Below are 141357 nucleotides of genomic sequence, written 5' to 3' on the forward strand. Positions count from 1 at the left end.
AATCCAATATGCCACAGAGTGTGAAAGTGAGAAGGGGAAAACAAGAAGAAGGCGAGGGGAGGTATGCTGGTGAAGAGGTTCACCAAGTTGCAGTGCCACAAAAACATATACACCCATCTGTACACATATAACGGTATACTATATAAATCATGCCAAGCGTACATACACTTATTTGCGCCACAACGCGGCGGCAGCAGCGGCATGAAGTACCCCCAAAACTATTTATGGTGGGAATGGGATAACTAAAAGGATACAGGGTATCCAACATCATATCATATGGTATCCATGGGTCCATTATTGGCTGGCTGCACATTCCAACACTTGTGAATTGTTGCATGAATTTTTAACTGATTGGCCATAGATGGGGTAACAATTACGGGTATTCATATGTCTAGGCTGACTGAACCCTAGTCCGAGTGATTAAATTATGAAATGTTATAATTTCTTTAGTTTCTTGTCTTGGAATAGCAACTGATTAATTTGTCCTAAAACCGATTGAAATCTGTTCAAAGATAACCGTTAACATATGTATATTGTGGCTGAAATGTCAGACTATGTACATAGCCATTTAAAATTCTTGTAAGATATAAAAAAATGGAAAACATGATATTCATTTATCACAAAATATTTAGTTCTAGTGTTGGCCATTTTAAAATTGTCATGTCCTTCAACAAATTAGCTTGAATAAGTTTTGTTTGGCATTTCTCTGTAGATTAGATGTCCATATGTCTTAGCCCTAAGTAGAACTGAGCAACGAGGAAGCGGTAATCCCAGGTATCGTCCAAGATGATGGCTTATAGTTAAATTTGTAAAAAATAGTTAGTTGACAATTAAGTTCTATGTACACTACATAATAATAAGTTCCCTTTTTCATTTCTTACTAAGCCTACTTTAAAAACGCCTTTCTATGTTTCCATTGATTGAAAGATCTGTTTTACCAGTGGCGTAGTAACGGGGGGGGGTTTTGGGGATAAACACCCCCCCGAAAATTGGTTCATTTCTTATAAAATTGATTCAGCCAATTCAATATCTTTGATCCTAAAACATGTTAACCCCCCCAAAAATTTTCTGGCTACGCCACTGTGTTTTTACGCTTTTTTCAGATGCGTTTTTTAACAGCTACATATGTATATAGTGGCTTGATCCTTCGAAAGGTCAAACTCCTGTAGCTTATTAATTAAAAGCATGAAATAAATATGCACAGCCAGACAGACAGACATGACAGTATCGATTCGGTTTCTCAAACACAAAGAATATATGATTTATACGATCGGACACGTCTGCAACTATCTCAGTAGTTTTATGAGACCCTCTAGAATGGTATAAAAGCAACTAATATATTATATCTGATCTTTATCTGATCTGATTTTCTTAAAATTTTATTTTATAAGTTATTTATTTTATTCTAAACTTTGATTTTCATTTCGAACTTGAACTCCTTTGAAGATTTTAATGGGATATGACCGTGATACCTGATAGTGCGATGTGATTCTCCTTTTAAGTGAGTTCCCCAAGGGCGCGCATTGTTGTAGTCGCTCATTTATTTATTCTATTTCCCTCTCTTGTATTCCATTTAGTTATTTATCATATACTTCTCCCTTTTCGCTTTAAATGTATATATTTTTTTTCGCTTATATTCCTTCTTTCTTATTCTGTTATGTTTTTCTGTTATTTTTTTCTTCTTTTTTTTTTTTTGCACTGGTTGGTTTTACCGGATCGCTGGCAATGGGTCGCATGATGAATGCAGTGCGCATTAGAGAAGAGCCAAATAGAAACGAAGCAATGGCGATGGCGACCAGCGGGAATTTATTTGTTTTGTACTTTTGGTGTCATAAAATTGTTTTAAGGCCAAGTTGAATAAAAATGCTGAAATGTTCAGGGAACCGACCCAAAGGGGGAATTGCAACGGATGGATGGTGCATAGCTCAAAACAAGTGTGCGCAACAAAATGGTGAAAGAATCAACAACAAAAACAACAACAAGAAAAATAAAACACTATAACCATAACCTCATAATAATCACCGTAGTTTCTATACCCTCCCACACAGCAGAGTGTCTTATGCAAAGGATGGAATATAGATATTTTGGATTCTAGTAAACAGAACTTAAACTCGAGTCGAGTGTGTACAGAAAAAGAAAGTAACACATAACCACTGTGAGATTATAGTCCCTGCCGCAGGAGCAACCCAAATATCTTGCCATATGTCGCTCCACGCAGGACTCAATGCGTGGAATAAACAATAGTTTTAACAAAGTCGTTTTGTCCTCATGTAATCAGCTCTAGCCAATCACAGGGAAAACTCTTTGATTTTTTTATTTCACTGCCAATTGAAATACTTTCTCTGCATTTGGCTGGGATTTGACTGTGTACACGGCATATTTTGCATACTTTAGAGTCATATATGGCGTTGGCACTTTTTGCCAAAGATAATTTATATAATTTTGTATTATAGATGACTAAATGGTCTTTCTGGAAAAAGTATTGTCAATCCTCATGAGGCAATAAAACTAAAGAAAATCCGAATGGCATTCCAACAGTAAATAGAACCAAGAAAATGTCAATAACGATCCACTTTGCTTGGATACCTTTTACGCTAAAACAGGGTTAAGGATACTTTGAATATTGTTCCCATTTTGTTTTTCATTTTGTTCTCTCTGTACCATATCGAAAATGCAGGCTTTAAATGAATATACCCAAATTTTCGGTAAGGGCAACAGACACAAAAAAATGGACAATGGAGATGCTCGAGAAATGAAGATAGAAATGTGAAAGCTTTTATTTCGTTTTTTTATTTTTGCAGGGTTTAAGTGTGCGTGGTGGGAGAAGTAAAATGCATGGAATGTCATTTTCTGCGTATTTTGCTAAATTGAAAATGTTTTGCGTTATAATTTTGTGCAATTGTTTTTGGTGTAGACAAAGAGGAGAGAAGTGAAAAAAAAAAACTAGCAAGGGAATTGATGTTAAGGAATGAAACAAAATAATGAGATAGAGAGATATTCGCCAAAATTAAATTGTTCATTTAATCAAAAAGCTACTGAAGAACCACAGACATACATACATACCTACTTACGAAAATGCCAAGAGGATGGGGCCAAAATTCGTGCCAACTCATTGTACATCTGTTCTCTTTGGTGTTTTACACACGAAACTTGTACAATTTACAGGTTCTTGCTGGTTGGCTTCAAGTGATCTATTCAAATTTCATAACATGTGTCAAAGTCAAAGCGAAAGGCTGTTTAAAACTGGAAGGTAAAATCTCTCAGCTCACTGCAGGGGTAATAAGATATGCTCAGTAGTAGTCTGGGGGATTTTGGGAAATTGGGGAATGCCTGCCTGCCTGCCTGCCTGCCTGCAGAGCACTCTGCAGTGCAGTGAAGTTTAGTTCAGTTCATGGAGTGGCGAAGTGGAGCAGAGCGAAGTAGAGTTCAGTGCAGTTGTCTTTAGCTACTGCTGGGTTATAATTCTGATCCGGTTCTTGCGGGCCCCCCTAAAGTTTGACACTGAAGCTGCCATGAAATTTTTTCGTGTCTCTCCCTCTTTCTCGTTGTCTCTCTCTTTATCTCTTGGTGCTTTTTTTTTCTACTTTTGGATTTTGGTAGTCAGGCTGTCTCGATGCGCCGTTATAGCGCAAAAAAAGAAAACCAGTTGGCCCAGTTGGTGGTGGCTTAAGGTGCACGCTGCATAGTTGGGAGAGGATTACTTAATTATGAAACGACACGGCCGGCCGGCCAACCGACCGACCGAGGGGCCATCTAACTAAAGACAAGGATGTGGCAAGTTTATCTTTCATATTCCTTACAAATAAAGGTTTATAGGCAACTATTTACCCTTTAATTGTAAATGATCTATCAGCACTTAAAAACAAAGGAGGTTTTTAAAGCTCTTGCTAAAATAGTGTCCCTTGATGTAAAACTTTATATTTGGGCAGAGAAAAGTATTAACTTTAATTGTTGAAACCTTTTAGATGGAGCTAGGTTGCCAGGGATGGCTTGGACCCTCTTATCAGTTTCTTTATCAAATGCATTTGCTGGTTCGTAGTTTAAAATTTTCGGCCTGGTTAGGGTATAGGATGCTCTTCCTTCTCTGAGACAAGGACCTTTCACCTCTTCCTTCTCCGCTTTTTCACCTTCTTCTTGTGCTTAATTTTGTTCCCTGCATTTGCTTTAAGCTTATCGCTAGTACAACTAACCAAGCACCAACAAATTGCTGTAAGCCTCACGGAAAATATGACATTGACAGACACTTAAAGCTGCTTAGTAGCATTTTCAGATAGCAGCGACGCGACGAAAAACGGAGAGAGAAGCTGGCCTTGGCCAAGGAAAAGGGATGTATAAAAGTTGGTCCTTTGGTTGCTTTTTTTTTAACAATTTTTCCTTTTTCATATAAATGGGTTCCTCTATTTTATGTTTTCGTTTTTTTGTTGCTGTCACAGATTTTTAACTTTTCCTTTGTGGATTATTTGCATTTAGCTTAAAGCTTGTAAGCTTCAGCTGCCAACAGATCTGTTATGTTTCTTTTGCTTATCTTTTTCCCCTTCCTACTTCACCCACATTCTCTTACTTTAATTAGATAATTGGCTTTAGGGTAGTCACCTGACGCTCGGCAGTGTTGTCATGCAATTTGCATTGCAAAACGTTTGCAAATATTTCATTATGCAACTTAAGTTACGTATGTATGTATGTATGTATGTACATATAGACACTGCTATAATGCAACGCCTTTTAGAGGAGGAGCTGTCCAGGGACACAGTGTGCAGAAGGAATTCTTTTATTCGGTAGTAGAAGAAGAAAAAGGTATGAAAAACGGAACAAAACACTCGACATAAGCAGCGCATTTCATGTTATAATTTATGGCCAAGTATTTTGCTCATTGCATCTTTCCCTCTCTTTACCATGTACTTCTCCTCATCTTTAAGCAGAGTATTAAATTATGGTCGGAAAGAAATGAGTCAAATTTAAATTAAATTTACTAGGAATTCGATATTGTTTGTCCATTGCCTTTGATTATCATTTTCCCACAGTTATGGCAACAGATAAAAAATTTGGCTCTGCGTGGATTCAATTTCGGTGGAAAAAATTTCTCATAATTTTCACTTTTTTCCTACTCATAGCCTTTGCCAATTTTATGTATCCGCATTGATTGCTGGCTAGCAATTAAAGTAAAATACTTTAAACTTTAACAATAATAATGGTTAGAGGCGAAAAATAGAGATCGACGAAAATAACTTGGTGTAAAATCTGTTTAAAGTTTTCCATGAAGATAAAAATAAAAATATTTTGATTTGTTTAATATAGTTCTCGCTTATTTCAAAGGGATATACAAGATGACTTGAGTGTGGATACTTTAAAAGCATTTGGCTTTCGCTTCATTTGAGTGCATTCAACCTCAACCTACTTGCACCTAAGGCTTTGCCTTGATTTAACATTTTCCACTTGTTGTCCCATTAGCTGCCTCTTGCAGGCAGGCAACGACTTCGACTTCGTCTTGGACTTGGACTCATAAAAGAAAAAATATAAAACCATGGAAATCCGCGAGCAAGTCAATAATTTTCATAACTGCCGCTTAATTGAGACATTAACCATAATTGGCCTTAAGTGAGTGTAATACAAGCGACAACGAAAGCTTCAAGCGCATTTAAGCCCAGTCAAGTGTTAAAACAAAAACAGCAAAAACGCAAAAAAAATACGCACACACACACACACAGACACACAGTCACAAAACAGAATGAGAGGAGGAAAACTAGAAAAGACCCAGGATCCATTGCCTTTAAGAGATTGAAGATTTAGTCAAAAAGAGTCAAAAACCTAATTCCACATACACAGGCACACACACACACACACACTCGCATATGTTGCCCGCACACACAGGGAGGATTGACCTCATATGTTAAACAGGGTGCTCCTGTTCACTTGAGCATGAAATTGTGATGGGTTCCGGGTGTTGATGCTGCAAGGAGCGAGAGCAGCTAGGAGGAATGTGGATGGGTATTAAGTGGATAAATCAAAGTAAAGGCGAAATGTGTCAATAAATTATTATTTCTACCTTGCTCCCATTCAGGTGTTAAATTGTCTTTGAGGTGGAAGGCACAGCCGACACTAAGGGGTTAATGTGGCACGTGTTGCACAGCGACAACGGCCACATACACACACGCACACTCACACTCACAGGACATAAAAAAAAAAAAAGAAATGAGACGCCAACTCTGTCAGGCATTGAACCTTGAAATGTACCACGACAACAGCTGGAATTGGCATTCACCCACTTCCCCCATCCGTGGAATCCGGCAGGGGGACTGGTGGAGAAAGTGTGCAAGGAAAAGTACAAAAAAATATAAAGGAAAGAGCAAAAGTTCCTCCGTATGTCGTATGAGTGATTTATTGCTTCCCCATTTTGTGGCACATTGGTCAAATAATAAAGTTGAAATTAGTTGCGGTTTGAATACTTCAAAATTGGCTTACCAAATCTAAGCCAGAAACAATATGCTGACTCTGACCGAAATTAATATACCCTTGTAAATTTTAAAAGTTGAAATGTCTCATAAATCAAAAGGTCAAGACCATTGCTTGTTCAACTTTCCTAATTTAAGCGCAAAATTATTCAGTTTTCTACTGACTAAAGTAGTACTAAAGTGCTCGAATAGAATGAGCAGCAAATTATAATGTAGTTTATTACCTATTACGATTATTAAGGATATAGTTAACCGATCTCTAATTGTAGGTATATATGTATATACTTACATTGAACAATTTGTAGCTGTAACACTTAATAAAGCCTATCAATGTGTGCAGTCTGTGTATCATCTTCGAAGAACTAAATTCCCCTTATCTCGAGTTGAGTGGAATGTCAACATCCTGTTTAGTTGTCCATCAACGCATGCTCATAAAATTTGAGCACCCAAGTGAAATGCCCCCAACTCATAATCGAGCCTCTGGCAAGCAACAACAGAAGCAACAATTTTCAGCCCACACCCAATAACCCAACCAGCGCTCCACCGAAGCCACAACGATCACCCGATCCCGCCCTGCTTGCTTTCACAAGTGTTGAGTGATAAAGAACATGTTAATGACTTTTAATCAATTTGCAAAAAAAAAAAAAAGAAAAAATGTTTTTCTCTCTGTTTTGGTCTAACTAGTCGCTTGCACTGGGCTGTCATATAATATGTAATTGATATGGCAAATATGGCAAAAGGGGAGAAAGGAGCTGTGAACTGAACAGAAGGAAAAGACTTTCCTCATAGATTTTCTACATATTTTAATGATACTTTAATTTGCGGCAATTAAAACGGTCTACACTCGTACATGACTCTGTCTGCGATTAGGTAATCAGTTACGAGAAGATGGACGATGGACATTGGACAACAGACGACGGGACGATGGGACGATGGGACGACGACAACAACTCTGCAAAAGAGGAGTTTGGAAAAATCTTCTTGCATAATGATCAAGAGAGTTAGTCTCCCGATTGATCTCTCTCTATCTCTCTCTCTCTCTCTCTCTCTTTTTCTTTAGCAATCTTATAGTCTTCCAGTCTCCCAAGTGATTTCCGTTGTTTGGCATTTCACGTTTGCTTCCTGATTTGGCATCGATTGTTGGTGTGGAGGCCACCTGGTGGTTGGTTAGTCAGTTGGTTGGTTGGTTGGTTGCTTGGTTAGGATCCTAAGCCTGTTATCGAAAGGCAGCATCTTCAATGGGTTTTTCTGATGTGACTGGCATTTCAAAAGCCAGATTCAGAGTCAGAGTCAGAGCCAAAGTCTAGCTGCTACTAACTTCACTTGATATGCAGACGAGAATTGGCAGCATGGTCAATTAATTCGGCAGGAGTTGAGTGATTTTTATAGATAAAGTTACCCAGTCAGCCCAGTTGCGTTGACTTGGCAAGCCAAATTGATTAATTTTACATTTTTCACATCAAAATTTTTAGTCCATAGTGTCAGTAGGTTTGGTATATTACATCCTGTAACTATTAATTTAATAACCATAGGTCTATGTTTTTACAGACAAATTGTTTGGAAAGCATCTTTCAAATCGAAATTTATATAAACTTGTTATATGTAACCATCAGCCAGATATCTGATCGATATATCAGATTGTTAATTCATAGCCAATATAATAAACTAGGCGTATACTTAATATTGTCAATATATAACATTTATAAAGGAGCACCAAAATCGTAGCCTATCCACATTTTTGTGTACAAGGCGTATACGTAACATTCCTTATTGAACATAAACAAAGAAAAACCTATTAAGACATTTCAATAACGTTTTACTACACACGTTTTGGCAAATTTTCTTTAATTGATTGATTATGTCGATCAGTTGTTTTATAATTTTCAATACAGATGCAATTTAACATTGTTAACTTTATAACTACATAGCCTCCATATCACTTTCTTATGCTAATCTGGTGTTTTATTCTTATCTTGTGTTGGCCATCGCGTGGCAGTTCTGGTTTACATATGCCTTCATGGCTTGATTGATACATTTTTAATTGACACATAATTATGAACTTGTTTTATGATTATCATGTAACCTGCAAGCATTTAGCACACTTTTCCTCTCTCTCCCTCTGCTTATTGCTTACTAACAGTCTATTAGATAACCAGCCAAAAGAGCCCATCAGAGCCAAGAGGCGGGCTCTAGTGTGTCTAAATTGTTGTGTAAATTGATTTTAAATTGCCAACTAAAATATTTGTTTATTGCTGATTGATTATTAGAGGCTACCTACAAGTCTTTTTATAAATTTCATAGGATTCCAGATTAAAGTGGGTTTCAGTGTAAGATTTTCGTTTCGTTTTCAAGGGGGAAAATAATGTTAAGCTACTTTTTTGAAAATGCGATTTCACAGCAACTGTCGCAGCTCATTAAGCTTTTGGAAAACGGACTTTTTTGGTTATGCGTAGCGAAGTCCCTTTATCCAACTTCCCTCTCTCCCCGCCCACTGTCACGCCCACACTCATAAATTAGCAAAACTGGCAACAATTTCATTTCGCCATTGAAATTGACGTCGCAATCCCCAATCCCGAATCGCAATCCTCTTCTGGCCAGGCCAACTGGCAACTGGCACCAACTGGGCACATAAATCAAAAGCAGAGGCAACGCGTTTAATACACTTGACGCCAGATTTCCGCGACAATTTGCGCATGAATTAAACATAAAAGCAACTGAGGTGGACTCTGCCACTGTCACTGAGAAGGAAGCGGCATGAGCGGAGCGGTGAGCTGTGCTGATGAGGCAAGGTGTGGTGCGGTGAGGTGAGATGGCGTGGGGTGGGGTGGGGTGAAGTGCGTCAACCAATGTGGGATGAGATGGGTGGGTTTGGGGTTGGGATATGTCCTGGCAAAATCAAAGTAGGTAACACACGAGCAAATAAAACACTTGACACATTAAAATGGCAACAACACATGGGAGTAGGTAGTAGGGATACCAGAGAGGTGTATAGGAGTGAAAGGCGAGAAGGCAGAGAAGGTTGGGCAACAAATTTCCATTCTGCCATGCAAATATGAGACACTCAGAAACAGGAACAGGAGCTGAAGCGAATGTCTCTCTGTTTATATTTCTGTTTGTGTGTGTGTGTATGAGTGGGTGGATATCTGTGTGTGTGTGGGCGGATGTATGGATGGGTGTGTGTATATCTGTGTTTAAGTGTCACCCGTACACGAGCATACATACAAATTTAACGAGTCGCATTTATGATACCACAGACAAGTATAATAATTTCAATTAACGACACCCACGGGTGTGTTTGTTCAACAGTAAGCCAAAGAGAATCGACGCGAAAGACAGAGCAGGAGGGTGAGCCAGGGAGAGGAGCGACACGGAATGAAGATGAACCCGTACTAAGGAAGGAGACATATCAACCTCCTGACAAACGTTATATGCATCAATGGTGGTTAGGTGGATGGGTCGGCCGGTCGTTTGGTTGCTTGGCCGATTTTTCTGGCAGCACTAGAGATGATAATTGTCAAAGTTAATTAAAAACAGGTGAAGCAAAGTCACAGTTACTTTCTTTATTTCCGATTCAGCTTTCACATAAAAGTAACTTTGCAATGGAATATACGATACTAGCTAAGATATTATGTAAAACAAGTCGGTTTTAATAAACCCTTTGATAATTGATAGTTCTAGCAGTCCTCTTGCTGTTGTAAGAAGAATGGAGAAACAAAACGAGAAGCATTTTCTCTTTGATTATCATGGAAACATTTCCTTATATCCTATGAACAAAATCCTTGAGTTGTAGCTGCAGTTCTTCAGTTGTTATCTCAATTAAAATCATTTTCTTAATTGGCATTAGCTATCAGAAATCGAAAGTAACTCAATTCAATTTGTCAGTCCAATGATTACTCTTAAAATGCCATGAAGCATCGTCACAGCAGCTGTAAAATCTTGACAACTGGCTAAAAAGTCACAGAAATGGTGATCATAGTGATTTAGCTCGGCTCATCTCTAATTAGATAGATGTGTTCATTTCCTGCTCTCAGGTGTGGCAAAAGAATGCGAAGCACTGCCAGCCATGATGCCTACCCTGCCTACCAAGTTTGAGTGTTTGAGTGTGTGTGTGTGTGTGAGTGTGCGAGGATGAGTGTAGTCACTTTATGTGTGTTCGAGGGTGATGTAAGTACAAGTTATAAATATATGTATGTGTGTCAGTAGGTCCTTCAATTACCTCGACATGTGTATCTGAGTGTGTCAGTGTGTGTGTGTGTGTGTGTGTGTGTGTGTGTGTGCGGGTGTATGTCTCTGCATTATTACGCCTCTAATTAACTAAACGCATATATTTTCTTAGCCGCATCTTCTGGCCAAAGTTTTCTTCTTGTTTTTTTGTTCTTGTTGAATTTCAGCCGACTTTTCAGCCTCATCTCATCAGCATAAAAGTTTTTAATGAGCCATTTTGTCGTCAGGTGAAGAGCAAAAGGAGGCATAGAAATTATAGCCGGAGCCTTCAGAAGGCGGAGTGTAATTTCAATGTACGAAGAATTTGTTATGACAAGCTCGGTTGACACGTTTTAATTATATTTAATTAATGCAACCCAAAGTAAGTCACAGGGACGCAGAAGAAAACAAAACACATAAAAAAAGTGAATGAATAAAGCCCTACAAATTATGTGTATGTTGTTTTATTTTGTTCCAGTCATTCGTTTTATGACGTGTGACATTTGTCGCCCCCCTCAAAAAAAAGAAATGTGATCTAAAGTGTAATTGAAACATGTGTAACACTTCCACCTTCAGTCTATCCAGGCGAGAATGGCTTGTGGCTTTAAATTTAAAGGCTGTGAATTAACTAGTCATTTTAAAAGTATTATCTATTATCAAGTACATATGTGGGTAGGATTAGGAATTTATTGTATCTATAAGTGTCTATGGATTTGTGTGTCTATGCCAACTGACTGGTAAACCAATCAATTTTGAAAATTAGAAATGCAAATTGATAAAGTCCATGCACAAGTGACAGCTGAGTGGCTCATTGATTACGTCGGCATGCCAAGGTACATAAACAAAAGGCCAATACTCAACCGCATGAAACATACAATAAAGCAAATGCCATCACAGATGGAGGATAGAGGATGAAGAACATAACAATTAGAAGTTTCCTGCTCAAGGTAAACTAAACTGAACTGAACCCAAGTCCATCGACTAGTCGCACATACATACACACACACACTCACACACGGTGGCAACGGCAACTTGTCAGCTCGAATGACGTTTTAATAAGTCACATAATTCATGTGACGACCAGGTGGGGATGCTAGCAGTAGCAATAGGAGTAGTACATAGTGGTGGATGCTAGACGGTTGATAGCTGATGGTGCGCCTCACCAGGATAGAGATTGCTGAATCGAGAGAATCGAGGGAATCGAGAGGATGAATTGGTGAATGGTTGGGAAGTGCGGCGAATGTGAATGTGGCCGCGTGCCCTGAAACGCCAGAGATTACATGTTGAGCATGGAGATTGCAACGCGACTAACATGCACAGTGGAACACACACACATTGTAAATGGAAAGCATCTAAAACTATTCATTTGTTATTATTATTGACCAATTTCTCAATCCAAACAATGTAGATGATATCATTCCTTGTTTATTTCATTCTTTTAGTACTTAATTTTATGTAGCAGTCAAAACAAAGTATTTCCGATCCCATATATATACATATGTATCCTTGATCAGCAGAGCACGAAAATAATTGATACTCTCTATAAATTGATCTAGTATGTTTGCAAATAAGGTTTGTTTACAGTTTCTATCACGCCCACTTTTTACACATTTAGAAGTCGATAAGATACACAGATATTTTTCATTCATTATATCATTCATAGTATTATCGGTTATTATATAATTTCTTTCATTATTCACTACATTATCCTTAGTTCTCTTTAGATACTCCAGAACAAGCCTGAGAAATTTAGTTCAAGCCTTAGTAATATCTTATATTTTGTTGTTGTTTGCAAAGTGAACTCTTTCAGTCAAGTTCAATAAATAAATTATTAAGAATATTCGAAACAAAAAACATGCTGATAATTCGAAATTATGCCATCTGGCCACACTGTGGCAGCCGCATAGAAAATGCCTGCAGGGCAGCAAACGCTTTTGGGACGCTTTGACACATGCTCCCTCCTGGCTGACTGGCTCACCTAGATGCCCCACCCCGCCGCACTGTGTCTAGCCCCTGACTCTGGTTTTGTCCCCTCACCTCACTGCGTTGCTTGTCAGCTGCTCATTTGTCAAATGTAATTGATTTTATGCCTGAGCTTTTGACTAAGGTTGTCGTGCCGTTAGGTTTGGTCGGCCCAGGAGTAACATCAAGAGGGGGGATTTGGGGACATGAATCGAGACACATAGTTTGGCATCTGCCGCATCGGCAGTCATGGGTATAGGTTTTTGTGGCTAGCTACCTTCCTACCTACCTACATACCTACCTGATATATTATTCGATTACAGTTAGACGTAAATTAAGTGGAAGAGCATGATGATGTAGCCATCAATGCGGGGCGATGGTAAGTAGGTTGACTTTGAGATGAAAACTATTGAAATGGTCAAACATACTCTGGGTGTGATCGAGGATGCGAAAGGAAGATTTGATGTTCCATGCGTTCCCATGGCACTTAAAAATTGGGTCAAACTTAAAAATTCAATGGATAAATACTGCGAATTTCATTATTTATGGGACACAAACTCACAACTCAATGCGCAACTGTACAAAACATTTCCAACTCCCAAAAGCAAGCGCTGTTTTTTTTTTTTTTCTAATTGAATTTTAACACATGGCCCAAACGTAAAGAGCCACAACTTAATTTCCAATCAAAACCATAAAAAAGCTGAAAACAAGCCCGCAAAAAAAAGGCCAACGAGAGAGAGAGAGAGAGAGATAGAGCCAGAAACAGGCGATGAAGAGGAGTAGATAGAGAGGAAAAACCGGTAGCCCATAGAGCCTGGAGTAGCTTGCGGATCCCAGCTTGGACATTGGACAATTGAGGCGACTATTTTATGGCCAAAGAGCCATAGTCATGGCGGATAGTCTCTGGGCACACACGCATTTTGTGGGCACAAAAATCTTTGGCGCTCATAAATTTTTATAGCTTGTAATTATTTGAGACATTCGCAGAACGTTTGGGCCACAGCCAAACAACTGCAGGAAAGCCAAACTGAGCAGGCGCGCCAGGCGGTCCTGGATGAGCAATGGTGAAACTTCTCTTGGACTTCTTGGCGAGTTCTTCCTGCTTTGTTTGCCGCCCTAACCCCAACCCAACCTCAATTCCATAGCCAGTGCCCCCTTTGACCCTCTCTCGCCACATAAACAAGATTTATACTTCAGCGTAATTAATGGCAATGTTTCTTCTTTCGTTTTATATGGATCTGTTAGATACATTTCAACTCTCTATGCAATTAGCCCAGACTATACACATGTGTGTGTGTGTGTGTGTGTATTATCGTATCTTTTTTTCTATAGTTTTTGTTATGGGTGTTAATAAAGTTCTCAGCTAATGAAAACTGAAAATTGCCAGGAGGAATTGACAAAAGGAAAGAAAAACGAAGAAAATAATGTGATTAAGGATTGATTACTAATTTTTAAGTTTTAAATTATCCTGACATTAGATTTGTTTGACTTATATTCGTGGCTTATTATTCATATACTTCCATCCAACGCCTCAAACAGAGCAAACTCAATTACTTAGACCACTTAAACACACTCACACACACACACACACACACACGCACTTGAAGTGGACCCAGTTTCTATGTAGTTGTTCCGCATTGCCGCGTCCCTTTCTATGTACACTCAAGTGCCCTAAAGTGATTCCCTGCCTAGATTTTCATTTCCATTTTCTTCATCTATGCCTTTTTTTTCTCTTTTTCTTCTCTTTTTTTTTTTACTATACACAAAATGCAAACATTTGCTCCTTGCGCCAGCTTCGCAGTTGCTGTTGCTGCTGCTGCTGCTGCTGCTGCTTTGCCTTTTTGATGATTACAAATTAATCACACTTTAAACATGGCAATTACGCGGGACAGACTTGAAGAGAACTGGGAACTGGGCATAGACACATGGCTACTACTTTAGCAGCGATGGCAACGGCAGCGACAACGGCAGCTCCCGGGCTCTGGTTGGCTTCTTTTATATGGAAAATTGCTTCCTTTCGCTGTTTAACTTTCGTTTTAATAAATAATCAAGTAGGCTGACTAACGCGAGCACTTGAAACACGGACTTCTCCACATCTTTGTCTTCTTAGGTCTTTTTCTTGTTCGTTCGTACGTTGGTTCGCTCTATCATTCCTGCTGCTGCTTTTGCTGGTCCCATTCCTTCGTTTGGCTCTTCTTGAGCCACCGTTTCTGCGGTTCGTCAAGTCCCTCATGTAATTTCCAGGCAATTTCTCATACCCATAATTGCATAATTTCAAAGTTGTTGGCAACTTAATTGCACTGAACGTGGTCAAGAGAGAAGGAAGATCATGCAATCTACATCTAAACTACCTTTTACCCCTCATCTTCCTATACTCGCTATTTTCCCTCTCTCTCTCTCTCTCTCTCTCTCTCTCTCTCTGTCCTTCTCTGGCTCTTTGTCTTGTTCTTTTTTATTCTCCCACTTCTTGGCCATCAAAACGGCTTGCGCCTGTCTTCGGTGTAAATAAAACCTTTTTAAACGGTTGTCATGTTGGCAGCGCTCAAAAGCTTTTCGGAACCCACGACTACCAATTGGTAGCACATTGGTTTCATATGCAAAATAACCAGATCCTAATGCAAATGAGAGGGCCCAAAAACATTACCAACTTTCAAATGGAATAGAATCAAAAATATGTAGAAAAAATTGTATAATTTTAGTATATAATTATAGATTAATTAATTAAACAGGGATTAACCTTTTCAACATGTCAAGGGCTTAAAAAGAAAGGCCATATGGATCCTCATTCTTAAATGAAGTGAACTAAATCTCAGATTGAATGAACTCCCTTTGCTCCTGAAATGGGCAATAAGGCTTCCGTCAAATTGTTAAATATATTCAAAGTTGAATATAGTTGGAAATGTGTTTCTCACTAATAATAACTCATCAAACCAAGAACCTCAATAATTTTACTTTCGCTGTGCTTATATATTTCAAAGATTAAACATTTAAGACAATTTTCTATTTCAACTTTCACCCAAAAAACAAATACTTTGATTCCACTATGCGATAACTGCCTTTTTGAACTTCAAAAGCGCGCATCGTCATCATCATCATCAAACATGTGCTGGACCATGCCTTCATTTCCAAAAAACAAAAAAAAAAAAAAACCAAAAGAAACCTCCACAACGCCAACGCCCGGACAGAACTGGACAAAGGACTGGATGATTGGAGGAAAATAAATCTCCTCATTCTCATCCTCATCCTCATCATTTGTTGTGGCCCTTAGCCTCGCGGTCATTTGGCCATCAAAGTTAATATGCTTTATATTAAATTTGCTGTCTGTGTGTTGGCCTTGTTTCTGTTTCTGTTGGCAGAAGCCGCTTCTGCCTGGCAGCCATATAATCTCCATCTGCTACAGTTCCCATTGCCGACCCGCTCCCCTCATCAGCATCATCAACAACTTATTCTCCTAACCATTACCATTCCGATTTGCAACTTTACGTCCCAAAAAAAAAAAACAAAAAACAAAAAATTCTCACTCCCAGCTAGAATTTTTCATCCTCTCTTTTTGTTTTTTTTTTTTTTTATTGTAAATGCGCAACGCGGCATTTCCCATCAAATTACTCAATTAATTTCAGTTAAATTAAAAGCCAAGCCAGGACAGTAAAAACAAAAAAAAAATGGAACGAACGAACGAACAGCAGAAACATTGTTGTAGATGATGGTAAATTGTGACGTTTAATGCAGGAAATATATGCCAGACAGACAGACAAACTGGCAGGCAGGCAGGCAGCCAGTCGGACAAACAGTCCAAAAGAGGTCTGAGAGGTGGAAACCTGAATTGGTAAATTGTTGTTAATTTGGCATTTGCATTTAAATCTTTGACAATGGGTAATTTGTGTGAGTTAACCAGCTAACGAGGCCGATAAAGCAGCAGAGAGAGGGGTTAAGAACATTCAACAGAATTAACGTAATGTAAGAAATTGCAATGCGTATTTCATCAAAAGATGATCTCTACCGTTCTCTTCTTCCCTTTCTGTCTCTCTCAGTCAGTCTGTCTGTCCGTCTGTCTGTGGTTAAACTTAAAAATCCCAAGTACCGTATAGATGCATTGCCAAATTGATTTATAGGCACATTTCTTGCAAATGAGCCAAGCGAATCAAAACAAGGCTCCACATTCACCCGATCCCCAGACGCAAAATGCCGCAAAATTCTCTTTAGTCCCCGAAAACCAAGGCAATGCAAAGCAAAGCAAAGCAAATCAAATGCATCAGAGACGGCCGGCCAGACCAAGACAGACCAAAGCCAAATGCATTTGGCACGCAATTACGGCCCAAAGTGTTAATTGCATTTCCGCTGCCTGGAATGGACCATGTGGTAGAGAAGCTGGACGTATGTATGTATGTAGCACCAACTCTAACTCCAACTCCAACAGCAGCATCAGAAGCTATCCGAGCTATCAAACTGTGGCACGGCCCACAGCTCACGCATTTGGCATTAAAGCTAAGCGCTCCACTCCAGATTACACTGGCCAAAAGTAAGAAAGCCTAAATCCAAATTTCGAAAAAAGCAACATTTTAATTTGACAAGACTTTCGATTGTTTTCGGAAACCTCTAGAAATTTTAGATGACAGAAAACGCAATACAAATTCGATATCAAAGTTACAACAAATTGAAGGAAAAGACTGTCTATAAAGTCGTTTTTGTTGCCAATTTCTCTGAGTGTATGATGCAGTTCAGGTAGTAAATGTAGCCAACCAAACCAAACACACCATCAGCTCATTCGGCAAGAAAGATAAGCCAAGACCAGGAAAAAGGTAACGGATTTTATTCTGCAAGTTTTCGTTTTTCTCTCCCTCTCTCTCTCTCTCTCTCTTTCTTCTCCATATATATCATTTTGGAGCAAAGGAGACCAAGACGAAGACTTTGGAGTTGGTAGAAGTTGGGCGCATGCGTGGCAGACACGCAGCAGGCGGCAAGTAGCAGATGAAGCGAAACTAAGTCAAACATTTGTAGAACATTGCACTCCAAAAAAAATAAATATATAAGAGGGAGGAGCAAAGAGGCTGAATCTCTACAGGCGGAATTGAAAAATGTGAAATTTATGGGCCCCGAAAGGCAAATAGATGTCGTAGATTTAACATGATTTGGGCTGGAGGATTTGCCATTTCCATTGCCATTTATGGCGGAATTTTAAACACGGCCCATGGGCACACACAAGGGTCGAGCGGGCGATGTGGTTGGTCATCGATAACGAATGAATAAAGATGATTTGCGTAAACCATAAATGGAATTTTAATATAACCAAAAAGCCAACTTTGGGGCTCCAATTCTAGAAATGTCTCGACCATATCGCAAATGTGTAGCTGACAGGCGGACCAGTCCAAGAGACTTTTCCTGGCATGCCAAAGATTTGATAAGAGCAAAACGAGAAAAACAACAACCAAGACGACGTCGACGACGACGACAAAAGCCAAAAAAACAGAAAATAAAACAGAATCGAAGGCAAATTGCTCCAAATGTAGCCCCAAAGAAGTGCCACAGCTGTCCATCGAGATTGCTTTAGCATGTTTATATTTGCGTTTGTCTCTGTCTGGGTGTGTGTCTGTGTGTGTGTGTATTGGCAAACGACATTTATTTGCCGTCTCAAGTTGGCCAAAATCCGCTAATAAGCCATTTTGACAAATTGGATGATTGTCGTCTGAGAAGTGAAAGTGTGGCGAAAATTTGCAGATAACAGCAGCAGCAGCAGCAGCAGCAGCTGATGATGATGAGGCAGATGATGGCACAAAAGCCACACCAATAAGTAGAAACAAACTAAAATTTAATCAAATTTATTTGTGCCCGCAAATATATGTGTGTATGAAAACATTTACAATTCTTTTCCATTATAGATATATGTATGTTTATATGTATAGACTTATGTATGTATATAAATGTAAGCTGATTATATATAGAATAGATTCGTTACTCATTCCTTACATCATCATATCACGTTGATAGCATTTGATTGTATTTTGGCAATCGGCATCATGGACTTGATGAAATACTATAAGAAGACATAACAAATTAAATAGAGGGCACATGGATTTTCGTTTAGTTTTGTTGTTGCTTCTTACCATTTTTGGTATTGAAGCAATTCCATTGCGACAATTCACATTGACCGGGAAAATTGACCACACATTTGCCATTTGTGGCACAAATGGTTAAGGACTCGGCAGGACAATCGAAATTACATTTACCAAGATCCATTTCACGACGTTGTGTCTCCAGGATATCGGGAATGTCCTCGGCCTCAATCATGTTCGAGGCATCGAAAGGCATGGTAATAGAACGTGCATTTTTCTGATTCGACCGCATGGGAGTTGAGGTGGTGCTGGTGGTGCTCGTGCGATCCTTCTCCAATTGCTCCTTCTCTTTTTGCTGCTGCTCCTGTTGCTTCTTCTTTTTCTCTTTGATGGCCTGCTGTAGGGCCTGTGGTATGTGAGTTTGTGCCTGTTGCATCACATAGTTGACATGATGTTGCAACTGATGCACCTTGTCGGCTATATTTATTGGTGGTGTCTGCTGTTCACCAGGTAAACTGACCACAACTTGGGATACGGGCGGCATGACGACTTTATTCTGGACCACAGGCTGTCCGCGTTGCAGCAGGGTGGCCGTTGCCACATGATTTATCACTCTCACCTGTGGATCATCAGTTTGCAGCGATTGTGGGCCAGATTGCAACGTATGTGCAACCTTTGGCTTGTCATTGGCATTGGTATGCTCAGAACTAGAGTGTGCAATTGGTGGAAGGAGACCTGAAAACGGTTTAACCACTGGCGTCCCTACTTGCTGCTCCTGTTGCACGTGTCCAGTTAATGTATTTGGTGGTGAATGTGGTTTGTTCTTCACTTGTTGAAGCACCTGATTGATGTGATTGGTTATAAACGTTTGTATATGCTCTGGGATTTCGGTTGTTTTAGTTGTTGTCGTTGGTGGTGGTGTTGTTGTTGTTGTTGTTGTTGTAGCAGCAGCAGCATAGCCAACACACAAAAAGAAACCTAAGAAATGTTGACATTAAGCATTTAGATACAACAAAAAAAAGAGAAAAATCGCAAAACTTACCCAAAATTAAAAGACTTTTCATTATGCCAAGAAAATGTATCTCAATGTGGCTCAATATTCAAGAGATATAAATATATATAAATGTGTCTGTATACAGTTCCACTTCAATACCTTACAACGCTCGTCGATGTTCTGTGACATCTTCAGTTTCTGTTCTCAGTTTATATATCTCTTGTGTCTCTCGTGTTAGTCTCACAAATGTGTTCCCAATGTCATAAAATGTTCTGATGATATGAGAATTTTATGTAAATTGGATGCCTTTTGTTTGCCCAGAACTCGTTTGGTCAAGCTCTGCAGCTTTGAAAGTGTCGTTTTGCATTCAATACATTTCCTTATTGTTATAATGCATTTTTCGCCATTTATTTTCGATGTAGGAAAATAAAGGCTATAAATAAACATGGGCAATATTTGAAATTTAACCATCAGAACTATTTATTTTCCCAAATCTACCCGCACACAGTGCCTCCTAAAGTATATAGCATACTTTTCGGTGAAACGTGAAAAAACGAATGGCGAAAATCGAAAACAAAATACCCAAACACACATATTTGTATGTAAATTTTTGTGTTTGCTTTTGGCGCTTTGTTATTTTTGGAACATTTAATTGAAGAAACAAAAATAACAAAGTCGATGCGATGCCCAGATGTGTCAGGTGTTGAAATAAAGGATTATCTGCTGACAAAGTTTTGAATACATTTTGTTAAGTATAAAAACTCTGTCGGATCCAAAGGAAGGCAACAGTTCAACAGTTTCTGCTGATCCAACAGCAGTTAGGTTAAACCACAAACCAGCTCGAAACGAAAGCGAAAAATGAATCAACTATTGCTGCTATCTGTGGGTAAGTGTCCCAGTGTGAATCCATTGCAGTGCAGTGACTCTCAAACTGTAGCATTATCCATCCATCCATCCATAGTGTGCGTATGTGCCTATGCCTCGGTCCAGGCCAAAGTGATGCCCATGATGAAGGCCCACGATTTGGTAATCAATGCCAATGGTGAGCTTGTCTGGGAGGATGAGCTGACCAGTGTGCCAGACGCTTGCAACTTCCATTGCACGGATCAGGACTTGCCGGTTTGCGCCCACAATGGCCAATGCCTGCAAATGTTCACCAGCACCTGCACGATGTCCTCATACAACTGCCGCCATCCCCAGAAGCGCTTCAATACCGTTGAAAATTGGCGTTGTCGCGAAAACTGGGCACCCATGTGCTCCGAAGCCGAACGCAAGGAGCTGAAACTGCAAACCAAATAGCCAATCGTTGTGTCTGTCATATAAATAGGATGACTAAGTCTGTAAATTGGTCGATGAACAAATTCTCCAAGTTTACTTGATTGAAATTTTACTGACTTAAAAAGCAAATCTAACTAATAAGCCGATTTTGTTTCTATCCTTTTGTTTCCTTTATATAAATATATTTATATATATTTTTTTTTTGTCTAGAAATCCAACATAAATAAAATAATGCAAACTTAAACAATTGGCTTAACGTTATTCTGACTTAATATTAAAGACAAGAAAAAAAGTTGATAAAGTTAGAGCATCATGAAATTAAGGTTTTTAGAAATATTTCGCTGTTTATTGGCCTTTTGTGTCCTCTCTTTTCAATCGTGATTTACAATTCGATTTGAAATTAAATTTAATTAAAGCATTTAAATAAGATATAACTTTCGAATATAGGGGAAAAATGTGTCTTACATCAAAATCGCAAATAAATTAACCTTTCTGTGATCCAAAATCCTTCAACACAGGATGGATCTGGAAAATACATAACGAATATTTTGAAGACCACATCCAATTCGTGGTCGAATGCGATCTTGGGACACTTATCAACTCAAAGCACTCCAATATTAAAACATTATTACTTTATGACATTTCCAAATCACTTTTGTTTGTTTTTTGTGATCACGTAGCCGGGGCTATCTAATGTCAAGTCGAAAAAGTCTACCTACCTAAGTTCAGCCCCTTATAGAATCAGTATACTTCTGTGTACTGACCCAGTCGTATCTACTTTTGGATATTTTTAACAATTTTTCACAACCGAACCAAATATATTTATTGATATAATTTTTCTCTCGTAATTTCGGGGTTTTTTTTTTCGTGCGATATTGTCTAATTCTTTGCGCGAAAAAATTGTTATCCAAAAGAAAACGTTAGAAAGCAAATGATAGCAGGAGTTGGACCACTCCCATTTGATTTACGCGTAAAAATGCATCCACTCTGTTTTAGATTCCAATCTGGTTGCTGGTTCATACTGAAGCTCCATAGCATCCTGATGTTCCTGGACGAGCACATGATGACCATCGTGATGACACCAATTCTGATGATTTTTTTCAGTTATTTTATCATTTTTGCCATTAAATGGCGTCAGGAATACATTGCGAAGGTAAGTTAAAGCGTGGACGAGTAAGTTTTCCAAATTTTTTTTTTTTTTTTTTGTTTTTGCGAAAACTGATGAGAGAATCTATGGAACAGATGCGTATGCTGGAAGAGGAGCTTACACGGATGGCTAGATATCGGGAAATGAATGAAGGAACCAATTTGGATCGCTTACAGCAGGCGGAGCCAGTGCAGAATGAAACTGAACGTGGTGGTGGGGGTGACGGAGAGGGACCACCGCCGCCATCTTCCCCACCGACACCGACGCCAGGCCCACGACCACAAGCTGAACCCCAACCAGAAGCAGAACCCCAACCAGAAGCAGAACCCCAACCAGAAGCAGAACCCCAACCAGAAGCAGAACCCCAACCAGAAGCAGAACCCCAACCCCAACCCCAACCCCAACCCCAACCCCAACCCCAACCTCAACCTCAACCAGAACAACGTCAACGTCAAGCACAACCAGTAAAGCCGGTCCCGAAAACCAATCAACCAAAGAAACGTTCAACCAATCCCAAACCCAAAGCTAAGGCCGCTACATCCACCGGCACCAATGGACGTGGTGGAGTCACAAATGTGAAGAAACCGGAAGGCAGATCAAACCGAACAACCCATTAACGAACCAATTGCTTGAACTATATCGATGAAATGGACAATGGAAAACATAAACCAAAATTTTTAGTGAATTAACAAAAATATGAAATACGATAACGAAATAAAATTTCGTCTTTTTAGCAGTTTCGGATGAAAGATAACGAAAACCAAAAACATGATTTTCATTTCATTTCATTCAGAAAGGTTACCCTATATAACCCATTAGGACTAATCTTCCCCAGAAATAAATTGTCGGAACGTTTGGTAGAGTAAGTATAATATTTTTTTAAGGAAATTTACTTAACTTTAGTGAAAAAAAATGAGATGAAGGCTGAGACTTAAACTTGCAACTCCTCTGGCTTGCAACGTCTCGCACAGAGATCCATGCGGCAGACTTCCTCATCGACCATGCGGAAGGCTAGATCCCGATGCTTGCAGTTAAATGTGTCCATTACGCATTCGTTGGCGAACTCATGCAGACAGACGCCATTGAAGGCACAGATTGGCAGGTATTCGTGTTTAGTGCATAGCTGATCGCAATCCTCTTTCTCCGGAGTGGAAGGCGGCGGCAGCATGGCTGGCGATGTTGTCGTCATGGTGGCAAAGAGCAAGTGATGGCAACTCTTTCTCACGGGCATTCGATGCGTTTTCATTACGGGTGGAAGGACAGTGACACTTGCCATCTGCTCCGAGGCCTCTGCTTGAGGCATGCCATGATTGGGCAGACCGCGATTCGGGATTCCTGGATTGGGAAGACCTGGATTTGGTATACCTGGATTGGGAAGACCACGATTCGGGATGCCTGGATTCGGAATGCCTTCGTTGGGGATTCCTGGATTAGGAAGACCAGGATTTGGTATGCCAGGATTGGGCAGACCGCGATTCGGGATTCCTGGATTGGGAAGACCTGGATTTGGTATGCCTGGATTGGGAAGACCACGATTCGGGATGCCTGGATTGGGAATGCCTTCATTGGGGATGCCAGGATTGGGTAGGCCCCGGTTTGGTATGCCTGGATTAGGTAAACCATGATTGTATCCTCCAGACGACGACGACGACTCTCTAATGGCTCTGATACTTCTGACCTTTGCCAACGGCGATGGCGGCACTACCACCTCATTCGTGGTGACCTTGCTTACCGGTTTAATCTCCTCCACTCGAGCTATTTCCACCACTTTGTCCTGATCCTTGGCTATAACTGGCTTTCCATTAGACAGCAATGGTACTTGGATGGTTATCCGACCAATTTCTGTATGTGGCACAACCTGTGCTGCGATCACAACCGAACACAGCCACACTAAAGTGTAAAGATGTAATTGATTAAGTTAAAAGTTTATCCTTGAGCAATCTTCGGCTCTCCCACCTGCTGTAACCAAAAGGAAACTTTGCCTCAACATCGTGTTGTCTCTCAGTTGTCTCTGCTGAACTGCTGCTCAGTTCACTCTGTCCTTGGTGGATTGCAGCAGTAACTTTTATAGCCCCCTTCGTAACACACACTGCCACGCCCACAGCGACATCAGAACACTCGCTCCTTGTTAACATTAGTGAAAAGTTGCGTAAGTTTGGCAAAAACAAAACCAGTTCCAGTTTCAATCAACTTTTCACATTTATGTTTATAACCTTTAATTAGCATACGAAAAAAGAAAGAAAACAAAAACAAATATGGAATTTTGTATAAAATATTCTTTTCGGTTTTATTTTAGTATATAATTTCTTGTTCTTCATCTGCGTCAACTTCGTTTTCCTTCCGTCTTCCCGTCTGTTCGTCTGTCTGTATGTCTGGTAAATTACATTAAAAACTTGTTGAATGGACTGTTTTTTGTTTTTTTGTTTGTTAAAAACATTCAGAAAAGGTTGCTTTTGATTTTGATTTAAGGCAATTGTATATAAGTATATGTATATATAGTATGTATGTATGTATATATGTATTATCATTATCGTTATTGTTATCATAAACATTAATTAATTAATTGTTTTTGTTTTTGACCGCTTTGAGTTTAGTTGAGTTATACCTACATACATATATATCAACACACACACACAGATATATATATATATATATATATAGATATATAAGTAGTATATTTCTATCTATTCGGGGTTGACACTCTCCAATCTACATAATTCTTGACAAATTTCATTTGCAACCCCAAAACTCTTGCACATAACGTCCTTTTTTTGTTAATGGGCTTATTGGGATTATTGTTAATTCTTAGGGTTATACATAGCATAGCATATATGTATATATAATTTATGTTATGTGTGTGTGTGTGTGTGTGTGTGTGTGTGTGTATGTGTGTGTATGGGTGGATAGTTAGTTTCTCATTTCTATAACATTCTCTATACAATCGAGCATTTAATGTTTTTTTTTTTTTTTTTGATTTTTGCTTTGTAACTAAAATTGACAACTATATAGTACATATCCTGGGATTGTCCATACCATAAACGCAAATTTTTGATAGGATTTCAGTTTACTTATTCTTTCTTTTTCTTTTTCTTTTTGTTTGTAATTTGATATATAATAGATATTGAATTTGATCTGGGCAAAGGACTAAACCTATCGAAGAATAGATTCTATTTTGCGGGAAGAGAAAGAAAATGTGTATACCGGAAATACAAAGGTACATCGAATCAAATTATTAAATGTAATGATTTTTTAAAGAACAATGTCATAGATAGTAGTTTTGAATATTCTACATCAGAGCAGCTTAAGATGTTTATAAAAATATTGAAAGTAAAGAAGTTGGGGAAAACTTTTCAATCTAGTCAAGGGAAAACTTCAATTGTAATTAGATTATAGATTTCGAGTCCTAAAATATATTATAGTTAAACTCCATTCTAGATTGCCTTTCACCCAGATCAATTTCATTTAACAAATTTTGTTACATCATTTGAATAGATCGGCCCAACTTTTGGATTTATCATTCACTCTCATCATTCTTAATATTTTCAACCATTTTGGTAAAAAAAAAAAAATAAATTTCTTACGATTTTCACATGATAAAAACGGAGTTCTTTTTTCTACTTGTCGACATCAAAAATAAATTATTGTAATTATTGTCTTACTATCTAATAAATAATATAAGTTCTTCTTCAACACATGTGTATGTATATAGATTAAATATCTTTATGTAAAATTAAAATAAAAAAAAAAAAAAAAAAAATCGATATACTTATTTATATTTACTACACTACAAAAACTAGAAACAATTTTGCCTTGGTAATCAACAACTTTTGTTTTGCTATGTTACAATTATGAATTTTTGTTTTAAGGATTTGACATGTAATGGTTTTTTGTTGTTGTTCTTTTTTCGCATTCTAAAAAAAAAAAAAAAAAAATTACAATAAATTGTTATAAAATAAATTATGACTTATGTATTACCTATATTAATCATATTATATTATTATGGTAGTATAGTTAATTATATAGTTAGTTGGTGTATGTGTGTGTTCATAATATTTAGTTAATCGAAGGACGACGTTGTTGTTGTTCTATTTACGCTCCATGGGCTTGACTTCCAGCAATTGGGGATAGTTCTCGACGATATTGAGTAGAATCGTATCGATATAATGCTTAAGCCGTACATTCTCATCCTCCTTTTCCTGAAAGGCTTGCTGGAGCTGTAATATGCATAATAAAAGAATTATTAGTCGGAAGAATTCATTAGATACATATATTCTTAAATATAGTAAACATATATATATGTATATATACACGATATGAAAAATTAGAAGAGAATCCCTTGATCCGGCATGTTAATGAGCATGAGCAAATGATTAGAGAGCGAGAAAAATTTCCATAAACCAAAAAACTTTTTAAACTGTACAAAAATTTTTGAATTGATTAGAACAAATTAAAGTAAAACGTTTTTCTTTTCTTTTGAGTTTGAGTTATTCGTGTGACTGTCAAACTGTCGCGTGCATTTAGTGACTCCAAAACCGTTTTGTGTATTAAAAATTTTTTTTTTTTTTTAGGTGGTTGTGATTTGAAGCATTACCTGACTTAAGGATGCTAATGTGGTTGAATCCACAGAATCCTGTAATACAATATAAATATTCAATATAAATATACAAATTATATATGCACACACACACAAACATGTTCAAAAGTAAAAACAAAAAAAAAAAGCAAACAAGGACAAAGGAATGCATAACGAGAGCACTACAACGACTGTCAAACTGTATGCGTGTGTGTATTTTGGGGGGAGGCAATTGGCAGTGGGTTGTTTGGGGGAAGAAGGGCTTATAATTTGGACTGTGTGCATGATTGGATTGCCTGTGTGTGTGTGTGTGTGGGTTTGTGTGTGGATGTTTGGTTCTAAGCTAGAAAGCGAAAGCATATCATAATGCCAAAAAGCAAACCAAATTCTACACACCTGAGCTTGTGACATCTCCTCGAGCTCCTGGGCGAGACTATTTAGGGTGCCATTCAAAAGATGGCGACCTTGTTCCACGCCATTTGTTAGCATGGTGGCCTGATTAGTCAGCATGGTGGCCTGAAGCTCCTCATTTTGCTCTTCGAGTGCTGTAAGATAAGAAAGTGAGGGATTAAGAGATGGGTCATCTAAAAAGCCAATTCTTCTCTTTTTAAACTGAACAAATGGAATTTCTGATGCTTTTGGATAACTTACATCGATTCTTTTGCCGCATCTCCTCAAGCTCCTGATGCAGCTCCTCCAGTCTTATACTCTCCGGTGATGTTGTGGGCATGGCTCGTGCACCATTCTCCTCCCGGACACGTTGCAATTCGCGACTTAGCTCTAGCATCAGCTCCTCCGTCGACTTCTTCTCCTGCTCCTGTTTACGCAACGATTGCTGCTGCTCATCGTATTCCTGCTGGAGGGCCGCTATCTGATCGCGTGCCAATTCCAATTGCTCTTCGGTGCGATGCAAATCGTTGGCCTGTTTATCGCACAAGACACGCAAACGTTGAGCCTCATCGCGCAGGGCATTGGCCTCGATTTCGGCCGCTTTAATTTTCATCTGGCAATTCTCATTCTGCAGCGATGCCTCACGCTCGACCCGTGCAAGAATCTCGCGATGGCGTTTCTGCTCCTCGGCCATACGCTCTTCGGCGCGTAACTCCGACTAATAATGAAAAAGTCAATCGATTAATTGGATCATTCTATACCCAGATGGTTTCTTCTTCTCACCTCTCTGTACTGCTCTTCGAGCATGTGATAACGAGCCTGGAGCACTGCATATTCGGTTTTGGTGCGCGTTGTGCGATCCTCGGCTATATTCTGTGTGTCCGACAGATCGTCCACTTTGCGTTGCAGCAGCTCCAGCTAAAAGAAAACAAAGAAAAACACAAAATGAATATGAGACTCGAAGGAAAGAAGATCTTTTCGATAAACACATCGTTGAGGCCTTTTGTTTATTATTCAGTTCAGTTCTTTTTCTTCTACTAACACAATCAATTTTCATGAGCCGCAAGTCGAGCAACAGCTCATTCACCAACTGCACATCAGCCATAGGATTTTTTAAATACATTTGCATATATCTTATATATATGTGTGTATATGCTTTACATTATCTGGGCGTTTCACACTCTCACTTTTCTATCTCTCCCTCTCTCTTGCTCACACTAAATGTGTTAAATATATATTTAAAATACATTTTTTGTTATGGTTTTTCTTTTCTTTGACTTGACGCGTTTTTCGTCTTTGCTCATTTGCTTGCCTGAGGCAGACTGGGTGTTGAGCATTTATTTGTTTAAAGCGAAACGCATTCTGTATTGGGATTTTGCTGTTAATTACACTAAGCAACAAGTTGTGTAGTCTAAGAATTCCACCCCACACACAACGCACACTCCCATATACATAGATCTGTGTACATGTACATGATGATACGTGGCGTATGATGAATATTAAGTATACGCCTATATTTCTGTTCTTCAAAAGATGAAGTAAAAAGAAAAACGTAGGCGTCAAAAAATGCAATCTTTCTAGTTTTCGTTTCCAATTTTGTTGACATGTGTGTGGGCAAATGTGTTTTGTTTTTACTCAATTACATTTTTGCAGTGTATTTATCAGCTTTTTTTTCGTTTTGTTTATATAGTTGCTTTGTTTGTAATTACTTGATGAATAACTTCAACAAACTGAACTGAGATAAGGGTGAAAGATTGTTCAGAATATGTCGACACAGGGTGGTTAATTAGACATTGGTGATTCAGTTAGTGCACACCCTGTAAATTTGAAAAACCGAACCAAAATGCCATGGACAAATATTTTGAGAATTTTCAATACAGGGTGCCCATAACACAGGGCACTCAGCATAGAGAGTCAAGGTAATGATGAATGTGTTCTGTTCAGGGCGCCTTACATGCTTCCGCTCTCTTTCTCTGTCTCTGTCTCTATCTCTATCGCTCTCTGAGTCAATTCATCAGAGAAAAGTCAATTGAGAAGTTCAACTACAAGTAAACACTATTATGGATGGGTTGTGTTGGCTGGGTGGGTGGGTGGTTGTCTGTTGCTCAATGGCTGTCAAACTGAGAAAACGCAACCCCATTCTCAATTAAGCTTAATTAACTGCAATTCGCAATCAAATGAGACAAATACTATTTTAGCAACTATTTCAATAGGAGAAACATCATCAGAGCACAAAATGAACTAAACGAATCGACGTCAAACGCGGCGCAAGAGCAACTAAACAAACACACACACAAAATAGAGGCCTAGGGCAAAGGCCCTCCTCCTGCTCAGCACTCCTCCCCACCCCTCCTCACCAACACAACACCAAAATGACTGAGAAGCAAAAGAGAAAGACTCTCGCAGTGACTCAACTGCGTCAATAGAGTGCGATATGTGTACAATGAACCATGCCAAAAAAAAAACCTAACTATATAAAAAATAATAATACATAATAATAAAATATAAAAAAAAATTACATAGTACTTTAGGACGTTTAGAAGAGGCAGGCGGCAGAGGGAACCGGGGCGGACAGTCAACCAAACTAGAATTTAATTTAAATGTCTAGAAATTCCGTTGAAGTAGAAACTGAGAAGCAAACGACACTGCGAAAAAGGTAAGGTAAGGCAAAGAAGGAAACGACACAGAGAAGACGCATTGTCATTCGGAAACCGTTTGGTCAAAACGAACAACAACAACAACAGCAGCAAGAATAAAAAACACAAAAAAGGCCCATAAAGAGAAAACAATAAAAATGTAAGACAAATTGAGTAACAAGTGACGATGGATGAATGGGTGGTGCAGGTGCTGCTGATGCAGGGTCAGCAGGAAGGGGATCGGAAGAAACAGAAACAGTTTTTAATGCTTCACTTTTTCTTTTGCCCATTTTCTTTCCATTCGCCTCAAAGTAAAGAAGAAGAAGTAGGAGGAGGAGGAGGAGCAAGCGGAAAGGCAAGGTGCTCCAGGGTCATTGTGCTCGGCCGTGTTTTAAAGTTGGAACTGCTTTTATTTTGACAAGTTTGAAGGGTGAGGAAACTGTGTGACAGGTGACTGAGTGATGAGGAAATATTAAATGTGATGGCAAATATACGTATACGGAAATATACCAAACACATCTGCTGGCTGCTTGGCTGGAATCCCACAAAATACCAAGGACTAAAAGCAATCGAAAATCAATCAAAATTGACAACCAATTAACCAAAATACAAAAACATCTATGCCAAATGTGAAATTTTAGAGGGAGAATTTCTCCAAATCTCGATTCGAGTCATTATAACTTTTCAATGAATTCCCACTTTGGTCTTTAAAATGAAGCATCAATATATATATACATATATACCGTTATTCGTTGCCTGTTTCAAATGGAAAATAATTACATATTTCAATTGGCGTCGTTGTCTTTCTCTTGTTTACAATTTAGAATTTCACCTTCAAATGTTTTTTCTTTACGTTTTTGTTATTGTTTATGTCCATATAAAGAGCTTGCCTTCCTTTTTCCTCATCGTTTATGTAGCTTTGTCCACTCGTCAACAGCTCATAAATAAAGAAAAGCCAATTGCTAAGAACACATTAATTTATTATTATTATCAACATTAGCCAGTTTGACCCCAAAAAAAGGAAAAGGAGAGGAAACCAAACACTTGCAACACAATGCAAGCTCCTCTCATATGCCATTTCCATTTCCATTTGTTACATTTATCAAATGGAAATGGCCAGAGTAAACAAATCGAGCATCCGTTTTGAAGGGCTTATCGCTTAGGCGGACTGGACTCAAATGGAGAGTGGAGAAGCAGCGGATGAATTATAAAGTGACCTCCAAGATAAGCAAAGTGTTGAAAGAATCTCAAATAGTTCAAATTGAGGGCGCCCCTCATTGAAGATTGTCGAAGTCTGTGTGTGTGTGTGTGTGCGGGAAAAGGGGAAGGCCAATTAAAATTGCATAATATTATCACTCTCTATGTATATGCAAGAAAATTGCATCATGAGGAGCAGTTTTCCCAGTGCATGTCAAGCTGCCGTCTATGAGTTGACCCCCTAACTAGAGCAATCGCCTTAGCATTAGAAACTTAAGACCTTTGGCTGGACAGACTGGCATCTAGACCGAAAATAGATTTCCTATAAGTATGTGGTTTACTTAAGCATTTCTCTGTCTCCCTCGCTCTCCCTCTGGTATATTATGGACTTACTTTCGTTGACACATTTCCGTCGCTTCCGAAAGTTAATCATCAATTTTGTTTTTAGTTTTCTTTTCTTTTCTTTTTTGATTCTATTCATTTCTAATGATTTGCTCTCTCTCTTATATTTGTTCTGTTTTTCTTGGGCTAATTTATTATTTCGTTTAATTTTTTTTGGCCGCTGATCTCATTTGACGCAACAAATGAAAAATAAAGACCATAAATTATATTTGTTTAAAGTGAAGCAGATGTTTGCAATTTGCCAAATGAAATGCGAGAAAGAGAGAGTGAAAGAATAAAAAGGAAACAAAGTCTTTTAAGATTTTTAATTTATCTTCTATTCTATTTTGGTTGAATAGGTGAAAACATGTCAAGGAAATGTGTAAACAAACATTTGGCCTAAGAGTGAATAGAGAGAGAATATATGCACACCCTTTACCAACACTGGCACAAGTGAGTACTGCACTCATTTCTTGATTAGCCAACACTTTCTCGATCGATCTCGAGTCGGTTTATTATGGAAAAACACTCACTTCGTTGGTCTCCAACATATTTTTTGGTTTTCTATATTGGATAAAACACTTTTAGAATGGTATCCCTCAAACAGAAAGCAAACTTCGACTAACCCCAACGACATTCAACTGCGGCTTATTTATAGCAAACGGGAAAATGGACATTACATTATTGACATGCCATATACATACTATAGAAGGTGAAAGCCATAACTAAATGGAGAAGTGGGTGGTGGGTGATGGGTGGTGGCTGGGGGTTTGGGCAAAGACTAAATGTCATGCAATGCTTGTTTACGGGAGAGTGCTGTTCCACCCACTGAAATTGCACTATGAACTTTACCCCTTTGGGGTAAAATTGACCTGTTAATGCAATTATGGCATACAATATTCAGGAGGAGGCATGGCGACGTGATGGGAGGGATGGATGTGTTGTGCTTACTTGCTCATTGAGATTATCGCAAATCTCGGCACTCAATGCCCCGCTCATTTTAGGGCCAGTTCCTTCCAATAGGCCAACGACGCCAACACCGCCAACACTTGGGTTTCCGTTTCCGTTGCTATTGCCGTTGGTGGCGTTGCTGTTCTCTTCGAAATCACAGAGTAGTTTGTTTTTGAAATTTTTCAAATTCTCCAATTTGAAACCGTTTGTATTTGTGTTGTTGGTTTTGTTATTGCATTTGCTGGTTAACGTTTCCAAATTGTAGATTTTATGATTATTATTATTATTACAATTACTATTATTATTATTATTATTATTATTAATATTATTGCTGTTGTTGTTGTTCGGTTCGATTAAATGATTCGATGATGATTCCAATTTATTGTCAATAAACACCAATGAACTGGGCTCCGATTGTGATGGCACTATATCCTCAAAATCCGCCGGATTGAGACTCAGAAATGTTTCTTGATCGATCAATATGGGTTGCTTGCCAAAGGCAAAGCCATCAAAGCAGCCACCACCACCACCGACAGTCACTCCCAAACTGTAGGGATTACTCAATGGATTTTGGGTGGAACTGGTATTGAAATTTAAATTCAAATCCTCTAGACTCTCAGTGGAAAGTTTACGATTTGCACCGAATTTGACACTATTATTGATATTGTTATTAATTATATTGTTGCTATTATTATTGTTGTTGTTATTATTATTATTGTTTGTATTATTATTATTATTTAGAGCATTATTTTTGTTTGTTGCTGGTCCGACAAATTCGAATTGACCCGCCCACATATCATAGGCTAAGTCAATGCTATCGGGCTGGCTGGCAGGTTGACTACTCATGATTATTCCTGGTTTCAATTTGTTGATATTTTCTTTCCGATTCGTTGTTATTTCTTCAGTAGGCGTGGCACTTGTGAGGGCGTAACGATTTTAACACTTTATGTATTTGTTTTTGTAGGTTGTAGGAAGACCGTTTTGTATTTTATGTCTTTACTTTTCAAGGCACATTTTTAATGGGATTTTATTTTCATTCAATTTGTTGTTTGTCTCTCATTCAGACTCAGGCAATTTATTGGGTACTTTGCGATGCATTTTTTTAAGTCTGAATTTTGACTAAATTATAGAAATATTTGTAAATATAAATTGATATCGATTTCCAAATCATTTCTTGACTTTTGTTTGATCTTACACATCTCCAAGAAGCAAATGAATAGACTTGGAAAATAGTTTCTGCATATTTGTTCTCTCTCCTTAACCAAATCCAAATGAGTTTCTTGAACCTTTGAACCCAGCAACAGATTAAACAATAAACAAAACTTTTATTATTCATTCCACAAATAGCAAAGATCAAAATGAAAAAACGAATGCTGCGCATTTTCGTATACTCTATGCTAGTTGATTCTAATTAAACCCAAATTAAGTATAGGAATGAATAGATTATTCAAAATAACCCATGAAACGTTTGTCCATCTAATCAACTACTAATCTTTTGATTACGGTTGTTCGATTCCATACAGAATATATACAAGATTAAAATCATTTTGAACATGCTAATCAAGCATGATCTATACTTATGATCAGGTAGAAAGTACCTGACCACAAAACAAATATGCCATTTGGCTAGAGTATTCGAAATAAGATTCCAATCTAAATTCTTAACAAATTGAAAGGTAATCCAATAAGAGTTTTTTTTTTCTTTTCTTCTTAGCTTCACACTGTGATATTACAATGAAAGAATGAGCTAATGCAACAGAAGAAAAAGAAAAGAATAAAAGAGTAGGAATGAGAAAAGAAAATGGCAAATGGCTTTGGAAGTATTATTTCATGTGCAGGAAATGCAAACAAAAGAAGCAAGTTTTTCTCCTCATCTTGTGTTCTGGGGGCTGCTGCTTCATTTCTACACGACTGAGTTTAATTTCCTACTTCTTGAATTGATGAACTTCGTGTAGATAAAAATGAAGAAAAACCTAAAAGAAGGCACTCTTTAAGTCTCTCTTTCTAGTCTTAATAATATTCCATTCTGTGTAGTGGAGCATGCAATTCTTGCATAATCTAGCCTCAGGTCTGCATCGTGTTCTTTTTTTTTTTTTGCTTATTTTTCTTTTTGGGAAATGTTTCTTCCTTTGCTAACATTGCCGTCGATCATCATCATGATCATGATCATCATCGTCATCACCATCATGTTGATGAACGTGATGATGAATCTTAAGATGATGATGATGATTCAATTCAAGAAATGGCAGTGGAAAAATGTGTCATGCTGTATGTCTTTGAAAATTTGTTGTTTGCCTCAAAATTGTTCATAATAAATTCGCATGATTCAGTATTTATAGTAGAGAGAGAGAGAGAGAGAGAGAGAGAGAGAGAGAGAGATCTGCCTCAACAAAATCATATAGAACGAGATGGAGAGTGGGACGGGGGGGTACACACAATTCTGCACAATTGCTCATGTCGAATTGGGGTTTAAGTGGCCGCCCGGTCCGCTTGTCAGACAGAATTCATTTAAATTTATTTACTGCAAAAATCTAAGAACAACTTTGACTAAATGATGAGCTCAAAAGACAAGAATTTCATAAGAGTATATTCGCATACATATATGCAATGCATCGACTAACTAAATACCCTACAAAAAATACATTTCGCATAGGTCTGTGCATATTTTTGAAACCCCCACCCAAAAATAGAGGACCTTAGAGTTCTTTTTATGGCTGCCAATGACCTCCTTCTCAACTGACTAACTGACTGACTGACTGACTGACTCATTAGCTTGAATTCAAAAAACGTGAGCATTAAAATCTCATATATAGTCGCTATATACATATATACACTTGGAGTTTGTGTCTGTCTCGTAAGATTTGTTGATAGATTATTTTTTTTTTGCTTGACATTTGTTTTTCTTGTTATTTGTTTGTTTTTCAAGTTTTTACTTTCAATTTTCATCAGTTGAAAATCTAAAGAAGACGGCAAAACAAGTTAAATGGTGAAAGTTGTTGTTGTAGTTGTTGTTTGTTGCTGCTGCTGTTGTCGTTTTGCTTCATTGACAAAATATGCGCCATAGATCAATGAATTTTGTGGTCGTTGGAAGACCAAAAAGAAAAAAATAACAAAAAGCAAAGAAAGAAGGCAATAACTAAGAAGTTTTATACCCTTCAAATCCTTATAGTGATGTTTTTTTGTAGTTACTTAAGACCTCACACATAAATATCAATAATCGATATAGCCAATAATATGAGGCAAAATTTTGATTTAGTCATCCTTGCCTAAAACTTAAATCTAAGTAATTTGCTTTAAAATCTCATCTCTAACCTCTAAGATCTTACACTAAAGATCTACTTTTTCAGTTGTCATTTTGGAACCACATATAATCGGCAAGATGAAAAACATGTTATATCTACTATAATGGCATTAGATAGTTTAAGACTTTAGCACTTGGAAGTGAACTTCCGGTGTGTTGCGCTGTCTTGGTGAATAGCGTTCTATTTCTTTTTCTAAGTAAGTGATTAAAGACCAATTACCAAGTTGTTGCTTTCTTTCATTTGTCTTGAACATTTTTGTTCCAGTTTCTGGTAAGGCTAACTAACCTCATTCCTGTTTTTGCCGCCCACTCATAAGCCCTTTTTTATTCTTCTTGTTCTCTCTTGCTACTTTAACAAGAGAACTGAGAACAGAAATTAAAACAAAACATGCGCTAACCTCATTTCCCAACATTTGACGTAGGCGCGCTGCTGTCAGACCAACTGACGAATGGACTAATGGACGGACAAACCGATGGAGGAACGGACGGATGGACGGAAGGACGGGCAGACCTAACCGACAGCTGTTTGCTGTCACAGTGATCTCTCTCACCTTGTTGTTGGTTGTTTTTGCATAATTTTCGCCAAAATGCAATTGGCAACAAGTAAACTATCCGAGTGAGTGTGTGTCTGTGTGTGTGTGTGTGGTAATCACTGGCCAAGTTAAGAGACTTGACTCTCGCTAGCTCTTACTAGCTGTTCTGAGTCTGGCTAAGTCTCTCTCTCTCTCTCTCTTTTTCTTCTCCCGCCATTAATTGTTTTAAGTCAGCAGAGCGTATAATGATTTTGTTCAAGTCTTCAAGGCGAACAATTATGTATAACTCTTTTAATACGCGATTCTATTCTTCCATCTTATTTTGATGCCCATTTTGCATGTCCAGAAAGAAATTCTCTTTCGTAATTCAGTCTCAATTTGCGCTTATGCATTGCTGCAAGAGCTTGAGACAAAGAAACAAAACAAGCTGGATCCATTTACTTGCACTACTTATCAAGTTTAGACATATAATATAAACATACATACATACATATAAATATATGTAAAGTAGACACAGCGATGCCCTTGTCAAAGCTTAACAAAGGTTAAACCTCACGACGAAATCATTGATAATATTTGGGATGAATGTGTGGCAAGAAATAGAATTGAGAATTTTTATATACAAAGTAATTCAAATGAGCTTGTAATTAGATTTGAAAGAGCTATAGGAAATTTTGGTTCTATTTTAACTCAAAGGTTGTCATTGAACTGGAATCATTCGAAGATGGGAGCTAAGAGCCATTAAAATGAACGAAAATTTCAACTAGCCGAATTAGAGAGCAAATGCATTAATTGTCACATTAATCGTAATTACTAGCACATAGTATATATGTGTATTTGTATATGAAAGCTACTAGATTAGAAAATGAATCATTTGAGGTGCGAATGGTCGGCATTTAGTTTCCAGAAGACTTCCATTTGAAGGGAACTAGTTCCACTAATCCAGCAATCTATTAAGCCATTAATATGAAAGTTACATATATTTGGCCAAATTGATCTTCATTTCAGTTAACCATCAAAACAAGTAGTTCCATTAGTCAATTGTGGCAATTGCCAACCGAAAGTTGGACCAAATAACGAACACAAATACTAACCTAGAGCCACAGGGAAATGAGCCTAGTGACTCGATGCCAAAAGGCAAATTAGTGGGCAACAACAACTAATTACAACAACGAACCAACACACACACACACACACACACAAAACCGAAATTGAATCTAAAGCAACAAATACAAATTTCCTTCTTAATGAACTTCCCCTAGCAAACCCCCCTCACTCTGAGCCTAGAGGAGACTTTCGTTTTCTTGTTTGTCAGCTACTGGGCATATATTTTTATTTAGTTGTCTTTATTTCTTTCTTGCCGTTTTCATATCTTTCAACAATTTGCTGCTTCATATGTTCCACGGGGAAGGGAGGAAGGAGGAGAGGATAGAAAATATCATTAGCTCTTTGAAAAACGAAAAAGGAAAAAAATTAATTTGCATACAATTGCCTACAGGGTAGGGGAGTAGCTATATAGAGTGAGCAGGGGTAAGGGAGCTGGGTGGGTGTGGCAGCCAAACGCCTCAACAAAACTCATTAAATGCAAATTTTTATGCTCCGTTTTTTTTTGTTTTGTTTTTGTTTCTTGTTTTCTTTTTCTTGTTTTTCATGCAACAAACAAAAAACTGAAGTAAAGTAAGGAAAATTTTTTGGAAAATTGTGTAAAATCATTTTGTGGAGGGAATTTTCATTTCATTTTTGCCCATGACTTGGTCAATGTATACAAAAAAGCTAATTATGTGGAAAATTTTTGATTTCCATTGAACTTTTGTGCACTGCAAAAAAAAAAAAAAGCAACAACACAAACACTAAAATTGAAAAACTGAAAATTCGGAAAAATTGTAATGAAAAACAATTGTTAAATTCAAAATACCGACTGAGCGAAACGCGCGAAACGCAAAAAGTAAACTGAATAAAGTAAAACGAATAAACCGAATCCGCATCCAAATCAGAAACTGAAATTCAGGGGCACCATAACTATATAGAATCAGTAAACTCTCGGAGAGAGCCATATGCTATGTGTATGAGTTGAAGAGAGAGAGAGAGAGAGTGTGAGAGAAGAGAATAAGAGATCTTTAAAAATAGGAACAAAATAAGTAATATAATCAACAAACAAAAGATCTTTGCTCTTTATTTTTTTCGGGCTTCCCTCGATCCCTCCCGTCCCCACTGGTATCTCCTCTTTCACGATTGCCCTGTCTTCATCTCCTCGGCCTCGCCATCTGTTGGCGGCAATTCAATCAACAAATTTTGTTTCTTTTTTGCCATATGTGAGACTCTCATGGGGTTGGCCACTGTGGAGCACATTCCAACCTCGCCATCGCCATGGCTCTTCCCTACGCTTGTGGTTCTTCTCATAAACGACAACGCATAATTATGAGGAATTTCGCTCAGCCCCGTAGCCTCATTGCCCTCACCCTCACCCTAACGCACACCCTCATCTTCATCCTCATAGTATTTACATACACAGAGCCTAATAAAAGCGTAAGTGAATAAGCGGGGACACGAACCTTATAAATACAAATACCATATGAATATGAGGAATACAATATTTGACGGACAAATCAACCTTAAGATACCTAGCATTGAAATAAGACTAAAATGAAAATGAAAATGTGCAATTTGAAGATTCATTTTAGACTTTCTTTTCTTTCTGTTTCAATTGATGGGAAATTCTGGTGAAGTCTTTCTTGAATCAGTTCACTCAAACATTGTGTGGTTAAAAGCGATATACCCTTCTTTTGCCATATACCCTATGTACATATGTAACGGTTCCTCGCTCCCTTATACACGCATGATGTCATCAACAGATTTTCGTTATTCATTTCATTCATTTCTCCCTACACCTCCCCCCTTGTTCTCCTTCTCCACCTCACGGCTACTTGGAAAACCGACCTTTTGCTTATTGGTTTTTCTTTTTAGTTTCTAGTTCCGGTTTTTCAATCTTTCCTCTCTCTTTCTCTCTGTATATAAGCCATCTCATTCTATTCTCTGACCATTCCGTTCCGTTAGATTTATATGTCTACTAATTGACTTGCTATAGCATTGCTAACAAAAATTAACGGTATACAGAGAACGAAAAAAAAAAAAAACTAAAAGAGGGAGAGGTGAAAAATTAAGAGAATAAAAAAAATGAAAAATCGTTAAAATGAACTTGAAATTTCCCTCAAATTTTATTTATTTTCATGAAGCGTAAAAAGGGGCAAAACCCAAGTATTAGATGCGTTTAGTTTTAAGAGAGACTCTAAATTAAGTCTCTAAAACAGTTTAATAGAATGCTTCTTAGGATGATAATGCAGTTTTATGGCATGGCAAATGACTGATCTTTAGTTATAACTTTTAACTTGGAGCATATTCCATCTCTTAGCATTCCTAGATTGCTCCCATTTAACCAATTTTTCCACCAATATCAACATTTTAAAGTTGCTTTATCTTTCTATGTACATTATAGATCATTTAGTTCGCAATGGTTCAAAGGTTCAAAGAATCGTTTGGAAATTGTTATCATCAACAGTTCTCTCAGCTACATATCACTTCTCTATATCTGTGGCTCTCTCTGTATATATAGTCTGTCTTGCTTTAAGCACACCTATATATGTATATCTCTTATACCGTTTAAAGACCATGGTCTAATGCTTTTAGCCAATACTTTTTATGTCACTCTAATCGATCATACATATATGGTTCAACATTTTAATTTAAGTCTGCCTTTTAATTTCATTGATGATTTCTTACATTTTCCTAATGATTTTCTCTCAAACATTTTTCAATAATCATTTATCAAATTTGTCTGCAACATTTCATTTTGTTGCACATTATTCAACATTCATCTGAGATCAATCAGTCAATATATGTATATGTAGATATGGATGTATTTATGTACATATATAACACACCCCGAGGGGGGATTTGGTGGCTAGTGGCAATGTGTAAGCATTATAATTTCTTTGATTAGTCGTCTGATAATTTGGAGAGCGTAAGAGTTTGTTTTGTTTCACACAGTTGAATAATCACATACAGGTAAGGTGACGAGGGGGCGGCGGCATGGGGGCACGAACCACCTGACTGGCCGGTATAACTGATAACAAAGTCAAGGAAATCGATAAAAACTTAAGTCACAAACAGAATTTTTGCTTTACAATGATAAAAAAATTAAATTAAATTTACACTTTTTTTTCATGGGTTTTGCTTTTTTTCGGGGTTTGTTCTTGGTTGTTGTTGCTGTTGTTGTTGTTAATGTTGCTTTGCATTATTTAGTTGCAAATTATTTTGGGCACCCACCAGACACAAGAACAACAAAGAGGGCTACGACTACGACGACAACGAGCAGCGGCAGCTGCAACAATTGCCAATTGCATTTGCATTTTCCACACGAAAACGGCAACAACAAAAACACAAAACAACAAAAAAAAAAAAAAAAGAAAAATAAATAAAACACACAAAGGAAAAACGCGAAACGAGGTGTGGAGCAAGCGGCGAGCCACGAGCGACGACGACGGCGGCGGCTTCGAAAGAGCGGCCAGCTATGCCGAACCTCCCGAAAACAAGACACACACACACACACAGACAACGACAACAACAACGTTATTCCCGCGTTACCGTGCCACACACTTTTCAGTTCGTTTTCATCGTCGTTGTGCACGCGGCAAGAGTTAAATGCAATCTGAGGCAAACGAACTAGCTGAGGGAGCCCAAAAGCAGCGGCAACAGCGCGAAAACTCTGCCGCCGCGACGTCGTCGTCGTTGTCGTTGCCGCCGCTACTGCTGTTGGGGCCCGACTTGTTTCTGTGGAGATTCCCCCGTCCCATGTCGCCCTCCTAACACCCAACAACAACGCGACTAATGCGACTTAGCAGCAGCAGCTAAAGGGAAAAATTGTCGAAGGCAGAGAAAAGACAGAGAATCTGATTTCATTTCATTTGATCAACTTTTGGGGCACAATTCCTCAAAGAAATCTGATCGGTGGACGGGGAACTAGTTACACCAATTAGCGAGTAATATTTCTAATTTACTTTTAAATTTAATGAAATTTAATTATTTTGCCTACATTAATTTGAAATTTCTATGTCGGACGTCCTATGAAAGATGCGGTAAGGTCTACGATCAGAAAACTAATTCTCTAAAATCGTAATACTGACATCGAGTAAACTAAGTAAGTCAGAAGAACAATAAAGCCTTTTACGAACAAATTTCGTCTATTTTAGTCGATAGACCAACAAATTGAACTGGACATAAAAATATAACTAACATTGAGAGATCAAGTTCCCAATGCATAAGTATATAAAATATGGGAAAATCAACAGCAATATTTGACATTTTCTATCCGTTTTCTGGACCCTTTTTTTGGTTGGATACTTTAAGCGCTTCTATTATCGGAAATATAGAGAAAATTCAAATCAATTTTGGGCAATTGTTGGATCTTTCATATCCACAAATTAAGTTTATTTTATAAGCTTTGTATTAGCTTTATAATTTTTAAATTTTCTAATATATTTAAAAAACTAACTCCTATTAGAAAACTCAGATTTTGACAGAAAGAAGCCCATCAAATTTCGATTGCTTTTACATAATTTATATGAACTAGTTCTTCGCTGTTGTAGAGTAACTAGTTCCCAATGTTAATGCTAGAATTGTCAATTTGAGCACTAAATAAACCAAACAGATGTAAGCTCAACGCTTTCTTAACATTCGCTATCAATAGGCTGAAAACACACACACAAACAGACTCATATCTTTCTAGTTCTTAACAAATGTATTTAGCCATTTAATGGCCTCCAATCTTTTGTTGATACAAAACATATAAACCTTATACACATACACTTTTGTTTGCTGTGTCGGCAAGTTTTCAACATCTTCAATATTATTTGCATTTGTATTGTATTCACAGGAATATTGTTGTATTCTGTTTGCCTACAATTAGCCAAATACTGGGTCAATATTTATATTAAACACCTGGCTCAGAAACAATGGAAAAAAAACACCCCCTCAAACTAATAAAATGTCAATAGTCGATTGTCGAATAGCCAAGTAGCTAGCCAAATTGCAAATACTCGTGCATATGTGTGTATTTAACACATTGTCAGCGGTCATTTGTTTGTATTTGGATCTAACCCTCACCCTTCATTTGCAGTCTGAGTTTATGTACATATGTGTGTGTGTGTGTGTATATGTGGTATTTGTTTAGTTCAAAACTCAAGAAGTCAGGAATAAGGTATAGAGAAGGAGGAGTGTTTACAATTGTTTATAGTTGTTGCTGTGGCGACGGGCGCAGAGTCTTGTATTGGCAACATGGCAACACAGCAAGAAAAGAAACAAGACTCTTAATCAAAAATGAAAAGAACTAGTTCTGGTGTTATATAAAATACAAAGAGAATAAATTTGGGCAGCAATTTCTTTGTTTGTTTCCGATCCTCCATCAAGTTTATTACTTAAGCAACGATTTTATTGATTTCAGTATGCCCTTGCTCTGCATCGGGGTCACCAATCGTCCCTTATATAATCCACATCCGTTGTTGAAAAGTGAAAACTGTTGCAGACGTAGTTCAGTTAAACCGACGAAGGAGATTAAAGTCGGGAAAAAGTTAATTTGAAGTTTGAAACTCCTGTGCAATCTCTGTCTACACATTTTTCTTGTTGCCAAAATGCCAAAAGTTCAAGTTGATTTGCTCAAAAGGCAACAACAGCGGCGGCAACGCACGTAGGCCGTAATTGTTAACTCTCCAACGCCAACTGTCTCATTATTTATAATAAATTGTTGTTGTACAGAGCCAAAACTGGCGCCTAGCAAGTGCAGGCATCGCATCGACGCCATAACTAAGCCCGGCTCCAAACTAAACTCAACTAGTTACCCATTAATGTAACGCCCCGTTTGCCTTGTACAACCTTGTGCAAAAAAAAACACAAAAAAGTAAACAAAACAGAGCCAAAAGAAGCCAACCGAAAGAGAGCCAAAATCAAAACGAATGAAATATTGTAACTAACATTAAGTAGATACGAAATGAGAGACTCGGAAACATGACGTAATAAACTAACACAAGGCGTAGGATTTCGAGGAGACACGCCTGTTTCTGTGTGGGAATATGGCCAATTCTTGTGTATGTTTGGTTCCCACCCACCCTCTTTTCTACATTGGAGTGGTGCGGTTTGCTTTGGTTTCTCGGTGTGCAGGTGGTGCGCTCATTTTGGCACTTTCCTGTCTCGCTCATTCTGATAAATATTCTAGATATACCCAAACACTATCTACTATATGTGTACATGTGTATGTATATTCTCGATTAAGCCATTGTTCGTTTTCAAATAGAAGACAAAAAAAAAAAGCGAATGAGCACAAAAGGGAACTGTGAATAGATTAATATATATGTATGTTTAAAGTAGTACATAACAATGAGACAATTATAAAGTTAGATAAACTAAGGAAAGCCACAACTTCCAAGTGAATGCAATGTCTATGAACTCTAAAAGGAAGCTAGGCCACAGCAAAAACCAATTGAAAATGCAAGGAGGGCCGGATTCTTGGCCAAATACCCAGTTGAATAAAAGCAAACTAAATAGTACATACTAGCACCTTTAGTTGGCCAGCATGAACTGCAGGTGAACGGCAAAGGAACTAAACTGTTGGAAAAGGTCAATAAACCAGAAATAACAACAACAATCAAATAAAAAATAATACAAAAATGCTAAAAAACGAAATGGTTAAGGAGTGAAAAGTGTAAAAGCTTTTGCAAAATGTAGTCAAAGTCAAAGGAAACTAAAGTTAGAAATCGATGAAGGACTAAAAAAAGTTGTAGTAACTGGAACTACAACTTTATAAGTGATTAACAATGGATGGACTTATAGATATCTTTATGCAAGTATGGAGATGGCAAAGTATATCTGTGGAAATGTTCCATTGATGGCTCATTTTCCCATTATTAGTCTTCCTCGTCCTCTCCTTAACCCTCCCTCGGTTTCGGTTGTACTTGTATGTAGATTTGAATAGGCAAAGTGAAATCCAAAATGAAAAAAGATTCCCAGATTTATAGACCACCGCCCCCACAAATGCATATGTATTTGTGTGTCTTACATACATAATATAATCGCAAACTACCGTAACGTAACATTCATTGATCGATCCATCATTATCTAAAAAAAAAAAAAAACGCGGTTAGCAGTTACCTTTTGTCATTTCTTTCACCTGCTCTGTCTGTTGTCTACTGTCTGCTATGTATTTGGCTTATTGATTAAACAATTTTCCGCCCACCTTAAGACCTCACACAACATAAAAAAAAAAAAAAAAACAAAAAACCCAAACAGCAGTGAAAAAAATAACAAAAACCATAAACGAAAATCGATTTTTTTTTTAACCCAAATTATGACGCTGACCTAGAAAGGCAAAAATGAAGACCCACACACACACACAAAGACAAAGTGTATTAGAGAGGGGGTGGGATGAGGGGGAGTGAATAACATGGCACAACATGACGAATTGAAGCATAAACGTTGCAATTATCATAATTAATGCAAATGCGCCTTAAAGTAGACCAAACCAGCAAAGCGCATTAAGTATTTAAAGACTGAAACTTTGATGAGACGTTTTGGAATGGTAAATTTTTTTTTCGTTTTTATTTTTTTTTTTGTGTTTTGCCTTGTCTATTTATAGACTTTGGCTTAGTTTATTTGACAAACTGTACCATTATTTTGTAGTTGGCCAAAAAAGAAAGAAAAACTTTCCCCCCTTGGCCCAATGCCCACAAGTGGCTGAGTGGGATTTTCACCTGTACGCACCTGGGCAAGTAAACGAAATAGAAAAGAAAATTCTAATTCATTTTCACCCCATTTTCTTTGCACCTTTCTTCGGCGTCCACTCTTTTTCACTATCAGAAAGCAAAGTCTGTGAAAATTGACCCGTTTAATTAGCTAAGGTTAGTTGGCTCAAGAGTTGAACTTAAAACTAACTGGAAACACGGATCATAGGCGGCTGATAAAAGCTGGGGGGAGGGGAAGGAGAAGTTAGCGTTGCATAAGACATTAGAAAGAGAGACGACAGATATCGAAATATGTAGATCTTGCGGATCTTGACATCTCTTCCCAGTGGTTAATGATAAACATCTTCTTCTATGGCGTTGCACTTATGCAATTATAACTGTAGGCATATTTGGTTAGCAAGCTAAAACAGAAAAAACAACACACACACACACACACACACACACACACACACACCAAAACCCACAAAACAATGGCAATTGCAATTTGTTCAATTGTCAGAGATCTCTTTTTACTGTATTTTTTGGGTTACATTTTATGCATAAGTGGAGTGGAGTGGAGTAGAGTGGAGTGGTATATCTTTTGCCTCTTGCAACTTGATGACGACATTTTGCGGATCACTTGAACAAAGTTGCCACATTCATCCATCCATCCAGAGTTAAGTCTTTAGTTTCTTTTTTTTTTTTCGGGGGAGGGCTCATTAAAAATGTTTAAAAATTTGGTAATCTTTTCAAACGGTGCGCGGCATGTTTGCTCGCGTGTGTGTGTGTGTGTGTGTGTGGAAATGCTCCCTTTTAAAATATAAACAAAAAAGGTTGTAAATTATAAATGAAAAACAGGTGTGTCTGCTGACAGGAGTACTCCATTTGAAGACCTATTGGAAATGTCTACATCAACAAGGTGTGAAAATTATAATTTCAGTTGTGAGATTTAACTTTCAAATAAGGAATCAATCACCTGAAGTAAATAACTTTTGCCATATGCCCTCCATATGTTGTCTTAGGGAAGAAGAATCTGTTGGCCAGGTGCTTTAGTTTTTAATTTTGTACCTTTCTCTTCCTTCTTGGGGCTTTCAAATGCCAAAAAATACTCCAATCATCAACTCATAAAATATTTTCTAATTTTGCGGAAAACTTTGCTTACTCGTTCATTCTCAAAGAAAACGAGGAGAAAGCCTTTGACCAGTCGTTTTTTCCTTCTGTTTTTTGCTATTGCTGCGTCAAGTATTTTCTTGTGTCAATCTGAATCGTTGTTTCCTAACTTAGCTCAACTATGTATGGATATTTTGCCACCTTTCTTTACTCTCATTTCGTATGCAAGGCAGAGCGATTTCACACGATAATCAACAAGACATTTGAAATGATCCACCTGTGGTCCCCAACGTCCTCTCTTCACCACCCTCTTGCTCCTCCCAGTCAAAGTTAACGTTTCCGTTTCCCGTTTCGGCCCCGGCCGAGCCGCCTGTTGCATAAAAAGTAAAAGAACAATTGGTAAAAGGTCGGTCATTCCGCAAAATCTTTGCTACGTGATATTTTTGCAGAAACATTTCTTTCCCTTTTTTATCCCCCCGCCACCCCACATCTCACTTACTTGGTCTTTTGTGTTTCCTGCTTTTCACCTTTCATATGTGTATGCACATAAGCATACAAACATTCTTCTGTTGAATGAAATTTTTCTTGCAATTATGCAGAAAATAACAGGTAAGAAAATTTTATTTACTCCGAGTGGCATTCGGGCAAAATAAAAGAGTTCCTGATTAAATGAAGAGCTCTTGCGACAAATAGCGAAAGGCAGCGGTAGCGAAAGGTAGAACGTAAGCGGAAATCGGATGAAAATCATAACGGAAAAACAACAAACAAACAAAAAAAAAAGAGCCTGGGCAATGAGTCTGACCTTTCTTTGGGCCTAATTTTTGAATTACTCCAACAAAATTTCAATGACCTTGCACTCTCTCAATTCATCCATCTTACCACCAGCACCACCTTCATAGCATGCCATGGCCAATTTAGGCGATTTTTATATAACAACTACAACAAGAAACAACCCACACCAAATAGAGTTTCACCTGCCTCAGCCATGAGACAATCAACGACCAAGTGAGTGAGGGAGTAAGAGAAGAGGTGAGTGCAGAGTGAGATGGGGGGAGGAAAATAACACGTTTGCGCGTTTGGTGGCAGTAGCGGGCGAAGATCCGAGATCCCAAAGTGAAAAGTCACACAAAGTCACTTTTTCCAAGCTCAACTTGCAACTTGGAATGAAAATTGGTATTGAAACAAAAGGAAAAATATGTTGCACACCAGCCAGCCAAATACCCTGCATTAATGAGGCCAATTTTCTTCGAACACCGTTTTCTTGATAAATTTGAGCCCAAATAAAATTGTATCTTTTTAGCGATTTCCACCCAATATCCCCCACAGACTAGCGAATGCGAAACACATTTTTTTCCTCCAATCTGTCAGTAACAATTTCGATTTCATCTTGAATTAAAAATCCATATTATTAACACTCGATTTCAAGAGAGACAAGAGACAAAAGACATTGACAAACAACAAGCTCAAAGCCTGCTTTTTTGCCTAATCATGCAGCGGCCAACCGGCAACCGGCAAAAAGGTAATATGGTAGGCGAAAAGGGGGCGGAGACTGGAGCTCCGTTTTTTTCTGCTGTCTAATGGCAAATTGTTGACAGGAGTTTAACATTTGAACGGTAACGGTAACATTGTTGAGCAAGAAAATTGCCCAAGAAACCCAAAGCCCAAATAAGACTTTTCAAATTTTGATAAAGCTAATTGAGATCAATTGATTGCGATTCGCAATTTTCGATGATTCACATTTTTCAATACATTTCGTATTCCACTTGTGCAAGAAATTATGACTTACCCTATAATCGTAATCATGACGATTCTCCAAACTTATATCGCTGTACATGTCTTCAGTTGTATCACAGTTGGAACTACGGCCCGATGAGTTAAAGCTCGAAGATCTGTAGAGTTGGCTGAAACGAATTGAAAAGTATTCACTGATTTTAAATCTTTTCCAACATCTCCAAAGTTTTCTTATTATTGTTTTCATATTTTAGAATAAGAAAATCGAATCTTTGTAAGTCAGAATAATAAGCTCGGTATCTTGATCAACAATTTTTCAAATTCCTAACAACAAGTTTGACAAATTTGCTTCAATGAGAGATGTCTCTTTATTTTTTTAATATTGTTCGTAGAAAAGAAAATATCTATACGAACTTTGTTTTGTACTCTGCTTGATAATTATAGATATTATATATTGGACACTAAATAAAAACAAAATATGGATAAAATTAGTAAAGTTAAGAAAAACATTGCTTAAAGTGTGAAACAAGGTTTGTCCGCAAGCGAAACTTTAAATTCCAAATTGTTAAATTAGCGAAGAAAATAAAAAATTTGTTATTTAATGAATTGTGTCCCGGCTAAATGCTAAACTTGGACAAAGTGGTCTAAAAGTTTGTGTCTCGACTAACCATGAATCTGCACCCTGTGTCGCAACCGCTTAGCAGAGACACTAACAATGTGTGTAGCTTTTTGTAGTCTACTTTTCGGTACTGCTGGTTAATCAAAGCCTAAAAGCGACCACATATTTTTCAATTACCATAGACTTAAACCTAGTCAGCTTTTAAATTGTAAGGAATGGAAAGAATTCTGGTTATTTTGAAAAAGTTATTAAACATTTAAAATTTTGTTAATTAAACGGTATTTCCTTTTTTAATGGATTAACTCCTAATTATTTCTGTTCTGAAAATCTAAATGAATTGAAGTTTAATGGTAATCTAAATAAAGCGACTTTTTAGGCTACGATGGATTGTTTCTTAATATTCTTATTGGTTAATATTTTTGACCTGACTCACCTGGCTAAGGCATTGGTACTTATCTGCCTGCGGCCGGAACTGAAAATAAAGAAGAAAAGAAAAATTTGCATAATTTGGTAAATCATATTAGAGGCAATTAAGCACTAAAAATATTGTAGTTTACTTTAGTTTATGTAACAAATTAGCCCACCGCAATTCGAAACAATTTTTTGGCATCGCAACCAACGAACACGAGGTAAATTTTGTAGTAACAGAAAAAGAAATGCAAATAAATTAGCTGGCATTGAATGACCAGCAGAAACGCAATAAAAAACAACAACAACAACTATTTACAAGTTGTACATACAACAACTTGAGGCAGACACCGCAAAACCCAAACACGTGATAAAAACCAAATACAACAAACACAAGAAAAGAAACAATAATAGCCACCCACGCGGCCAATTGACGCCTACGGCCCGATAAACAATGAAACAGGTAAAAAACAAAAAAAAAATACATAAGAAACCAAAATCGACAATGAAAATAATGCAGACAAGAAACCAAACCAAATCGAAACGGAACGCAAAGAGAATGAAAAAGAAAACAAAAGGCAAACAAAGACGTCAAAGACAAAATAATTGCGAAAGTCGAGACTGACAGACAACAGAAAAAAATGTTGAAAAAGTGAAATTGAGGAAATGTGGGCGACAAGAGAAGCGGAAGGGAGCATCAAAGGAGGACGAAAAGTAAAGTGCATTGCTAGATATAGGTCAAAGGTAAAGTGCAGAGGAACCGTCTTGAAAGCCCCATTCGATAAGGCAATGTTAATTGATATATACTTATATATATATATATATATATCCTTGATATAAGTGGATAAGTCAAGTATGACTCATCACTCAGGGGTTTTGTGTGTGCACCAGGGAGAGAAATCGCTCTTACTATCATTGATTTTGGATTTAAGACACTAAAGATGAGGAACAGATTCTGCACTTATTAGCCATCAATTTGTTGGCTGATGCTTAAGATAAATAAGGTGAACAGAATGATTCTTACAAGTTCTGTAACCTTTTTAATGATGTCTGTAACGCTTTTGGTTAACTTTAATCTCTCCAAGTTTATGAGATTTATACGAGTGATGATTGTAGTAGACAAAAGACAGGGGTATCTCCAGATAATGATAATGGAGATGATGACAAAAGGCATACTCGAGGAGGAGGGGATTACAACCAACTGCTCAGGATATTGGTCATTTCATAACGAATAAGTTATAAATTCTGAATCACTTTACTTTTTTCAATCGAAAATCTTCAGAGCTTTAAACCTAGAATTTCGCTTAACTTAAATGAATTAATCCTTTTCTTGGTTTAAAGCCATCTTTGTCTTGGCCCTTTTTGTCAGAAGAGACGACTCTATGAAATATTAATAAAGTAAACCGTCATCTAACAAGAAGACAAGTGAAAAGTGACTTCAATGGGGCAACGAGTAAGTGATTTTCTCGAATAAGGGATTCGCGTTTTCCTATTCCCCGAAAAACTAGCAAAAGTGAGAGACAAATATTTATGTATCTAGCTAAGCCATGCCCCTCGCCCCATGTGTTTGTGTGCAAAGAATTTGTATTTTTTTATTACTCTTGTTTTTATTTTGTTGTTTTCCTGTAAATATTTGTTTTTTTTTTTTTTCCTTTTTGTTTTGCGGTTTTTCGTTCGCTTAAGGTGATCTCACATGGCGGCAAATGTTTCGATAAGCTGAGCAAAAAACCGCAAAATTTCCGTTGTGAAAATTGAAACAACATATTTTCTTTCGGTCCAATTGGAAAGGAGACTGACTGACTGAATGAATGAAATGCTTGTAAAGAGGTGGAGATCCAGGAGGGGGGAAATTAAACTAAACTCAAATGAAAAGTAAAACAAAAACAAATACAACATGAAAATATCTCTTTTTTTTTTTTTTGTTTTTGTGGTCAGCCTCCTCAGTTGAACTCATTAACCCAGTTTTGTGTTTTATGCTGAAAATGTCTCATCTCGTTTATGGGGCTCTGATCTCCTCCCTCTCCCTCGCTCTCTCTCTCACTCTCTCTCTCTCTGAGTGAAGTATATTTTTATACCAACAACTACAAAAGCTACAACAACAACTAATGCAAATTAGCTGCAAAAATTTTCCAAGCTTACATAAAAACCAAAAAAAAAAAACCAACAAAAAACCAAACGCACACTAAAATATCAACGAGTGTTGACCAAAGAAACTGAAATGGAAAAATGATTTGTTTGGTTGCGTAATTTACAGTGGAAAACAAACTTTTCACCTCACCGAACGATCAATGCACTTCTAAATACGAAAGGCTAAATATCTTTTTTGATTCCCATTTTTTTGTTTTTAAATTTATATTTTATTAATGGAATTTAATAAATTTGGTCACTAATCGTCTGTCCGTTTGACTTAACAACACAAAACAAAAGGACAACAAATTCTATAGGCTATTGGACCAACCAAAAATGCAATTGAGTACCTACTATGGGTGTAAGGGAGATAGCAAGATCATTTCAAAAGTAATCTGCAATCGAATCTCAATCATTAAGTTACAAGAATTGCACCGGGTCAAACTAAGAAAAAATGTGTAACAAAATTGTCAGGACATCCCCAAGTATCCCTTCTGCTTCTTTTATGAACATCGCTGATCCAATTTTCAGAATTTTTTGAACATTATGATTATGCACATCCTTTTGAAAGCAAATAAGCTCAAAATAAATGTTAACCTATAAATATATTCTTTCTAATTGTATGTTTTTTTCTTTAACAGTTTTCGGATACATGGAATAATGGCAAATAAAGGATTACCCCTCGGACAAAGCAATGGAATAACCATTAACTAGTTACGCTGACTTAACTAATCTGAAGTACAAATGAAAACTAATGTAAACCTGCTTTTCGACTAGACTCTCTATCATAATGTGCATACCTTCTCTTCTTGGGAAGAGTATAAAAAGGCAAAACAAAAAATGCATTTGTGTTTTTATTTTGTTTTTGGCATTTTAATGGCGTTGAGTTGCTAAGATAAGCCAAAAACAAAAAACAGGTGCAACTCTTGCCAAATCTAAATCAAATGGATTGAGGGGGAAACGCAAAATTAAAACAAAAAAAAAAAAATCCATCAAAGTGAAGAAAATTTGAGAATGAAATTGTTATTTTCCCCCGCGTCAAACAAATGACAGTAAATTAACAAAATAATAATAATAACAGCAAATAAAACAAAAAACGAAAACCTAAAAAACGATCAAGGTAATGACATATAATTACCTAAGTATATAAAAAAAACAAAATAAAACTGTCTAAATACGATTTAAAGGTCATATAGTCAGACTGAATGGGACCGAATATATGCTACATATACGAAAGTCATCAAGCTAACTGTTTTCTAGAGTGTGTGTGTGTGTGTGTGTGTGTGTGTGGATAACCTTGAGTTCACTTTTCAAAATTAAATTCAGTTTGAATGAAATTTTAAACGTTTGACCGGAAACTGCGGCTGCGGTTTCTTACTCATCCCCTTCTTAAAGATATCAAACCGAACAAAAGGCAAGGAGCTGAAAGCCTTAGAAACTCCATGAACAAACATTATGATCAGTTAAAGTGTATTCCATAGTTAGCATGGGGATAAATATTTGATTTTACTTGGCTGGTTAGTTCATATACATATGTAAATGTGTTTTTGTCCACGCAATGTCGCTGGACCGTAGGAAATGTAACCAGAGCTCTAAAGTAATGTGTGGGCCACTCAAATACCCATTGAGAGTCCTAGAGTCCTGTTTGCCTGCAGATAGATAACGATATTACATGCATACATGCTGCCACCATTTTAGTCTTTGGGCCAACTGGAGTTCAACCTGTTGAATGACCCTTTTCTCTCTCATTCTTCCCCTGCTTTTGCCTCTCGTTCTTTTCAACATTATTTTTTACACATTCGTGTTGTTACGCTTCGCTTGGATTTGAGAATTTTGTTGATGCTTCCCCACCCACACTCACATGAAGGGCAAAAACAGGCGAGAGTGCACCAAGTGAGAGACGGAGAGAGAGATAGGGACATGAGAATGGAATTCTCACTGTTAGCGAACAGCAAACTTCTCTCATGTCAGTTTTTTGCGCAACTATTTTGAAAATCATGTAATTTGCTAATTACATAATAAACAGCTCGAAACTAATTAGTCCATAAGAATGAAATATAATTCATATTTCCAAACGGAAAGACTGATGTTGATATTGATGGATTGATTTCTCTCTCTCTCTCTCGCAATCTTTATTGGCTTTCTGTTAACAACCGAGTGTTAATTGCAAAGAAAAATACATTAACTTAAAGTCACCTGACAAAGGGTCGCCTCTTATTGGGCTTCTGTTGGCTTTAACGCATTTAACTGACTGACTATCCGAGTACGAGTGTAACAGTCACGCACCACACCCAAGACCCAAACCCCTTGGGATAGAAAATTTTAATGATCATCTCTACCTGGCCTCCTCCTCCTCCAATAACAACAAATTAAACAAAAAAAGAGAGAAACAAAATAAAATAAAAATAAAAAAAGAAAACAACATAACCTCCCCGCGGGTTGTTTGTTGTTAAATGAAGAAATGAAAAGAAAACCAAGCAAAACGAAACGTAAATTAAATAATCAGCAAAGTAACAAAAAAAAAAAAAAAACAACAACAGGAAAAAATGGCATACTAAAAAAAATAATAAAAAAAAAAAAAAAAAAAAATTTAAAAATAAAATGTGTAAAGCTAGCTCAAGTTTTTTGAACTTTGCCAACTTAAAATTCAAACCAGACAAAAATCACCTTTGTTTGCTTGACTCTCCCCCGCCTCCCACAAAACGGCACTGCCCCTCCCTTTGATCCCTCAACACTTAACTCTTTTTCTTTGCTTTGCTCGCCAATTCTCAAGAAGTAAATTTATGTCTCATATTTTGTTCGACGTTTTTGTGCCTTGAATGCTTAAGCCCGAACCGAAGTCCAAGCCCAAAGCCCAAGCCCAGCTTGGCCAAGTCAATCAATCAGGCTAAACTGTTCAAGAACGGCATGGGGGAGAGAGGGGGCTGGATGGGATTATGCAAAAACAAAGAAGGGGAGAAACAAAAAAAAAATAGACAAAACACTTGTTCCACCTAACCGACTCTACAAATATATAAACTGACCCACTTAATCTGTTTAATGTCGGAAGTTTTTTTTGTTGCAAATTGAATATAGGAAATAAATATAGATATAGAGAAAATTATATAGATACATATATCCTTCGATTATTGGATGTAGTTGCTTTGCTGACGAACTGATTGGGCCCCTCTGGGGATAAATTTTGTTTGCTCTTTTTGGTTTTACGACTTTTGGGGAAGGTGCAAAATTGTTTTCATAATGAAATGCTTGAATGCACAATTAACTAAAAAAATATTGCAAATTATTGTGTGTTGGCAATGTCTTAGTTCCACACAGGCAACCAAGCTAACCTGCTGCTGGCTTGCTCATTAGGCGCCTGGGAAAACAATTATTCCAACCATCTTAATGGCTATTAAAAACTTGAGGAAAAACTTGCCTGATTACAAGGGAATGTAGTTTTGTTTGTTTATTGTTATTGTTGTTGTCATAATTTAATTATGACCAAACGAAAAACGGTCTCCCTAAGTCTTTATAATTAAGATACCAACAAAAAAAAAAACACATAAAGAGAGTGAGATTTAATTCAAATATCACACAGGTTCTTCTAGCGAATAAGAAATGAAGAAAATAAAAATATTGTCAATTACTGCGATTTCCAAAGAAAAATGAACAATGAATGTCTCTACGCCCTGCGACATTAACTTTTCCTTCCCAGTGAAAGTATTTACGATTATATATACTTATATTGGGGGCGTTTTACTTTGGTTTTCTTATGAACTACTTAGACATAGAAAGAAATGCGTGCAGCATATATGTATGTATGTATGTATGTGGGTGAGGATGGGTGCTTTAGGTGAGGATGGGTGGAGAAACACAGAATGAGTGAGAGAGAGAGAGAGAGAGCGAAATAGGGGTACAGGTTACTTTGGGTTTTCATATACGCACGTTTTTCTCAAATGACTACGCCGGTCATAGGGAAAATATTCAAAGTATTCATCATCCATATGGGTATGTCTGTCGCGCTGCTTCTGCTGCTGCCGCTGCCGCTGCCTCTTATTATCTTAATCAAATTTTGCGCAAATCTTGTTAACTTTTTTCCCCGTTCAAGTCATTTACTTGGCCTTCTTGCCCTGAGGGCTGATAAAATGTTATTATCTTTAGATAAGATTTAAATGGTTTCTTGGGAATAATCGTTTAACGTTTGCACACTGTTTGGGTGACACACACACATACACAGAGAGAGATAAAGAGAAAGAGTGTGTGAGATATTTTCTAAGGAATCGTTTACACTATTTCGTTTGTTTTGCCTTTTCAGCCATTGAATGAATGAAATAATGCAACATTTTGCTGCTTGTACTTATTTCACTTCACTTTTGATTGAATGTTTTCAACAACAACAACAACAACTACAACAAATTTGTTGTAATCATCTATCTACACAGAGAGTGCGAGACGAGACGAAAGGAAACAAGCCAAAAATTAGACACACTTTCGCAGCAAACTTCTCTTTCTTTTTGTTTGTTACTCCTCCACCTCGACTCTCCTCCTCCGTCCGGCTGCATCTGCTTGGCCAGCCACACTTCACTTTTCATTACAAATCATTTGAAGCGCGTCTTTTGGTCTATGATTTACGAGTACGTGTATGTAGCATAGTTATATGGTTAATATTTTATAAACACGCGTTTTATGTGGCAGCTGCCATCGCCGCCGCTGCCGCCTCCACCGCTCTGATAACGTCGTTAAATGATTGCTCCCCCACCCCACACCTCATCTATGTCTCTCTCTCTCTCTATCACTCTCTAGCGGAAAGCGAAATTGCAGTCAGAGCCACCGCAATGCAGTCACTCACCATCTCACTCACTGACCAACTGAACAATGAAATTGTGCAGCAACCGATGTATAACTTTTATATGGCTGCTTAAAGGTAATTAAGGCTATAAAACGTTGTGATTTTGATTGATGTTTCGATCACCACACACACACACACAGAGGAGAGGAATGGGTGTTAGGGTTTGAAATATTAACGATGCAGCAAGGGAGGGAGCGGGCTGTAAGTAAAGCAGTTCACAAAGGAAAGTGCCCAAGAAGATGGCCCAAGAAGAGGCCAAAGTGTAAACCAAACTTGCATTATATAAATCAAAAATTTTAAATCGAGACTAAGAAGTTTCCATACTTCAATTTCTTGACGATTAGAGAATTTGAAATACAACAAAATGTTAATTAATTAAATTTTTTGAAAGAATATTAGAAAAGGTTTCAATGAACAATTGAACGCAATTGTGGAATGCAACAAAAGGGCGTGGGCCCTTTAACCAACTGAAACTAAGTCACGTGCAACAGAACAAGGCAGACGGAGAAAGAGCGATGGAGAGAGAAATATAGAGATATAGAGAGAGATAGAGAAATATTGGGGGGTGTGGGCAAGACAGGTGGCTACCAAAGATTTCTTCCTATCTGTCGTCTATGCAGCTAGTCTGTGTATACATTTGTATGTATGTATATATTATATGGGAATGTGCAACACTCAATGCCTGCGTCAGTATTTCTGTTTTTTTTTTCTAATTTTTTGCTGTTATTTTTTTTTTTTGACTAGTTGTTGTAGTTGCAATCATTAAGGCGTAACGCCGTAAATTACCAAAGTGTAAACTACAACAAAAACAAAAAAAACACACACACACACACAGACACATACACATACACGCATAGATATATATCAAACGCGCTGTGTTCAAATTAAAAACGTTTTCTATTCCATGGAAAGCGAAATTTATGATCAAAAAACGCAATTTTGTGTTACTTTTCTGCACACACAGAGAGCACAGAGCAGAGCCACATTTAGCACAGAGTTTTTAGCGATATAAAAAACAAATGTTTCACATACGCCGCGTTGTCTGGCTTGTTTGACTTTCACATACTTTTATTTGATTTCGGTTTTTTTTTTTTGTGGGGATAATTTTGTTAGTTGTCGTCGTCGTCGTCGTCGGCGGCTTGTTTGCTATAATTTGCGATGATGCGAAATTTTGTATTTAGATTTTTCTTATGCCACACCGGAACCGTATAGAGGAGGCAAGATGCGGATGCTTTTTACGGCACGAAATGTGGTTAACACAGACGCACACATACAAAATTTACTTCGCCTGATATTATGGCCAACAACCGCACGCGTTTGCAGCAAGTTGGATACTAAACCAGGCGAATATCAAATTATTTACTTGGCCTTACTCTGTTTCAAACCGGGTTCGAAGCAGCAGCCAACTATAAAACAGTTTTTTGTTGTTTTTTTTCCGTCTGGTTTACTATAAATGGCCAAGAGAACAAGTGTGTGGGAGAGAGAGACTGAGCAGAGAGCAAACAAGGGATAGGGAGAGTCCGTGGAGGAGTCTGCAACGAGTGAATAAAACTATTCAATTGCGTTGCCAGATTGTTGAGAGAGCGAATCATTTTTAGATCTTTAGATATGGCGAGCAGTCTATCTGAACATTTCAATCATTTCTACAAATAACATGATCATTTAGAATATACATTTATTTTAGGGGTGATGAGAATGAGCTCCAGGTTAAAAGACAAACTTCTCACTCGAACATCAAGACATGATTATAGCTTAATGAGCTTGCAGTTTATTGCAATATTTGCTGCACATTTTAATATTTTTATTCTCACTTGAAAAGATAACTTGATGGTTAGAGAGACTAACATTCGAATTACATTTCATTCAAAAACATAAAATGAAAATCGATTAAAATTTGGCTAAGGATGTGGCAGAGTTAGAAGTTTCTGAGAATATTTAGAATTTTATAAATGAAATTTGTGATTGAACATTGAATCAACTTTTTATTCATCACAAATCGTTCAACAGGTCTCTAAGAGCGCGGGACCCCATAAACTGCCTGCCCATGGCATCATCTAATCCTGCTATTTGGTAAATCCGCTTTCGGAATGAGTCTAGAGTAAAAAACCATCTAGCATCCATTCATCTACTTCTTCACATTCATTTGGTATAGAGTATTAACAAGTCACTATACAGTTTTTCATTGAGATACATTTGTCAGTTCTCAACTAAACTATTTGATGCCAATTAATCTGGCAACACTAGCAACTGCTACCATTCGCCCTGCACTTGCAACTTGTTTGTCGGCCAACATGTTTGAAGGCCAAACAAACGAAAATCTTGGCCATAAACAGTGCACTATGTTTTTATCTGTTTTTTGTTTTTTCTTTTTGATAGTTGTATCTCACAGATACTTATGCGCTCTTATCCAAGTTAGCGACCCAGCCATGTTACCTTTGCTGCCAAATTATCTTTGCACTTGCCAATTTAGAGCTTAGAAAAAGGCACACAAACGAAACAAAAAACAGTTAATTGAGCCCGCCGACAAGTTAAGGCCGAATGACAATGCCCAGAAGACAGATTTCATCTGTAATTATGAAGTAAAAAAACACAACAACAAATTGTCTGCCCCTGTTTAGTTGCATAGGAAAAATAAATTTGGCCAATTGTCAAGCAACGCAATCAAGATCCTCGATAAGTAAATAATATAGAAACGACTAAATTTAGTTCCATCACATAATAAATGGTAATAATCCAGGTAAGAATTCTATAACCAGACGAATGTATTGGGTTTGGTTGTATAATTTAACACTCAATTAAAGTTCTTGCAATTCAATCAATTACCCATAGTAAATTATTCAAGATATTTGCCGAGCAATTTTCATTCTTAATGTATAGTTTTCCATACAATTTAATTGTAATAGAGTGTTTAAAAGAAAATTGCATAGCCGCCAGTCTGATATCAACACGAAACTTCCTACAATTCCATTCCAAGTTGCCAACTTCTGGTCAGAGTATGAACAAATGTGCAATAGCTTAAAGTGTTCTAATTCTTGAGAAAGCCTCGAATGAGTTTTACTTAATATACTAAAAACGAAATTGGATATGAAAAACTATTGAGAAATTTTGTTTACAAGAATGATTGATTTCCCAGCATCCGAGTTGTGTCGTCGAAAGACGTCTACTTTCGAGGAAAAGCATTTGATTTGCTCATTTCTACCCAAGATTCATAATATATATCTATTTATGTACGAGGATTTCCTTTTCTATTCTATCATGACCATACCTCTAATCTTACAAAGGTCCAAAGGTCGAAGAAAAGGTCCTTTAGAAAAACCCAAACAATTGACTAACTTTTGAAGTCCTTTGCAAGGAATTAAAGGAATCAAACGGTCAATAACTCTTAGACAAAGATGCATAGAAGAAGAGAATTTAAGAATTTGTTTCACACCTAAGTATTTAACTCGCATTATTGTTTTACTACCAATTTCAAATTTTGTTTTATAAATTAAAATGAAGATAATTTCAGTATTTCTTCTTTGAATTCTCTTAAATGAGATGGGACTTTAAGATGTTTAAAACGAGAGAAAACCACATGGAAATCAGCATTAAAGTACGCATTTTAGTTTTTCAAGACAAGGCACATTCATTGCCCTTTCCATTTCCATTTTCATTTCTTTTTGTGCATCCAGCTCTGAGTACCTTTTGGTTTTTCCTTGCACTTGATCATTTACATTTCATTTTCCCACCGGATGAGCAAAAACAAAAGACATTTGCATGACAAATTAGAGTCAAGTACACGTTGTGACTGGCTGGGACCGGGCTCCTGGGAACAACGAAAGAAGTTATCTGTCTTGGGCATGGCCATGTAGCCCTGGCCACAGCCCTAGCTGTAGGCAGCGATTTAACTACTTGCTTGATGGCAAATCTAATTAGTCTCACTAAGATTTCTCACATTTATTAAGTGTCTGTTAAGCTCCGAACTAAAATTCTTATACGTGTTTCTTTTTTTTTTTTGGGTCAATTTTTCGTTAAACCAAACGCAAGACCAAGAGGAAGACGACGAAAAAAACACTACTCAAGATACGGCCTAAATTCTGAAGAGTAAACACAATTGCGGCATATAAAAACCAGTTTGCCACCAACTTCCCTCTTGTACGAAAATTCCAATGGCATGACAACCCCAGAGGAGTGCAGAAAAAAATAAGAATAAGAAAAAAATAATAAATTTTGCACATTAAATAGAAGCATCGAATATCAAGTTACCCTCTCGATAAGAACAGAATTGAATAGAACAATATATCAATTGATGGTTAAGTAGGTTGTGCAATTGCCAAACAAAGTGCCAAAGGAACTTTAGTAGATCTAAAAAGACTTCTATCAGGAACATCCCAAAGGAAAACTTGCAAAGAGAAAGTGTCGCCTGGTCATTCATCGTAAATTAATTCTTCTATCCATATACCTTAATGTTAGATGGGTCAGGGTATCAAAATATAAATAAGAGAGAAAAAAAGAGTTGGCAAAACTTGTAAGCCAAGTCAAGCTGAACAACGTCGTCGCCGCCGTCGTCTACCTTCAACCTTTTCACTTGAACAAAGAGTTCAAAAAGCAGATGAACAACTTTATGTCGCAGAGGACGATCAAAGGAAGAGGAGCGGGAGGCAGATGGATGTATGTACATATAGTAGTATCGTATATCGTAGGTAGTTCTGCTGTTTTCTTCGCTTGAAACAGGAAGTAAGCTCTTTAAAAAGGAACCATCAACTATTCACCCAGCTTTGAGATCTTTGTCCACAATAATTTGACTTCTGTTACGACTCAATTATTTGTCTCCAATTAAATCGAGAAAAACAACCAAAGAAAAGAGATAAAGAGGGCCAAATACAACAAAAAAAAAAGAAAGAAAAAAAATGCGAAGGGAAACTCCAAGTAATTGTTTGTTCAACTCGAAACTCTCTAATCTCTTGCTATTAATCTGCTGGAATTTATTTGGCTTTGGTCTTATTTCTGTTATTGCCAACAATAACATAAATCGCGACCAAGAAAATTGAATTGACAAGGGAGGCAAAAGAAAAACAACAACAAAAAAATGGCAAAGCTGTAACAAAGTGATCTGAAATTTGATATGTATTTACATCTTTTAGTACATTATCTTAATCTAGCATGACCACAAACCGAATGAGCTAAATATGAAGTTAAGTTTTGTGTGAAAATTTCTATATATGTACAAATTAAGTAGAACGGATAAGAAATGGAATTTCGCTTACTGTCTCATTGAGCCCCAACGACGTTGAGTTAAACTATCGGGATTGCTGTAAAATAAGTATTTCGATTAATTCCAGATATACAAAAGTAATTTATGCAACATTTTAATTAACAACTACATGTAATTCAAATCACTAGGCCAGGCCGTAGTTGGATTATCGATATTGAAATTCAAGTAGATTGAACGCCATAAACTGTCTAAAATTCGTTGATTCGTAGAACACATTTTGAATGTACATTTGTTTCATCTATCTATTTACCACAATATTACTATAAGTTGTACAAATAAATCCTAGAATCTTAATGCATTATTTGGGATATGTAGTCGACAGCTTTAAGCTTTAATATATGTACTATCTCTTCCTATCCTATCCTCTTTCTATCCTAAATATATCTAAATAGCTTTAGAAGTATATTTGTACATTAATCCGTGGGTATCCTAATACATATATTAACAATTGATTAAGCAGAAAGTCTTTAATCATTTCAGTTTTAATAACAGAGAATCTGTTGTTGTTAATGAATTGATGCTAATTGATTCAAAACAAAGATTTATTCGATTTATTAACTATTTAGTCGTGGATAAGAAATCCTTAACAATATTTGTTGATTTTAACTTGTACATTAATGGATATAATCATAATTTCTATCAAAACTCTATACCCTATTTCTTGAGTATATATTATTCATTGCTTGTGATCAAATCATAAGGTATTTGAGGTATAATTTAAGAGAATTCTCTTTAAACTCGGCGAAACTCACCACAGTTTCCCTCTCGCTCTTTATCTCTTAATTTTTTGGTTGAAGCAAGCCGGAAACCAAACCAGGGGAGAGCAAAAGAGAGTGAGAGAGAGAAACCAGAGACTGATCGGTGATTTCAAGCCAAGCAACACGCATGAATCACGGCCTAAACGACAAGACGAGGCAACATAGAAAAAACTGGTTTTCTTATGCATTTCATGTAGCGAGTATACATACATATAAAGGTATTCAGATACATAAACATTTTCTACTTCTTCTTTGTGTATTGAAGTTATAAAAGGGAAAAGGTTAAATATTCAAATTTTTCGTTTTAGCATCATCATCAACAACAACTTTTATGTCTGTGTCTTATATAACTTGTTGAACATAACAAAACAAAGTAACACAAAATAACAACCAAATGATTTCCACTATTTTGTGAATTTTGTTTATAAACTTCTCCATTTAAATATTGTCAATGGAGAAACATTGTGTGTGGCTTTGTATATCGAAGTAGTTTTTTAGCCAATTACCTTGTAGGCGTTCTTCTAAGACTACGTCTAGCCCAATTGTCTCGCGGCATAATGTTCAATTCGTCATCGCTGCAAACGCAAAAAAAGAAATATGTTAACAAATGAAATTAAGAAAAGCATTTCAAACATTCCAAAAACTCACTCTTGGGGAGTGGATGAGCCCACATGTGGAGCCAAGTCCAATTCAATGCCTGTAGTTCCATTTAAATTGTTATTGCCATCGTTCGAGTGATCACTGTGATTGGAGCCATTCGTGTTATTGCTGCCGCTGCCATTGCTCAAATTATTACTATTACTGTTGCTATTATTATTGTTGTTGTTTGTGTTGCTGCTATTGCCATTTATGGAGTTTCTGCCATTTTCCCTCAACTGAGTGGGATAATCGTTTTCACCATATCCTTCAAAGGATTCACCATCCGATAATGATGAGCATTGCGATTTGGCAACGCCAGCTAAACAAAACAAAAAACCATTTTCAATTAAATCAATTATACAAGCTTTAAAGTCTAATCATCTTTAAGGTAAGTACTTACCTGTACTCGATGGTGGACTACTGGGCGTGGGACTACTATCGCCAGACATTGTTTCGGCATATAAAAAGTTATTTGTCGAGGCTTTGAGGGCTCCAGTGTTGCCATTTGGCAATTGTATGCGTGGCATGGGGGCCATATTGAGAAGGGGAGGTAACTGAAAATGAAAGGAGGTTAGTTTTAGTCGGTGGTTTATTCAATTGGCTTGCAAGCAGGTTAATAGGCCAGAGTTCGACATGCTATTTTTTTTGCAAATGGTCTGAAATGCCAAAGGGCCTGCCAAACTGTCTAGTCGTATCTTGTCAAACTGTGACCATATATTCAACTATTAACATCAGCAATTAATCATCATTACCACCTAATGTTGTAGTTATTTTTCTATTAAAAATGTCTAAAATGCTTCATTTAAAGAATAAACTGAATAAATTTCTATAAATTATCTAAATTATTATACATAATAGACAAAAATATAATGACAATCACAAATTGATTTCTGTATATTATATCCGATTCCTTAATAAGCTTTAAAACAAATTCATTCCAAGTGTGCATATTAAAGTGACTTATGCTGTCTTGTTGTTAAAAATAGACACTCCATCTTGCCCAATGCATGTAAAACTGTTGCTGTGTAACAGGTGTCTTCGATTTTGTTAGTGTCCTGTTCTTTATTTCAAACGGAAGTACACCAAGTTGGCCATTAATGTGCATACACATTAAAAATAGGTCGAGGCTTTGTTGTGGTCAATGTCTTTGTCTTCAATTAGGGAAAACCATTGGGGCGAGAGACTGACTCGTAGGGTGACTTACAGGAGACATATTTTTCAATGTCTATAATTACACATAGAGTGTAATTATTTCTACTTCCCTTCCACCTCTTCTTCTTTCTTCTACTTATCGTAATTGCTGGTAAGCTTATTTGTCACACACTCACACACACACTGATAGAAATAAGAGAGCCAGCAAAAAGGTAAAAGTATTAAACAAAAATCCATATAATAGGCCTAAAATATGAAAGTTTCTCACTTGCTAACTGTTGACTGATTGATTGAAATGTCAGGGACATTAGTAGTTAGTATTTTATCAGAAGTAGGCCAAATTTCGTTTTACTAGTGACTGTCGACAATTGTATTTCTAATTTCAAATAGTATGGGCATCTTTGTTTGTCAAAGTAATTTATTTCATTCATTTCATTATTCTTAGGGATTATTGAGAATGTTAAATTAACCCACCTATCTTTTTTAACAACAAATTATTTGCTTAGGTACAATTACTAAATATAAGACTATTTATCAAGTTGTTCGTTCACAATATTCGTTAGACGGAAGTCGCAGAATTATTGTTATCCTTTCTGTGAATTCTTATTTTAAATTGTTTAATATTTATTGTAATAAAATATTATTTTTTAGGGACGAACGTTTTCAAACCCGAGGCCGATAAGGTACAAAGCCTTTTTACTGGAATGCGGAAAGAAATAAGATGTTCAAAATGTGAATGGTCGGATTTGAAAAATGAAATTAAAGATCTGAGGAATGGAAATAACCAAATTGTCTTCGTGAGCTGACCCTATGATTACATTTTACATTTAGTTTATAATGTGAATAGCTTATTAAAAAGCATCCGGTAACGAAATACAAATTAATGACTATTAACTGAGACGATTTCAAATTTTAATAGAAAAACGTTTTAAGCATTTTCAGAAACAACTGAATCAAAATCAGAAGGATGAATTGGCTTTTGCTTACACTTGAAAGCGAACTGCTGGTTCAAAGACAAGTACTGAGAAATGCTACATTGTCCAAGATATAAAAAGTAAGTACTTTTTTCGAAATCTTGGGTAAACTATGTACTTACATTTTTCTTCTAGATATTTGCCATGCTCCACGGATGGATATGAACGGTAATGCAAAGGACAAGAAGAAAAATCAAGACTACACCATTCTGAAGGTTGTCATCATCATCTCTTGCTTACTAATTAAGAACCTAAACAATGTATTTAAAATAGAATTCAATAAAAATATTATCGTCAACAACATATTTCCTATTTTTGACAAAACCAGGAATTCAAAATCTAAGGAAAGCAAGTCCAGCATAAAATTAAATACAACTAAACATTGAGTCGCAGATAATGGAAAATATGATTCTTAAAGAAGTCACAGACGAATTAAAATTCTAAAATGAGTCGTAACATTCACATCAAGTGGTTTTTGATAAACTTTTAGCCAATTTGTAATCCATACAAAAAAAAGAAAATTTGTTCTCGTTTTTAAATTCTAAATATTTTTATCATAGTTCTATTGGCTTTCTAAGGATTTAGTCAAGTTTTTCTGTACGTAACATTTGTATGTATATTTCTTTCTATTGTAACTCTAGCAATATTAATTCCTTATTAACTTAAATATCATGCTATGACTTTATAAAGCTCTCTCACGAAGCCTTCACTGCTTCTTAACGCTTTCCAAACACACCAAAGACTGGCAACTTTTGTTTTGAAACAATTCACACCGGAGTTGTTTTGTGTTTTTCTTTCCTTTATTTATTCTTTTTTTTATGCTAATTGTTATTGTGCATATTGTAGTATCAGGTGACGATAAACAACAATGGCAAAAAAATATATGTTCATGGGAAATGCATTTCATATAAGTCAGTCATAGAAGATGGCAAAACAAAAAACGGCGAACAAGCTCTGAGAGAATGGCTTAAAGGCATGCAGAGATAGATGTATTAGCCAGCATCTATGTATCTACAACTAACCATAACTGTAAGTCGAACGGTGTTTCTCTTAAAAGTTGCTCAGCAACTGCACTTTGGAGTTTGCTATTTTTTTATTTTTTGTGGCCAAAACCAGATGGGGCAAAATGGCAGATTGCGTTTTTGCATTTTGCATTTGGAGCTGCTGACATAGTTGGCACGAAAAAAAAAAAAAAAAAAGACAAAACCTGTGGAACTGAGGAACTGTGGCAATCATCGTCTGGTAAGTCAGTCTCTTGAAAGTTAATCAAGTGTCACACAACGCCCTCACATCATGATGATGTTGATGACTATGACGATGAGGCGGTCGATATGGAACTTGGTATATATTATGCAAATATTGCATAAGTTAACTTGATTAGTTACTATGTAGTTTTGTGGAGTTTCTTTTCAACGAAAACTTTATCGATTTTTCACTAGTGCAGCAATTCGACATTTCCGTCTAAAGTTCCGAGTTCATTGCTCTCTTTCAACCTGCTGCCAGCTAGCTCCACCTTCTTCACCGCCTCTTCTCTGTCCACTGCCTTTTGCCTATTTTCTATTGCCTTTTGCTTTGCTTTTTCATATTTTCATTTTCTTCTACTGCTCATTGCTTTTCTATTTGGTGCTTATGCTATGTAATCATCATAATCATCATCAGAGTACAGAGGTACATGCATACCCATTACTGGTGTATTTACTTATTATTGCCTTTTTATTTCTCTCTTTTTATTATTACATATTATTTCCAAATGAAATTGGCATAACTAGAGACAATTAATACTTAATCATAGGTTTATGCTTGTTTATATTACATTAAATCAATGAATCGAATTGGAATAGAAAAAGCAAATGAAATGTGAATTGTAATTTAAGTGAAAAGTGATTGAACTTGGTTGGAAGTTTAATTGTCATGAGGTTCAAGAGCAGTACAAGGGAACATTAAGAAAACCAAAGACATACCGCAATCGGGAAAATCCTTTAGAAATATATCATTTTCCATAACTGGGATACTCATAAGGATAAAAGTAATGACCTATGATTGCCTGAAAATATACTTACGTAAGATTCAATACATTTAAATTAAAATTACTCAACTCGCTATTAACCTATTGAATTTTTTGGGTGAAGGGAAGCAAAAGACAGAATCAACCTTGATCCAATTGCCTAGTGCCCCGTTCGTCCCCGACCCCACCCCCAATTCCATTTAAAACAATAATAGAGCTACAAATGGATATGTTATCCGATCATCAGAAACATAAGTGTAAAAGTGACGTATGCAATGCAACAAGCATTAGCCATATGTGGCAGATCAAAAAACAAGACAAAAAAAAAACGCCTCCACAAAATGTGAAACAATAGCCACAGCCACAGCGAGATCGAGATCGAGATATATATACTCAACAACTGAACAACTGAATATGTATATTTAATAATAGAACAAGTTTTACTCTGGACAAGAGGGTGAGGAACACAAAAAAGGGGAGAGGAGACTAATATGACTAATAAACTTGAACTTGCCAGAGAGCTCAGCAAACAAAACGGTTCATAAATTTTGTTGAAAACAATTTAAAATTTGCTTTCAATTTATCTGAACTAATCAACTTAAAAGAGAAACAAACTGAACAGCTGATTGAGATCTTAGAGACATGGAGAAAGAGAGACTAAGAGAGAGATAGAGAAAGGAAGATAGAGAGGAAGCATGAAAGAAAGACACAGATTTGAATTTTGAAATTCAAAGACCAGAAGGAACTTTTAACGATGAAATTTGCACTGGAGAGAAACTATGAAATACCAGGCCAACAGAATTAGATAGTAGGCGGCTGGTTTAAAATTTTTCTAAAAGGTGTAACGAACACAAATTATATTTAGTATGGTTCATTGGCTTATAAATTTTATCCGTTACACAGGGGAAGGAAAAGTTGGCTTAGTTCTAATGTCAAGTATCGTGTGTTTCAATAATCCTCCAGTATTTACAATGACAACCATCTGCATTATTAACTCTATTGAGTTCCCCTTCCCCTCAGTTTCCTTCTCTAAATCTTTCTCAAGAGTCTTACCATATGGCAACTAACGGCTGCTCTACGTGCTCTCATTTACACACAACATTTCAACAGAATTGACTAAGAATTCCAATGAAAACTGAAACCTTAATTAAAAATTCGATCCTCGTTTTTCGCCAAGTGCCCACAAGAGCAACATGTGGAATCTATACACGTTCATAGTAGAAGAAGAAAAAGGGTGGTTCCCTACATACCTGCTTGAAGAATTGATTTTCAATGCTGATAACTCGAGATTTCGGCACAGATGTTGAGATCGAGTGGAAAATCAATTGAATATCTTGAGCAAGAAAAATAAAAGATTTTTTTTTTAAATGTAACTTATGCAACATACTGAGGAGCAGACGGAGGAGGCAGATGTAGCTGAGGCATCTGTAATCAAGTACCATATGGACATACGTGTTTTACGCTAAACCGCAAAAATTACTTTTTTATAGATTGCGCAAAAAGCAAAACGTGCCAAATATCTAAAAATTTGTACATTTATGTTCGTTGAGAACGACGACTGAATAAACCAGCAAAAATTGATAAGAAGTATATTTCTACTACAACGGAATAATAGGGAATAATCTAATTTGAAAAAATTTTAGGGTCATGTCTGTAAATACGCTTCTATCGAGCCCCATATATTCTTAATCTCGATTTCTTGTTATGGATTAAAATGTTGTTTCAATGGATAGAAACTCTGTAAATAAGCACCAAATTAGAAATGATTGATATTAAAGAAGAGTCGACAGATAATAAGATCTTCAAAAACATTTAGCTTAAAGTAAAAGTAAATTATGTAATGCTACATGCAAACCAGTGAGGAAAACATTTCAGTTTCAAAATGAACTAATGACTGGATTAGCATGATTAAGCTAAAACAGGTGAAGCTGTAATCCCTTGGCAAATAGTAGAAGACTGGATGACTGGATAGGCCATTGGAAAAATGTCTCCCACTCTCTATTTTTCTGCGCGTTCTCTATTTGTTAAATGTCATTAAAACAAGCTATAAAAACATTGGACAATAAGTTATGAGTGTGTTCCCCGGGGCCCGGGGCCAGGGACAGGGCCAGGGCCCTTACGCCCCCAAAAAATGAAATCAAATAAAATTCAAGTATTGTATAAACATGACGCCCCTTCAACCAGTCAATCAGCCAGCCAACCAACAAACAAAGCGACATATGCAGAGGAGTGTATTTCTCAAAAACAATCAGAGAGAAACCAAATAGATAAAAACAATATTGATTAATTATACAAAAATTGAGGCAAACAATTTGGGTCATTTGGGAAATGCAACAGATCTACTTATCTAGCCATGTGAGTGTGTGTGTTAGTCGAAAAGCCTTTTAAAGGAGCTCTTCTCCACTCTACACTGACTAATTTGGGTCACACTCACAAACTCTTCAGTATATGTATAATGACTAATGTTTGGCCCAAACTTCCAACAATCGCTCATATTAAACACAAATTCAATTAGAAGCAAATCTTTTTTTATGCCTCTGTTGACAATTTATTGTATTTGTGTATATGATAGCCTTTTTATTCATGAAGACAAAAAAAGTATATTCAGATCTATAAAATTATCCTCAAAAAATATATAACTACTCAACTGGTCATAAAGGAGATCTCTGAAGCAAGGACTCACCAAGGGCAGAAGCATTTAATTAGCTTTGCTTGATCAGTTGAGAACAGGGTATAGTCAAGTCGGATATTAATTCACTTTTAATTTTATTTAAAATACATTTATTTTTATGCTCCGAAACCGTCTGCACTCTATTTCTGTTCTTGTGAATGCCTCACTGACAGTTCCCGCTAATTTGTTGCCCCAATACTCTTGCAACACAGAAGAGCATCCCCCTTCCCCCGGATTGTCCATTTCTCGTGCAGGTTTTACAATTGGTGGTGGGCCCAAAGCGGAAGCTGAGGAAGGAGAGAGAAGAGAACGTTTCCATGTCAAGTTTGGAACTATGCGCTTTCCCACTGAATAAATAATGAGGCAGGCGTAGAATAGGAAAACTATGCGGATGGAGGAAACGCCGTGCACCCAAGACTCCTCCAGACTTCTCCCTAGATCACAGCAAGGAAGCATTCATATGAAGGCAGGTCAAGAGTAGAGAAACGAGAGGCGACTAGGAAAAGTACTGCTCCTCCTTTTAACAGGGACCACATCGAGCAGATACAGATTTGAAAGGCATTCCCATTGTACGTCAACCTTCAGACAATTTAAATTTCAACATTTTTTTCAGTATGCAAAAAACAATCTGGTAAATGCATTAATCAAGTGAAACAACGACGAAAAAACACATCAAGAAAAACCAGAGACAGCTAAAATTATAATTACATCTGGATTGCAAAAAAAAACGAGAGAGAAAAAACACAAAAAGCATTTGAACTTCAAATCAATGTGATTCAAGGTAAACAAGTGGATTGTACTTAATTTTTTTTTTTTTTTTTGTTCTTCTTGTTTATTTTTTGTATTTTTTCTTTGCGGTTTTGGTAAATACCCTGTAGAAAAAAAGGTAAAGGCATCAAAGAAGCGTCCATAAACATTTCAATGAATACTTCTGTGAATTTAAAAAAGAGAGAGAGTCACGTATTCAAAAGAATCCAAATCCGAATAGGTAAAAAGATTCAAATTGTTTGGGACTTTTAAAAGAATAATATTCCCTCAAGTTCCCTAAATTTACCGAGAAGACATTTAGTTATTGAAGTATTTAGTAATTAATTAAAAACCATTTCAACTACTGAGAGTGATGTGCTGCCTCATTATCTAAAGAAGGATAAGCGGATGGGGGAAAAAACTGAATCTAATTTGATGGGTATCTTAAAATCGTCACTTTTGAGTTGACTTAAAGAGCTTTTGTTATTGTTATTTATAAACACTCGTGCCAGTTGTTGTTTTTGCGCTGCATGCCAAACAAAAACTGAAAGAAGAAAAAAAAACGTGGGTAAAAAATAAAAAGAAATACCAGAAGCTCGATTTTTGTTGTTGTGTTTAGAAGCCAGAAAGTGCTCAATAAACAAAAAGAACATCGAGAGACGACGGCGATGACGACGACTCTAGAGACACGACGATGAGCATAAGCCCACTGGGTGCACAGAGTGTGGCGAGGAGAGGAGGGGAAGCCAAGCCAAATCAAAGTGGGGAGATGACGTCTTCAATTGACATTTAATTGGCGCTGCGAAGAGGCAGCAACCTGAATAACACGAATGATCAACTTGTTGACTGGCTCGTTCACTGACTGACTGAATGGCTGACTGACTGACTTACTGAGAGATGAAATGGAATGATGGAATGATGGGCAACGGAATTGAAATTGGATTTGGAAAAATCAAACTGGGTCAACTGCATTCATTTTGGTTCAATGCACCTTTTGGAATAACAAAAGTGGAACCAAAATGAAGGAAACAAAATAAAGGCCCAAGAACCACCAACACCACATCAAAAGTGTTTTGGTAATTAGTCAAAGAGTAAGCGAGAGAGAGCAAAAGGCGAGACAGCCAAAAGTAAGACACGAAACGGGAAGGGGGGAAAAGGGCCAACATTCTCTTTGGCTAATGCCACCATCTGTTATTTACGGCACGTTTTGAATCGGATAAAAGAACCCAACTATACCAATATACACACTTATATACATATGTATGTACATGCATCGCATAACGTGTAGGTGGAAATTGTGTGCAAACGCATGAAAATGAACACAAAGTGTAAGCTAACTTTAAACAGGTGTCGCGTTGCTTTCATATGACAAATCTAAATACCTTTACATCTATCTCTCTTGCTCTCTCTCTCTCTCTCTTGATGTATTTTTATTGTTCTGTCTTGTGTGTGTTTGCTTCATGTGAATTGTTTTGCTGGTACTTTGTAAAATGCAATTCATATAAGATACCTACACACATATGTATGTACATTTGTATGAACAAGTGCCATGACGACAGACTTCCGCATTTCCTTTTGCACTAGAGAGACATTCTCCTCCTCTCTTCTTTCTCCAAGTAGAGGAACGTATATATTCTTTCTTCAGCCAAAGTAGATTTTAAGTAATTGAAAGCGGCAAACATTTGCCAGTATTGGTTACATTATTCTTGTTCTGACTTTAATGGTATTATTCATAGAAACTCATAAACATATTGAATGTCAGATGAAGTGCCAGCAAGCCAATGCAGTCAAATTTAAGTTATGTGTACTTAATAAACAGCTTAAACAGAGGCTATTGCAGCAAATAATCATTTCCTAATTTTACTATTTCCCAAGATGGAAATATAAATTGTTAAAAACTGCTTTGCTTCAAGTTTAATCCTTTTTACATTTTAAAACAAAGTATGTACATCAAATTTTAATGTTCATAATGAACATGTAGTCTTAAAGTGACTGTGTAGTTTAGATTAAAAAAAAATCCCTTATTTTTAATAGTTATTATTTAAAGTTAAAAACGGGTTTTTGTCAAATATCATCACAGGGAATTCCCAATATGCATACATATATTGTGTCAACTATTTATTTAAAGTCAATAATATTATTATTATGCAAAAATATCTATAATACATTTGTTCAACCAATTAAAAGGTCTAAGGAAATTACATTTTGAAAATTGCATAGAAATTGACCTCAAGGGTTTCCAATTTCCTTAAAATGTATCCAATTTTCATTACATTTGTCTCATCCTAAATTGAACTTGAACAATAGATAAAGTTTGGTATAAGTTGGAAAAGTAGTTCATCATTTTGGCATTAATATGGCAAACAAATTATTCTGACTTGTTTAATCATTATGTCTGGTAATTTGACAGAAAGAAATTGCTTATACTCTTCTGGCCTAGCATATTGATCAGAAGAAGTTAAAATCAGTGGAATATATAGGAAAACCCATACTTAGAATTTATATACAAAAGGATAATATAGTAGAAATATAACGAAAATGGGAGGATATAAGATATATAAAGCTGTGTTTAGAACCCCGCCGCCCACTTTATTTCCCCTCTCAGCCCTTCTTTTTTCACCAGCCAGTGAGCTGCAATTCTAATTAGCATTTCGTTTGCCGTTTTCGCTAGCTGTAAACACAATTGGAAATGATCTTTTTCAGTTCTCATCGCTTTAAGTTTTGCGTAATTACCTGTACAAACATGTATACCTATATATACATATGTACATATATCCATATATACGATATCTATGTGTATAGTATGTATATCTCTGTCTATCCGTCTCTATCTTGTCTCATCATGCTACTACTATATAGTATATTGGCTCTCACGCAATGTTACCGTTATTGATTCTCAAAGTTAACTGCGTCTTTTGTGTTGCCACGCCTACTACAATGACAACTACCTCTATACTATATAGGATATATATCATTTTGGGGGGTAATTAAATAAATGACTTTTTGTGTTTTCCCCATTTGTTGTTGTTGTAGCATTTCACAAAAAACACCACAAATTCGCCAATTTTTTTGCAATTGTTTTGTTATGATTATTGTTGTTGTTGCTGTTGCTGTTTGCTTAAAGCCATGTTCGTGCCAGTTGGCGCCATCGTTATATGTATGTATACATATGTATGCATATAGTATCAACAATTTCTGCGGTTTGAAGTTGAGGAAGTTTTTGTTTTTCAAGATTTCCTTCGTCCCAAGAGCCCAGAGACCTGATAGAGACACCGACCAAACACCTGCCCCCATGCACTTAAGGGCAGGAAATGCAGGAGGATGGAAAAGAGAGCGGAATAAAGAGCCTTAGATGGGATAAGAGGATCGTTTTCATTTTCATCTGCGTAATGCGAAACCCTCTAGTAAATCTCAAGTGGCAGCTGCTGCATCACCAATTGCATCATCAACATCCCCGTTCCTGCTCCCTCTAAGTTGGCGTTTTTTTTTTTGCCTTCCTATGTAATTTGATAGTTTTATTTGTTTTTTTTTTTTTTTTTTTTAGTATGTATTTCCATTTTTGGCCTCTGTGTTTAACATTGTTTAGAGTCACCCCCGTCCACGTCCTCCTCCTTCACGACCACCTGCGCTTCACCTCTCAGAGATCCCCTTAGAATGCCTTTGCCTTTGCCTCGACTACAATTACATGCACTTCTTGGTGGAAATGGTGAATTGGAGTGGGCGTTGCGGTGGGGGTGGGGTTGGAAGGTTTGTATATCCGTTTAAGCCCAGTCTAACGGTTTCAGCATTTGCACTTTGCATATTCTGTCAAAAACACCAAAAACAAACTACAATTTTTTCCGTTTTTGTTTTTGTGTTTGCTAGCTGCTTTGCCTTGGCACAGTTATGCGGCTTGGCCACGTTTATAAGTTGTCCCCCCTCTCTATCACCCATTCCCTCACTCTCTCATTGTCTTTTGGCTTTTTTCCGTTGCAGCTTTTGTGTGTGTGTGTGTGTGTGAGTGTGGGGGCCATCGCCTTTAAAAAATTTTTGTAGTTGTAGTCAGTCAACTTTTATGGGCTTGACCGGTTACGGGTGTTGCCTTACAAATGCTAAGTAAACATGGGCATATTAGCACTGTCAGATTGTTTGTAGATAGATTCCTGATTACCAAGTTTTTAACAATATAAAATCAGACAGGAAATGTATATACACAAGTGAAATCCTTGCGTTTTCCTGTTTGTTGGGTGATAATCATAGGAAAAAATGATTAAATGTTATCTTCTCTCTCGGTTGCTTTCTCTTTTCTTTTCCTTTCCTTAAAATGAATTCGTGTAGTGTAAGACCTAATAAAACAGTTATTTGATGTCATACTTAAAAAAAGAAATAAAGATTTTAAATTATAAATCAATTATCTGGCGTTATGATCAATTATGCAGGGTATTATAAATTCGTTATTCTGTTATTTGGTTACCTATATCATCCAAAAAAATTACTGTGTTTGACTTCCCTTGTACGTGAAGAAAATTAAAGTTGATGTAATGACAAATTGCCTTTAGATTCAAATAGTGAAAAAATATTTTCCGGCTTATCTACTAAGAGATTTAGACAAGTTGGTCCATAAGGTTCCTAATTTTAGGGCCCAATAGGATAAATACCATATGTCAGAGGTTTACCTTTGACTCAAAATGGATTTTAATTAATTATTCCCAAATTAACACTGATTTCTACTAATGCATTTGAAACATTATAGCTGATACACTATTAAGTCAACAATACCTATTTAGTATGATAAATCGGTCAAAAAAACCACTATCTTTTCATTCTTTCAGTTGCCCTGCTTGGATTTTTACAGTTGCTGTTAAAGTGCACAGCATCTCTAATGGCTGTCAAACTATAACTAATGGAGTCTAACTAGAAACAGTTAGCAGCAAGCCACAGAAAAAAAAATAAAAGGTTCAACTCACCTGTTTAAATAGATTTATTTCTCGTATCCAAATTGGAGCAGCTGAGTAGCGTCTTTTTGATAACCGTTATACACACCACATATACATTAATTTATCTTGTTTTCTTTTTTTAAATTTTTTTGACTAATTTTGACATGCACTGACTATACGAAATTATAAAAAAAACACAATTTTCACACACACACGCACACACAACATATACATGTATACTGTATGTAAGACTCGGGGCGACGAGACAAGAAAAAGACGTCGGCGTTGGCAGAGCAGCGCACGCAACAGTTAGATTGTTAAGAGAACAGGTAGTTGTAGTTGTTGTTGCGGTTGCAGATAGACTTGGTGTGCTTGTTGTTGTTGGTTGCTGTTGCACAAACAATACACAATTGCTTATTTTATACAAAACAAAAAAAAAAACCAAAACAAACACTTGAAAAAATTTAAATTTCGTGCAGCAACTTTCACTCAAATCGGCATTTGGTTTATTTCCCTCGTTTTTCATGAGTTAATTTTCGTAGTTTATTTTATTTGTTTGTTGTTGTGTCTGTATTATTTTCTACGCGTGCGTAACGTTGGCAACGAATGTTAATTTTGACGATTTTTACACTTTGATTTTTATATTATTAAAAGGCGCGCGCACAGACGTCCGCTCACTTCGAGAACAAAAACAACAACAATGCGGTGCTACAAGAGCAGTGTTGCCATTTTGGCTTATTTTAAGCTAGATCTGGATTATTTCAAAATTAAATAGCTTGGAAAGTGGTTAAAATGCTTATAGCTTGAAATCTAGCTTATTTCAAAATTTTAATTAATTAAATTACTTAAATTGTTGCTCAATTTGCAAGAATTCATTTCATAATTTGGGAGGAAAGAGAAAATACTTCCCAGACTTGGACCGAGGTCCTTAATTATAAGGATGCTGGCAGAAACAATGCTGCTGTTGAGCGCGTATTTAGCCAAGTTAACATCGTTAAAAAGTAAATTGCGAAATCAATTAAATGTTAAAGGTTTGAACGCAATTTTACGCAATTTTACGTATTTAGTGTATATTTAATAGATTCCTTTTAATTTTACAGATATGGATTACGACTTCATGGCAAATGTTGTGTCAATTATAATGTACCTGTAAAGTACTTATCTTTAATTAAAGGCTCTGACAAATATGAAGAAACAAATAATGAAATTGATGACATAGCTTCACTAATATAATTTGATATATATCAATAAAATAAAATTTATATTAAATGTTATACAACAAGTGTTTTTATAGTTAGCTTATTTTTTAAGCTTTTTTTAATGTTTAGCCTATTCTAGCTTATTTTTTCCTTAAATCTAGCTTATGGTGACTCTAAATTTCTGGCAACACTGATGCCAACAATGGCGGCGGTGGCGTTAGGGTTGTTGATAATATATCAATGTAAAAATATATCGATATTTTTACAAAAATATCAAAGATGCTAACATCGGCTATGCCGAAGTTTAAATACCCTTGCAGTCCTTGGTAATTTTACATGTTCAAAATTTGTTTTCTGCAACTCAATTCATCAATATACAAACAAAACAATTTTACTCTCATATTATCACATATGTAAATTTCATAGCATACTCGATTTTTATGATCAATTTTATAATACCCTCTCTGCAAGGGCATAAAAAAAAAATATTTATATCGAAATATTTTTTTTCCCTGATATATCGCATATCTATCATATTATTTGGAAATATATTTTTTGATATTATGGCTGGTCACACTTCACTTAGAAATCTTAAAGAGAGATGCGCGCGGCAAAAAACACAAAAAAGTCGAAAACGAAAACAACAACAACCGCAGGGCCAATTCGCTTAGTCAAATGTAATATTTTCGCTCTGCCAAAACGAATATATTCGCCCTGATGTTAGAGCTGGGAGTTATATTATTACTGTTGTATAGATTTTATCGATTGGACTCCCATGTCTAGGCACACTATTTTTTGGAGATGTGGCAACACTCGAATAAAAATTTATAAGCATGGCAACCTTGTCAATTTAGTTATGTGTCCGGGAATATTTTGCAATTTGTTTTTGATTTTTTACTGTGATAAATAGGCCTTTTCGTTTCACTCTCCACATGGATACATTTCGTTTTTGACTTGTTCCTATTTTCTTGTTTCCTAGTCTCATACTCTTCTACATACTCTTTCACAGTAAACACAAATACAAAATTGTACAAAATTCCTTTAATATAAAAAGTTGTAAAAATCTTCAACCCGACAAAGTCCCGGTTTTCTTTATTGTTTATAACAATGTTTCGCGCTGGTAAATTGAATAAACCCGTGGTTTTGGCGGTGCGACGTATGCAGCTTGCCCGACGTTCGTTCCATGTTGATCTATTGCATCAGATGCCGGCATCCAGCCGAGGCTCGTCAGGCTCGTCCTACGGCGGTTATAAGAAAGGAGGTGGTGGCAGCACATCGGCAACGGCCCAAGTATTGGCAAGACAATCCGTAGGGTCAATTGGCGGAAGGCATATGCCATTCCAATCGCAGAAACATCAGCAGCAACAACACCAACAGCAACCAACGGCCCCTAAACAGGAACAGGTAAGATGTCTCCCTCTCTCGTGGGTCTATAGTCAGCTGATTATGTAATCTTCCAAAGTCGCGTTGGCCCCGTCGCATTTTTAGTGGCATTCAGCCTACTGGCACCTTGCATTTGGGCAACTATTTGGGAGCCGTACGCAAGTGGACCCAATTGCAGAAGGCACGCGATGATGTGACCGTTTGCATAGTAGATATGCATTCGATAACAATGCCCCATAATCCTCCAGTGCTGCGTGAGAATATCTTTTCTTTGGCGGCCACACTATTGGCATGTGGCATTGATCCTTCCCGGAGTACCCTATTCGTGCAATCCGCTGTGCTGGAACACTCTGAACTCAATTGGATATTGAGCTCGCTGACTACGTTGCCCAGATTGGCTCAGTTGCCGCAATTCAAGGAGAAATCCCGAATGCTGAAGGACGTTCCATTGGGTTTATATGTCTATCCTGTGCTCCAAGCAGCAGATATAATGCTATACAAGTGAGTCGCGATGTCGAGTAAAAGGAAATTTCTTTAACTCAATGTCCTTCCTTCTCTTTGTGTGTTTGTTTGTTTAGGGCTACGCATGTCCCGGTGGGAGCTGATCAACTGCAGCATATCCAATTGGCCCAGCATTTGGCTCGCAGCTTTAATACCCGCTATGGTGACACATTTCCCGTGTGTCATGCTCTCATCGAGGAATCAGAGGCCTCTCGTGTGCTCTCATTGCGCGATCCAACCAAGAAAATGTCCAAATCGGAGGAGAATTCCAAGGCCACCATCAATTTAATCGATTCACCCGAACAGATAACGGAGAAGATCCGTAAGGCTATGACCGATTTCACTTCGGACATATCATATAACCCGTCCGCGCGTCCTGGTGTAAGTAATCTAGTCAGTATCCATGCCCAGGTCACTGGGCAGTCCATCAACTCGGTTGTGGAAGAGGCCAACACATTGGACACGGGCAAATACAAAGATCGTGTGGCCGACGCTATCATTGAGCATTTGCGTCCCATACGGGAGCAGATTCAACAGCATTTGACCAAGCGGAATGAGCTCATCTACATGCTGGAGATGGGAGCAGAGAAAGCCCGTCAAACGGCGCAACAGACCATGAGCGATGTGAAGCAACGGCTGGGCCTAGGAACCAATGCCCATTTGCCGCCAGCGGTTCAGGTAGCTCCTTTGCTTCCCGACCGATTGAGGATGACGGCCAGTCAACGTATGGCCAAGGGCGTTCTAATGCCCAACGTCAATGCGCACGCTCAGGCCCATTACGACCAGCGTCACGAGCCGGGTCACGGTGCATCTGGCGGATCAGCGGGTGAAGCCGCCACCGGCGAGCTGCAGGATGGCATGTCATTCAATCAGTTCCCAATGCGTCCAATGATGCGTCGTCCTGTGGTGCCCACACAGCATTTGCGTGTGGAGAAACTTCAAAACAAGACTCCTCCCCGACATATTTTCAAAATGGACAAGCAGAATGCACCTAGCATGGGTTTTCGATCGCCCAGCTCGGTTAATGTCACTGGCGGGCTACAAAGGCGGCATGAAATGCCACAGGTACCCAGAGAGATGGGTTTCACGGCGGTCCCGCCACATGGAAACTTTGGGCAGAACACAAATCCCAGTGCTCTAGCCTTTCTAACCCGGGAAGCGAATGCGGCCAACAAACAGCAGGAGTTCACCTCCACATTGGCAAATAGTGTTTATTACAAAGCGTCCACAACGGCAAATGCGCTAAAGTTTACGAAAAGCAAACCATACAAGGAGTCCAGCTCGTCCGCTAGCTCTGCCGCATCGAAATACAGTTCGCCCCTATTAGCTAGTATTCCATCGATGTCATCCTCCTCCTCCGCCAGCTCATCCTCATCCCCATCCACTGGCCCCGAAACTGCAGCAAATTCTGGCGATACTGAAGAGCTAGTTAATTCCTCCTCGTCTGAGGAACAGGAAGATGACGATGAAAATTGTGAACGTCCTGCTGCCGAGATCAGCAAAGCGGAGGTTTGAGTCAGTCCTAGACGCTTAGTATTGTTATTACATGTAGATTGGTAAATGTATAAATCGTACGTATTCAAGTTGAGAAATAAATCAAGATGATTTCAGATCTAGCTCGCTCTCGTCATTAATTCAACTTTCACGTTTTATTTTTTCGGTGCGTTTTGTTTTCAATTTTCTCGAATATTTTTGTTTTTATTCTCTACACTTAATATACATAAATTACATTTATTTTGCAAAATTTGCAATATTTTTTTTAATAAAACAAAAACAAAAAAAAAAAAAAATTGAATTCAACGCTTCGCGCTTGCCCAAATTTAGAGAAATATCGCTTTTGCATTTCGTTTTTTTTTTCTTTTGCCATAATTTCTATTTGTTGTTGAGAGTTTTCGAAAAGGGGTAGGATTTCATTATTTAGAAGTTGATGGGCTTGCCAAAGGCGGCAGCCACATTGGCCTCACGCAAAGCCTCGGCGCAGGTCTGAAATGGGGAAGAAGAGAAACGAATAGAATACAATGTGAATGATATGAGGATTAACTTCTTTTGAACTTACAGGATGTGCGTGACAGACACGGGCGATATCCTCGGCAGATGCACCATACTCCATGGCAAGGACAGCCTCGTTTATCAACTCTCCGGCAGCGGGGCCAATGATGTGGGTGCCCAGGACACGATCTGTGGCCTTGTCGGCCAGAACTTTGACAAAACCATCTGTCTCATTGTTGGTCTTTGCTCTTGAGTTGGCCAAGAAGGGGAATTTGCCCACTTTGTAGGCGACACCCTCCTGTTTCAGGGCCTCCTCCGATTTACCCACCCACGCCACTTCGGGATGCGTGTAGACCACACTGGGCACGCAATTGTAGTCGATATGCACATGTCCGCCATTGATGCCCTCAATGGTGATAAGACCCTCGTCCTCGGCCTTGTGGGCCAACATTGGACCATGAATGCAATCGCCGATAGCATAGATATTTGGCACCACAGTCTGGAACGTGGCATTCACGGGAATGCGACCGCGGTCATCTTTTACAATGCCGACAGCTTCGAGACCCAAGCCTTCGGTGTATGGCCGTCGGCCCACACTGACCAACAGGGCATCACACTGGATTTCCTCCTTTTCACCCGACTTTGCATTTTCCACCGACACGGTGACAGAATCTCCACTGCGAGAGGCAGATGTCACTTTGGTGCCTAGTTTGAATTTCAGGCCCTGCTTCACGAGAACCTTCTGGAAGGTCTTCGACACTTCATTATCGATGCCAACACCGCCAATGGTGTCCATGAACTCAACGGCTGTTACCTCGGCTCCGAGACGTGACCAGACTGAACCAAGTTCCAGGCCAATGACACCAGCGCCAATTACTACCAGATGCTTGGGCACTTTGGCCAGTTTCAAGGCACCAGTGCTGCTCACAATAACCTCCTCATCAATCTGATGGAAATTATGCATTATGGATTAAGAGTAAAATCAGTTGGTGTATCATCTTACCGTAATACCCGGGAATGGTGTCACCTCTGAGCCGGTGGCAATTAATATATTCTTGGTTTTGACCGTCTCAACGGTGCCATCATCCTTCTTCACCTGCACCTCGTTGGGATTAACAATACTGCCGAATCCCGTCAGCTGTGTAACCTTGTTCTTTTTAAACAATTGGGCAATACCTCCAGTCAAAGCCTTGACTGCACTCGTCTTTTGACCCATTAGTTTTTCCAGATCCAGGGAGACGGTTCCACAGTTAATGCCACGACTGGCCAAATCGCCCGAATGAGCCATGTGATAGTAGTGGGAGTTATTCAACAGAGCCTTGGATGGGATGCAACCGACATTAAGGCAAGTGCCACCAAGAGTAGCCTCCTTTTCCACACTGACGGTCTTCATGCCCATTTGGGCAGCCTTAATTGCAGCTACATAGCCACCTGGCCCAGAGCCGATGACCACAATATCAGCTTCGTGTGTGCTGGAATAGTAGCGGGCGTTGAGGGCACCCAAAATGGCAGCATTCGTGCGGAGTGGAGTCTGGAAAAGAGTGAAGCAATGATATATATAGGTCAGGAAATTTGGCAAATCACTCGACTAGCCGAACAGCATGCTTTTGTTATCACGACCCTATCACACGCATCGGCTCATGTTAATCATCGTCAATTTTTCATTCAGCCCCATATCATCAGCTGATAGGCGACCTTGACTTCTTCAGAAGATTAGTCAGCCGGCGGGCGTAATACAAACTGTGTAGTCAATCGGTGTTAGGTAGTCGCTAATTGGTTTCCACTGCAATCATTGGGTCATTGGCCGTTAGATAGCCCGACTTAATTTAGATAGAGCCAAATATCATAGTTTTTTTTATTGACCGAGCCCCTAGTTGTAAATAGGTTAAGATTGCATAACCTTCTCTTACCTTGGCTACTGCCGTCACAACTTGTCGTAGCGTCGACTGCATGTCTATATATGGGTCAGTGGATCTGGGGGGTGGCGAATGTATTGTTTATTAACAAGATTTTTGTATTAAAATTAAATAAAAACAAGAATTTTATTTGTCAATTTTGTCACAACACAAACCCGAATCAATCAAGTAGCTAGTGATGGCACTTGGACTAGTGTCCATTAATCGATTTGTTTATTAGCGGCTAACAGATTCTGTTAACCGCTTACCATTTCACACTGGCGCCACTTACAGAGAGGTCTTAACAGCGCTGTGAGCTGTGCACTATGGTGTACCTGTCCCTTTCAAAACTGCTGTTTACCTTACCTCTCTTTCTAATCAACGCTTGGGAAATTGAGAGATTGATATATTTTCAATATTTCTGAGATTACATTTATTAGGCACATACAAAATATTGGTTGTGCTAATCACTTTAAGAATTCAATCGTCTTTGGTTTTGAAGCCATCCTAGAGCTATATTAAATTCGTTTGTTTTGTTTTTGGTGTATTAACGATCGTATGGCTTTGCCCGTGCAGCATTGTGTGTTTTAGGTGCTTTTGGTGGCTTCACATCATCGCCATCTTCACCCAGTTGACGGAGACGCTCCTGCTTGATGAATGCCTTGCGCTGTGCAGGAAACATACCACTTGGATCTCTCACAATGTTTGCCTGAGATGCATATACCTGTGGATTATAATCATCCACAGAAGTATCATCCCAATTTTCCTCTGATTCGATCTTTTCATGTTTGGTCTCTTCATTAAGTTCGGCGGCTTGGCTATATTGATAATGCATTATGATCTTACGGTCTTCGCATGATTTGGTATGTTGCTGCAAACAGAACACAACGGAGATCGGTATAAAGAGGGTGTTGAAGACAGAATTGGTTTGCCATCACTTACATGAAATTCGGGTGCCGGAATGTGATGCGCCTTATTGAAGGGACAAACTAGAAGCTCCACTTCGTCCTTGTAGATCTCCTTACATTTCATAATGTGTTGTTGAAGTTTCTTGCGCAGCATCGAATGTGCACTGTTATATGGGCAATGCACTATATCCTTGGGATCCATAGATTCCATAGTTGTTGTTTTTCAATGTACACTGAGTCTTATCTGAATTTGAAGGCAAGTTCGAATTCAAGATTATGTTACAGTGTTACAAAACGCCAATAGATCAGAGCTACACGCGTAGAAAGATCGCTTAAAGTCTTTGTAACTAAAAAAATTCTGTCAATTCAAACAAATAACATCACACAAATTTGAAGTTATTGACATATGCATAAAACACGAATATTGAACAGATTCTGATTCTAATCGATGATTATTTAAATCCTCCTATATAAACCAGTTAAAGCCGTGACTTGTTTGGCTCATCTCTATCAATAAATTTTAACAATCCGACGCTTGCCAACACTGGACAATAAGAAGAAGTTAGAAAACGTAAACAAGAAAAATTGTGAAATATTTTCATTAGCTTTAGTTTATTTAAATTCTAAAAGAGCAAATCAAACAACAACAACAAAATGGGCAAAGGTTTCAACAATTACATGTGCAAGAAATTCTTTCACCCCGCATCCCGGGATAATCTGAAAAGAGTAAGTACATTTTTGTCAACGAAATGGCATGGGGAATACCTTCAATATCTTCATGTGTATCTTTTCCTCTACTACTAGGTATGGATGGCCGAGCAGCAGGCCGAGGCTTATAAAAAGAAACAGGAAGAACTACGCAATCAATATGAGAAGGAACAGAATCTGCACGAGAACAAGGCCATGCTGAGCAAGGATAGCAAGGATAAATTAAGTGTGAATTTTATGTATGAGCCACCTCCAGGTGTGCGCAAGGAGCGTGAGAAGGACGACAATGAACCCGAATACAAATTCGAATGGCAACGCAAATATAATGCACCCCGTGAGTCCTACTGTAAGGGGGGACACCGAAATTCGTGATCAACCCTTTGGCATACAGGTGCGCAATGTTCGATGCCTTAAATGCCATAAATGGGGCCACATTAATACGGACAAGGAGTGCTCCATGTACAGCATATCGATGAGTGAGGCGCGCAAGTTGCATGCGGAAACCGAAGCCAGCGACATTATGTCCAAAAATGTCCTCGAGGAGCAAATGAAAGAGGATGGCCTGCAGATGAAGCGATCCGCTCTGGAGCTTCAAAGTATAAAAGTGATTCAACAACAGCATCAGTTTGTTTCCAGCGATGCTGTGGAGAAGGAGGAGAATCCAGAACTTGTCTTCCTCAAATCCCTGAGTAAATCGCAGAAACTGAAATTGCTGAAGAAGTTGGAGAAAATTGAACGCATCAAGCGCAAGGGTGATGAGCGAAAGTCATCCAAGAAGAAGTCAAAGAAGCAAAAAGAACACAAGGAATCTATAAAGAAAACAAAAAAGAAAAAGTCTAAGAAACGGAGCGATGAATCATCATCATCATCGTCGTCGTCATCTTCCTCTGACAGTGATTCGGATGACAAGCATTCGCGTAGTAATCACAGGGATAGAGAGCGACGTAAAAGAGATCGCTCTCGAGATAATGAAAATAATGATCGCCATCGCAGAGACGACAAGGATAGTCGACGTAGAGAGGAAAGAGAGGATCGTAAAAGAAGGAATGATCGCTCACGTTCTCGTGACGAAAAGAGGCGAGGATCTAGCGAAGAAAATCGAGATCGTCGCGAACGGACTCAGAATAATAATAATTATCGATCCAGGCGTTAGTTTTCCTACATTAATATTTAAATTTTGTATAAATAATATTTTCAAATGAACAATATAGCTTCTTGTCCCACCAAAAAAAAAAAAAAAATACAATAATTTGAATCATTCGATTTTGGAAGAGATGCAACAAGTACTGGAACCATAGGCGGTCCGCGCACAGTCCCTTTTTTCAAAATTTGGTTACAAATTCTAGGTACATTTGTATGTATGTTGACATTGCAGATGATTCCTTACAGTACCTCACGATGGCTCTTTTGATTGAAATATTAAACAATTAAAGTTTGGGAAAATGTATTATGGACCCTTCATCGTCCATTATACATGAGTATCTTCATTCTCTTACCTTTAACAAGGGTCTGGCATTCGCATACTTTTGTTTGGAAAAAGAGGTTACATCGCACGTCCTGGTTATTGATCCTTATTGTCGTAGCTATAGAAATTTCTGCTGTTTTTGAAATACATCCAAGAATGCCCATAATGACAGACAATAACAACGTTACAAAATTTTATACAAATATAAGTCCAAATTATAAAAGTCTAGCTGGATGTACAGAATCATCCAGGTCCACACCCGTTTATGAGAAACCTAACTCAAAGTATTTGTATATGTACTGATAACATAATGAACTTTAGTTGGAAAAGTTTCATTTTCATTGGAAATATTCTACAAACACATATAATTAAGTGATTAGAATGTATGTAATGAGTGTCGTATGCAAAATAGTTCAATAGATTGTAAATATACATACATTCTATGGTTATTTTCTAATAAATATTTCGTTTCTGTCGTATGGCAAACTAATGTCAATTTGATTGTTGTGTGCTTCACACAATATCGTCGACAAGATGAGGATTCTCACTATAATTGTGGCATTACTTAATATTCAAAACGAGTTTAAAGTTCTCGTTTCATCAAACAAAATCGAGAGTCCGTCGTTAATGAGTGTTTTCGAATATATCGAAAGGTGCGAAAAAACATTTATAGTCGAAGAAAATAAAAACTTAACCCTGTTTCTGGGTATAACTGGAGGCGGTAAATCGACATCAATAAAAATTTTAACTGATCAAAATTTAAAGACAAAGCGTACTGGACCCGGAAAATATATATTTTCCGATGATAATCAGAAAATTGGCGAAATAACTGGCGTATCGAAAACATCTTTGCCCGAAATATTCGAAGATCCCGTCAATGGGCTGACATACGTGGATAATCCGGGCTTCGAAGATACTAGAGGGGTAATGTCCGATATCGGAACGACATACTTTATAGATAAACTTCTGAAGAAATCGCACTCGATTAACTTTGTATTGGTTGTGAATGCTTGGGCTGTGGAAATTACCGGAGGACAACGAAACGAATTTCTTAATTTTCTGACGCAAATAACAAGTTTGATAAAAAACCCCGAAAAATATCGGAATGCAATCACATTACTCGTAACGAAAGTGGATAATAACCGCGAAGAAGGCATTTTAGTTCCGGACTCTGATATTATTACGGAAGTTGCGAAATTTTTAAATCAAACTCTAATTGTATTGCAAGAGGAAAACGAGGAGCGCGAGCGAAGGGGATCAGCTATAATCGTGGAAAGCTTATTGGCGAATGCAAATGACAGAATCGCCATATTCCGGAAACCAGAAAGCGCCGGAGAGGTGAAAAATATGCCAATTTTTGTAGCTGAAGCCCAACGATTAAGGACAATAATAAAGAACATGCCGCTGATCGAAACGAATGAAGAAGACTTTTTCTACACACTATCGGATAGATCCCAATATCTGGTACGCGACAACATTGACATTATTGACAACGATATAGTTGAAAAAATGTTGAATATTATTCACAAAATGAAGCACTTCTATCAAACGAAAGAGAATGGAATCAACGTAATGCAACAGTTTTATAATGATATAAATCTGGCATTATCCACCTTAAACACCACATCAATAACTGAATTTGATAATTTTGTCTCCAGTGTGGATGTCTTTATATCAGGTGCTTCAAAATTGAATTCGAATTTTGTTGAAGACGACAAAATCGTTGGTTATTTGAAGCTAAATACGTTTTTGAAAAAACTAATTAATAACAATCGTACAATGCTTTCAATGCAAACGACAATCAAAAATGAAATTAATGAATTGCTTAAATATCTGTTTGAAAACGAAATATGGTATAAGTTTCTAATGGATTTATACCAATTACTGACGACAACAGATGCTGATAGCTGGCACAGATTGGCCAATAAGGATTATGCGCTGGAAATGTCAAAAAATGCATTCCTACAGTTTTTGGGAACACTTCGTAGTGAAATGATTTGCGGAAGATTGAACAATATTGAAGAAATCAATTTTAATAGAATACAAAGATTTATTTTGTTGAAAAAACATTTCTTGGATTATGAAATTAGTAGCAACAATATCAACTGTGACAATGGCATATTCCGAATAAAAGGCAACAACATTAAGATCAGTCAAGTAATTGCGAATACTTGCTGGAAACTTGCCAATCGAATTGAAATAGTTGCCTTGAATCGAATATATTTCGATACTGATACCTTTAAAGAAGCCAAAGATGTGAAATTCTCTATAATTGCTCCAAACTGGAGAGTGGAAAATAGTGTTTCAATAGTTATGAAGGGACTAAATGGCAAAATGCATAATCCGATTGCAGCTGCAACTAGCCATAATGAGGCCGTAAATGGTTACCCGGGATTACCCGGTTTGCCGGGCGATTCGGGTGGTGCCTTTTTTGGTGTACAATTTCATCCAAACGCTAAACAGCTAAAAATTACATCAATCGGAGGAACTGGTGGTCCCGGCCAACATGGTGGTAAAGGTGAGATCAAATGAGCTTATCCTTTTCTATATACATAATTGTCATTGGCGTTTCATAGGATTCTCTGGAAAAAAAAGGAACTGATGCTGTTTATAAATATGATTGCTCCAAGCCGCATAAGTGTGATAACCCCACAAATGAAATAATACATGGAGATCCAGGAAAAAATGGCACAAATGGTGGAGACGGAGGAATTGCAGGAAAAGGTGGTAATTCTGGAGAAATAGATGTTGTGGGACTATTCGAAAACCCCTTGATTAACATTCTTCGAGAACAAGGTTTTTAAATTGGTTTTGTTTTTATTATATACATATGTACATTTGTTAATATTTACTTAGGTGCTGTTGGAGCAAACGGTGCGGGGGGAGAAGGTGGAAGTACTATAATTGGAGTTTCGTATGAAATCGGATATAGCTCATTTATGACGTCTAGTGGTTGGAATAGTTTTTATATGGCCTGCTGTTCTGATTTAAAACGACAGATTCCAGGTAAGACCATTCAATCTGCTAATGGAACTGATGGTAAAAATGAAAAGGACATAAAGGAACCAACAACAATTCATTTTTCTAATAAATGCTCAGTAATCAACGATTTTATTGCCTTTATGCGAGAATCGTTATCGATTTCTCCGTTAATGAAAGAATATATCATTGATATATCAAATAGTTTTATAGAAAATGCCAAAATAAAAACCTTATATACTACGCAATGTTTTCTAATGGAATTGGAAAACCTGGAAAAAAAATTATCAAACATTACGAAAGGACAATACATTATATATTTCAATTTTGGAATCTTTGAAATATCGAATTGTTGAACATATCAATAGTAACAAAAATAATCTTACACCAGACGAAACCAAAATATTACGCTATTTATATGTGACAATAACGAGCAAAATGTTTGCCATTAAAAATAATGCCAATCAGAATACAGTTTTCGATCTATTGCAATATATTGGAGCAATTAAGATGGATATAAATGGTTTGAGGGAATCCAAGCAAAGCGAAACCATTCAAAGTTATCAAACACAATACAACGCATCGTTGCATAGGAAAATTGAGTCCGCACAATACATTATAGATACTTATATTATACCCGAAACCAAGTCAAATACGCGTAGATTGGAAGAGGATATTTATAAAATTTTAACGGAAATTCATAAGAGAGAAAATATAACGCGAGAAAATCTAAAGAAAATTGAAGACACCCAAGCAGTTGCTCTGATATTTGCAGGGTTCAAAATTGTATCCGGAATAGCAACAATTTTCACACCTTTCGGAACGGCAGCATCGATCGCTTTGCCATTTTCAGAGTCGGTTTTAGTCCCAAATTCAGATATGATGTTGCCAACCACGACTACAGCGATGAGAGCATCCATAGCACAGGTATCTGAAACATATAAGGCTGAAAAACAAACGATTCAAAACGGATTGAATGAAATCGAACAGATGTTCGATCAGTTTATATCGCATAATGAAAATGATGAAAACATCAAAGAAATATCCGACAACATTAAGAAATCGAAAACTGAAATATTAAAGTTATCCAAAAATGAGGATATCGACAATCCAGAAAGACTAAGCAAGCTAATGGCTGAACGAGACCGACTTGAAACCTATTTGAATGACAAAAAATCTATAATATTGAAGAACAAGCCTCAGCGTGAGGCGAGGATCGAGAAAAAAAGTGCAATTGGTTAACAGAGGAATTAAAATAGTTAATGCATTGGATATTACTGCTAATGCAATCAATGATATGAGAAGAATTGTTTCGAATGACAAGTTGAAAGAATGCGAGAAGGATTTGAGAACATTGAAGCAACTGGAAGATAATGTATACAATGAAATGTTTCCCACATTTGAGACTATGGAAAAGTTTAGTAATTCATTGAGTGAGGATCTGGAAGGCAAACATCATTTCGAACTTGATTTAAAAAAACTGCGACTCCAGCAAATTTTTCGAGACGCAAAAGTTTTATTCCAAAAAATGTCAAAGGGCTTTGCAATCGAGCAAGACTTACTGCGTTCCATATCTCGCATGGAGGAGTGTATGGAAATCCTAATTGATATCTATGATCGCATCGATTCGTATGCCGACAGTGTGACTCTATCCAAGTACATGTCATCCCTGGCCAATGTGAATGTATTCGAAGATGTTGGAACTTATACCGAAAGCGTTCGAAAATTAAAGGGTTTAATCAAATCCAACTTGATTTTAGAAAGATACGAAACGGCAGTAAAGTCCTACAAACAGAAATACTTTCCTCATTCGTATGAAGAGTTTTATAAATTGGAGCTACCCAACGAATTGCCATTAAACGATGCGAATCTAACAATAAATTATGTCGTCGAACAAATTCAAAATCTGAACACTCGTCTGAGTGATATAAACTCAAGTCATAGGGATCAGGATAATTATATGATCAATGATCAAAATGTGGTATTCTATAAATGGCAGGACAACAATCTAATTCAAAATTTGTTGAATGGCACTGAAATCGTTGTCCAAGCTGATATCCTAAATGGCACACAAAAAAACGCTGTGAAATTCAAAAATATTGGAATACGGTTTCAATTTGAAAACGAAACTTCAGCAAATGAATTCAATAGACTTATCAATAGATTCACATTGAATCTCAAAATGTTGGGAAATAATTATTATCGATGTAAGCAAAAGATTTATTACTTTTCTATGGATAAAACTATTTTAATCAAATATTCGTTTGCAAGCAACAAGATAAATAACAAACCCATTATGTACAATGATTCTTGGGAGAAAATTCACAAAAATATTGCCTTTTTGAGTCCATACACATTGTGGGCCATACAATTGGAGAGTCAGGAGATCTCCTTTGATGAAATCAAACAATATGCAGATAAAGTGTCTTCCTTTGAGTTGTTTGGTGATTGTAAATATTTAAACAATGACAATTATACAGATAGAATTTGCAATGATAACCTAGACGATTTCTATCATTCATATATTCTATAAGTTCAGAGAGACATCTGTGCGTAATTCATTAAAAAATTGTTGATACATTTTAAGAATGTAATAAAATTATTTAAAAATTTGTAAAAATCGTTTTAAGACTGTTACAATAAAATCAAATAATTGAAATAAATATAGAGGTGTGTTTTTTTCAAAAGTGTAATGAAGAATTAATATTCATTATTGGATGTTTTTAAGAAGTCAGTAAGGATTTTAAAAATCAAAATACACTATGGACTATTTATATTGAAACATGCGGGACATACACAGAGCATTGTATAAGTGAACAAAGAACAATTGTATTTGACATTTTCACAAAGAAACATAGAATCCACTCCTCAAAGTAGATCTAGGGTCAGGTGTCTTTTCAGGCCATGCAGAATGGTAGCCAGTGCGGTTAAGATAGGTCTGGGCTTTTCATAAGTCCATATTTGGAAGCGAATATCAACAGTTCGCAGAGGATAAAGCACTAAAAACAGTGGATAAAAATATGTTTTCACTAATTGTTCCATGTTTTGGTTTTATATTTGTACAGAATGTCCTGAGTACCTAAACCGGTTGTTTCTGCAGTGTTCTGCGACAATTGTCAGATAATTGTAGTCCTTTGTGTGTAATTTTCTGGATTTTTTAGCTTAAAAAGTATTGTCAACAAATTGATCGTTCTTAATTGAGACATAAGATATTTCAAGTGGATAATGTTTATGAAAAATTCAGCCAATTCGCAAATGGTGTAGTGAATTCTACAAAATGTGCTTCATTTCTTATCTTTTTCACATCATCATCTTTATCAATACATCAAATCCATTGTTCAGACTTCCCGATAGCATCCATCGTGTTTTAATCTATATATAAATTGTATTTAACTATTCATACAAGTATTATAGCATTAAACAGTTTCTTTATGTGTTATTTCTGGAATAAAAACTTGCGATTCATACCTTTTGAAAGTGCAAGTGGAGCATAAACTGCTGAATTAAGTATATTAATGTTCCATGGTTCATCAGAATTTGTCCTAGTTGAATTGTTGAAGCATTGCACTGGGCAGGTAAAACAGATAACAGAATTAAATTCATTTTAGCTTTGCTATAAGACTTTATTACGTCGCACGATTTGAATACATGTTGACAGTAGAAATGAGACGAAAGAGCAGAAGACGCTTGGGTTGGTTCCTAATTTCGTGTTGTTTGATCTAAATTCTAGCCAGTTGAACAGCTGTTGTGGTCGATCCCGCTGAAACACACAGTTCGGTGCCATGCTGGTTGCCGCCCTCTCTGGACACACTCTTCACATGGATTTGACTCTTGAGCATGGCCGCCCTTAGGATTAACATGCGAGTATGACGCTGATATTGTTTACCCATTAATAGGGCACGCTCGAATGTGCTATTCCTTTGGTCCGCCTCTTTGGCATATAGAATTTTATTGTGCGAATCTATGCGCGCCTGTATTTGGCCATCCAATATCAATTGCATCACTTCGTTTTCCAAATCTCCGACCGACGAGTTGAAGGCGAGGGCCATTTTGTGCATATCCGCTGACATATAAGGACTAAAGTATTGAATGAGGGCACGATTACGGATCTTTGTATACAGCGTGGAGACATGCGAGGCTATGTACATATCCACCAGCAGATTGTCACGAATTTCGTCCAGAAGAGTCAGACAAGAGGCATATTTGCTCTCATAGAATTTGAATATAATATCCCGCAGTTGCGGTTCTAGTTCTAGAAATAATTTAAATGATGTGGATGCAATGACCAGGCGCTTCAGCTCCTGACGATCGAATGTGGCCAGGGCGCAGAGACCACCATAGACGGCTACATTGCTGGCGGATATCATTTCTGGAAATTCACAATGATCGAAATTTGCATTGAGGAAATGCTTGGCCGCTACTTTATATTTCTTTTGCTGTAATTCGGCCAAACCGGCCGCACATTCCAGCCTTGTATGGACCTGGGCATTGGCCTCCTTCGATCCCTCGGCAAAGTCTGGTGTACTCTCAGCCTTTGATATGTAGGACAAGACATGGGCCCAGTTTTGTAGATAGATCGACACCTTAATAACATTTAGACACATATTAACCACATGCTTGGGACTGGTACAGTAATCCCTGGCACGGGAATAACATTTTAACGCATTGGTTAGATCGCCGCAGCTTAAGTAATGATCGGCCAGATCATCGTGTCCCCGTCGTATACTCTCTTTAATAGAGTTTGATTTGTAATTCTTTAAATCAGAGTCCAATTTCTCTAGCTTCAAGGCCGCCTTTTTCATTTTGGTGTCCACCCAAACGGCGTCGAAAGCAAAGGCATCCTTTTCAGCATTGGGCGCAGCATTCGCCCCTCCTGCAATAGCTGCCGCCGGCTGATGAGCTGCTATATCCGGCAATGCTTGTGCTGGATTTGCCGATGGGGCAGATGGATCTGCGCCACCAGCGGCATTTGGATTGGCTGGATTATTTCCAGATTGAAAATCACTTAAACGCTTGCTCAGGACCTGATATAAATTCACATTATAGGTAGTCATAACATAGGTAATGGACATTTTTAGCGCTTCCACGGCAAGTGATGGACACACATCAGCGACATAGATTAGTCGATATAGTCGTGCGATTCCAGTATATTGATTCGCATATACTTCCAGATCAATGCTAGGATTCTCTACTACAATCTGTTGCTCCTCATTGTTCTCATTGTCCTCGTTTGGCGGCGCATCCACTTGCATCGGCTCCACGGCGTTCTTTTTATGTTTTTTTTTTGTGTCCGAAAAGAAAATCGATTAGTTATTTACGGTGGTTAAGGCTAATAGGCTAAAGTTATTGTCACTAACCTGCATTAGTGGCGGCATAGGCAGCACAGGCATATTGCGTTTAAATCAGCTTATTTACACAAAAGATCGCACAATTTTCCTCGTTTTCAATACAAATTGTTCTTTGGATAATTCAGGATATTGCAATAGTACCAGGGTTGCCAAAAACGATACACCGCAAAATTATTCAACACTGAGTCACGATATTTGCAATTAATAAGTTGCAAGTGAATCTGGAAGTATAAACTACAGAAATTGTTATAAGAACCATATAAACCTAATGAATATAATTTTTTTCTGTCAAGCAAAATACAATTCTTTGAAAACTTAAATCACTTTTTATTGTCCATCTCTAACGGACTTAGCCGGTTCTACAGGTGTTTACCAACACTTCGGGACAAATGAAAGAAGCAAAGCAAAGCAAAGTTGTAAACGTTTTGTATTAATTGAGAAATTATTATTATTCTCAAAAAATAGAAACACATAGAGGATGTCCAACATTACAGCAGCGGTAATTGCTAATCGCAATAAGAAGCATTTTCTGGGTGTGCCCGCTCCCTTGGGCTATGTGGCCGGTGTGGGCCGTGGGTAAGTTTTGCCTAATATTTGTTTTTATCCAAAATTTAACAATAAACCAAATCAAATTGATGATTACAGTGCCACTGGATTTACCACACGTTCAGATATTGGTCCGGCGAGAGATGCAAATGATGTTTCGGATGATCGACATGCTCCACCAGCTACGAAGCGCAAGAAAAAAGATGAAGAGGAGGAGGAAGATGAGGATTTAAATGACTCCAACTATGATGAGTTTAGTGGATATAGTGGTTCGCTCTTCTCAAAGGATCCCTACGATAAGGATGACGAGGAAGCCGATGCCATATACGATTCCATTGACAAGCGAATGGATGAGAAACGCAAGGAATATCGTGATCGTCGCCTACGCGAGGATTTGGAGCGCTATCGTCAAGAGCGTCCGAAGATTCAGCAACAGTTCAGTGATCTCAAACGCTCACTGGCCGGCGTCACATCCGAAGAATGGTCCACAATTCCAGAAGTGGGCGACAGTCGCAATCGTAAACAAAGAAATCCTAGGGCAGAGAAGTTCACCCCGCTGCCGGATAGTGTATTATCGAGAAATTTGGGTGGAGAAACGACATCTAGTTTGGATCCATCATCGGGCTTGGCTTCAATGATGCCGGGAGTGGCCACACCGGGTATGCTCACACCAACAGGAGACTTGGATTTGAGGAAAATCGGTCAGGCCAGAAACACATTAATGAATGTGAAGCTGTCGCAGGTAAATAAACCGCTTTCTGTTTGTAAAATGTTCTGTTCATGACTTATTTTTGTGTAGGTATCAGACTCGGTAACTGGTCAAACCGTTGTCGATCCTAAGGGATATCTAACAGATCTGCAATCAATGATACCCACCTATGGCGGCGACATTAATGACATTAAGAAGGCTCGGCTTCTGCTCAAATCTGTGCGTGAGACAAATCCCAATCATCCGCCAGCTTGGATAGCTTCCGCTCGTCTAGAAGAAGTTACCGGCAAGGTACAAATGGCCCGCAATTTGATCATGCGCGGCTGCGAAATGAATCCCCAATCCGAAGATCTCTGGCTAGAGGCGGCTCGTCTGCAACCACCGGATACGGCTAAGGCGGTTATAGCCCAGGCAGCCCGTCATATACCTACCTCAGTGCGCATTTGGATTAAGGCCGCTGACTTGGAAACCGAAACAAAAGCCAAGCGTCGTGTCTTTCGCAAAGCTTTGGAGCACATACCGAATTCCGTGCGTCTATGGAAGGCGGCCGTGGAACTAGAGAATCCCGATGATGCTAGAATTCTGCTCTCCCGTGCCGTGGAGTGCTGCAACACTAGTGTCGAACTGTGGCTGGCTTTGGCCCGGCTGGAAACATACGAGAATGCTCGTAAAGTGCTCAACAAGGCGCGTGAGAATATTCCCACAGATCGCCAGATTTGGACAACGGCAGCCAAGCTGGAGGAAGCCAATGGCAACATACACATGGTGGAGAAGATTATAGATCGTTCATTGACGTCATTGACGGCTAATGGTGTGGAAATTAACAGAGATCACTGGTTCCAGGAGGCCATTGAGGCGGAGAAATCGGGAGCGGTCAATTGTTGTCAGTCTATAATCAAAGCGGTCATCGAAGTTAGTGTAGAGGAGGAGGATCGCAAACAGACATGGATCGATGATGCCGAATTTGTAAGTATATCACAGACAAAAAATGGAACTGGTAATTTTAACGCTCTCCATTGTAGTGCGCCAAGGAGACAGCTTTTGAGTGTGCTCGAGCTGTCTATGCACATGCCCTACAGGTGTTCCCCTCCAAGAAAAGTATTTGGTTACGGGCAGCCTACTTCGAGAAGAATCATGGCACGCGCGAATCCCTGGAGGCTCTTCTGCAACGCGCCGTTGCTCATTGCCCGAAATCAGAGATTCTTTGGCTAATGGGCGCCAAATCCAAGTGGATGGCCGGTGATGTGCCAGCAGCTCGAGGCATTCTCTCGCTAGCCTTTCAGGCCAATCCCAATTCCGAGGACATTTGGTTAGCCGCCGTCAAACTTGAGTCCGAGAATGCTGAATATGAGCGAGCACGTCGCTTGTTGGCCAAGGCCAGAGGCTCTGCGCCGACTCCACGTGTTATGATGAAATCAGCTCGCTTGGAATGGGCTTTGGAGCGATTCAATGAGGCACTGCGCCTACTAGAAGAAGCTGTTGAAGTATTTCCCGATTTCCCTAAACTCTGGATGATGAAAGGTCAAATTGAAGAGCAACAGAATCGAACAAATGATGCGGCGCAAACGTATACGCAGGGCATTAAGAAATGTCCAACATCGATACCCCTTTGGATACTCTCTGCCAATCTGGAGGAGCGCAAGGGAGTTCTAACCAAGGCTCGGTCTATTTTGGAACGTGGCCGTTTACGAAACCCCAAGGTGCCTGTCCTGTGGCTGGAAGCCATACGAGTAGAATTAAGAGCCGGATTGAAGGAAATTGCCAGCACCATGATGGCCCGAGCTCTGCAGGAATGCCCAAATGCTGGACAACTGTGGGCAGAGGCTATTTTTATGGAGACCAAGCCACAGCGTAAGACCAAATCGGTGGATGCATTAAAGAAGTGCGAGCACGATCCTCACGTTTTGTTGGCGGTATCGCAATTGTTTTGGTCTGAACATAAGTTCTCCAAATGCCGCGATTGGTTCAATCGAACGGTAAGTTCTCTTGAGCCCAAGTATTTATTTAAATATATTAAGATAAACGATTAAATTTTCCTCTCGCAGGTGAAAATTGATCCAGATCTGGGTGATGCCTGGGCATATTTTTACAAATTCGAAGTGCTGCATGGCACCGAGCAGCAGCAACAAGAGGTTCTGGAACGTTGCATTGCAGCAGAGCCAACGCATGGGGAATCCTGGTGTAAAATCAGCAAAAATATCTGGAATTGGCAATTTAAGACGCCTGATATACTACGTGCTGTGGTCAGAGAACTAACCATACCAATTTGATTACACTTTAAGCTGAATATGAAAATAAAAACCAGCCACAACTACGGCTGAACATCCCGGTAGCCATAAAAAATGCGATAGAGTCCGGAAAAATGTTTTGCAATAATCTCGCATAGAAAGAAGCCAAAACTTGCGGCGGCACCATAACCAAATATCAGCAAGGCATAACGACATTCGGTTATGCCAATGGACACAAATGCACTGTTCCCGCTCTCACATTTTGGCCTCTGTGGTATCCATTTGCGCTCCTCCCGATTGACCAGACTCACCTCTCGTTGCCAACGCAATCTGTTAATGAAATTGAAGAGTCATGAAAAGGGAATGCAATGGATTTTGATTTAGTTTCACTTACTGCCTACGAAATAGTTCTTTATAGGGGAAATTCTTTCTTGTCGGAATGGCCAGCATGGGCAACTGAAAGGGCTCCAATTCCATGAGACCACATTTCTCTGGCTCACTGAATGTATCGCTAACAATTTGATAGCCAGCCTGCAGTTCCACTTGATAGGCGAACAGACCCCTTCTCATTCTTTCCATGCCCAACAGTGGACGCATATAAACATGATCCCCCTTGGCGGCTATCTTCTTGTGATACAAACTCTTAGTAACCGGATCTGTTGATTCGGTGAAATAGATTTTATTATATTGCGTATCCTGCACTCCAATCTCCAAGGGCGATTGGCCCAAATCAGCTAAAGATCGAATGGCATCGGATGGACTCTGCAGCAGAGCCACAATATTCGCCGAGAACGATGTGAACAAAAACAGAGCTGCGACAAAGGTGGTAAAGACAATGATTCGGGCCGATCTATTGCGAACCTCCACATAGAATCCCTGCTGGCACATGGCGCCCCACACGAAATTCAATGTGTCCATGTAACCCATGTCATGTGTATGCGGCGAGAAGATCAATTCGGCAATTAGCACCACGGTGGTTAATATCAAGAGAACGAGTATTGAGATCCAGACATCCTCCTGGAAAGGCAGTGCGAAGATATTCGATACGGCAGACAGGGGTGGCTGTCGGAACATAATGCCCGCCCGCACACGAAATGTCTCGGCTACGAAATCACATATGGCAATTCGATCCAAGCGCATAAATATGGCCAACTGGGCAAAGTCCAGTTCATAACGCTGAAAGCGACCCATAAGCCCATCAAAAGAACCATTCTCCTGACGCCATCCATAGTTCACTGTCTGATACGTGTTGTAACTGCAAGGAAGATCGAAAAGAATTTTCCTTGAAATCTAAAGGAGAAACCGGACACGGAAGATTACCTCATATTTAACCGATTGGCCAATTCCGCCATGAGTCGATGGTTCACTTTCGATATGGTGTCTATGTGCCGCAATGAGAGATCCTCAATATTGGTAAATACATCCGGAAATGCTATAACTATGGCCGAATTAAAGACCGTACCCTCCAAATTCTGACGATACGTGATGGCCGAACCAAATTTTTGCAGGGCATGCTTCAAATGTTTCGTGGTACGCAAGTGAATGCCAATATGACGGCGCTTCAATGGCTTGTCCGGACCCACTTTGTAGAGATCTATCAATGTGGCTGTGAAATTCTGATGCCAGAGGATGCGCAACTCACTGTCGGGTGGTATGAAGATTTCAGGATCCTCTAGAAAATCAATGTCATCCATATTTGCGGTCAAAAGTAACCAAAAACGATTGGTCGTTAAATAATTATGCTCCGGTGCTGTTGACCAACGCAGCAAATTGAGGGCACACGGAGAAGTAAAGTCAAGCAGGAGTATACCCGTTTTATAGGGGGTGGCGGGCAAAACGAATGATATTTCCCAATGCGTTGTATTGTCCGGATGGAAGGTTGAAGGCGGTGGGGACACCTTAAGTTCATCTGGTCCTGGTGCAGTGACATGTTGAAGGTCCTTGAGAGAGCATGCTGTGTGGACTTGCACATAGAAATTGTTGAGGGTAAACTGTTGCCACAGCATCGTCGTCAGGCGGGAATCAGCTGTCAAACATATATATTTTTGGGGCGACATGAATGGTGGAAGGAATGTTCGAACAAGTGAATGTCCGTGTATGTGTGTGTGTGTGTGTTTGTGTATTCGTGTGGTGTTTGTAAAAGGTCATAAATTTAACGCTCTTACTGTGCATTGCATGGGGTAATTCAGCAATGTCCTTCTTCTCAGTGTGACAAACGACCAGCATCAGACTATGCACGCCATGGTGGCGATAGTAAGCGACTAGCATATCCGGCAACTGATTGCCGCCATTGCCATTGGTGCCCCACCACCAGCTGCTGTCACTGGCACGAACACGACCACTGGCTTGGCCCAAGTCATTGATGGCGTCGATGCCAAGCAGAAGGACAGCAACTGCGAATATTAACGAGTTCATGTTACTTTCCTTTTTGCGAAATTTCCCACTAGCCCCAGTGACTTTTATAGCTTTCGCACAATAATTGCATTTAAGGGAATTGCATTAAAATTATGCATTGATTACACTTGACTGCATTCCATTCTTACCATCCATCCGGCCAGCCTTCTACCCAGATCCATCGACCAACTGAAACAATCCTCAATCCTCCTTCTTATCGCCTCCATCTGTCATTACGTATTGCAATTTCGCCACTGCAATTTGGTCGTCGATGGCGTTTAATTGGTACTAGCAAGTGCCTCCTTTTCACAAAGTGCCATCGTCTTCTTCCAGCTCCGGCTACGGCTTCTTCTCCATCTCCTTCTCCAACGTGTACTTTTCGCGCGGACAAAGTCAATTACGTGTCATTGTGGAAATAAAATAAAACAAAAGACACCAAAGAAAGGGAAATAAAAGTTGGTCAAGAATTATTGTTTGTGGGTGGGGTTGAAGTTGGGTTGACCACTTGAAAGTCGAGATAAGTTAGTTCGCTGTCAGAAGGTAAGGATAGACAACAGACAACAGACAACTTTTCCTTACTCAGGTAAACTTTCCCATCCGCCGGCATATGAACTTTCAGTTTGAGAGTCGAACTGCATGTTCGAATTGAAGACTTGTAATAAATTTTATCCCAATTTTCAGCAAGTGAATGTGAACAAAAAAAAAAAAAAAAGAATATTTCTATATGAATTGAAAGTTGGCGAAAAGAAATGAAAACTCATCTATCCTTGCCTTCCTAACTCACAATCAGAAAGCATGGGCGAAAACCTTTTAGCCAACAAATGTAGGCTACCCACTGCCTTCCCTTGGTTTTCCTTAGATTCAGAAACTGATCGTAGAAAAAATATGTAAATATTAGTAAGTTACTATTAGTAATATTTACTATCATTCTTTGAAATTAATTTCTTATTCTAACTATTTCTACTTCCAAAATTTACCCCTAAATTGGTCAATAGTCTGACATTTGACTTCACTTTATATGGACAAACGAACGAATTGATTTCAGTTCCGATTACAGCCAGCCAAGTCTTTTAAGGTCACATCTCTATATCTTCTGTGATAAATCAAGCCTGTCTTCAAAAATGGAGACTATAGATCAGATAAAGACTTTGACCATGTATGACTTCCATGACTTTCATAACGTTGGACACATTCCCTTCACCCATAAGGCGACGGTTTCTACAAGAATCCAATTTATACTATCCAATATAGTCCAAATATCAGTTGATTCAACGTTTATCCCTAATTCAAAGTAAATCCATTTCCATTTGCTTTGCCATTCCATGCTTTTATATAGATATGTGTCTAAACATACATATATTCCCATGTGTATGCGACTAATTTAATATGTAATACATATGCATATAAATTTGCAAAAATTTAAAGTACTACAAAAGGCCATTAATGGCATTAAACAATTTATAATAAATCCAAATTAATTATTTTGGCATTTAAAATGATAAGATATTCCTTAGCATGTATTTTATTTAGGTATTAACTCCTTTCATTAGCTGACAAACACCATTATTCCATTTAAGCTAAATCGGTTTACGAAATAATAATGATTTCCACACACACACACACACACTCACGAGGACGTCGAACAGAGAATTCAATACGCATTTGATTTGACTTTACTTCAGACATTGCATTGAAGAGATTCCCATTCTATAGATCAAATGGGTCATATTAATAACAAATGTGTATGTGTGTGGATGTGTGTGGGTGTGGTTGTGCTAGGGCGTGGTGTCTAAGAGATGCTTTTGATTGATAAGGCTGCCTAAGCGTGTTTGCCAAGGCAAAAACGAGGACAACATTTTGCACCTTTTCAACAGGTTTTTCGCCCCCTTCAATCGTCCATCCAAAAGAGAAAATTGAAAAGGAGCAGGAGAGAGTCAATAGACAGACATGTCCTAGAGCTGGTCTTATGTGTGTACGTGTGTGTGTGTGTGTGGGTAATGATGGATTAAATCTATTTCAAAGGCGTGAAAGCTCAAAAGATACTATGGCAAAAAAGGAAACACATTGTGGTCACATACAAACATCCTTTGGATGTAGCCAGGAGTCCCTAGTCCGGACATAGCAATATAACTAAGCCAGAAGGGCCAAAACGATGAAAATGGATATAATATACATACAAAGAAAACATATACATACATACATACATAAGCATATATTGTATTATGTTGACTAATTGTCAAAGGCTTTTGGCCTTTTGCTACCTTTGCTTTGCCAATGTATTTCATATGTATGCAAATTGAAAGCTGTTCAGTCAAGTAAAAGATCTCCGATAATTGCGAAATGGGCTCAAAGAAAGGACATTCACTATGACCACCCAACCCCACTTACACTTGCCCCACCCAACTCATCACATGGATTTGCATTAATTTACGCTCAATAAACCAAACAAGCATCACAATGAACCGTAAGAATAAATAAAACATACGAACCAAAAAAAAAAAAAAAAAAAAAAAAAAAGGAAAGAAAACACCAAATAGAAATAGAAAAAGGAAATACTCTTTGAGTTCCATCAGCCAAATGAAGCGTGGCAAAAAAAAAAAAAGAGCAAAAGAAAAACGGAAAACGCCATAGAATGGGACAGAGCGGGGGAAAACCGGGAAATTGGCCTCGACTCTCACAAGTTGGCCTGGTGTGTATAAATGAAAAATTAAGTGGCCAAGAGAGTGGCAGCGTGAAAATTATAAAAGTAGTTGAACATGACAGGCAACTGTCCGAAAGCACAGAGAGGACATGATTAATGAAGATAGCTACAAAACACTGCTAAAGCACATTCACGATTAAAGCCCAAAAATGACAACGATTGCTCCGAACAATGAAGGCTTTAATGGAAACTGAAAATTCATTAACCACTAAGTACCCAGTTAGAGAGATTTACCAAGACGGAATGTCAATTAGTTTCGACAAATCCTGCATGCAATTCCCAATTGGAACACATAGTTGCTTCTGTGTTTTCCAGTTCTTATCCTTGTGCCATCTTAGCATTTGAGACGAGCACGAAATGTAATCAAAGATTTCCAAGAAATTTACTCTCACAATCAAATAAATACAAGCATAAGTAAGTTTGTGTGAGAAAGGACATCACAGGAAGCTGAAAATATCAAAAAGTCCCTATAAGAGCATTGTGGTTCCAGCTGTGGTTATTGGCCATCACATGTCTCCAAGAAGACTAAAGACTTTATACTATATTTGGATTATTATTCAGTTTGATTTAATTCAATGTCTATATGGTTCATTTAGCACAACTTCCCATCTAACATACATTTAACTAGAGTCCCGTCTCTCTTTGAGGTGAATCAAAACTAGTCCATAGATTATAATCTAATAATTATTATTGGAAATAAGAATGACAAAGCTTTTAAATAGATATTTGGAAGATTCATTTTTCCCAACAAGGCTAACATCCAGTTTTGATTCAGATTATCAGGTAGACGTAAAAGTTTCGACCATATATGGGGCATCTACGTATACTCGTCTATGACACTCTTTTAAATCTCTTTGCAAATTGTAAGAGTATAACTAACGTCTTTATTTGTAAAGGGTATCTGTTGTCTTGCTTCATCTGAAAATTAATGTTTGTGCCACCAAGAGACTATTTGTCTTGTCCAGTATGCACTTGAGAATCGATTAGAGAGAGAAACTTTAGAAAAACGTTTTACTAATTGATTTGATTTGAAATGTATTTCATGGCATTTGTTCCTTAACTTTTTGTTTAACTCAATTCGTGAATGAAAATGTTTTTCCTTTGCTAGACCAGCCGGGAATGATTTGAGGAGGGTGATTGGTTAGGTTGGGGTTGAAGAAGGTGGCTGGCGTTTCGGGGGTAGTGTAGGGGATGAGCTTCCTTTATGTATAGAAATTTGTCGCCATCGTTCGTCCAAACGTGTGATAATCTGGTGTTGTAATCAGCGTTATCCTACGCACTAATGGCATCCACTTTGTATGGCCATTTTCGTATGCTCCTCGTTCTCGTTCTCGTCCTTTGGCCTGCTCCTACTTCTTCTTTGTTTTTTTGCTTGCCTTCTTTTCGTCCCCCCATCTCTTTCTCCTCCTTGTATTTGGATGTAGTTGGTGTTGTTATTGTTGTTGTTGCTGCTTTTTTTTTTTTTTTTTGTTCGTTTGGGCCATTTGTTTTTTCTTTCGTTCGTTTCGCTTCAATAACTTTTATCACTTTTAATTGGATTTTTCTTTATAGTCAACGTATGTCTTATATAAGACTAACACATGTTCAGATTGTAATTGTGTTAATGTCGTGTGTGTGTGTGTGTGTGTGAGTGTGTGAAGTGGCGGAAAATGTGGGCGGGGAGGTGGTTGGAGGCGTGTCATTGCCTGTGTTTTGTTGCTGCTCTGTGACATCAGGCTAATACCAGGCTATGCCATGGTGTTACTCCTTGTTGTTGCATGTGTTTTCCTGGTTGAAAACATTTTTGTGTCTAATGTTGTTGTAGTCGTTGGTTTACTTTCAATTTTCTTAATTGCTTCCTAATGTATGTACAAGTTCTATTTATGCACAAGTAAAAAAAAACAACTTTGGACTTGGCCGTTTTGTTTTCGATTTTATTAAGGTGAATGTGACAACAAAGTTTATCCTCAAATTACCAAGGATCCTTCAAATAGTTTAAAAATCGATCGGTATTTGGGGCAAGCTTTCTATAGTCCATAGAGATGACAAAGGACATAAGAAAGCTTTCACAACACTAATGTTGATCAGCATGATAATTATCCTGAGAAAGATTTGGTCCTTAGCTCATTCATTGAGTAATTCACTTAAATAATAAGTCAATGGATCACTTGATCACTCACTCACTTGGTTAGTTCTTTACTAATTTACGTTAAGAAAGAGGAATCTTTGACTGTTTAAAACACTAATGACTTCACTTGTCCTGTAACAATAATGCAAGAGAGCAAATTAGTGAGTAAGGAATTGAATAAGTGAGCGAGTAAGAGAACAATTTAAAGACTTTATTTGTTTTTAAGTCTTTATTCTTTCTCAATTCCCAAGGAGAGGAATAAATTCAAGTTTTCCATTTAACTTTTAATTCCGAAATTGAGAAATGGTTGTCAAAATCAAAACGAAAATATGGCTAATACTTATTTATACACACACACAAAACAATTTGCAATTAACACAAGTCAATAGTGAAACTCATTCCCGTTTAAATGTATTGGAGGCGTTTCAACAAGTAATTGATATTCACATTTAATTGAGTTATTTAATCATTAACCAAATCATTCTATTGTTATGCCTACAATAGAATTTCACCGCATTCCCTTCATAATAATTTATAATCAACTCGTAATTAAAGCTTATGGCTCCTAGACCACCAACAATGGGGGAGGAAGGGGGTGGGTGTCAAAAATCTACTGGAAGATGCATCGCCTTTAGGCGCACACTCCTCCATCCACCCCCTCTCAGTTCATCAGTTTGTGTATGAATGTTTAGTATTCACGTAATTAATAAACAGGCTAACACGCCTGGTAAAAGTTCCTCCGCTTCTGCTCTGCTATGAGTGCCGTCCTGGCCTGAAACAGCCATTAATCATTATCTGGCGCCATCTCCTTTTATTTGGCTCCTCCATAGATGCTGTGCCTTCTGCTGGCTTGGGTTTAGCTCATTTATCTGTATCAAATCAATTAGCGAGTACCTTGGGGGCCACCTTTTTCCTTTCAATGGCTGGCTTCTAACGTCCTTTTCTTGTGCTACGTGCCAATTTGGCTCGTTTTGCTCGCTCATTCGTAAATCTAAACAAATCATCAATTTTCACAAATTATACGCTCTCGCAGCGTATCCCCAGAACCCAGAAAGTCCTTCGTCCATCGGCTGTTCTCGCTCGCTCTCGCTCTCTTTCTCTATCTCTCTCTCTCTCTCTGTCTATCTCTTTTTGTGTATTTGTGTCCTTCAGCCTAATTGCTCGACTGTCTTTTTATTCGAGTTTCGCTGCGTTTCCTGATTTCTGCTGTTGGTCTCTTCTTCTCGTCTTCGCATTTGTCCGCTGTTCATTTTACATTTCATTAATTAATGTCAATGGCCGACGAACTTTGACATATTGAGCTTCAAGTTCTTTTTTGTTTTTCTTTTTTGCTTACTTTTAGCAAGCGATAAGTAGGGATTAGCTCCGTCAGAGGGTGAGGTGTAGATGCTAATCAACAATAACAGCAACAAAAAACAAAAACATGGTTTAAATCAAAATTCAAGGGGTTTTTCCTTATGCCTTCGTGTGGGTGTGTGTGTGTGTGTGTGTGTCATTTTGCTGCAATCAAATAATCAATAATAATAATTGATAATGATAAAACCCAAAAAGAGAATACTCAATAGCGAAAACCTCAAAGCAATTTAGATCAAAAATAGACCCATTCAAATTGATAAGCACCCCATACATTTCAATTGAGATAAGGAAATACGTTAGCTTTTGTCTTAACCACTTTTAATTATCTGACTGAAAGAGGAGAACTCGTGATATCTCTGGAATGGCTAGAAGACTATTTAAAGATGGCACCAAACCGGACAAGTTGTTAAAAGTGAAATGAAGTATCTTGGTTACGTTCTGCTACTTGTGGCATTGGCCTTTGCCTCTGCCTGGGGTCGTGTGCCCTATCCAGATGTGGTGGAGCTGCCGCCACTTGTCGAGGATGAGGAGATCTATCAGCGTGCCATCTATGTGAATCCCCAAGTACAGCCAGAAAGTCGTGCAGCTGGTAAGATTTAGTTAGAAGATTTTGGCTTGATTTTTGATTTGATAATTTTGATTCCCGAATTGCTATCTGCAGCTTGCAGTGTGGTTATACGCGGTGGTTTGCCTTCACCCCAGCCCATTTATTTGGAAACCGACTCCGAGAACTTCTATCCCTTCAATGATGTCGGCGCCATGGAGTTTGAATCCGGTGGCACTTTGCAATTATGGTGTCCCGGTGCTTTTACCACCCATTCCGAAACTCTTCTGACCGCCAAGTGCGTCAGTGGCACAACATTCCAAGTCGATGGCACCAACTATGAGTTCAAGGATCTGTATTGCAAGTCCTGGCCAACATTCAAGGTGCGCATGCGGAAGCAGCAACTATGCAACGGACATATTTATTGACTGTTTTGAAATTTCGTTTGACCCTTTTTGTAGGCCGAGAAAACTGGAAGCAGCTGCAATGGCGGTGAGCTTATTCGCGTGGGTTTCGCCATCTCATCCACTCGCTTCGCCACCGATATGCAAATCTGTTTCAACGAGGAAGAGGAAGTCACTCGCTACACTCGTCACCAATTGTTCCCGGGCAGCAATTACTATCAGACGGGCGTAGATCGCATCACCTTCACCACTGGCGGTTTCTTCGATGGCAAGAATGTGGACAAACTGTATACCCAGGCCACCCAACTGGAGACCATCAACAATGATTTGGGCGGCGATGCTGCTCAGTATTTCGATAGCTCCTCCAATGTCTATTTGGCACGTGGTCATTTGGCTGCCAAGGCTGACTTCGACTATGCCGATCAGCAGCGTTCTAGCTTCCTGTTCATCAATGCAGCACCTCAATGGCAAACCTTCAACGCCGGCAACTGGGCACGTGTTGAAGATGGTCTGCGTGCTTGGGTCTCCAAGAACAAGATGAGTGTCAATTGTTATACTGGTGTCTATGGCGTCACTACACTGCCCAATAAGGACGGTGTCGAAACTCCTCTGTATTTGGCCAAGGATGCCAACAACAATGGCCTAATCCCAGTGCCCAAATTGTATTTCCGTGTCGTCATTGAGCCATCGACTCACCGCGGCATTGTCTTTGTGGGTGTCAACAATCCCCATTTGACCGAGGAGCAAATCAAGCGCGACTATGTCATCTGCACTGATGTCGGTGATCAGGTCACCTATATCAACTGGAAGAAGGACGACATCAAGACTGGCTACTCCTATGCTTGTGAGGTGGCTGATTTCCTGAAGACCGTCAAACATTTGCCAGCCCTGACTGCCAAGGGTGGTTTGTTGATTTAGACATTTGATAACAATAAATTGCAATCATACGATCAATAATGGAGCGAAACCTGGTCTAGTAATCTATCTAGTGACAATGACTAAGACTTCTAGTTACCCTATCAAAATCCGTCAGAGCAGAGCAATCCATATATATTTCCAGATTCACTATGGAGATTCGAAATTTTATACGTTTGATATTTTTATTACTCGTGTTTCCATTTCCACGGCCAACGGAAGCGGGCTATCAGATAAGTTATCGGGATCAAAGGCGCGTCAAACGCATTTCAACGCCACATTTCGAAAAGGAGAGAACTTTGGAATTGGCCAAATATGTCGTGTCGATACGATCGCGTACGCCGCGTAAATATTTTGGGGATAATCATTTCTGTGGCGGTGCCATAATATCCCTATCCTTTATCCTAACTGCTGCCCATTGCACCATGGAGTGGGTAGACGCATCACTCTGAGTTAGTTTATTTTGATAATTCATATAATTCCATTGATTTGATTTCAGTAAACGCAAGATAATGCATCGCAGTCGTGTCCTTCTGGTGGTGGCTGGCACTGTGAACAGGCTCAAGTATATAACGGGTGAGACGATCAATGCGCCAGTCAAGCAGGTTTTTGTTCCCGAAAACTTTACCATATTCAATACGAATAATATTGCATTGATTCAATTGACCGAAAATCTTCCAACGGATAATTTCCGAATAGCAGTTATTAACTTACCCACTTCCGAGCCAATACCTGGCCTCAATTACACAGTTTTGGGCTGGGGCAGAGTCTACAAGGTGAGAGACACATAATAACACTCTTATGTGATTTCAATTCTTTCTCTTATCTTTTTTCATAGGGAGGTCCTTTGGCCTCATCGATTGTGCACATTGATGTCCTGATGATAACTCATGCAGAATGTGATAATATGCTTAACACTTTTATGCCCGAAATGATTTGCGCTGGCAATTTGGACAATGGCCTCGATGAGAACCCATGTGCCGGCGACACTGGTGACCCAATGATTCTCAACGGGACGATCTATGGGATTGTTAGCTATCGTATTGGTTGTGGTTCCACATCCCTCCCCTCGGTATATACCAATGTCTACTATCATTTAAATTGGATCAACGAGATGATGACAAATGGGAAAGGTGTCCTTTTCCACATTATTTGTCACTCACTTGTGACTCAGGGCTTGATTTTTCTTTATTTGTTTGTCATTTGAGAAGAATAATAAATCAGATTTTTGGCAGATGTGTCAATATGTCCATTATTATACCAGCAAACCACTCACAGAGAACTCGGGTAGGTGATCAACCTTACGCCTAAAATCATCGACGGCACAGGCATAGGAGTAGCCAGCAGTTATATCCGTTTTCTTCCAGCTAATCCAATCGATTTCGTCGCTCACATCGTCACACAGAATGTAATCGCGTTTAATCTGGTCCAGACTCAAATGAGGATTATTGACACCAATAAGAACAATGCCCTTTCTGGTCGATGGTTCGATGACGACACGGAAATATAGTTTGGGCACAGGAATCAGGCCGTTGCCATTGTGATCATGGGCCAAATACAAATGCGTCTCATGGCCGTCCTTATTGGGCAGGGTGGTGACTCCCCACACTCCTGTCCAGCATTCCACATGTTTGCCATGCTTGCTAACCCAAGCCCTGACGCCATCCTCAACGCGCGCCCAGTTGCCAGCATTAAAGGTTTGCCATTGAGGTGCCGCATTGATGAACAAAAAGGTGGCACGCTGTTGATCCGCATAGACGAAATCGGCCTTGGCTCCCATGTGGCCGCGAGCGAGGAACACGTTCTTCTGTGAGTCGAAGTAATGGGAGGAGTCCATGTCCAGCTCCTTGTCTATGGTCTCCTTTTGGACGGCCTGCGTATACAGTTTGTCGACATTTTTGCCATCAAAGTAGCCGCCAGCTCCAAAGGTGATCCGATCGACCCCAGTGGCATAGTAATTGCTGCCAGGTTCCAGCTTGTGGTACACATAGCGTGTCACCTCTTCATCCTCGTTGAAACACACCTCGTATTCGGTGGCAAAACGTGAATTGGTAAGTTCGAATCCCACATGGATAAGAGTGGTGCCACCGTTGCAACTGTGGCCAGACTTTCTGCCAACAAACGCTGGCCATGAGCTGCACTTTATGGCGGAAATATCGTGCTCCTTATCATCAATTTTGAATGTCGTGCCCTCGACACATTTCGCTGTCACCGATTTACCCGACAGCGGTGAGGCCAAACTACTTGTGCAGGCAAACTCAATGGTTTTGTCCTTCTCAATGTCCACATAACCGCTGTCAGAGAAGTCATAGAATTCCGATGTTCCCGGTTTGATTAGCAAGGGTTGTGGATCTTTCAGTTCGGAACTTCTGATCTTAATCGAACAGCCAGCTAAATATAACACGAATTAGAATTTAGTTTAACTTATTCGAAGGCCATGCAAGTTCATCAAGATCTCGTTACTAACCAGCTCTTCCTTGAATCTCATTCACCTCAACTGGAATTTCAGGTATCAGCCAGGTGAGATCCTCCTTTGGCATTGGCCATTCGGCTTGGCTTTGTGCCAAAATTACAACACTCAAGTAAATCAATATTAGACCCTTCATAATAAGCAACTAACTGGCTACTGGAAAACCCAGGGCGCTTTTATATGATACTCGACCCGTGCACTGATTAGATTCGTTTATTGATTGCAGAACGTGTTTTCTTACCGAGATATCATTTCTTTGATAATTTCACGTGTTGCGCGTGCCCTAAACGCGTTTCATTTTGGATTTTTACACTCTTTATCATTTAATTAATTTTGGCTAAAGCATTCACGTCAGAGCCTACGAATGCCATTTCATTCACGTGTCCCTCACGTTTCCTTATCAATTGCCAATTCATTCAGACCAATATCAGCCTCTTATTGGTCACCTCAATTAGATGAATTTGTTTCTTTTTGGCCGCACTGTACCTGTTTAGTTTAATAAACTAAAAAAACACTATCTCACTCATGCTCTCCACGAACTGATTTCTATTAATAAGTTATATATAAAACTCTTAAACACTTGGGTTAAATTCAGAATTCACTTGTGTCGACATAGAAATATAATTTTTCTTGGTCTCTCGAAGGACTTCCTAGACAAAGTGGCAGATCAAGGGGCATTTGCCAAGGGGCATGGCTAATCCGGCTCTGATAATTCCTATATTTGTTTTCTGGTTCCGAAAAGGACTTTGCTTTTTCTCGTTTAGCTCTTGTTTTCGAGATATATGAAGATAACTACTTTTGATATTCTCTTGTGAATTTATATGTTATACAACTATAAATAAATATGTAAATAAATTATATTTTTAAAGGAAAAATGTGTAATTTTCGAATCGGTACTGGAAGAAACTAATATGTACATACCTTTATGTTCTTTTGCCGAATTGAAGTCCTTGTTGTATGCAGGTGAAGACAAGACCTTAGGGAAGGTAACAAAAAGGACAAACACCCTTTATCGCTTGACCCTTTTTTTTTATGGACAAATATCAATTGTTTTATTTAATTTGTTTTGATTTTTTAGTATACATCAACTCACATTTATTTGCTATTTTCAACTTATGGTTTAGTATTTACAACAATTATTTTGGGTTCTCTGACAACACAAATTCTACGATATTTACAATCTAGATTTTTTTGCTTTTACTCATTTATTGTTGCTATTTGTTTATGTACTATAAAGGTTACATATTTACACATGTTATGCATATATGTGTATATATATATATTCTCTTTTCGAAAGCATTTTTTTTTTGTAAACATTTAGAACGTTTATTTTGCATTTTATATAACTATTGTTTGGAAAACTTGGCAATTTTTATATATATATTACTTTTAAAGCTTTCATTTTGAGTATGCTACATATACATATGGTTTTTGTTAAAAGGATACTATTTCTTTTCTTTTGCACTTTGTACATCCTTTCTTCTGGTGAGAGTGGTTAAAAATTGGAATCGACCTGAATGAAAAATGCTGATTTACGCTTATTTGATTATATCGGCTAACAAATGGCATCAAAAATCATCACTTGGCTAAAACATTTCGCAAGTGTACTGAAAAAGTTAGCACGGCTTACACTTTTCTTTTGATATTTCTTTGATATTTGTTATTTGAATTTCACGTTTTTAGAATCTAACTTACGTTTGGATATCAATCATTGTCCTGTGATTCCTATCTCTCTGTTTCCACCAGTCAGCATCATATATTTTGTTATAAAGCAAAAAATGAGAGTTTTCCATAGCTTTCGAACCGTTTGAGTTGAATCTTTCTAAGTTTGGTTTTGTTGTAGACCGTCGGCTAACCGTTCGGTTGGGTTTTGTGTTTTGTTTCTTACAAAAATAATGCCACCTGGGCGTAAATCTCCACGGCCACCAGTAGGCCCATTATGGATAGATTTACAGCGCAGTAGACGCGTCGCAGTGAACGTCTGCGTTGACGCTGACCACAACATTTACAAGGGAAACGGCCGATCGACGAGCGCTTACATTCCAAATGCTCGCCCGGGTTAAGATCGCAGTTGTCGTCATCGTGGTCGTCCTCACTTCCGCTTCCGCTTGCGTTGCCGCTGCTATTTGATTCCGAGTCACTCCCGCTTCCTCGATGGCTACTGACTTTTCCTGTGGCTGTTTCACTTTGCCTACTTGCATTCCCATTGGCTGCAATTCCAGTTCCAAGTTTACATGGCGGCCAATGTCAAACCGACGCCAGCGACGAACTGCTGTCATAAGCAACCAACAGTGAGTCATTTTCATCGCTACCGCTGCCAGCACTGCGCTCCGACTCATTAATGACCTCCAGCTGGGTTTGGGGACGAGCGATTTTGTATTTATTATGCCGCTTATTGATCAGGACGCTGCGTATATTATTATTGGTACGCCGGCCCCCGCCATCTCGCCGCTGGCCCTTGACCCGTGGCCGTGGACGCGAACGTGTCTTGGATGGTACGCTAGAGCCGAGCATGCTACAATCGGCATCATCACTCTGCTCCTGCTGTTCAAGTTCCAGCTGCTGCTGCTGCTGTTCCGCCATTTCCTCATCGTCATAGTAATCATAATAGTCATCATAGTCATAGCCAACCACGTCATCCTCGGTCTCATTGCCATCGCCAAATGCTCCCTCATCGTCATCATCATCATCGTCGTCGTCATCGTCGTCGTAGTCAAAGTCAAAGTCGAAAATGGCACAGCAGCCGCTGTTCTCCATATCGGCATTGTAGCGGTGTCTGGAACGGCGTTTGGAATGCGACCGGGACGTGCTGACACTCTTGTACATGGGTGCAAATATGGCCGTCTTAGCCTGTATATGCAAAAGCATGGAATGCATAACAATGGAACAACAGGCAAAAGCAATATGTTAATATTAAAGAGTTGTGTAAATTCCACTTACATAAGTCATAAGCCATAAGTCACTAAGTCAGTCTATGTCGACCGTTTCATGTAAAAGATTTTAAACTTACCTCCGGTCCCCGCCAAGTGATGCCAGATCTCACCAGATTATAAAATCGCAGGACACCCCACATGGCAAGCACCTGTTATAAAGGTAGAGAACGTTAGAGTCACATCATAAATTCCAATTACTCTATGGTCTACTTCATACATATGTATGTATGTATGTATCTACTCGAACTCGCATTTCTACGTTTGCCTTTTATTTCGGCTCCTACACATACATATGTAGGTAGAAGTTAATGGATTTGGCTTGTAATTAAATTATTTATTATATTTATCGATCGATTTTCGATTTGTTCAATGCTTTCGGACAATAAAAAGTGCTTCAATCGAGTTAGCAGATGTCGCAGATGTAAAAGCCGTGTAAAGGTTGGACTCTCACCTCCACCCACATACCAAAAAGTTGCTATTGACTAAATTTTCTAGTCTAGTGGTTTTCGTTGTTTGTTTGAACTCCCCTAAATCGTAATTAGGGAAATTAACTTAAGGCATCTCAACTGATTGATGCAATAGTTTCGCCCCTCTTGTGGTTGTGGGTTCAACCATTCAATTTGAAATTTATTATTTAGGAATTCTTTACTTACATTTATAAAAGCTCGTGCTATGAAAAATGCCACCTCTGCCTTGCACAAGGCATCGAATTGCTGTCGAGAGAGAAAGCGGAGGTGAGGGAGAGAGAGAGAGAGAAAACGTATACGGAATAGATTTAAAAGTTAATATTTAATTAAAAAATTATGCCATATTTAATTTGCAATTATGAGCAGCTGCCAAAAACACAAAATGAAAACTAAAAACAAAATACAAAAAACAAGAAAAGCGTGAAAACTTTTGGGTAAATTTCACTCACACCAATCACCCAAAATTAAAGTGGGTGAGATGCCCTTGCTTCCCCTTGAATTTGAAAACAATTTTTATACCCTAAAGCCCTAATTCAGTAGGGTCTATGTCCTAAGGTGAATAATAATCTCAGTCTTCAGTGTAAAATAAAACTAAAATTGAACTAATTTCAGCTTAGCTTAGCTTTCTCTTTGGAAATAAGAAATTTCCAAATAATCCTATAACAAATAAACATAATAAGGTTGATAACAGTTAATGGGGAATAAGGGGTATCATAAAGTCGACTCGATATTCCTCTAATAAGGGAATTTTTCCATCTTCTCCCTTTTTTTTTGTGTTTGCTTTGGCATGCAAATGAAAAGTTAAACCATAAACGAAAAACAGGGCCGGAATTGACTGAAATGAGCCTGACTTTAGTCTAGTCTAGTTCTAACTTTAGTTCATTCTAATCGATTGCCTAGGATATTCTCTTTCTAAATCCCATCGAATAGTTTCCTATCCTTCTTGGTTATTGTTTATAGTCTTGAGTAATCGTTGTAAATAAATATTTAACTTTTATTTTTTGAAACTTTCGCTCTTAAATAGCTGCAATTAGGTTCATTTTACAAGTCGCTCCTTGCCTGTGTTTAGAAATCCCCCCGTCCAACACCCTCGCAATGGAGCAAAAAACTTTTTCAAGCAACAAAAACATGAATTTTTACCTTTACAATTGCAATAAATTATGCATGAGGTGACAATTTTGTAAAGTTTTTTCTTCTGTTTCGGGTGTTTTTTTGTTTTTTTTTGTTTTTTGGGTGACATATAAAAGGAAGAAAAGAAAAGAGAAGCAAGGCAAAATAAAAACAGAACACGTTCGGTAATAGAAAAATCCGCAAAAAACAACCAGAAAGAAAAACAAATGTCATAGACATAGACAAACAAGAGAAAGAGGAAAATGGTGCAGAAAAATGCCCAACTCATTGCATATGTGAAAATGTAAACGGGCCATGTCTCTGACAGTATCTCAGTCAGTCTGTCTATGTGTCTGTGTGTGTGTGTGTGTGTGCACACAGATACTATATCCTGACTGCCTATTCTATTCTGTTCTTTTCTGTTTGGTTTGGTTTTGCTTCTCCTCTGCTCTGTTTATGTCGAAAGCTTTGTGTCGCTTTGACTTTGTCGCTTGTTTTAAGTGCGTGTGTAGTGGCCTCTTGTGTTTTCTTTCCCATTCTTTTATGTTTTTTTTTTCCATTTGTATGTGTGTGTGTGTTTGTTGTTTTTTCCTTTTTTTTTTTTTGCTTTGCTTTTCACCCTCGAGTTTTGTGCGCTTCATTGGGCATTATAGAAGGCACTTTCGTTGTGATTAGATTATGTATGTAGAAGGGAGTCATAAAACGAGCTTTCATACTAGGACTAGGAAATCGTCTAGATGGCTAAATGTGCCACTAACCAGGTAAAGTTCAATAATCGAAGGGAGTCTAGAAATTGCTCGACCAATACTCAACACTCTCTTGTTTCGGATTCTCAGTCATTAATATCATGAAATCTGGCCAAAAGTAGAAATTTTTTATTCTATATAGTGTTAAATGTTTATATACATTTGCAATCTCTGAAATTAAATATAAAGCCTTGATTTTTATCGTTGATGTTTTACCGTTTCCTAACATTTCATTTTCATTTCAAATTATATATGGTTTTTAATCATTTCCCTCTTTTAGCCTGTTGCATTCAAATGCAATATCTGTAACCTTTTCCGACTGTCATATCCTTCCCTACTCCTTACCCTGTCCACATTCACGTCATGCTGCAATGCATTTAACTGTCGTCAACTTCCGACCATAACATCACATATCATACAACCTTTTGTTTGGTTTTCACATATAAAACAAGACAAGGCGAGTGTGTGTGTGGGAAGGCGCAAAAAAGCGAAGGAAACAGGACCCATGACGTTTTACATATGTAGCAGATACCGAGACTGTTGTTATTTTCTAGCTTGTCGACGTAGTCGTTGAGGCCTTTTGTAATTTATTTGTTTGCTTTGTGCCGCATTGCTTCCATTGATTTATGCCTTCAAATGCCTCCCACAATCATTTACCGTGCTGCGTCCTTCAGTGTCTCAACTATTCAATATCTAAATCTATACGATGGGGAATCCTTTTGTGCGAAATGCTTTACGTTTAGATGCTTCACTTCTTCTGTTTTGGTTTTTTCCATTAAACAAATGGTTTTAGCTCTTAAATATGCATTAAAAATGCCTTGATTCCCTGGCGGGATTAATCGCTGTTACGCACACACACACTCACACTCACATGCACACTCGCACACACAATAAAGCTCACCTTATTTACATGATCACGCAAAACATTTGAGTAAACCATGGCGACAGCTTCCAAGGCCATAAATGTTATATAACCAATTATCCAGGGTACAATTAGGCCGGGGTTTTCCTATGGGTAAAATGGTTGGTAGCAAAAATAAGAAGGTTAATAAATAAATTTATATAAGCGCTATGCATGTACATATACACATATATCTATATAGATTTTATATTTAATTAGAGGTATTGATTGCGTTTTGGTAACTATATAGAGTGAGAATTGTGCGGTGGTATGCTGTAATTTATCTCCCAGTAGAGCTAAAACCTCTGATTGGATTTCTGCCGCTTTGGCGCGTGCTTTTATATTATTCTGTGAATGTTTGCTCTCTCTCACCCTCTCTCTCTTTCTCTTTCACTCCCTCTATTCTCACATTTTCTTTTCTCTATTTTGGTTTGACTGCCGTTGACAGTTTTAGCCGCGAATGTGCGGCACATGGAATTTTTTATACTCATTTTATAACTGAGAAAATTGGTCGACTCGGGAAAAAAGGAGAGGAAAAAAAACAATTTTCAAGCGCTTGCGAGTATGGATAAAAGTTTTTGTTTGACTTCTCATCTTATGGCTGCTATTAAACTAGTCACAAACAGTTTAAATTTCACTTTAACTCGTTAAAGTTGGACGGTGAAGGAGTAATTTGACTTAATCAAATATCCTATGATATTTTGCATTTTTATCAGAGCATTCGAGAAAGGATACATACTTTTGGACTACAATGTCCTTTTGCTTATAGATGAAATTAACAGCCCATGTTCTATGCATTATTAAGTCACACCAGCTGCATGACTCTTTTGCTCTCCAGATCTTTAGAAATTGCAATTAATTTACCAAAAGTGTAGCATACATTTTGGGGCAGTTCGCGGTTCTATGTGGAAATTAAAAAATTCCACACAAAACGCAGGCAAACACGAACAAAAACAAAAACAAAAACCCAAAAAAAAAAAAAGAGAAAAACAAAACAAATTTAACCGAGAAAAAACTCATGTGTAATCTTTGTCATATGTCGTCGACAGTCAGTCAGTTGTGCGAGCGAACGAAAGGCATCCTTGATGATGGAGACCCATTTCGGTCTGGATCCCAATTGTGTGACAAATTGTCTACATTTTACAAGCGACTGTCAATGGCATTTCTCTTATTTCATTTTTCTCTCTTTTTCCTTTTTTTTTTTTTGCCCCTTTTTTTGTTGTTTATGTGGCCCCAAGCCATTTCAGCATGGTAATACTGTTACTCTTTAAGTTCAGTTGACATACACACACACATATGTATGTAGGCATACATACATATATTTACGTTCGTATGTCGGTATGTGTTTACTCAAGTATTTTTGTAAATGAGCTAAAGGATTGATGATTTAAAGCGTAGCAAATAGAAATTTTTTCAACTGAATGTAATGATTTCATTCCAAGTTGAAGTGGAGAAAGAACATTGAAATTTAAGTTTTTGATTTGGGTCTGTGATCCATAATGGTTTGCGTATCAAGGTACATTTCGTACATCAATATTGACAACAATTCCACTGCCCCCCCATTGGGCTATGGGGCGTGTTATAGGCCCTTCCTTCATTTTTGTGGACAAATTGCGTAATTTACATTTGAATGGTCTTTGTTTGCGCTTGGCTCCCTGGTAAACATTTCCCTTACAAAATTCGCATAATTTGTGTATTATTTGACTTGAAAGTTATTTGATTTAAGCTCCAACAAAATGCGAGTATGCACAATGTATCCACAATTGTATGCATTGTGTATGTGTAGAGGTTGCCGTACACTAAATGTAAGATGAACACATATTCTAGAATGCCAAAAGCCTTTAATCAAACATCAAGAGGGAAAGACTTACCCGGCATATGCCAAATATCAACACAATGCTCAGCAATATCATGGACATTTGTGTGCCAATTATGGCAAAATATGCAATTTGTACACCTGTAAATATGCAGAGAGGAAGAGAGAGAGAGAAAAAAATATATATTAAATCAAATACAATACAAGTTGAAGAGTTTATTAATTAAACGACTTGTGTAAGCTACTAAATAAATGCCAAACAGATTTACCCAAATCAAAAAACACATTTATATATGCAGTTAAAAATTTCTTATTTCTTGCACTTCTTGTTTTTGTTTCTTTGCTTTCATATGCTTGAATTGGTTTTGTCTACAAATGGATTAAAATAAGGCAATGTAGGGGAAAATAACACAACATTTCATGATAAATTAAACCTGTATTGCCAGCTTAATTGACAAATATCTATTGCAATCTTTTAAATCACAATGAAAAATTTAAAGTAAGCCACTTTAACTAATATTTTAGTCTGTTTGTATGTAGCAGTTGACAAAAATGGTCCGATGACCTTCGTTACCTAATTTGGCACAGATGTTCAATGATTTAGTTGAGCTAAAATACTTTCTACGTCGTTTGAGTTGAGATGTTGAGCTTATGAGTGTTTTTTTTTTTAAATATATGATAGAGTTATTATTAACTTGTTCGTATATCTTTAAGTAACTAGCTAGTAAGGAGCGACTTCATTTCGATCTACTACGATCAATACTTAGGACAACTTGCTGTGATTAAGAAATATATATAATCTCGAGTTGGTACAGATCTGTTAGATGTTCCCTGTTAGATTCCTGTTTATTGTAGCATTTAAGATTTGATTGAGTTCTAATTCTGCAAAATATTTTAGCAGCAAATTGCAAACTTTTTGGCCAAATGAACAAAAAACTTAGTATCATAAATTGATATTTGGAATTAATGAATACTTTGAACGACTGTTTAAATTTGCTTTAATTTTTAGGTGACTCTAAGTCCTTTTCCCTTTCCTTATTCCGTTACCGCAGCGTTTTCCTATCCACATACGCAGAGGCAATCACTTGTTTATTATGCCTCAGTGTGTTGGGGCTAACCCTCCGCATACACACTTTCTCTCTCTCTCTGTCTCTATCTATCTTCCTCTGCGTTTTTCTCATTTTACATTTAATTTATTTATTAAAATGGCTTGGTTTATTAGGTGTGTGTGTGTGTGTGTGTGTGCGGGAAAGTGTTCTTTTTCGGGTTTATTATCGCCTTGGGTGTCTTGCTTCGAATGCTTAATTGCTCAAAATGTTGGAGCTTTGGAACTTACCATAGTAGACATCCTGGAGGTCGGCGGATTTATGCATGTTGACATTGATGCGCCACGAGTAGATCAAGACAATTAAGAGTGATATATTCTGGAGTAAGAAGAACAAAAAGAAGAAGTAAGAGAACATTGGTATTAGCACCCGCATATATAATATGGGTTATCAAAGGGGAATCACCCATCACCCTAACTCTTCCCACTTTATTTCCCTATTTTTTTTGTTCGTTGTATTTGTATATATATTTTTTTTTTTTTTGGCCAAAACACGTTTTTACTTTTACTGAACTCAATTTGTTGCCCTTGTTGTTGTTGTTGTTGTTATGCCTCTTCATTTTGTTGGTGTTTATTTTTTTGAGTTTTGTTTTTGGGGTTGAGGCAAATATGTTGGGTAAAGAAGAATGTTGAAGCAGGTTGAGTTAATTAATCCGTAAAATGCTTTCGTGTTGGGAAATATATGTAATTAAGTGTGTGTGTGTGTGTGTGTGTGTTGGTGTCTTGCTATTGGTGTGCATGAAACAATGTTCTGAAATGCGAATTCCCATTGAACTATGTATGTATGTATGTAGCGTTGAGTAGCAAAATAATCAAAACGAAAAGTTAAATTACGTATACGCAGCATAGCCGGAAACCAAGTCAATTAAGTTATTTAATACGGGATCTGATTCTTATATGTACATTTTTATATTCATTTTTATATATTGAAATTTCTCTATTAACATAAATTTTTTTTTTAAATTTTGTGCCTCAGGAAATATTTGCAGTAATGGATTTGCGGCTAGTTGACTGTAAACCTTCGTCTTGTTTCGCCGTTGAAGAGTAGAAATGTATATATGCTTGGGTAGGCTTATTATCTGATTGCGAACGTGTGGTTAAAATAATGTATACCTACTTTTGTCTAGAGTATCGAAGAGCGAATAGCAGTAAAGATAAATAAATACAAAATGGCGTGCTTTTAAGCCACATTCATTATGTGCTCTGACTGCGCCTTAGTCACCCTCTTTTAACGTTCCGCACAATGGGGGAGCTGCCTTCTACACAGCCCACCACTCTGCATCGCTCTGTGTGTCCTGTCAGGCTTATGCTAAACACGTAACATTAACTTGACTGAGCTGGCTCTTAACTATACGAATTATAGTTAAAATAAGGCACTAATTGCTGGCGTTCCCGAAAACTTGAGCTTTTCTTGAGATTCTTGAGTTTGGCATTGCAAATGCGAAATGCCATTGTACGAAGCTAAATAGTGCATTGTTGTGCTTCAGTTGTTGTTGCTGCTTTTGTTGTTTATTGTCTTTGGCAACAATGCACTATGTTTGGCACTGGAAATGGATATTATAAGCGTGGTGTATAAAAAACCCGAGCACGATTTGGCCATTAACATAAATTAAAAGCCATAACGAGCATCATGTAATTGTAATTTATATAGAGCACAGAATGAAGATGGCGAAGAATAACACGGTAAAAGATGGAGGGAAAGCCACAATAACTGGTAGAAGTAGAAGATGAAGTTATGGCCGTTTTGTCTCGCCATTTTGGTAGGGAATACATACATACATATAGCCTTCTGTGGAAGGGTGAATTCAAGAGTCAAGATTTAAAAGTCATCTATCCAGATTAAGGTATGAAATGCCAAATACAATCAATTTTTTAAAAATCTGATTAATCTGATTAAAACTTTTTAAATTTCTAAGAATATAAGAATAAACTTTTAAAAACTTTTTAAATATAAAACTGCCAATGGGAATATTACGAATTATGGTTAAGTAGTTATGGTTAAGTTAGTTAAAAAGGGAAAAACCTCCACAAGCTGTTATGAGATTCAAAACTGTTGAAACCACCCAAAAAACGTGTCGAGAATCTCGACAACACGTTTTTCCCCTCCTCAAATGTACTGCAGTTAACTATCCTTACTTGTTATTTGCTTCATAACAATAATGAGACATTCTTGGCCCTCCGTTAGGAGCAAAAATGGTTGTGAACCCGAATGACACTTACATACCGCATAATTATGCCAACAATTAACAGGCAAACATAATAGGAAAATTACTTTTGATGCAGTAACGAGAATAAAATTATACACTATGTGCCATAATTATAGTTTGTGTGCCTCCCTTACATTCCAACCCCTCCCGTTTCGCCCCTTTTGGCCATCTGTTCTACTTACAATTGTGTAAATTGCACTTGTTATGGCCAAATTTTTGGCATGCAACATGCGACAGCAGCGTGTGCCACCGGTTAACGGTCCATAAGGATATAGAATGACAGACTTCATTTTTTGCCTTTATGTTGTTTTGGTTGTTTCGCTTGTTGTTATTGTTGTTGTTGTTATTGTTGTTCCTACTGCTGCTGTTGTAGTTGTTTTGCTTGTTGTAGCAATTTTGTGTATTTTGTTTTCATTACGTTGATAACATGGTGATCATGTTGTTGCAATTGTTTTTTTTTGTTGTTGTTGTCGCTTCAATTGCTGTTGTCACTTCTGATGTTGTTGCTATATTTGTTGCGGACAGTTTCCTCTTTTCAGCGGAAAAACCTAAAACACAAAAAAAGAGAGATATAAAACAAGACCATGAAATTTGCGAAATTTTGCAACATTATTATTATTTGCCAATTTTTTTTTTTTTTTTTTTTCGGCCTTGAATTCAATCAATCGTTAAATATTTTTCATATGCTTCACATTGCTTTTTCATATATGTATGTGTGTATGTATGTATAATATATGTTTGTATACAGACATTTTATACAGTTCGATTCTGAATGCTTTTTCCCCATCGTTTTGTCATATTTTTTTCTGCTGATTTTATAGTAATTTTTGGCGCATTTTTTTTAATGTTCGAATCGTAAATTCGGCATAACGTACTCGTACTTGCATACATACATACATACATATATATATGTATATTGGTATCATTTTATTTTTTACAAATTTGTGAGAAAATTTATAACTCACAACGGTTGAGTTAACTACGATTAAAGCTAAATAGTTTTTATTCTCTTAATATATCAAGTTGAGTTTGATAAGCGAGGGCTGCCATTATATATTTCAGACATTGGCAATTCTGATCTCAATTCGTAAAATATGGTAATGCCATAATAAAGGTTGTTTATTGTTACCAGATATGTATGTACAATTGGTTTCTGTTTGTTTTCTAACAAATTTTACAATGTAAATTTATCGTTTGAATATTTTCACAATTTTCGGTGTGCACTATCCCAACAGGATATGTCAATGAACTAACATAGTTCTTTGAAGTGCATGAAAGCTCTATCAAACAAGGACAGTTTATGGTCTTTAAGTGAGTTAATGATTTAAAAGTTCGACCATGGTGTTTCAAAAGACGTTTATAAAATTGTGTCTGGAGGGATAATGGGGGTAAATGAGTATGGGCCAAAAACTAAACAGCGATCGACCGTGTGGGTTTTTGAAGAAAAGCCACATCCAAGAAGTAATTGGAACCCAATGGTCGCTTGTTTCTTCAGCAGAATGGATCATGTAGCCACTAGAACAATGTAGATTTGTTCGCCGAAAGTCTTTGGGAAAATTCACAAAAGCAATTGCCAAAGACGAATCATTTTCCTTCATGACAATGCGAGAGCTTATACATCTCGGGATACAAAAGAATTTTTCAATCGAATTGATCCGCTTTAGGGTCCTGACTTGGAGTTTACCAATCATTCGTTGCAGGTTTCTCAATAGGAACGAAAATCAGCTAATATCAATGGACCAAGTCATTTTCATTTAACAATTGTGGTTCTATTTTACTATGCACTAAATAGACATCAAAAGGTAAATGTGAATATGTAACTAAAAGTTTAAGGATTGCTTACCTATGTAAGTTAAATAAATGGCCAAATATTTTGGTTGAAAACTGATTTTTCTTATTTTTCGCAAAGTACTTGGCTTGCTTTTAGCAAATCTGAACTAGCGCTAACAAATACTTTAGAAATAGCAATGGATTGAGTTGAGACATTTAAGTCCATTTGAAAGTTTTAGTAAATAAATCTATTGCCTTTAAGGCAATCTTTTACAATCTTTTTAATATCGATTTTTATGCATTTACTTTCAATGCTCCACACAATAGCACTTAAGTTGCTTTTACACTATCTGGAAAACTTTTTACACACAATTCAACAAATGCTTTTCATGTTTTTTTTCCGTCTCCCTTACCTACCCAGTCTCCTAACCATTCTAACTAGAAAAACTGTTGGGCCACTCTGTTTGCCCCATATATTGCAAGAGATTGAAGCAGATTCACCATCAGCTGGCCAATTCAGAGTGACAGGCCAACATGAGCTACCAAATGGAAACATCCTAACCCTATGCGTAATTAATGATCCCTTCCAACCGATGCCATCTTGTCAGTTTTTTTTTGACAAATAACTCTTGATGGGTTGATGGGCTGTCCATTCGTAATACATAAAAGAGAAAAAGCCTTCACTTAATCAACGCCGCAAAAACGAAATCACTAGGAAACTTTCAATTAGTTGGTGCTTAAGTAATTATGTCCTTTGCATTTGGGTTAAGAAAAAGAGAGAGGATTGAGAGAGTGCGAGAGAGAGAGAGAAGGGCAGAGGTAACTGCGGTGCTGAGGGGGGTTTAGACCATTTTAATTGACCCAAAAAAGGAACAACACCGAAATGAAAGAAATGTTTGCCTTTACCCGCATAGATAGTATGTGTGTGTGTGTGTGTGTGTGTTTGTATGGTGTGTATATGCACAAGGACTCGCAAGGACACGCTCTGCTGAGCATATTGAAAGGATACAAGCCAACATTGCAGAAATTGTAGAAACTCGCATTGTAAAATGTTTACAGTGTCATAAAATATCAGTAACAAATGTGAAACCAGAAAGCATACACACACAGAGAACCCATACAGCACACCCACACACATGATAAAAAAAAGCCAGCGAGTGGCTCACAGACAAAAAGCTAAAAAAAGCCAAAAGGGGCAACGAGCAAAAACGAAAGAATTGCTAGACAAATAAGAAAATGATGGAAATGACTTTGCTTTGCTGGTGGAATAATAAATGGAAAGAGGAGGAATGAAATTGGTTATGTATATAAGAGATGAGGTGATTCTCAAAGGGCTACACCACACAACAAGGTTGGAATCAGAATTTACAAATGCTTAAAACACATGCATTGAAAAATACTAGCAAGTATACATTTGATATGGAAGGGAAGAAGGTTATCGAAATTATAGTAAACTAAAGGTACAAAATCAAGATAACGATGCAATCACTAATCTCTTATTAATCTCTTTTAGTCTGTTTAAGCTTTATTTAGTTTTAGCTTTGAAGATATGGTATGGTCATTGTAATTCAGGAGTTTGTTTGGGCAAAGTTTACTAAAATGCTCACCATTTACTTCAGGAGATCGAGATCTGGTTAGTTGATATCTATTGATAATGTCATTCCATTGAGTTGAATGCATACCTTTGCAAAACTATTCATTTGATGTTCGTTGGCTTTTAGTTGGAGTTCCGATTGTGAAACTAAAGTGGATACGCATATTGCAAAACATCAAGTGCTTATCATATATCCATGGTGAAGCGGACTAAAAACACAAAAAGCCTCCCATTCTACTCTCATCTACCACAATAAAAATCAATAAAAAAAATATCGCATTACTACACGGGCTTTGTTTTTATGTGTATACAAGTGTGTGTGTGTGTGTGTGTAAGTATGAGCTTTTATTTTTTTTGACGATTTTGGCGTATGATTGATTTTGGGTACACGCAACGTCCTTCTAGGCACGAAAATGTTGCATAACTACAGGCGCACACAGCATTGCAGCGTTGACATGTGTGTGGCAGCAGCTGTCACATAAGCAGGACTAAAGGAGTAGGGGGCACGGAGCTGGGGGCACTGCGAAACGGATGCGGGTGCTCCTGCTGCTGGTGGTGCTGGCGGTGGTGCTAGTGGTGCGGGGGATGGTCGTGTGAAATGGGCGTGCCGTTTTTACAAAATGCTACGCTAGTCAACAAATTCAATTCAATAAGCGTCTCACATGACTTTTTTTTTTTGATCCCCCCGTTTCCATCCACTTCAACCAATTTCGAAAAGGCATTTTTTGCTCTATTTTCGATTTTTTTTCTCTCTTTCGCTTGACTATGTTTTTGGTATGCACATAAGCCTCTCAACAGCAACAGAAGGAGATTCACGGTTTGGCAGAGTGAAAGATGATGGTGAATGGAATGAGTAGAATGTTTTAAAGCGGAGAGAGAGAGAGAGAGAGTGCGAGAGTAAGTGATGGAGAGGGGCATCTGGCAAGCGGTACAGGAAGCCTATGGAAATGATTCTGTCAGACTGTTGGCTTGTTTCTAAGCGTATTATACGTCAAGGGGACAGGGAGAGCGATTTTTTTTTCCATTTTTCTCCCGAAAAATAGTCATGAAAATGAAACACACATTGAGAGTGTTAGAATTCATAAAAATTTGGAAAGGGTAAGAGCGGGCTAGCGGGAGGGTAGGGTAGGAAATTGGAAATGGGTAAGAAGATTGGAATTTGCATTTAAAACATAATTGTATTCATGTCAGATAAATGTACATATACGTACGTTTGAAGTAGCTGCGAGGATTCAAATTTTACCATGTAAAAAAGGAAAACCAAACCAAACAAATTTGAGGTTTGTAGTTTCTTTCTGTTGTTCCTTATTGATCGGATTTTTTGCTCTTGGCTGATCATTGCCCATTGAGTAACTAAACTTAGTTTCATTTGGCGGTAAGGATCGAATTCCGAACTCATTATATTAGCAAACAGTTTGTATTGAATTCGAAATGGTTGGTCGCTCTACAACCTAGTGCATATTATGTTTTATGAAGAAAGTTATTACATGTTTATTTCCTTTCGTTTTTCTTTTATTTTGGGCTTCGAGTTTTTTTCTTATTCATTCGCAGTTTGTTTGTATATATGTTTGCCTTTAGCGAAATATGAGCGGGTGAAAAAAGGGAAAGTAACAGCCTCTTCCATATGGATTCGGTCGTAAATCTCTGGGCTGCTACATAACATTTTATGTCATAATTTCTGGCCCCAAAGAGAGGAAGTTACGCCCACATGGAAACGGAAACCGCAAGTTAATTGCACATTCAGGCTCGTGTTATGTTCAGATAATCGCACACATAAAGACATTTCATTATTTGTCCCTTTTGTTTTCTTCGTGTATCATTTTTACAACGGGTCAGCTTTGGGCAGAAATCATGAACCGGGTCTCTGGAATCGGTATGAAAAGAAGGGCGAAAGTTTGTTGTTGTTGTTTTTTGTTTCGTTTTGTTTTAGCCTTAGGCGGAGGAATAAATATTTGCCTAACAAACATTAAAGTTGTTTTATTTGGCTAATTTATGCTACGATTTTATTTTCGCTTACTCTGTCGACACGCCATAAATGGTTAACAGGAAACTTTTGGCCAAGTCAACATGGCGTATGAGTGTTTAAGTGCCCTCTTCTGAGTAGGTGAGCACACGCTCTGTCTCTTGCTTGCTCTTTTTCTCTCCCTCTCTCTCTCTCTCTGTCTCATTATGAATCATTGAAAGCTTAAAGGCGGAGTCGAAAAGGTGGGTAACTCCAAAAAAGATTTATTAGCCCAAGACCCAATAATGAAGTTCGTTTCGGCCGAGTTAATGTTTTCTGCCAAGTCGGCAATATAAGAATGCCAAAAAGCCAGAAAGAGAGCGAGAGCGAAAGCGTTTACCTCACATACATATATCAAAATGGAAATGGAATGAAGAAAACTGATTAGAAATGGCAAACATATTCATCTAGTTGAAATGAGAATCTTAATAAGGTAAATATAATTAAGATAAATTATCTTTTGGTTCAACCAAACTATGCAACTATGAAAGCCAAAGACATTAAAACGAAAACCAAAAAAGAAAGTAAAACTTCATTTATGTGCAAATTTGCTACACAAATTTTATATATGTGTACTTGGTATTTTTGATGTCAGGGTTCCTGTAATTTTAGTTTCATTTCAAGTTTGTTTTTGTTTTCGTTGTTGCTGTTGCCACTTCTTCTCTTAGACATAGGAGAAGCATGCAAGCGACCAATGACCCTCTGGCCCTAAAGTTGATTATTACTTATAGACAGCACAGCACTGTAATCACTCGGACACACTGAAAGAGAAGAGCTGCAAATTACTATTTGAAAGCCAAAGGCAAACCGAAAAACGTTTCACCAGCAAGAGATTGAGACCGAGTTCGGGGTAGTAGGATGATGTTGGTGTTAGTGGGCGGCAGAAAGATATGAGAGCGGAAAAAGCAAATGTGCAAAATCTCATTTACAGTTGGCAGCTCTAAAATGGCAAACACAAAACACCCTCGTGGTACTCCAGAAGGAACCTACTCACCACAATGGCCAAATCCGAGAAGTAGTCAAAAGTATGGCCAACAGTTACAACTAGTTGGCCAAAACCGGTTTGGCTCACAGTCCACACAGGACATAACGCTGATGTTGTTGCTGGCCAGACTATTTCCTTCTTGGACTTGACATTGATGTTATTAACTTTTTTCCATTTTCATTCTCTCGTTTTTGTTTTTTTTTGTCTACTTCCTTTTTTTTTTGCTGCTCATCCCTGTGTTATGTATGAAATAATTTTTAGAAAGGAGAATAAGAAAAATTAAATTAGTGAAAGAGCAAAATAAAATGAAATGACTGGCAAGGATAAGAATAATATTAGGGAGGAAATAGCTTTTGGGGCTTTAGATTAGATGAGTTGAACGGAATAGAGAATAGAAATGAAATTTAAGGATAAGTAAACAAATGTCCTCTCGACTATGAGAAAAACAAAAATTTCATATGTATTCAAGAGGCAAAATAAGTTTGAGTGTGGAAAAACACAACAAACTTGTGACCTCTTATATCAACCTCAAAAATAAACTCAAGTTAGATTCAATTCTAATTCTTACAGCCATTATTGCCACAACACCAAAGGAACTCAGTTTTCCTCAGATGATCATTTAGCAATTGGTTATGGCGCTTCTTTTAAGTGATTTGGCAAACTCATAGACTATAAAATGACTTATTAATATCATTGTTAACAGAGCAATCAGTGTTTTTGTATTTAATTGTATTCACTTCAACATGGGTCACACCAAGGAGGACAAAACAGTTGTTGCTTTTCGCTCTTCGTGGATCGGATCACAATGTACATGAGGCGTACATTTATTAATTATTCCTCCTACTTTGATAAACCATTGAGTAAAGCTTGAGTGTCATTGTGGCGAAAAGGACACTCCTGTTATCCTTATCTACCTATGCTCTCCATGAACCTTTTTGGGTCCGTTGTTTTGATTGCAATCTGCCTTAGCCTTAAATCAGCCCAGAGTCATCTTTGCCTTTTCTATTTAGCTCATAGAAAACTGTAGTTAATATATTTTTAATCTGTTTGTCTGTTTTCCCATATTTGTCCACGTGCTGTGATTCGTGCCGCACGATAGGCTGTTGTGCCCCTTGGTTAGTTGGGTCGGAGATGGTCAACTTTCTGGGCTTGAGCTTTGTCCTGTTGTCCTTTGGGGACTTAAACGTTCTGCGCTTTTTAAACACTGACAAAAATCGCAGAAAGTAAACAGATTTTTAAGATTTGTAATTGACTAAAAATAAAAAGAGAATACTTTACGCAAAATATAAAGGTTCAGTTGCAGCTTTATTGCTCTCTGATTTATGTCAACCACAGACTCTGGCTAGGACCCCGTTCTCTCCATTGAGTCCCTTTCCTTACACAAAAGAAAAGGACAAAGTTTATCAGTCTAAACCTCAGATCAGCTCAACTCGGAACTTCTTGCGGCTGCCTACTTAGATAAACATACAGCAGAAGAGCGGGGACAATGAGTCCTAGATTCCACCGTGTGGTTACATAAAGGACTTTTGATTAAATGAAACCATTTATTAAACGGCAAGGTAAAGACAATGTCGTGACACCTTTCCGCAAAGGTTTGTTTTTTTTTTCCAACCTGAAGTTGGCAAAAACAATTTCTTTAAAAGTCGCCGGCTCACACGAGATGGAGATACTGCCAAAAGGAAAAGGGAGAGAGGAGAAAATGAGAGTTATGACGTGGCACGTTAAATGCCAACCGAGCCCCCCAGACAGAATCTCCACGCACCGCCACCATCCCCCATGCCACCTAGCCGTCACTTTGTACTCAGCAGCTCATGGCCCGCATTCCCTTCGCACTTCCCGAACGCTTTCAACCAACCGCCCTCTTCCTGTGCAAGGGCAAGTAAACACAAACAAATTTTTAAATTTGTAAACACGGCAAACGAGTGAAAGTTAACAAAATGAAGCCAACAACGCGAAACGAAACCACTTGGCAATGTCGACACAGACGACGCCATCGCCATTCGCCATAGCCGTCTCACGCACACTCGATTACTGCATGAAAGGGAGTGTAGTGGTAGAGCGGTCACAGGGGTGGGGAGAGGATAGAGGATAGAAGAGTCGGGAGTCGGGAGTCAGGAGGCGTGTGTGTGTATGTGTATGTTAGTAACAGGAAATCCGACAATTTTTTTGAATTTTTCGCATGAGCCAAATAAAATAAACAACACAGACAACCATCATGTACGACTAAAATAAGTACGTACGTGTGTATGTAGTTAGGCGAAATCATAGTACTCCGCTTCTGAAATCAAATTGCTTCTGGCTTTTAACACATTTTCCAATTAAAATACCTGCAAAGCCAATCGAAAGTCATATCAAGAACAATAATCGAGGATCTCCTTAACAGATTTGTTTCGCTTTAAATGTCGCAAAGAAAAGCAAAACGATTCAGCTTAATTCCTTTCTAACTATGTTTTCCAAGAGTTGTCCCTAACTCTTTGACTAACTAGTCAAGTACAAATCGATTTCGTATGCTTCGGAGTGCCTCGTTCTATACCTTCTCAAGCACTTACTGCAATTATATCAACTTACGACCAATTTGAGTAAATGCCTTGCCATACGGCAATTACATTAGGCAATTAGTGTATCATTCCAGATAATTGGCTCAAAGAAAATTGACCTATCCTTATACTGGCCTGTAAATAAACAAAAGTTTATTTAGTTTAGAAATTGTTTTCATCCAACTACAATTGACTTCTTAGCACTGAGCAATTAGTTGATCTGTCTAATTAATTTTATCATTTATTTAGCTCTTTCACCTCAGAGAAAACTAAAGGTTAGGAACAGAAACTAACTCAAGTTACTTACAATTAGAAATTGTGAGTCTAAACCGATGATATTTCGAAATCTGGAGTAGTAATTTTACTTTGCATTGTTTGCTTCGACTACTTCTATATGTGAAAATAAATGTCGCTTGCCAAAAAGGACGAACCGTTTCCTAAAACTCTTCAGTTTGTTGTTTGCTTTCATTTGTTTTTTTTTTTCTCGCTTCACATTTTGTAACAAAGTGTTGAAAAAAATGTTGTTGCGTATATCACAACAGCCATAACGCAAAAAAAAAAAAAGATGAGGAATATATGTGCAATTTGCTTAGAGCACTTGTGATTAGGCACGCCTACCGTGCCCGTTTAATGGCACACACATGGCGTATGTGTAATATTCCTTGCTCATATGCCACATTTGCATAATTTGTCTGAAGGAAGCAAGCACATTGCTATCATTTAGCCCAGCCAGGCTGTCTGAGTTAGTAAATTGCGCGTACGCCATATAAGCCGCAGCCACGTTTTGGGTTTAGAAGAAAACCCACACAGCAGCAGTAACAAAAAAAGAAAAAAGAAAACCCAGAAACGTTCCGCACACCGGCAAACGGTAGCAATGGCAGTGTGTGAGTGGAAGCTATGTAAGCCAGGTCAGAAGGCTTGTTGACAAATTGATCCTGATGGGGGTCTAAAGTGAAACGAATGGCGGCTAAGTGAGCCTGAGTGGGTTAATAGCAACAGGTACTTACGCCCCGAGATTTGATAAAGGCCAACATAAACGGTGATCTCACCATTTTGCCTAAAATTGAAAGTGCATAATAACTATGGAGAGATGGGTAAACTTAAATTGTAGCACGAGATTTTGCACTCTGTTGAAAGAGAAAAAGTGAATTTTTTTCTCGCTGTTGGCTGTCCATTTCCATTAGAGTTCGCTTCAAGAGATTTCAGCCTTCCTCTACTAACCGTATCGAATTGCGGCTCGTAAAACTTGCTTCATTGCTTCAGCAAGGTCATCAAATCACAAGAGAGGAGCAAGAACAAAAAATCACATTGAACCCGCCGATTGTTTCACGGCAACATCAAAAGACGACGTCACCATACACAGAATGTCTTTAGCAACAGCAGCAAAAACAGAAAAGGAAAACCTTAAGAAAAGAAAAGCATAAGAAACAGAGAGACACACACAGAGTGAGAAAGAGAAATGTAACAACAATAAAAGAAACGATGCTAAAACAGCAAAGTGAACACCACGTGGCCTACATAAAAACAACAAACCGTAAGGAAGCAGGGGGAGGGCGAAAAACTTCTTTGGTAGACGAAAATTGCCTGCAGCTGCAATGGCTGGATAATACGAATCCAGAGTGGCAAGTTTGACGGGTGGGTGCAAGCGAGCAAGCAATAGGGCGAGTGATGGGAATCCCAACCCATTTTTTGACTGACTTTTCGCGCGGCACTTAATCAGTCAAATTTTATGTAGACTCTCTGTTAGCAGCTGCCGACAAGCGGCTTTAATTGCCTTTAGTTCGTCTTAAAGCCGACATTGAGGATATCTACTTTTTTTATCTTCTTTTTTTTTTTGTACTTTGCAATTAGTCTAAGTGGACTTTAATATGTCAGTTCTCAGTGTGCGCTTTGCAAAAAGAGCTTCAAGTCATTTTGTGGCTTCCCCGCAAAAAGTTACCACTGAACTCAACTCAACTGAACTGAACTGAACTGCGAACTGAACTGAACAGAACAAGTAGAACAAAAACAGAACTTAACTTTGCATTTTAGGCCAGAAAAGTTACAGAGCCGTTTGCGTTTGCCTTAGTCCCAGTCAGTTGACAGTTTCCCTTGCCTTGGTGAAAATGATTTTCTGCTGTGCTGTGTACTGTGTACTGTGTATTGGGATGAGTTGGTCTTAGGCTCAGGTTCAGTCAAAATGACTAACTTTTTGTATGTTGTCTCAAAGTTTTTAGTTTTCTTTGCCCTTGCTATATATGTATGTATGAATGTATACTTATATTTTTTGGTTTTTACAATTTGCTTGCCATGCTACTCCAAGTGTGTGAGTGTGTGGGTGTGTGGGTGTGTGGGTTTGTATACCTTTTTTTCTTCCTTTTTATACAGTCTTTACAATCTTTGGTAACATAAATTTTGTGGTTCATGCTGAGGACGACGGCAAGCGGCAAAATTTGATTTCATGATGAGGCAGCTTTCTCAGCCATTAAATAGGCAAAAGAAAGTTTAATTAATGTTTTAAAAGGTGTTGCTTAAATGTTGCCAATATCAAATTTAAAGAGAAATACCCAACACAATTGAGAATTGATGCATTACACTTTAACCATTTCAAATTCGAGACTATAAACTGATATTTTATAGCTGTAAACAAGAAAATCATCTGATATCCTATTGGTTTTCTTGGCTACAACAGTTTAGATAAGTTTAATTAAAGTTTGGCCTAGGTTTGATTTCACTTTTGAAGATTTTTAATTAATTCCAAAGCTTATAATCCCTCCCTCTCCTCTAGCCCTCTGCCACTTTCTTGAACTAATAAGTTCTTTTCAAATGGCATTTTCATTTTCAGTTGCCGCAACCCCGTACCTCATCCACTTACAACTCAATCACTACTCAAAACTGTCCTAGTATGGAGAGGTTCATCCTGGTCGGTTCTTCCAATTGAATGCGGGGTACCGAAAAAAAAAACAAAAATTTACATATTTTATTAAATTCCCGCACAAATATCCAATCAATAATGTAGTATGCCATTCGCCATATCCGGCTCTGTTCCATCTTCATCTTCATCTCCATCTCCCTTTCGGCCATCAGCCACCGCCTATTTGAGTATGGACCAAAGGCAAAGCCGTCGCAAATTAAGTATGCATACGTATTCAAATGGCTCACAAGGCAAAGGCAAATATATACACAGAGAAGAAGGCAGTGGCAGACAGCAGCAATGGGGGAGACCAAAATAAAAAAGCGGTGAGGGAATATGGAAGAGCGGGTAGGTGTATGCCCAAGAGAGAGAGATTTTTGGTTTTTTCCTTACCCCCTAGACCCTAGCGTCTTTTATGGGGGGTAAGGGTAAATCATTAAGCACATCGAATTCTTTCTCTTTTTGTGTGTGTTCTTTGTGTTCTTTTGCACCCTTTCAAGCCTTGCCAAATATTGCATTGGCCCAGAGATTTGGGTACAATTCTATTCTATTCTATTTTCGTGGTAGTAATTTTAGTTTCCGATCTACGTATTTCAAATTCGACTATCTAAATTAGCCAACATTTCCACATTCCTAAAGGGTATCATAAAGTCGTTGTCTTGCCATTTAGGCAAGGCATTTGTCTGCGTGTCTCGGTTTCCTTTTGTTTTTGTTTTGTCGCCACACTATCAAGTATATGGATTGTGGGAGGAGAATCTGATGGCTGATGGCTGCTGGCTGCTGGCTGGGTGCCTGTAGGAGGGCTGTAGGTGGCATGCAAATGAATACCAACAAAATACCGCAAAAAAAACAAAAAAACAAAATAAAATAAAAGATTATGCCAGGCATAAAAATAAATTAATAGCCCTGGCGTGTGTGTTTGTGTTTATATATATACATACATATAGTGCATATATAAGTATATGTATGTATGTATGTATGGAGAGCAAGGACAAAGTAACGCTTAATAGTCCTAGAAGTCAAAGTGTAGAGTTTGCTTGATAGGATAAGAGGGGGTAAGTGAGGAAAAGTGGTCGGAGGTTTCCTCTTTAATAAGCTGGACCCATTCACTTGCCTGCCCTAAGGGGCCAGTTTTCTTCTTTATAATTTACTATGCGTAATTTCCTCGTCGTCTGCTTTCATACGTAAATATTTAATTTCCTATTCGCAGGACTTTGTTGCCACTAACATGCAAGATGAGTATATTGACTATTCAGATCGATTGTTAATCATTTGCAATTGCCTCAACTGAAACATAATGAACTCGGACTATATATATATAGTTTAAGAATCATCTTAACGATCGGAACTTCTCATAATAATAATAATAATTCACCAACGATTCTCACATGCAAAGTAGTTTTCAATTGCAATGAAGAGTAAACAAAAGTCGTCGTTTAATTAAATACATATATGTAAGTATATTCCCTTTGGTGTATTTGCTTTTTTTGCCTTTTCTGTGTTGTTGTTGGTATTTTTTGCTTGTTTTTTCCTTTGGCTAGCACTTTTATTTTATTATTTATTGTTTTGCATTTCATCGCCAAGGCTTTTATGTTTATTGCCTTTTGTGCCAAGTTCTGTTCGTTCGACTAATATCACTTGAGTGGAGATTTAGCAGACGGCGCATGTTGTAAAGAGCTGTCAAAACTTCAGATGTCGCCATAATGGAGCCGAATGAAAGTGAGCGTGAAAAATGCTTCTCAAGCGTCCAGCTTCTGCCCGTCGTGAGGTGGTCAAATTCGAGTGTGGCTATAATAATAAGCTGATTGAAATATTGCCCATTGATTCACTATTGACCTTATGGAATGGAATTCACTTTACGAATTTTATATTTATACGCCAACAGATTTCTTTCATTTGCAGTTTCTTAACTTCTTCATTTATATCCATTTTTAGTTAGTTTCTTTGCAGATTTACACTTTCAGAAAGTTGTGTAGAGTATTTGCAGCAAAGTAGAAGAAAGTTGTGCACTTTTTATGTGTATATTTATGCCAGTGAAGGCGACAGGAAGAAAAGCGTGAAAGCATTTTTCTTGATTTCAATTTTTAGCAAAGTTGTTGTTTCTTTTTTTGGCCATTGACTGAAACTGAACTGAACTTTAACGCAATGCATCCTAAAGCGGTTTATTCCCCCAAAAGGAAGATGCAGAGTTGAAGAAACGATAAGAAACAAGCAGAAACACAGAGAGAGAAAGTGAGAGAGAGAGAGATAGGGACAAAAACTTAAATAAAGTGGAATTACTTGTCGAAGGTTGAGTGAGAGTTCCTTTACCATCTAAGGAGCATTCTGCATATTCATTTTGCTCTAGTTTCTGTGTGGCCACTTGAACGTTTCCAGTTGCCTGTTTGAGTTGTCAACGCGAACAACTCTCGAGTGGATGAATGAAAAGTTTCCCCTATTCCCTCTGCCCTCTGCTTAGTGTCTTCAGTTGGCCAACATTTATTACTTTTTACTTACTGGAAGGCTTTAATCTTAAGGCTCTTTCTCCCATCCACCGCCTTGTTGTTAATGTTTCATATTTGAAATTGAAATATCTTTCGTATTAAAGTCTTGATCTAAATAATTAAAATAAATGTCTTCATTTCGAATGATGCGAGGATTTTCGTCAACCATTAAAGTTAACTGGTAAGGGTAAGGGTAAGGGATTCCGCCTCATCTTCATCTACACTCTCCATTCTCCATTATACTCCCAACACCCGTCAGCCATTTACAAGTTAATTGGCGGCCAAGTTGCTGGCGAAAAACAAAAATATTATTTTATATGCCTTTGGAAATTAAGAAAAGTTTGCTCCGTTTCACTGCGTGAGCTTAGGGTAGGTGGAAAGGGGCAAGGGATGGAGTAGAATGATGTTATGTGGGTGTGGCATGTATTCCTAAGGTGGCGGCTGGTTGCCACTAATGAGCGTATTGTTTGTTAGATAAAAGGGAACTGCCGAAGGGCAATGCAGGAAACAGGAAATAGCCATTGTTGTTGGCATTGGCCAATGGAGGTAGCAAAAGGTTTTTTCCAATGTACATACATATACTATCTGGCTATGTAATTAGATAGTATATAGAGGGTCAGACAGGGCAGCTATGGAAATTCATTGAAAACATCATTTAGGGGATTATAATTGTTGGATACGAACAACAAAAACTTTCACAGATTTTGTTTATCACAAAAGAAAATCGAATGTTGCATATAAAATATTATCTTATCTTTCGGAAAACGCCAACTAACTGCAGTACTAATCGATTTTGGAATGGAGTGATTAGATTTCATTAATAACCAAATTGATTTTGATCTAACCACTTAATAAAATGTCCAATTATTTTGTCGATCAAAATGTTATCTACGTACTGAAATCTATTTCTCATTATCTATGTCGGTCGAGACATTGAATTAAAACTCTTTTGTCTAGGTTGCCAATGGATTAACTAACTTGAAACCTAAATCCTTTCCCCATTATGTGGACTTTGTTGTTTTGTTTAACACTAATGCAAAAGTTAATCTGGAATTATAAGGGAATTTCAACTGTTCTCTGTCAACTAATCGCTCTCAATTCTCATCTAGTGCTATGTGTGACTTTTTTTGGGGTTCTGATTTCTACCACAAAAAAGTTAAGCTAATTGTTTTTCATTTGAAATGAATATTAGTTTTTCAATAAACTTTTTGCAGTGGCAGCTGCTGCTTGAAAACTGTTATTCCTCTTTTGAGATCTAACCGACAACAAGCTGGTCAACTCTCTTGGCTTACGCTTTTAATATTTTCCTTTAAAATGAATCTGAAATGTAATTAAATTTTTTGGCAATTCGTTTAATTGAGTTTTAAGCCGCAACTTTTAGCTGGGCCCTCGAAATTGAAAGTTGCTTCGTTTTACTAGCCGTCGCGACTCTTCGCCTCCTTTTCCTTCGGTTGTATCATAAAGCAAATGTCTGCTCGGAATCTATTTTTTAATTTCTGTGGTTGTGCTGCCCTCCCGCCGGCCGTGCCGCCTCCTCTGGCTTGCCCCCACCCGCCCTGTCCGACTGTTTGCTCTGTAATTAAGTGCGTCTAATTTGTGTTAAGCGCTGTGCCACTTGAGCATCGTTCCTTTTGCTGCCTGCTCCTTGCCTGTCTTACTGGGTATGTGCTTAACATAAGCCCAGACTTTCCAGTTAAGGGCTTTAAAGGTTTCTCTACCAATTCAAAAAAAAAAGAAAACCAACATGTACACAACAAAAAATGAGCAAAAAACGAAGACAGAAATAAAATAAAAAAAAAAATTTAACTGCCGTAAAATTGCCACCTCCAGCCTTGGGAATTTTGTTGAAGAGAAACATTTTTTTTTTTTTGTTATTTTGAGTGATTTCTGTGTGCGAGAGATTTAAGGGAGGGACTTTACTTGTGCAGCGATACGTGTGATTTGCATGACTGGAACAGTTTCCGAGAAGATAAAATGTATCCACACAATCTGTGGATCCAAATTGGGGAATCATTCTAAATGTCATCTCCTTCCCCTCGTCTCCCTTCACATGTCATCAAACAGTTGCTCAATTTTTAGCCGGGATTTCGATATCATTTTAATGACAATCAAAGTTAATAATTTCATTATTTAATGAAGAACGATAGATCACACGTTAGTCTGACCGAATGTTCAGTATGTAGAATGGAAATAGATAATAATTGTTCAGAATTATATATCTTCTATTGCTATTAACTTAACTGAATACGAATAAGGCATTTGAAAACTTGTTAATATAAATGAATTTTAAATGATTTAATGATTTTAAGTTAGTTTGGTCAAAATTTTGAGCTTAGTTTTGTTCATAAGGTCATACGCTCAAAAAGGGTTCATAAATATTGGAAAATTACTCCTAAAGTTAGCTTTCCCTTCGGCAAACTTTAAGAGTTTGTTGGCTTAATGGGCAGAAGTTCCATTCCCTGGAAAAATCACCCGAATTTCCATTCGTTCACTAATTTGAGGGTAATATACCAAGACCTTTCTGTAATTGATGGACAGGGAGCAAGTTGCTTTGAACGGCGATTCGGCGCAGTAAGATGTTAGTACTTATATCTCCCCCTTCAAGAACTACAAAATCTCTTCATCTACTGACTTTGCTAACGACTATCTACTACGTATAATTTTGATCCCTAATCCGTATATAAAATATCCTTAAAGTCGAAGCATTGCTTTCTGAAATTTACAGAGAAATGTTGAAATAATCTGTGGATAAAAAGTCCTCAAGTTATAAGGCATACGGAATATAGCAAATGTTTTACAAATAACAGATACTTTTGTGAGCAAATTTAACAAATTTCAAAGGAATTACAACTAGATGAATCATTTATTTCAAAGTTTATCTTACAGCTATATAACTAGATCTTCTGATTCTTATGTAATAAAAAAAGTATATACTTGGATGAAAAGGCCCACCAACCAAAAGCCACATCCTTGAAATTGTCCCAGCAATCCAACTAAAACTTATTTGAAAAATTGTTTTAAAGCTTATCTGACAACAGAACTGAATAAATTTTCACCCTATCGCCTTTTTATAGTAAGGTTTCTTACTTGATATATATTTTTTTTTATTAGATTAAAAAGGTTTGTTCAAATTTGAGATTCGAATTTCACATTTCAGACTTCTGTCTTGGTAAAGTTACCATTCATTAGTCTTTAAATATAATTATCGCTTTGTGCACTCACATCCTTTGAATTTTCAATAAATATTTACCGAAATTAACAACCAACTCGAAAGCCAAAACTTAATTAGTACGCATTGTTTTATAGATATTATAATTAGCCATTATTCTAGCTCTTGTTCACATTTTGATTACACCTATCCCAGAGGGGAATTCCAACTGTTTGAGTATGCGATTAATTACAGTTTATGTCAAATACAAAACTCACCCAAGTTTCGATTTCAGTTTTGAGTTTATTTTCAATAAATTGTGCGTTTTTTCATTGAGGTTTCTTTGATTATTGTGTGCGTTTTTTTGTTTCTGTTTTGATTCACTGCTTCACTTGGTTGGCACAGTCAATAACAACAAAAAATAAAAATAAAAGGATGGAGCCAAAATGGCCAATGGGACCGGCAATTCGACGTTAGCCTTTCGCCGATTTGACGCCTAAGAAGCGGGCTATGATTTATTTATGATTTGCTTGGTTTCGGTTGAATATTTATTCCGATTTCAATTCCCGGCTTCTGGTTTTTAGCTGCTTTTGGTTACGCATACGAAACGGCAACTGTTCTGTGTTTTATCAAACACCGAGTTTATATAGGCGCCGCAATCGAGAGCTTTTCTCGTGAAAGCTTTACCCACTTGGCAAGCCAGAGAGATCCGACTTTCGACCAGTTTCAGTTCAGTTTTCGACCAATTTCCAACAATTGTTTGGAGTGCAACCAATCGAGGCAGCAGCCAAAGGCAACTATTCTTTCATTTTTCATCTGCAACGTTTTGTTTTTTTTTTTTGTTATTTTTTTCTTCAGTTTGTTTGCCGACCTGTGCACATGGCTAGCAGGAAAAGGAATCAAGTGCAAGAACTGCATGCAAATCATTTGCCGCTCATAAATTATGAGCCACGCATAAGGCGGTCCATGAGTAAAGTCAGATATAGAGGCAGGCTGACGGAAAAGAACTTCAATGTGTCTGGAAATCAGATTTTCAGTTTTTTGACTGCTTCAATTGTCATTCGATTCAAGACAGACTAGATTTGGCTTCACATCAGCTTAGTTTTATCTTCATGGCCTCCGTTGTGAAACGTGTCGAAAAAGCAGGTTCATAAAATTTATGAAATTTTCAGCAATGTACATATTTAATAACAAGCTGAATATTATATTCTGACTATGCGATACCAGCGAAATTTGGGCATTTAAATTATTTTAAAGGGAGCTATAAAATTTTAAAAAATAAGTTGAGCTATGGTACAACAGGTCGTATGACTTGATTAATTTTCCTCGTGGTTAAGTGGTTTGGCAGAAAAAATCACAGTTTTTCAAGCTCTATTATTTTTTAATTAAAGAACTCGCAGTTCAAGGAAACCATGTGGGGACAACAGTGCGTATGAGTAACATGCTAAGAAACCAAAAATGCAATTGTTTTGACATTGAAATTTCGCTGATGCTTTTGGCATTTGTTTTCAACTATAAATAATTGTATATTGGGTTGGTTTGCATGGTAGAGGCACATTACCCCCGCGGGAAGCTCACCCTAGTGTACTCAGTCGTTTGCATTTTCCTAGATTCTGTTTTATTCTTACCACTGTATGCAGTTGGTGCGTTTCAAACGGAAACGGAAATGCCACCAGTCGCAGTCGCAAAAGGAAGAAGAAAAAATACTGTTACCAACTGTGTGCTTGTTCCTGGGCCTGGGCTACATGTTCTATCTCTTGTCTCTGTGTTTTCTAGCTTCCTTTGGTTATTTTTTTGTTCTCTTTGCTTGCCATATGGAAATTTGAAACTCAACCGGCGATATATAAATATCGATTAGTTAATATCAAGCTACCTGACAGTCTGACAAGGACCTTAAGGCGGCATTGAACTTGTCTAGCCAAGAGAGCACCCAACGAATGAGTGGAGCTAACCTTTGCCTGATTTAATTATTTGTAGCATACTTTTGTGACCGACCAAAAACTTCACACCTGAATGCCCACAATGGGAGCAGAGCAGGACAGAGCGGGACACATTAAAAGAGTGAGAAAGGGATGAGTGCAAAAAAGTTTTATGCATTCAAAAAGTTGTGAGTACCAAGACCCAGAACCGTTTCACGAACCCTTGCCCAGACCCGTACACAGTGCCGTAGCCCGCACCCGTTGCCTTTCTGTGGTTCTCCTATGGCAAACGAAATGAATGTCTCAATTCATTTTACGCTACACCGCATCTCAAGTGGAGCATGGTGGAGTGAAGCACCATGCAAAAAAGGGCTGCGGGTTTTTCAGTTTTTCGGGTTTGGGACATTCCCCGGGGCATGGACATACGGACAGACCAAGACACGAATGGTGGTCGGAGGGAAAAAAAGTGCAAGCAAAGGGACTTTTGGCTTCATTACAATTTGTTGATTTGCTTCGTTAAACAGCAAACAACGGAGAAGAAAAAAACAAAAATAAAGCTGAAATTGAAACAAGAATCAAGATGAAATGAAGTTGTCGACGTCTTAGAGGCTCTCATCTCATCTCTCTCTCTATCTCCCTGTCTCCCACTGTCTTTCCCTTTTTGCCTGTCGTTCTTTTTTCACTTGCTTTGCTTCTTTGTTTGGTTTGCTTGCTTGCCATATTTAAATGGCGGTTGCAACAGCATAAGGAAAAGCAAAAAAAAACAAAAACAAAAGGAAAAAAATTATATATACATAAGGCGAAATAAAAACCGACAAGGGCCTGGCAAGGCGTTGATGGGCGGGCTGGCGTATGTCTTCAAAGGCAACGCCTCAAGCGACAAAATCTGCGTGCGTTTCTTCAGCCCCTACCCATCTCTTCGGAACTCTCTGTTCTTTTTGCTTTGGTTTGGTTTGCTTCAAAGCAAGCTGGAAGCTGATGATGGTAGCCGCTAGCTGAGAGGAGTCAGTGAAGCTTGTAGGTGGCAAGCAATCTTGACTGACAGCTAAAGAACCAACCAACCAACCATCTAACCAACAGTCGAGGCATGAAAAGGAGCAGCTCAGCATACATAGCAACAAATATGCTATTGCTTGTCCATATAACCATACTGAATGCTTAAAGAAGCAAATTTAATATCCAACAAAGTTCCAAGAAAGTTATATGCGAACCACTTTACCAGTCTAATTTATTGAATCAGAAA

The 141357-nt window shown here is 37.9% G+C and overlaps 15 protein-coding genes and 1 long non-coding RNA gene across 27 annotated transcripts; 7 read left to right on the top strand and 9 right to left on the bottom strand.

The window, feature by feature from the left end:
• Positions 1-18442: 18442 nt before the first annotated feature.
• Positions 18443-19840, bottom strand: LOC137579983 (ras guanine nucleotide exchange factor B). The gene is made up of 3 exons (XM_068293894.1): positions 19707-19840; positions 18716-19642; positions 18443-18645 (listed from the first exon to the last, which is right to left on the bottom strand). The coding sequence occupies exons 1-3, from the start codon at positions 19726-19728 to the stop codon at positions 18575-18577; spliced, it is 1020 nt and encodes a 339-aa protein (XP_068149995.1). The 5' UTR covers positions 19729-19840; the 3' UTR covers positions 18443-18574.
• Positions 19841-20516: 676 nt separating this feature from the next.
• LOC137580066 (uncharacterized) lies at positions 20517-20957 on the top strand. Its single transcript, XM_068293980.1, has 2 exons — positions 20517-20544; positions 20620-20957. The coding sequence occupies exons 1-2, from the start codon at positions 20517-20519 to the stop codon at positions 20955-20957; spliced, it is 366 nt and encodes a 121-aa protein (XP_068150081.1).
• A 2057-nt stretch (positions 20958-23014) lies between these two features.
• Positions 23015-24073, bottom strand: LOC137580067 (uncharacterized). The gene is made up of 3 exons (XM_068293981.1): positions 24040-24073; positions 23407-23973; positions 23015-23376 (listed from the first exon to the last, which is right to left on the bottom strand). Exons 1-3 carry the CDS (start codon positions 24071-24073, stop codon positions 23015-23017), a joined length of 963 nt encoding a protein of 320 aa, XP_068150082.1.
• Positions 24074-24344: 271 nt separating this feature from the next.
• On the bottom strand, positions 24345-75443 carry nuf (rab11 family-interacting protein nuf). Of its 11 annotated transcripts, XM_068294016.1 has the most exons (12): positions 74780-75443; positions 62685-62838; positions 62294-62603; positions 62152-62220; positions 60880-60924; positions 48704-48742; positions 47707-47821; positions 27830-27964; positions 27308-27764; positions 27053-27201; positions 26675-26713; positions 24345-26297 (listed from the first exon to the last, which is right to left on the bottom strand). In XM_068294016.1, the coding sequence occupies exons 2-12, from the start codon at positions 62818-62820 to the stop codon at positions 26169-26171; spliced, it is 1623 nt and encodes a 540-aa protein (XP_068150117.1). In that variant the 5' UTR covers positions 62821-62838; positions 74780-75443; the 3' UTR covers positions 24345-26168. The 11 variants fall into 11 exon arrangements, 10 of the variants coding, with proteins under 10 accessions (XP_068150117.1, XP_068150119.1, XP_068150118.1 ...); XM_068294018.1 differs by lacking the exon at positions 60880-60924 and having other exon boundaries at positions 74780-75442; XM_068294017.1 differs by lacking the exon at positions 26675-26713 and having other exon boundaries at positions 74780-75442.
• On the top strand, positions 64094-64661 carry LOC137580110 (uncharacterized). The gene is made up of 3 exons (XR_011032944.1): positions 64094-64301; positions 64370-64490; positions 64546-64661. It is a non-coding gene; the product is annotated as an uncharacterized lncRNA (long non-coding RNA).
• Positions 75444-76801: 1358 nt separating the features above from the next.
• On the top strand, positions 76802-79448 carry TrpRS-m (Tryptophanyl-tRNA synthetase, mitochondrial). The gene is made up of 3 exons (XM_068293639.1): positions 76802-77352; positions 77411-77832; positions 77910-79448. The coding sequence occupies exons 1-3, from the start codon at positions 77056-77058 to the stop codon at positions 79345-79347; spliced, it is 2157 nt and encodes a 718-aa protein (XP_068149740.1). The 5' UTR covers positions 76802-77055; the 3' UTR covers positions 79348-79448.
• On the bottom strand, positions 79438-81972 carry LOC137579824 (dihydrolipoyl dehydrogenase, mitochondrial). 2 transcript variants are annotated; one of them, XM_068293641.1, is made up of 5 exons: positions 81893-81972; positions 81732-81795; positions 80825-81352; positions 79889-80767; positions 79438-79815 (listed from the first exon to the last, which is right to left on the bottom strand). In XM_068293641.1, the coding sequence occupies exons 2-5, from the start codon at positions 81771-81773 to the stop codon at positions 79750-79752; spliced, it is 1515 nt and encodes a 504-aa protein (XP_068149742.1). In that variant the 5' UTR covers positions 81774-81795; positions 81893-81972; the 3' UTR covers positions 79438-79749. The 2 variants fall into 2 exon arrangements, with proteins under 2 accessions (XP_068149742.1, XP_068149741.1); XM_068293640.1 differs by having other exon boundaries at positions 81732-81924.
• Positions 81973-82125: 153 nt separating this feature from the next.
• On the bottom strand, positions 82126-82901 carry arx (asterix). The gene is made up of 2 exons (XM_068294026.1): positions 82659-82901; positions 82126-82587 (listed from the first exon to the last, which is right to left on the bottom strand). Exons 1-2 carry the CDS (start codon positions 82833-82835, stop codon positions 82264-82266), a joined length of 501 nt encoding a protein of 166 aa, XP_068150127.1. The 5' UTR covers positions 82836-82901; the 3' UTR covers positions 82126-82263.
• A 371-nt stretch (positions 82902-83272) lies between these two features.
• LOC137580102 (corepressor interacting with RBPJ 1) lies at positions 83273-84584 on the top strand. Its single transcript, XM_068294025.1, is given in 3 exon segments — positions 83273-83350; positions 83429-83683; positions 83685-84584. Coding segments are annotated over 3 exon segments (1128 nt in total). The 5' UTR covers positions 83273-83278; the 3' UTR covers positions 84486-84584.
• A 6790-nt stretch (positions 84585-91374) lies between these two features.
• Positions 91375-93291, bottom strand: CSN1b (COP9 signalosome subunit 1b). Its single transcript, XM_068293690.1, has 2 exons — positions 93134-93291; positions 91375-93043 (listed from the first exon to the last, which is right to left on the bottom strand). The coding sequence occupies exons 1-2, from the start codon at positions 93164-93166 to the stop codon at positions 91496-91498; spliced, it is 1581 nt and encodes a 526-aa protein (XP_068149791.1). The 5' UTR covers positions 93167-93291; the 3' UTR covers positions 91375-91495.
• Positions 93292-93506: 215 nt separating this feature from the next.
• Prp6 (pre-mRNA processing factor 6) lies at positions 93507-96737 on the top strand. The gene is made up of 5 exons (XM_068294027.1): positions 93507-93700; positions 93770-94412; positions 94470-95345; positions 95402-96355; positions 96425-96737. Exons 1-5 carry the CDS (start codon positions 93603-93605, stop codon positions 96647-96649), a joined length of 2796 nt encoding a protein of 931 aa, XP_068150128.1. The 5' UTR covers positions 93507-93602; the 3' UTR covers positions 96650-96737.
• Positions 96738-96997: 260 nt separating this feature from the next.
• On the bottom strand, positions 96998-98846 carry Ir75d (Ionotropic receptor 75d). Its single transcript, XM_068294028.1, has 3 exons — positions 98773-98846; positions 97928-98633; positions 96998-97862 (listed from the first exon to the last, which is right to left on the bottom strand). Exons 1-3 carry the CDS (start codon positions 98831-98833, stop codon positions 96998-97000), a joined length of 1632 nt encoding a protein of 543 aa, XP_068150129.1. The 5' UTR covers positions 98834-98846.
• Positions 98847-105582: 6736 nt separating this feature from the next.
• LOC137580107 (uncharacterized) lies at positions 105583-107074 on the top strand. Its single transcript, XM_068294029.1, has 3 exons — positions 105583-105754; positions 105827-106092; positions 106171-107074. Exons 1-3 carry the CDS (start codon positions 105583-105585, stop codon positions 107029-107031), a joined length of 1299 nt encoding a protein of 432 aa, XP_068150130.1. The 3' UTR covers positions 107032-107074.
• A 5-nt stretch (positions 107075-107079) lies between these two features.
• LOC137580109 (chymotrypsin-2) lies at positions 107080-108267 on the top strand. Its single transcript, XM_068294031.1, has 3 exons — positions 107080-107458; positions 107528-107804; positions 107867-108267. The coding sequence occupies exons 1-3, from the start codon at positions 107181-107183 to the stop codon at positions 108233-108235; spliced, it is 924 nt and encodes a 307-aa protein (XP_068150132.1). The 5' UTR covers positions 107080-107180; the 3' UTR covers positions 108236-108267.
• On the bottom strand, positions 108124-109634 carry LOC137580108 (uncharacterized). The gene is made up of 2 exons (XM_068294030.1): positions 109496-109634; positions 108124-109419 (listed from the first exon to the last, which is right to left on the bottom strand). Exons 1-2 carry the CDS (start codon positions 109632-109634, stop codon positions 108284-108286), a joined length of 1275 nt encoding a protein of 424 aa, XP_068150131.1. The 3' UTR covers positions 108124-108283.
• Positions 109635-110857: 1223 nt separating this feature from the next.
• LOC137579940 (uncharacterized) lies at positions 110858-138902 on the bottom strand. Its single transcript, XM_068293842.1, is given in 8 exon segments — positions 110858-112348; positions 112509-112580; positions 113085-113144; positions 115656-115763; positions 117527-117612; positions 118808-118895; positions 120966-121331; positions 138474-138902. Coding segments are annotated over 7 exon segments (1488 nt in total). The 5' UTR covers positions 121074-121331; positions 138474-138902; the 3' UTR covers positions 110858-111382.
• Between the last annotated feature and the right edge of the window lie 2455 nt (positions 138903-141357).

The sequence above is a fragment of the Drosophila tropicalis genome, unplaced genomic scaffold (assembly GCF_018151085.1).
Source record: "Drosophila tropicalis isolate 14030-0801.00 unplaced genomic scaffold, ASM1815108v1 contig_805, whole genome shotgun sequence".
NCBI lineage: Eukaryota > Metazoa > Arthropoda > Insecta > Diptera > Drosophilidae > Drosophila > Drosophila tropicalis.

What these genes read in the sequence shown, in the direction of transcription:
- LOC137579983 (XM_068293894.1), bottom strand. Translation starts at nt 19,728, where the DNA reads ATGAAAAGTCTTTTAATTTTGG. An exon ending in GAAAAGTCTTTTAATTTTGG is followed by an intron (nt 19,643 to 19,706) that starts GTAAGTTTTGCG and finishes AACATTTCTTAG; the next exon opens with GTTTCTTTTTGTGTGTTGGC. An exon ending in TTGCTTCAATACCAAAAATG is followed by an intron (nt 18,646 to 18,715) that starts GTAAGAAGCAAC and finishes GTCTTCTTATAG; the next exon opens with TATTTCATCAAGTCCATGAT.
- LOC137580066 (XM_068293980.1), top strand. Translation starts at nt 20,517, where the DNA reads ATGAATCAACTATTGCTGCTATCTGTGG. An exon ending in ACTATTGCTGCTATCTGTGG is followed by an intron (nt 20,545 to 20,619) that starts GTAAGTGTCCCA and finishes ATCCATCCATAG; the next exon opens with TGTGCGTATGTGCCTATGCC.
- LOC137580067 (XM_068293981.1), bottom strand. Translation starts at nt 24,073, where the DNA reads ATGTTGAGGCAAAGTTTCCTTTTGGTTACAGCAG. An exon ending in TTTCCTTTTGGTTACAGCAG is followed by an intron (nt 23,974 to 24,039) that starts GTGGGAGAGCCG and finishes TTTACACTTTAG; the next exon opens with TGTGGCTGTGTTCGGTTGTG. An exon ending in CAATCCAGGAATCCCGAATC is followed by an intron (nt 23,377 to 23,406) that starts GCGGTCTGCCCA and finishes GCATGCCTCAAG; the next exon opens with CAGAGGCCTCGGAGCAGATG.
- nuf (XM_068294014.1), bottom strand. Translation starts at nt 33,057, where the DNA reads ATGAGTAGTCAACCTGCCAGCCAGCCCGATAGCATTGACTTAGCCTAT. An exon ending in GATGCGGCAAAAGAATCGAT is followed by an intron (nt 27,202 to 27,307) that starts GTAAGTTATCCA and finishes CTTATCTTACAG; the next exon opens with CACTCGAAGAGCAAAATGAG. An exon ending in AGGAGATGTCACAAGCTCAG is followed by an intron (nt 26,714 to 27,052) that starts GTGTGTAGAATT and finishes ATTGTATTACAG; the next exon opens with GATTCTGTGGATTCAACCAC.
- TrpRS-m (XM_068293639.1), top strand. Translation starts at nt 77,056, where the DNA reads ATGTTTCGCGCTGGTAAATTGAATAAACCCGTGGTTTTGGCGGTGCGA. An exon ending in CGGCCCCTAAACAGGAACAG is followed by an intron (nt 77,353 to 77,410) that starts GTAAGATGTCTC and finishes AATCTTCCAAAG; the next exon opens with TCGCGTTGGCCCCGTCGCAT. An exon ending in GCAGATATAATGCTATACAA is followed by an intron (nt 77,833 to 77,909) that starts GTGAGTCGCGAT and finishes TTGTTTGTTTAG; the next exon opens with GGCTACGCATGTCCCGGTGG.
- LOC137579824 (XM_068293641.1), bottom strand. Translation starts at nt 81,773, where the DNA reads ATGCAGTCGACGCTACGACAAGTTGTGACGGCAGTAGCCAAG. An exon ending in TTGTGACGGCAGTAGCCAAG is followed by an intron (nt 81,353 to 81,731) that starts GTAAGAGAAGGT and finishes ACTCTTTTCCAG; the next exon opens with ACTCCACTCCGCACGAATGC. An exon ending in CACCATTCCCGGGTATTACG is followed by an intron (nt 80,768 to 80,824) that starts GTAAGATGATAC and finishes AATTTCCATCAG; the next exon opens with ATTGATGAGGAGGTTATTGT.
- arx (XM_068294026.1), bottom strand. Translation starts at nt 82,835, where the DNA reads ATGGAATCTATGGATCCCAAGGATATAGTGCATTGCCCATATAACAGT. An exon ending in TTCCGGCACCCGAATTTCAT is followed by an intron (nt 82,588 to 82,658) that starts GTAAGTGATGGC and finishes TTCTGTTTGCAG; the next exon opens with CAACATACCAAATCATGCGA.
- CSN1b (XM_068293690.1), bottom strand. Translation starts at nt 93,166, where the DNA reads ATGCCTGTGCTGCCTATGCCGCCACTAATGCAG. An exon ending in CTATGCCGCCACTAATGCAG is followed by an intron (nt 93,044 to 93,133) that starts GTTAGTGACAAT and finishes AAACATAAAAAG; the next exon opens with AACGCCGTGGAGCCGATGCA.
- Prp6 (XM_068294027.1), top strand. Translation starts at nt 93,603, where the DNA reads ATGTCCAACATTACAGCAGCGGTAATTGCTAATCGCAATAAGAAGCAT. An exon ending in GGATCGATGATGCCGAATTT is followed by an intron (nt 95,346 to 95,401) that starts GTAAGTATATCA and finishes TCTCCATTGTAG; the next exon opens with TGCGCCAAGGAGACAGCTTT. An exon ending in GCGATTGGTTCAATCGAACG is followed by an intron (nt 96,356 to 96,424) that starts GTAAGTTCTCTT and finishes TTCCTCTCGCAG; the next exon opens with GTGAAAATTGATCCAGATCT.
- Ir75d (XM_068294028.1), bottom strand. Translation starts at nt 98,833, where the DNA reads ATGCTGGTCGTTTGTCACACTGAGAAGAAGGACATTGCTGAATTACCC. An exon ending in ATTACCCCATGCAATGCACA is followed by an intron (nt 98,634 to 98,772) that starts GTAAGAGCGTTA and finishes TATGTTTGACAG; the next exon opens with CTGATTCCCGCCTGACGACG. An exon ending in GCCAATCGGTTAAATATGAG is followed by an intron (nt 97,863 to 97,927) that starts GTAATCTTCCGT and finishes TCTTCCTTGCAG; the next exon opens with TTACAACACGTATCAGACAG.
- LOC137580107 (XM_068294029.1), top strand. Translation starts at nt 105,583, where the DNA reads ATGAAGTATCTTGGTTACGTTCTGCTACTTGTGGCATTGGCCTTTGCC. An exon ending in GCCAGAAAGTCGTGCAGCTG is followed by an intron (nt 105,755 to 105,826) that starts GTAAGATTTAGT and finishes TGCTATCTGCAG; the next exon opens with CTTGCAGTGTGGTTATACGC. An exon ending in AGTCCTGGCCAACATTCAAG is followed by an intron (nt 106,093 to 106,170) that starts GTGCGCATGCGG and finishes CCCTTTTTGTAG; the next exon opens with GCCGAGAAAACTGGAAGCAG.
- LOC137580109 (XM_068294031.1), top strand. Translation starts at nt 107,181, where the DNA reads ATGGAGATTCGAAATTTTATACGTTTGATATTTTTATTACTCGTGTTT. An exon ending in GCTGCCCATTGCACCATGGA is followed by an intron (nt 107,459 to 107,527) that starts GTGGGTAGACGC and finishes ATTTGATTTCAG; the next exon opens with TAAACGCAAGATAATGCATC. An exon ending in GCTGGGGCAGAGTCTACAAG is followed by an intron (nt 107,805 to 107,866) that starts GTGAGAGACACA and finishes CTTTTTTCATAG; the next exon opens with GGAGGTCCTTTGGCCTCATC.
- LOC137580108 (XM_068294030.1), bottom strand. Translation starts at nt 109,634, where the DNA reads ATGAAGGGTCTAATATTGATTTACTTGAGTGTTGTAATTTTGGCACAA. An exon ending in TGAGATTCAAGGAAGAGCTG is followed by an intron (nt 109,420 to 109,495) that starts GTTAGTAACGAG and finishes TGTTATATTTAG; the next exon opens with CTGGCTGTTCGATTAAGATC.